The sequence below is a fragment of the Zootoca vivipara genome, chromosome 12 (assembly GCF_965207765.1).
Source record: "Zootoca vivipara chromosome 12, rZooViv2.hap1.1, whole genome shotgun sequence".
NCBI lineage: Eukaryota > Metazoa > Chordata > Lepidosauria > Squamata > Lacertidae > Zootoca > Zootoca vivipara.
The window spans coordinates 11,981,194-12,105,154 of NC_142595.1; the positions used below are offsets into that span (position 1 = coordinate 11,981,194).

Below are 123,961 nucleotides of genomic sequence, written 5' to 3' on the forward strand. Positions count from 1 at the left end.
GGCTTCATCTTGAACAGGGCAGGAGCGTCGTGAGATTTCTTTCGTATTCTTGCTTTGCACCATCGCTGCGTGTGACCCTTGAGAAAGAGGTTCCTGCCCCAAGGGGCTTACAATCTTTAATTTGACACAGGGAGGGAGCAGGGAAAGCTTGAGGTCCAGGGTGGATCCTGAGTCCTGCTGCAGGACATAAACCAGGACATAATCTCTGAGTTTAGACTTTGGGATTCCCGGACATTTCCCATCTGTAACCTCTTCCTGTGTTTTTAGTTTCCTTTCTGTCTGCCAGGTCCAAAGCCAGGTCGCACACCGAGGCTGCTCTGGCTCCAGAAAGAATGTGAGGCGGACAGAGAAGATATGGCACGTTAATTCCATGGGGGAATCCATTCCCCACATGTGCCAGGAGGTCTTGGCGCCAACCTGAGAGTAACAGGGCTGGGGTGGGGGTGGGGGTGGGGAACAGGCCCGTCTCTCCCCAGCCCCTCGCCCCACTCCTTCCAAGCCAGGGGTCGGGCCGTCATGTGCCCAGGCAGGAGTAGCGAGCATTGGCAGCCAGTGGTGGCGTGGGCATGGGCAGGATGGCAGGGGTGCTTGTTCTGCCTCCCCCCCCTGCATCAGCTGGCCAGGCACCCTCGCCCATTCTCAGGCTGTCCTGAGTTTTGGGGCTGGCCCTATGTCCCCATCGCAGGAGGGCCCTGCCTCCGCTGGCTTGCCTTCCCCTGCACTGCTTCTGGGATGTGCCTGGTGGCCGGCAGCAGACTGAGGATGGGACGGAGTTGGGAAGGCAGGCGGGGGGGGGGGGATATTGAGGGGGCTGTGCGCCAGAAGAAAATCACCGGGGAAGGTCATCAGGGAGCTCTATCCCCTAGAGCAGTGGTCCTCAACCCTGGGCCTCCAGATGTTTTTGGCCTACAACTCCCATGATCCCTAGCTAGCAGGACCAGTGGTCAGGGATGATGGGAATTGTAGTCTCAAAACATCTGAAGGCCCAAGGTTGAGGACCACTGCCCTAGAGTGCATGACTATGCCAACAAATGTGACATCCTTCTTCCTGCGCAGGGCCATGGTTTGAGAAAGGCTCTGGCCAAGCAGCAGCCCAGCGATGTCATGATAAAAACCAAAATGTGCAGTATTCTGAGGTAGAGGAAGTTTTTTCCCCAGTCATCTTGCCAGCTGGAGGAAGAAGGCCTGATTTAGATATTCCTATCGTTTTATGGGGAGGGTTTCTCTTCGGTCCACCTGGGCAGGACAAGGGGCGTGATTCTCTCCCATGCCAAAAGCACATCCCAAGGTTGGGTCTGGGCAGCTTTAGGATGGCACGACCAGTGCAGTCACACTGGGTACCATGCTGCAGAAGGTGCAAAAACCATGCTGAAGAACAAGAGGGAGGAGTGCCAAATTTTAATAATAATAATAATAATAATAATAATAATAATAATAATAATAATTTATTATTTATACCCCACCCATCTGGCTGGGTTTCCCCAGCCACTCTGGGTGGCTTCCAACAGAAAAAATGAAATAAAATAATCTATTAAACATAGGGTTGCCAGACTCAATAGAGGACAGGACTTATGTGCCTTTAATTGCCCTGCTCTCTTTTGAGTCTGGAAACCTTAAAGAGAAACCAGCAGACCCTTTGCTTGGAAATTAAACAACGGGTCTGGTGGTTTCTCTTTAAGGTTTCCAGACTCAAAAGAGAGCAGGGCAATTAAAGGCACAGAAGTCCTGTCCTCTATTGAGTCTGGCAACCCTAGTTAAACATCAAAAGCCTCCCTAAACAGGGCTGCCTTCAGATGTCTTCTAAAAATCTGGTAGCTGTTTTTCTCTTTGACATCTGATGGGAGGGCGTTCCACAGGGCGGGCGCCACCACCGAGAAGGCCCTCCGCCTGGTTCCCTGCAACTTGGCTTCTCGCAACGAGGGAACCGCCAGAAGGCCCTCGGTGCTGGACCTCGGTGTCCGGGCAGAACGATGGGTGTGGAGACACTCCTTCAGGTATACAGGACCGAGGCCATTTAGGGCTTTAAAGGTCAGCACCAACACTTTGAACTGTGCTCGGAAACGTACTGGGAGCCAATGTAGATCTTTCAAGACCGGTGTTATATGGTCTCGGCAGCCGCTCCCAGTCACCAGTCTAGCTGCCGCATTCTGGATTAGTTGTAGTTTCCGGGTCACCTTCAAAGGTAGCCCCACGTAGAGCGCATTGCACATTAGCGTGGCACAGGGCGCTATTGACATTTTGGAGCCCAATGTCCAACCTGGTTGGGAATACTTCTGTGGAGATGAATCCCAGAATTCTCCCTACCCACTTCCTTCCTAGAAAAAAGCAAAAAATATCAATGTTTGGTACAGAACCTAGGTACTACACCCTCACTAAAGGAGGCTGTATGGATGATTCACTAAATGATTGTAGGATGACGTGTGTACCTGAGCTTATGGCCTCAAATTCTCTTTATTTTATATGCTGCATTATTACAAAAATGATGACTAGACTACTGATCCTAAACTGAATAGTGAGTTGCCCAACCACCCCCTCCAGAACCCACTGCTCTCAACTGACTCTCAACTGCCTCAAATTCAAACTGCTTTTCAAATCCTCATCCAATCATCACTCACCACCAGAATTCCACACTCTCCCTTTCCCCCCTCCCTCCCTCCTTGACATTCCCATTATAATGCTAATACAAATACCTTAATAACCTCATTACATTCAATATTTTATACACGCTGCTCCCTATAACCATACTGTTAGAAGCACTTGAGCTTTCCATTCCTGGTTCCTGGGAAATGGGAGCGAGCAAACTGCAGGTTCGTCATCCCTGTTCTAAAAAGCAGATACCTTTTCCGAAACGATCCTGGGAACTGTAGTTTGTTGGGGGTTCTGGGAATGGTAGGTCTAAGAGAGGGATGCCACAATGCCACGAATCATTTCGGAGGAAGTCATGTGCTTTAAAGGCACATTGGATGCTCTTTAAAACATAGCATCATAGAATTGTAGAGTCGGAAGCAGAGTGGATTTGATTTAAATCAAACTGATTTAAATCACTAGTCAGTAAGGCTTGATTTAAATCATAGTTTTCTACATAAAGACTAATTCTTGCTGGTATAACTTTAATATGCAAGTAGATGAAGATTTTTAGAATAACAACTTTTCATATTAGTTTTTTATCCCCAGTTTAATAGGTTAATCATTCATATTTGGACAACTTTACTGTTGTACTTAGGAAGGAGGAAAATAATCATTACCTTAATAATAACAATTTAAATAGATTTATTCAACTGAAACAATAACATTACAGCATATGTTATTTGCTTAAACAAACATCCATGTTTGTTAACTAATTTAGCTAAACAAAAACAATATATATATATATTTTAAGAAACTTAGACTGTCAGCCCAGCCTACACATGAAAAACCTAAATACTGTCCACTCCAAACAATCAGAAAAATATTGTTTCTATTCTATTCACTGAACTTCTTGAATCTTAGCACACTGAAGGGGTTGTTTCTGTATTCATAGGTTTGTAGAACAATAGGATTAAGGTCTTTTTCTCGACTCTGTTCATGTTATAACATTTTTGCTGTGAAGAAGAGGCATGTGATCTCTGTTGAGTCAAATTCAGTTTTGAGAACTGCAAAAGTAAACCAAGCATCTGTGATAATATCTTGTAGGCAGAGAAACTGCCCAATAATCTTACAAAAACCTCTGGAAGAGCATGACATTGTGAATGGATTAATGGAATTTATTTACCCCAAAAATTAAACATATACAACCTTATTCTACATAATTAAAAAACTAATCTTTATTTCATGATGGAACAACCTTTGGATGGCAATATATTTTCCTCAAAAAGCATTTTATTTAAAAAAAATCCGATTTAAATAAAAAAATCCGATTTTTTTGATTTTTTTGAAAAAAAATCATTGATTTTTATCTACCCTGGTCGGAAGTGACCCCCGGGGGTCATCTGGTCCAATGCTCTGCAATGCAGAAATCTCAACTACATGATCCATGGCAGATGGCCATCCAAGCGGTGCTTAAAACCCTCTAAAGAAGGAGAATAACTGCTTCATCTCCTATGGGCCTCTGGAGCAGGAGAAAACCAGCTTGCTCCCTCTTCCCTGTGATAGGTATTGAAAGGGTTGCATGGTGTGGATCTCATATCAGTGTTCGACCTACAGGTATACAGTAGAATTGAGCTCAGAGATGGGGGGGGGAAATGCAGTGGAGGCTGCATAGCTGCCAAGTTATCCCTTTTTTAAAGGGATTTTCCCTTATGCTGAATAGGCTTCCTCGCGAGAAAAGGGAAAACTTGGCAGCTATGGGAGGCTGCTTGTAAACAGCGAGGTCAGAAAGTGTAGAGAGAAGACGAGATGGAAAGCAAAGGAGGAGTCTGGTGAGAGGCAGGAGCGGTAGGGAGAAAGAGGAGGCGGTCATAGAAGTACAGAAAATGGTGGATGTCTCACGGTTGAAATGACTAAGCAATAAGGGGGTCAAGAAGCCTAAGATGACTTCTCCACAGGAAACAGAGACGCCTAGTGGCAACAATAGGAATATACACATAAATAAAGACTTTAAAAAGTTTGAAATAAGCGGTATCACGTGGTGGAAAGGAGTGTTGGAGTTGTGCTGGGCAAAGAAGGAAACTAAAATTTTAAAAAAGCAGGAGCTGGAAATACGCAACAGAGGAGGAACTCGACAGTAGACCCCGAAATGGACGTGAGAGAGCTTATATGGAGCTTGAAGGGGGACATAGGAGAAGTGAAACGAGACCTAGCGGAAATAAAAATGGAAATGAACGAGAGAATAAAAGGCATGGAAGAAAAGATAGGTAAACTGGAGGAGAAAATGGAGTCAAAAGAAAAAGGAGAAATAAAAAGCCAATTGAAAGTGGTGGAGGAGAAAAATAAAGAGAGAGTGAAACCAATGCTAGAAATAAAAAAAATCAGCCATTGGAAAACACCATGAAAAAAATAACTAAAGAAAAGAGAGAAGGAAGAAAAGAATTAGAAAAAGTAAAAAAAAAGGAGATGGAGGAACACAGTGTGACACAAGAGGCCGCAAGTGATGCTCTCGTGATGGTGCAAATGTAGCTCCGCCAAAAGACATTAAGACTAAGAAATATTCCAGAAAAAGAAAATGAAGACATAGGGGGAAAAAGGATAACAGTGTCAGCATGTCCAGGAGGGTGCCATGGTGTTTGCCAACAAACAGAAGAACTGGCAATATGGCTAGAAATAGAAGTGGAAATAGAGGAGCGAGTGGAAAGAGCTTTTAGGGTCAATGCTAGGTAAGCAAGAGCGAACAACTGACCTTCACCACAAGTTGGCTGAGAGACAAAATTCTGCAAACAAGAGGGAAGAAGAAATTAAAAATAGAAATTTTAAAAATAAATAATAATACTAAAAGAAATTTCACCAAGACTGATCCAAAAAAGACAGAAATACCTATTCCTAACAAAAGCTTTCAAAATGAAAATAATTATTTTCCGCTGGAAGTATCCGGAAAGACGATCTTTTTTTTTACAAAGGAAAACGAAGAAAGATGGAGACTACTGTGGAGGATGCAGACATCTGGAGAAAATACTGGCAGTGTTTTGAGAGTATAATCAACACATTTCTCTCCCCTTTCTTCACCCCATGCAGAATTGCAATGGTAACCAGAAGGCTGAAGTTTGGAGCCCAGCCAAGCTTGGCTGTTGGCAGGATCCTTGCATTGCCGGGGGTTGGACTAGATGGCCTTTGGGATCCCTTCCAACTCTACCCTACTATGGTTCTATCAAGCAGCTAACGGAACGGGCAGGGGAGCAAGATGCAGAACCAGGGGAGGCACAACCGCACACCCCAACAGCACCCTCTGGCCTGACCCATGGTGACCTAATCCCAGCACACTTTGACCCCCCCTGGTTTTATTTTTCTTAATTCAGCTGCCTGACAACCCAGCATCCTGGCCCCTGTTTGCCAGCTGATGTCACAAAGTGCCACTTTGCAAGCAAGCCTTATATTGCCCTGCAAGAGGGATGCCTGTCGGATGATGGCGAGAGACTTGCTGAGACAAGTGTGTCCATCAGAAATAATGAGAAGGAACTGTGAAGGTAGGAGGAGCTCCAAGGCCCAGAGGAGGTGAGTGGCATGTAAATATTATTATTGTTATTGTTATTAGTGTCACCCATCACTGGTGCATGTGGCTTGGCTCCCTGGCTTGACTTGTCCACACAGCTGTTGACAGCTTGGCAGGTCTTCAGTTGTGGTCCCCAGATGATTATTTTCTGTTGTGAATAACTGGTTGGTTACTTCCTCTGTTTTTATTTTCCTTTCTGTCTCCCAGGTCCTCAGACAGGAAGGCCATAGCGGCTGCTGTGGTGCCGTAAAAAAGAGGAAAAGAGGAACCGGCACTGGAAGTCGTGGTATATTAATTCCATGGGGAATCCATTCCCCACATGTGCCAAGAGGTGATGGCGCCAAACTGAGCGAAATAGGCTTAGGGTGGGGAAGAGCAAACCCGTCTCACCCCAGCTTCTCGCCCTCCCCCCCCACTGATTTTTTTTATTTTATTTTTATTTTTAAATTTCTACACCCCTTTATATTTTTAATAAAAATCTCAAAGCGGTTTGCAACATAATAAATCAATAAAACAATAGCTGGGCGATGTTCCTCCAGCCTCAGGAGGAGCGTCTTCAGTAGGTTCTGGCTGGCGGGTCTGGAGTTCAGCGGCTCGGCCAGGTGGAAAGGGCCTTGCAGGGAGCTGCCTTCCCCCTCCCATCTGCCCTATGTCCCGTCCCCACTGCAGGAGGGCCCTGCCTCCGCTGGCTAGCCGTCCCCTGCGCTCTGGGCCACGCGGGAGAAGGAGGGATGTGGCTGGGGGGAGGCAGCAGACTGAGGACAGGAGGGAGCTGGGAAGGCAGACGGGGGGGGGGGGGAGAAAATATTGAGGGCGATCTGCCCCAGGAGAAAATCTTTGGGGAGGGCCCACGGAACCCCTGTCTGTCCCCTAGAGTGGATGCCTATGGCAGGACAGTAAAAATGTCCTCCTTCCTTCACAGGGCCGTGGTTTCTCCCTTTGCTCCTCCTTCCCTCCTTAACATTCCCATAGTAATTCTAATACAATTACCTTAATAACCCTATTACATTCAATATTTTATACACACTGCTCCCTATAACCAAACTGTTAGAAGCACTTGAGCTTTCCATTCCTGGTTCCTGGGAAATGGGAGTGAGCAAACTGCAGGTTCGTCATCCCTGTTCTAAAAAGCAGGTACCTTTTCCGAAACGATCCTGGGAACTGTAGTTTGTTGGGGGTTCTGGGAATGGTAGGTCTGAGAGAGGGAAGCCACAATGCCACGAATCATTTCAGAGGAAGTCATGTGCTTTAAAATTGCATTGGATGCTCTTTAGAATTGTGGAGTTGGAAGGGACCCTGAGGGTCATCTAGTCCAACCCCCTGCGATGAAGGAATCTCAACTAGGTGATCCATGGCAGATGGCCATCCAAGCACTGCTTAAAACCTCCAAGGAAGGAGAATCACTGCTTCAGCTCCTATGGGCCTCTGGAGCAGGAGAAAACAAGCTTGCTCTCTCTTCCCTGTGACGGCCCTTGAGATATTGACAGGGCTGCATTGTGTGGCTCTCATATCAATGTCCTGAGAGAGAGAGAGAGAGAGAGAGAGAGAGAGAGAGAGAGAGAGAGAGAGAGAGAGAGAGAGAGAGAGAGCAAAACCTTTCTCTCTCCTCTTTCTCCACCCCATGCAGAATTGCAAGGAGTCATCTGGCTGGTAAGAAGATGGTCGGAGTTTGGAGCCCAGCCATTCTTGTGAGCTCCACAGTGGGATGGGCGTCTGAGGGGATGGGCGTCTGGATGGGCGTCTGAGGGGATGTTCTGTCCCTGGCGTTCGGTCTGTGATGTTAAGGGATTATCCCCTACTTCAAATACACCTTCTTTCTTGCAGGATCTCCTTTGTGCTCTGCTGTGGCTGCTGCCAAAGCCACCATGTAAATAGAACAGGTAAAGAGGAAGGGGAAATTTGCATGGAGCGGGGAGAACACCCTACAAGTTGAGCGTACGTGTGCATGCTGTGGGGGCATATCTGGGGGGGGGAAGGCTTAACACTATTAAGACAGATTTAGGAACTTGGGGGACAACTCCCATTGTCCTTGACCAGAGTACAACTGCAAAGATTATGAAACTCAGTGATTTCATGCCCTGTGAATTTGCCCGGCAGCATGGTGGGAGAAGGGGATAGTTGGGGAATCCGCTGACAGTGAGAGCCCATGCAATATGCTGCTTCCTCCACAGAGTCGTGCCTCCAGGGATGAGGCTCAATCTCCAGCTCCCAGGATAAAGGACCAGAGGACACCCCTGCGGTTCCTGGTTGCCATCCCTCGCGCCTCTTCCCCACTACCCCTTCTCTGTGCGGGCATGGCTCAGTCTCAGCCCTGTTTGGTGCAGAAGCAGCAGCCCAAGTTTCTTCTCATGCTGGGAACAGCATCTCTGCGTATTTCTGAGAAAGAGGAGACTCTGGCTACTGCTTCTGAGCTAGGCCGGCCAGGACAGAGCCGAGACACTCGTACAGAGGCCAAGTGGGAAGAGCTGGTAAGATCAGGTAAGTGGAAATGCTTCCTTCCCGTGTCCCCCACCCTCCTGCCCCGGACTGGGGCTAGCATGGCTGGGAGCCAGGCACCGGCTGATGTCTCCATTTGTTTTTCAGCAAGGAAAAGACTCAGCCTGGGAGCTGCCGCATTCCGGGAGGGACTGGAGCCCAGACGAAGGCCTCCTACCTCAGAAGTAATGGGACAAGGGGAAGGAGGGGGGGGCTTAGGAAACACACAAGAAAGGCCTGCAGGATCAGGCCAAGGGCTCACCTGGTCCAGCCTCCTCTTCTCCCAAGGGGCACCCAGATGCCACTGGGAAAGCCACAAACAGGATTCGAGCCCAAGAGCCCTCTGCCCACCTGGGACATCCTGTAATGGCTTTTCTGAAGCATTGTTTCCTCCATCAGGACTACAGTGGTACCTCATGTTGCGAATGGAATCTGTCCCGGCGGCCCATGAAAAGGCCGCAACATGAAGCACTGCATCTGTGCACGCTCATGACGCAATGTGGCACTTCTGCACATGCGCAAAGCGCAATTTAGCACTTCTGCGCATGCGCGCAGGTTACAGACACACTTACCTTCCAAGTCCCGGACTGCAGAATCCGGGACTGGCAGCCGTATGACACCGGAAGTTGCGTCGACGTAACTTCCGGTGTCGTTTTGCCCTTCTATGGGCACCAAAAATGGCTACCGCCGACACCGGAAGTCGCATCTATGCACTTCCGGTCATGCGTAGATGCGACTTTTGAAGCCGGCGGCGGCCATTTTTGGTGCCCATAGAAGGGCAAATCAGAAAAAAAATGGCCGCTGGCAGGAGAAAATAACGGAGAAAAACAGGAGATGAAGTGATACGGGGGACCACCGGGAAAAGGTAAGTAAAAACGGGGGTTTCCCAGGGAAAACGGGGTACTTGGCAGCTATGCAGACACGCCGAACCCATAAATAACCCTTTCTGGGACTTCTGGGTTCGGCGTGTCCGTAACCTGAAAAGATGCAACATGAAGCGGACATATCACGAGGTATGACTGTAGTAGCCTTTGACCGCCCTCTCCTCCGTTCAGTCGCCTAATCCTCTTTTAAAGCCATGCAGTCAGAGACAGGCGTAGCAAGGGGGGTGCATTGGGGGTGGGCCGCACCAGGTGCCACCCTGGAGGGGGTGACACTCGGCGACCCCCCCACGACTCCCAAGCTGAGCCCCGCTGCCCGGTAAAAAGCCTCACTCGGCGTGGCGGCAGCTTGCTTGCTCACTCACCTGCTTGGCCGGCGCGTGCTTTGCTTCTTCCTTCCTTCTGGGCTCCCCAGGCTTTTTACCGGGAGGCTGGAGGCTGGCGGGGAGAAGCGTCCCCTCCCATCGTACATAGCGATGCTGCGCATGCACGCTACGTGCCAATGCCCTGCCCCCGGGTGCGCATCATGTTTGCCGCTCCGGGTGCCCGAGCGGCTTCCTACGCCAGTGGTCAGAGATGCTCTTCTGCTGCATCTCCTGGTCACCTGATGGTTCCTGCCAAAAGGTGGCTCTTGTGAGCTCTGCAGTGGGATCTGCTTTAAGTCCCTGGGGTGGGTGGGACAGCTGAATGGGCGGCTGGCATTTGGTCTGTGACAGACCTTTCACATGTTCAGGGATTCTTCCCTCAAAGCAGCCCTTAGCGTCGAGTTCTCCCTTGCTTCAAAGATCGCTTCTTTCTTGCAGCATCTCTTGTCTGTACTGCTGTGGCTGCTGCCAAAGCCTCCCCCAAATAGAACAGGTTAAGAAGAAGGGGAAATTTGCATGGGGCGGGGAGAACACCCTACAAGTTGAACTTACGTATTCATGCTGTGGATGCGTTTCTGGGAAAAGGTGGACACGAATAAGATGGAACAAACAAAGAAATCCTTCCAGTAGCACCTTAGAGACCAACTAAGTTTGTCATTTGTATGAGCTTTCGTGTGCATGCACACTTCTTCAGATACACTGAAACAGACGTCACCAGACCCTTATGTATAGTCAGAGGGTAGGGAGGGGTATTACTCAGAAGGGTGGTGGGAATGGGTGATTGGCTGATAGGAGTGGTAAACCTGTTGACGACTGTTAAAGACTGCAATTGGTCTTGCAGGAAAAAGCAAGGGGTGAGATGGCTAAATAAAGCTTTATCATGTATAATGAGCATAGCTGCCAAGATTTCCCTTTTCTCACGAGGAAGCCTATTCAGCATAAGGGGAAATCCCTTTAAAAAAGGGATAACTTGGCAGCTATGATAATAAGATAAGAATCCAATGTCTCTATTCAGACCAAGTCTCTCCATGGTTTTAAGCTTGGTAATGAGTTGCAATTCAGCAACTTCTCTTTCCAGTCTGTTTCTGAAATTTTTCTGTAATAAGACAGCTACTTTGAGATCTTGTATAGAATGTCCTGGGAGATTGAAGTGTTCTCCTACTGGTTTCTCTGTCTTGTGATTCCTGATGTCAGATTTATGTCCATTTATCCTTTGGCGTAGGGTTTGGCCTGTTGGTCCAATATAGAGAGCTGAAGGACACTGTTGGCATTTGATGGCATACACAATGTTATTGTGACCCGGGTGGCGCTGTGGTTAAACCACTGAGCCTAGGGCTTGCTGATCAGAAGGTCGGCGGTTCGAATCCCTGTGACAGGGTGAGCTCCCGTTGCTTGGTCCCAGCTTCTGCGAACCTAGCAGTTCGAAAGCACGTCAAAAGTGCAAGTAGATAAATAGGAACCGCTACAGTGGGAAGGTAAACAGCGTTTCCATGTGCTGCTCTGGTTTGCCAGAAGCGGCTTTGTCATGCTGGCCACATGACCTGGAAGCTATACGCCGGCTCCCTCGGCCAATAATGCGAGATGAGTGCGCAACCCCAGAGTCGGTCACGACTGGACCTAATGGTCAGGGGTCCCTTTACCTTTACCTTTACCTTTACAATGTTAGAAGATGAGCAATTAAATAGTCCTGAGATGGTATGTTTGATGTTGTTGGGGAGATGGGTTTTATGGGATTGGGAACTGGGGGCCCTCCTACAGGTGATGCTGGACTACAACTCCCATTGTCCTTGACCATTGTCCTTTTTCTCCTGCTTTTCAGCCAAACACCCAGGTGGGTGGTATTAAAAGTGGAAATTCCCTTTAATATAGTCCAATTCCTTAGAGAAATGGAACATCATACAGAGTGCATTTGACGATACGTAGATTAGATTGTCGTGTTGTAGACAGTGTATACAAAAGGATTAAGGCAGATTCCTGTTTTTTCCTATGTTTACTGATGGCTATGTATTGTTTGTTTTCTGATTTGCAGGGAGGCTTTGAGTGATGGCTGGGGCGGATCGATAAGAGAGGAAGTGAAGACAGGATTTGGGGTGGTTTTTCCTCTACTTTGCATATATAGGTGTGATTCAGGTAGGTCGCAGATGAGTCGCAGGTACAGGGGCAGGGGGAAAGAGGTGTTATGAAACACCTAAGAATGTCCTGCTGGATCAGACCAAGGGCCTAACTTGGCGGCTACAAAAAGTGGGATCTGCTTTAAGTACCTGGGATGGGTGTGACAGCTGAATGGGTGTCCCAGGTGAGATTCTGTCCCTGGCGTTCAGTCTGTGGCAGCCCATTCACATATTCAGGATTCTTCTCTCGAAGCAGCCCTTAGTGCCAAGTTCTCCCCTGCTTCAAGGCTACCTTCTTTCTTCCAAGATCTCCTGTCTGCACCGTTGTGGCTGTTGCCAAAAGGGAAAAGGCCCTGAGTGGGGAGTCGGGCACATACAGAAGACCAAGGTGGACTTCCAGTTTTCATCGTGAAGGGAAGAGGGTCGAGATGTGTGCCGGGGCCTCCTGCTGAAGCCACTCGTGTAAAAAGAACAAGTAAGAGCAGGGGTCCCCAGACTAAGGCCCGGGGGCCGTTTGCGGCACACGAGGCTCATCTATGCGGCCCCCAGCAACCCCCGCCGCTTGCTGCCACCACCCGCACTTACTGGCATGGCGCAGTGCAGCTGCCCACTTCCTGGTTTGAAAAGTGCCAGAAATGGCTTGTGCGCATGTGCAAGCGTAATTTCCAGGGCACTTCCAGGTCTGATGAGGTCTATGCACATGTGCACAAGCTATTCCCGGCGTTTTTCGAACCCCGAAGTGTGCCAGAAATAGCGTTTGCACATGTGCATGGGCGCGCGCTCCCCCACGCTCCCCCGCCCTCCAGCCTGCCGCGCAATCGGCGCAGCGGGCACCGGCCCGAAGCTGGGTAAGTTTGGGGACCCCCGGGTAAGAGGAAGGAAGATTTGCATGGGGCGGGGGGGAATTATTACCAACACGTCCACCATAGGAGTCATCCTGTCACCAAGAAAAGGGTCGTAACACCTGCTCCACCTCATTCCCTGCTGGACTGGGAGGGTTACGGACCCGAAGAGTCTGCGGCACCGTGGGCAGGTCTGCTGCACCAAAATTTTCTAGGCGGCGGTGATACCTTGATCTCAGGCACCAAAGAGGAATAGAAAATTTGCATGGGGCGGGGAGAACACCCTACAAGTTGAGCGTACATGTTCATTCCACGGAGGCATTTCTGAAAAAAGGCTGACCCTAATGACGTGTTTGTGAACTGGAGGCCCTCCTACAGGCTGGACTACAACTTTCATTGTCCTTGACCATTGTCCTTTTTCTCCTGCTTTTCAGCCAAACCACCAGGTGGCCACGCTGCAGGCTGAAGTTCTGACACCTTCCAAACCAAGGCTCGGTCTTAGAACCTGTCTGTTTATTTTGTTTGTTTCTTTGTTCGAAATAATTTTCAATAAACATTTTCTTGGTTTACGAAAGTATGTTCATTGTCTCTTTTTTCAAGTTGTGTTTTCTACAAATCGATTGCATTTATTGTGAGACAGGCTACTGAATAAGATGTTTGGCTTTCCATCCTCGGCACACGCAGACTGGACAAAATTGCATTGTATCTCAACAGAATTAGAATGTTATGCAAATCTGCTAATGCAGATGGGCTCCGTTGCATCTCAAGCCATCTTTTCATGCCAGTTCTAAAATAGTGCTAAATAGTCATTGGTAGGGCTGCACTTGGAAGAGATGGAGAGATTGGTGTCGGGAAATGCTTAGAGAGCACATACAGGGACAAAGGAGACATTATGTTAAATGCAAAAGGTACCTTCTAAAAATGCAAGAAAATTATCAGGCTCACAGCAGATGGGAAGGAAGTCTCCCCTGTTTCAGTCACAAGGAAAATTCCCCCTTTGGGATTAGAAAGCTACCATCAGGGCCCAAGGGAGTTTCCCTCTCAACCAAAGGGTTAAGCAGCTCACACGGGTTGTCCCATACATTGGAGGACAGGAAGGGATTCCCCTCAGATCAGATTGGTTCATGCAGATCTGAAAGGAGCTAGCAGATGTAGCAACAGCTAGACAGGGAACTGGGAGCAGCTGCTGAGACCATATAACACCTAAAGGATCTACGGTGGCTCCCAGTATATTTGTGAACATCATTCGAAGTGTGGGTCCTGTATATCTGAAGTAGGGTTGCCACCTGGTCCTTAAAATCAGGTTTTAAAATCCCATCCTGGACAGCAAACTTAAAAGGACAGGAATTAGGCTGTGGAAACCTTGTTTTGAGCAAGTCCAGCTCTGAAGCTAGCTGCCTTCCCTCCCTTTGTCCCACTTAAGAAAGAATCAGGCATCAACTGGGGAACCTTAAAAACAAACTTTACTTTATAAGCATGCATTGGTTCACAATAATAGTAGTGTCACAGTGGCCGGAGTGGACTACTTCAGAGTAACGACGCTACGCAGCTCTGCATTTTATTCTTTTATTGGTGCTGCGTATTTACAGTGCTCAAGTCATTGCTATTTACACGGAGCGATGTTGTCAGTCGGTTTCAGAACCTCCTAATGGCTTTTGGCGCGTCTTTCTCCAACACAAAAGCTTTGGCAGACCCATCCTCTTGCCCCTCCTCTTCCTGCGTAATTCTGGAGTTGGGGGGATGGGTCTTCCCCCCTTACTTGCCCCTTCCTGTCCCACCTGGGACCCTGGCTCCTCTACCTTGCCTGAGCCTCGGACACGACTTCCTGCTTCCCCACTGGAATCGGAACTCTCCCTGCTTTCCCCTTTGCTCGGGGACGGGCTTGAACTCAGGAGGGGAGGGACTTCGCGATATCCCCTGTCCCTCACATCCACCCCCCTCCCAAGCTCTCCTTCACCCCTCCCCAGGCCCCCCCCATGTGTCGGTGACGACTGGAAGCCTAAAAACTCGGTGCTCTCCGAGCCCGTTGGTGTGAACACCTCCCCCCAGTCCTGCGAGCCCCCCCCTTCCGCCTGGGAGGACGGGAATCCCAAAAAGTCCGTGGCGTCAGAGCTGGTGGGGGTAAAAATGTTTTGCCAATCTGCTCCTTCCTCTGACTGGGTGGATCTTGGCGACACCCATACCTCATCCTCTGGTTCCTCAAACTCCGCTTCCCAGCGCCATGGTGAGCTGTTCTCCCGTGCCTCCTCCTCCTCCCCCTCCCTTTCCATGTGCCAGGGCTTGGGTCTGTGGGGAAAGAGGGCGTGAAATTCTTCCACCAAGAATTCCTCCTGTATCTGAGTGGCGGGAACCCATTCATTCTGGGACGGTGGAGCATCCTCCCATGCCATGAGGTACTCCAGGCCCCCCACCCCCCACCTTGAATCCAGGATGGCCGTGGCCTCATTGAGTTGCTCCCTGCTTTCCCTCTCCCCCCCTCCCTCGGGGGTTTGTTCGCTGTCTCTGAGCCTGCTGCTTTCCCTGTACGGCGACAGCAGCGATCTATGAAACACTGGATGCACCCTCATGTCCTCTGGCAGTGCCAGCCTGTATGCCACCGGGTTGACCTGTTGCGTGACCGTGAAGGGGCCCAGCCATTTGGGTGCCAGCTTTTTGCACCTCCCTCTGGTGGGAAGGCCCTCCGAGGACAACCACACCTTGTCCCCCACCCTGATGACCTCCCCTTGTCGCCTGTGGCGATCTGCCCCCTTTTTGTACGCTTCCTTGGCCCTCTCCAAGTGTTCTCTGAGCTGCTGGTGCACCGTCTCCAGTTCCTCTGCCCAATCCTCAGCCTGTGGGCCCTCCTCCTCCTCCTCCCTCTCCCTCTCTGGGAAAGATCTGAGGTCGCGCCCGTAATTGGCCTTAAAGGGCGACACCCCTGTGGAGACGTGCACTGCATTGTTGTAGGCAAATTCTGCTAGTGGCAAGCGATCCACCCAGTCCGTTTGCCGCTGGCTGACGTAGCATCTCAGGTACTGCTGCAGAATGGCGTTGACCCTCTCCGCTTGTCCGTTGGTCTGCGGGTGTCTAGCCGTCGACAAGCTGACCTCCACCTGCAGGAGGTTCATGAGCCGCCGCCAGAACCTGGAAACAAATTGGCGGCCACGATCCGAAATAACCCTTAAAGGTAATCCATGCAGTCTGAAAATGTGATCAACAAACAGTTTGGCTGTCTCTTCTGCCGAGACTGCCCTGGCACACGGTATAAAGTGACACATTTTGGACATGAGGTCCACCACCACCAACACTGCAGTCTTACCCCTGGACGAAGGCAGATCTGTGATGAAGTCCATGGACACCACTTCCCACGGCCTGTGTGGTGTGGCTAAGGGCTCCAGCAACCCTGGTGGCGCTGCTCTGACCACCTTCGCCCGCTGGCAGGTGGTACAGCCCCTTACATAGTCTCGAACATCTTCCCTCACCCCTGGCCACCAGAAGTGTCTCATGACTAGGTGAGTGGTCTTGTCCCTTCCAAAATGCCCCGCTGTAGGGTTGTCGTGCATCTGCTTGAGGACCGTACGTCGAAGCTGGGTGGTGGGTAGGTACAGCGCAGCCTTGTAGAAAAGCAGCCCTCTGCGTTCTGCAAAGTCTTTTGCCTGCTCCCTCCCCCCTCTCAGTTCTCTGAAGATGCGGTTGGCAAATTCATCCGCTGCCGTCAGTGCTGTGAGTTCTGCCTCGCTCACCACTGCTGCTCCGCAGGACCATGCCGACGGGGGGAAAATGTGCCTTGGGGCTGGTGGCGCCTCCTCCTCCATGTACTCTGGCTTGCGGGAGAGGGCATCCGCCCTGACATTCTGCTCTCCTGGGATGTAGTGTATGGAGAAGTTGAAGTTCGAGAAGAACTCCGCCCACCGTATCTGCCGCTGGTTGAGCACCCTGGCAGTTCTCCAGAACTCCAGGTTCTTGTGGTCTGTGCACACCTGGATGGGGTGCTTGGCGCCCACCAGGAAGTGTCTCCAGTGCTGGAACGCCGCGTGGATCGCAAGAAGTTCCCGATCAAAAACTGTGTAGTTTCGCTCGGGCTGGGTCAACTTCCTGGAGAAGAAGGCACAGGGTCTCCACTCTCTGTTGGCGTCCAGTTGCAACAAAATGGCGCCCACAGCCTTATCAGAAGCATCTGTTTCAATGCGTAGGGGCGCGTCCTGAACCACGTGGAACAGGTTCTGGTCTGAGGCGAACACCCTCTTGAGGCTTTCGAACGCTGCTTGCGCCTCTGGTGTCCACCTGAACTTCTGCTTGCCTCTCAGGCAGTCAGTGATGGGAGCCGTAACTCGAGAGAAGTTCTTGATGAACTTCCTGTAGAAGTTGGCAAAGCCTAGTAGGCGTTGGGCATCTTTGCGCGTCCTGGGGCTGTGCCAGTCCAGGATGGTCTGCACCTTGTCCTTGTCCATTGCCAGCCCCTTGTCTGACAGCTTGTAGCCCAGGAAGTCCACCTCCTTGGTGTGAAACTTGCACTTCTCCAGCTTCACATACAGGTGGTTCTCCTTCAGGCGCTGTAACACCTCCCTGACGTCCTTCACGTGCTGCACTGGGTCGTTGGAGTAAATAAGGATGTCATCCAGAAAGACCAAGCATTTCCTGAAGAGTAGGGACCCCAGGACGTGGTGCATGAAGGCCTGGAAGCATGCTGAGCCCCCTTGCAACCCGAAGGGCATCACCAGATATTCAAAAGAGCCCAGAGGCGTGAACATCGTGGTTTTCCACTCATCGCCTTCCCGGATCCTGATCAAGTTGTACGCCCCCCTCAGGTCTAGCTTGGTGAAAATCTTGCCTCTGCGTGCCGCTGTCAGGAGATCATCCACTCTGGGCATGGGGAAAGCCACTGGCTCTGTCACCGAATTCAGCCGTCTAAAATCCACCACAAGACGGCGCTGTTGCGTGTCTTTCTTGTCCACCCAGAAGACCGGGCTGCCCCCTGCTGCCTTGCTTTCTCTGATGAACCCCCGCTTGAGGTTCTTGTCGATAAAAGCGCGCAGATCCTCCAGTTCCTGGTCTGACATGGCGTACAGCTTGGCTGGGGGTATAGTTGCCCCAGGCACCAGGTTGATCTGGCAGTCAAAAGGCCTGTGTGGGGGCAGGTGGTCGGACTCCGCTTCACTGAAGACCTCCTGCAGGTCCCAGTATGGTTTGGGTATCGCCTCACCCCCTTTGACGTGCATGGTGGCCACCGTGGCTATCGGAGGCCCCTCCCCTGGTTGGTGCTGCATGCAATGTTCCAGGCAAAAGTCCGATCCAAAAGTGATGCATCTCTGATGCCAACTTATGGAGGGGTCGTGGCGCGCCAGCCAGCTCATGCCCAAAACGATTGGGGGGTCTGAGATGGTGGTGACGTTGAATGCCAGTGTCTCTGAGTGCCTTCCAACCGTCATTCTCATGGGGGGGGTTTGATGAGTGATGGCCCCTCCCAGCAGCTCTCTGCCGTCAATGGTTGCCACGTGCAGAGGAAAATCCAGCTGCAGAAGCTGGATCTGGTGCTCTTCTGCAAAGTTTCTCGAGAAGAAGTTGGCTGAGGCACCACTGTCAATTAGGGCGAGGACCGTCAATGGATAGCCATTTGGGAGCGTGAGCGTCACTTCTAGAACCACTCCTGCTCTGGGAGGGGTGGGCTGGCTCTGCTCCTCTCTGTGCGGGTGGGTGGGCTGGGGCTGTTGTCTGCTGACTGTGCCTGGCTGCCGCCCCTTGTCTCCTGCAGCCAGGCTTTCCCGTTTCCCTGCTGTGGTGCTGCGTCAGTGGGGGAGGGCACAACCGTTCCCGCCTTTCCTTGCCACTCCCTGCGATGTGGGCAGTCTCTGACGAGATGCTGGGGGGAGTTGCAGAGAAAGCAATTCCCACCCCTTCCCTCCTTGCGTCTTGGCGCCGCTGGGGTTTGAAAAGCCCGCGCGCGCGCGCTATCAATCTGCATGGGTTCCTGGTCCTGACTGGCCCCAGGCGTGGCTTGAAAGGGTTGTTGAGGGAGTGGCTTCTCCTGCGACCGTGGGAACCAAGCCCGCTTTGCGCGCGTTGCTTGCTTGTCGCTCCATCTGGATTCCTGCCTCACCCCCACCGCCAGAGCCGCTTTGCTCAGTTGATCCATATTACTGGGCTTTGGACCTCTCGAGAGCTCATCCTTCACCTCCTCATGCAACCCCAAGTAGAACGCCGCTTGCATTGGGGCAGACTCCAGATCCCACCCCAATCTGTGCACCAGCATGGTGAATTTCGCCCAATACGCGCGAACTGTCATATTTCCTTGGCGTAAATTATGAAGTTCCTCCTTAGTCTGGTCCATATGACTATCGGACGAATACATCGTTTTCAAACCTTCTAGAAATAGTTTGACATTCTTCATGCAAGGATTCCTTGTTGCAATTAACGGTCTTAGCCACTCCCTGGCCGCCCCTGTAAGGTGCTCCACAATAAACGCTACTCTGTGCTCATCATCAGGGAACTCATCGTGGTGCAGCTCAAGAGCATACACAATCTCAGTCTCAAAGCCCTGAAACTCCTTCGGGTCTCCATTGAACTTGCTTACTAGGGTCCCGGCTCTCCTTCCTGGCAGCACTTGGACTTGGGGTGCCCCTCCCGCCTTGTTTTTCTCTGCATCCAGCTTGTTTTGGTGGTCTACCGCCACCGCCCTTAAATGCTGCTCTTTTTCCTGGAGCTCTCTCACCTGTTCCGCAAGTTGTAGCCGGTCGTCCTGGACCTTCTTAGTCTCCTCTTTAGCTGCCTTCAATTCTCCCTGCGCCTGCAGCGACAGCTGTTGCAGTTCTAGCTGGGCTTGCTCAGCGATCTGCCGCCACTTCTCCGCCTCTGACACGCTCATCCCGGCAACTCCAAAGTAGCCCAAAAATGATTAGGAGGTTGCTGTCACAGTGGCCGGAGTGGACTACTTCAGAGTAACGACGCTACGCAGCTCTGCATTTTATTCTTTTATTGGTGCTGCGTATTTACAGTGCTCAAGTCATTGCTATTTACACGGAGCGATGTTGTCAGTCGGTTTCAGAACCTCCTAATGGCTTTTGGCGCGTCTTTCTCCAACACAAAAGCTTTGGCAGACCCATCCTCTTGCCCCTCCTCTTCCTGCGTAATTCTGGAGTTGGGGGGATGGGTCTTCCCCCCTTACTTGCCCCTTCCTGTCCCACCTGGGACCCTGGCTCCTCTACCTTGCCTGAGCCTCGGACACGACTTCCTGCTTCCCCACTGGAATCGGAACTCTCCCTGCTTTCCCCTTTGCTCGGGGACGGGCTTGAACTCAGGAGGGGAGGGACTTCGCGATATCCCCTGTCCCTCACAAGTAGCATTAAAAAGTATGCAGGAAAAATACTGTTATACATTTGCAGGAGACCCCTAAACGCTAGAAATTGATCAATGGTAGGATTTTGATGAATTTGGATCTCGATGAAAGGAGAAGCTGCAGGACTGTGCCGGACAATGAATCCCTGGGCTGACTTTTGCAAACCAGGCTGGCCAGTCTAGCATCTGTTAACACACCTGAGCTTGCTGGGCACACGACCGAAGGGGAAGTGAGGATGAGCCCCAAATGTATGGTGGGCTCAAGGGAAAGGTCTTTAGCTCGCACGGGGCAGGAGCGTAGCGAGATTAATTTTGTATTACTGTATTGGTTTGCACCATCACTGTGCGTGACCCTTTAAAAAGAGGTTACTTAAACTCTTTAATTTGATACAACAGTGAAAGGCTGAGGGTCCGGGGTGGTCCCTGAGTCCTGCTGAAAGACAGAAGCCAGGATCTGTCAGTTTAGACTTCTGGGTTCCCCAGCTTTTCTCATTTGTAACCTCTGTGACAACACAGGGCTTCCACCACCGCTGGCTTACTCCCGGTGTCAGCTCGCGTGTGGTGCAACAGTTCCCAGATGCACACAGAGTACAACTGCTCCCGCTGGGTTGGGGCGCGGCGCGGCGCACGCTGCTGCCCTTGCCGGGTCGGGAGCCGACGGAACGGGAGCCGGCAAAGGCAGCAGCGCACGCTTTGCCGAGCTCCAACCCGGCAGCGGGACGCGGCAAGAGCCGCAGCGTGCACCGCTTGGAGCCCCGACCCAGCGGCGGGACCCAGCAGCGTGCCCTGCTGAAGCGCCAACAAAGCGCCCAGCAGCGCAGCAGCTGCAGCAGCCAGTTCCAGGCGCCAAGCCGCAGCAGGAAGAGGAGGTAATTTTAAAAAAAATAAGACACCCCCGAAAATAAGCCATAGGCTTATTTTCTTAAGTAAAATAAATATAAGACGGTGTCTTAAAATGTGAGAAACACGGTATAACCTAGGTATTTGCTGTTTAATCTTTCTTTCCTTGTGCTTGATTATTTGACATGACATCTTTTAAAAACAATGAATAATTTTTTCTATAAATGCAAACAAAAAATGAGCTCCCCTCCCAAATTAAATCCAAATAAGGAGAGAGAATTCAAAGAGTTAGTGGAACAACTTTGGAAAAGTGGGTGTGAAATAAGGGAGTCCACTTATCCAAGGCTGGTATTAACAGATCCCCAGCGCAAATTAAAACCTGCTTCTTGCCCTTCTATAACCTTTCGAATGACAAGTATTCCTTTATTTAGTGACAATAGGATGTAATGCAGATGCTTTCATTCTGCTACCACCATGTGGCCAGAGCTGGTTTCGGTTATCGTGTCCCTTGAATTCAGCTTTCTGAATTGACGCTTCTGAGATTTTGACTCCCTGATCCAAAATGCTATGCTACTCACCTCAGTGATATTTTGAAAGCAGTTCTGTCCAGCAAGAACGCAGCTTGATAATAACACATCAGGTCATGAGTGTTCAATTGGCGTACTTATAATTCAGGCATTCACTTCAAAAATAATGCATTATCCAGACTCAGGAGGCAACCCAATGGGTCTCTCTTCCTTCCGAATCCTGGATCTCTGTTCCCCTCCCTACTCTCCTGACTTGGCTTCCAGCTGTTGATGTTTGTATTACCTGGATGTCAAGACAGATGAATGATGCAGCGAGAAAACAACTAAAAAGGAGGCGCAGCATGCCAGCTGGTGGAGATACAGGTTTCTGCCACGGCTGCACCTAACCCAAACAAGGAACCTGTGTATTTCTGCATTTTTATGTTCTGTCTGTTGTACACAGCCCAGAAATCTTTAAATTGCTCTGTTAGCTCACAGGGATAACGCAGGTAATTGCAGGGATACCCAGGTTCACCTGACCTTCTGGAGTTCAGCATGCAATGGAGAAATTGGAATTCCTGTCCCAGATTTGCACCCATTGCTATTACGCAGCTTAAGTGGTTGTGTGATACTCACTGTGCACTGCTTGGTGGCTATACGGTATTATTTGGCTCTATGTCTGCATACACACTTATCAAGCAGTTGCAGATTGTGCAGGATCATTTGTGGATTCTGAATGATGCCAGCAGTTCTGCATGTACTTACCAGTGCTGAGAGTACATTGTTGTCGAAATCCACCAAAAGTGAAATCCCAAGATTATGAAGAGTTCTTCAAATAGGGAACAGTAAAATAAAAGACAGGGGTTTGATGCAAATGCAGTATGTTGTACTTGCTGTACACGGGGATGTTTTTGAAACACCACCACCTGGCAGGTACATTGGGATTTTAAAACAGCATGTCTTGGGGGGGGGGTGTTGTGTGTGTAGAATTGTGTTCATGCTGCAACTGATGTACAAAACAACAAAAACTGCAGAAGGTATAATAAGGTACAAAATCCAGCTTCCTGCTAATGTTACCTTTTTAAAAATAAAAATAAATAAAAGGCAAATTTCTAGTCCTCATTGGCTTTAAACACTTGAAACTTTGTAGATGTAATGGTGTGTGTAGCTTCCTCACGAGTGTTGTTGCTGTTTAGTTGTTTAGTCGTGTCCGACTCTTCGTGACCCCATGGACCAGAGCATGCCAGGCACCTCTGTCTTCCACTGCCTCCCGCAGCTTGGTCAAACTCGTTTGTAGCTTTGAGAACACTGCCCAACCATCTCGTCCTCTGTCATCTCCTTCTCCTAGTGCCCTCAATCTTTCCCGACATCAGGGTCTTTTCCAGGGAGTCTTTCTCTTCTCATGAGGTGGCCAAAGTATTGGAGCCTCAGTTTCAGGATCTGTCCTTCCAGTGAGCACTCAGGGCTGATTTCCTTCAGAATGGATAGGTTTGATCTTCTTGCAGTCCATGGGAATCTCAAGAGTCTCCTCCAGCACCATAATTCAAAAGCACCACGAGTAAGCAGCTCCCAACCCTGTGCAGGGTTTTATTATATACATATGGTGGCTCTGTGGGTTAAACCACTGAGCCTAGGGCTTGCTGATCAGAAGGTCAGCGGTTCGAATCCCTGTGGCGGGGTGAGCTCCCGTTGCTCGGTCCCAGCTCCTGCCAACCTAGCAGTTCGAAAGCACGTCAAAATGCAAGTAGATAAATAGGAACCGCTACAGCGGGAAGGTAAACGGCGTTTCCGTGTGCTGCTCTGGTTCACCAGAAGTGGCTTTGTCATGCTGGCCACATGACCTGGAAACTATACGCCGGCTCCCTCAGCCAATAATGCGAGATGAGCGCGCAACCCCAGAGTCGGTCACGACTGGACCTAATGGTCAGGGGTCCCTTTTTATGTACAAGACAGAGCATCAAAAAGCATGACTGTACTAATCCGATTCAGAATCCGGAAGGGCCTCCCTTCGTGATTTTCGCCAGCATAACCCGGGGCACCCTGAACCTCCTCCGTTGGTCCCTCCTCTTTTCCCCCTTCCTCTGTTGGGACGAGGGTGCTGGTGGAGCACCCTCTCCACTAGAGCTGCTCAGTTAAGGGACCAGCACTGTGGCTCCTGGAGTCGCCACCTGTTGAGTGCTTGGGTCTGCCCTCTGCGACTCTCCCTCTGGAGCTCCCATCTCCACAACATTCCTGAGGGTTTGCATCTCCTCCCGAGCCTCAGTCCCACCTTCTGGAGGAAGCTGCCAGGCGCTGGGGCTCTGGCAGTGTCGAGTCCGAGAGCCCTCGCTCCGATCCACCAGGCTCTCCGCTGACCCCTGGTGGTTCCCTGACAGTAGACAACGCCTGATAAAATCCCAGGCAACAGACAGGTTACTAAATTAAATTTTGGGTGGTTGTGAATGGGGCTTTAACCTCCTTGGAATGCCCAGACAGAACAAAATTCTAATGCATCTGAACAGAATCAGAACGTTCTGCAAAAGGAGGAGTTATGCAGATGGGCTCTGTTTGATCACAAACCATCTTTTCTTGGCAGTTTTAAAATTACATTAAATGTTTTTGCACAGTTACTGGTAGGGATGAACTTGAAAGAAATTGAGAGGTTGTTTGGGGGGGGGATGCTTAGAGAGCACACCCAGGAACAAACTAGATATGAAGTTAAATATAACAAGCAGCTTTTTAAAAAGCAAGGAGGAGAGGGCTGGCTGTTATCTGGATCACAGCAAATTGGAAGGACGTGCCAGAGGTTATTATGGCTACTCCTGAGTAACGACTCTCCACATACTTGTCTTTCAAAGTCTTTATTGGTGCACATTATTTACAGTGTGGTGAGCTGTCGGTTTCATGTCCGCTTATTCCGTGTCAGAATCCGGCACTGCCCCTTTTCGGCCCTTTGACCAACATAAGAGCCTGGGAACAGCGAATCTCCTCCCTTTTCTCCTCCTCCTTAATTCTGGGGCCGGGTGAAAGGGTCTACGCTCCGTCTTTTCCCTCTCCCCCCTTTCCGTCCATCTCTCTCTCTTCCCACCTGTGTAGCAGGGGCTCTTCCATGCTGCCGGAGCCCTGGCTCTCCCTCTCTGCTTCCTGACTCGCTCCTTCAGACCCTGCGCTTCCATGGCTGCTTGGGGAGGAGTTGCTCTTGATGATAGGGAGAGGTTCTCTATACTCTCTACCCCTTACAGACGTCTCCCCTGTTTCAGTCACAAGGAAAATTCCTCCTTTGAAACTACTATTGACATTGGGATTGGAAAGCTACTATCGGTGCCCAAGGTAACTTCCCTCTCATTGAAAGGGTTAAGCTGCTCTCACTCACCCAGCTGCTATTTGCGGGTTTATTAAAAATGGTGCCTGTTAAAGGCAAATATGAATTCAATGTCACTTCTGGTTTCGGCCTACTGAAAACATCTAAACACAGTACCAAATACAACAGTAAATCCTAAGGTGTCGAAACCATTAGGAAGATAATCATGATGCAATAAGCAAGTAGCATCATAATCAGATAAATCCCTTTGTTGCTACCATAGATATTTCATACTCCACCAAGTCCGGAACAACATCCATCACCCCATTGTCTTTAAATTGATACGAGGCTTCAGCTCTTCATTGGGGTGAAGCAATTTTGGCCCCTTTTTGCAAAGCTTAGGATTTTGCAGGTTGGCGATGGGGGAGAGAGAACTTGCAAAGCACAACAATGCCAGACACCAGAGCTGAAGGACAAAGTTGTAGCATTTATTACCATTTACAAACTGTCTTATTGATACAAATGTTTTAACCAATAACAATATATGAATATCAGAATATATTACAGCACATTAAAACATCATACAGGTTTGCAAACATACGGAGCGATTTGGCTTGTACCATATTAAAAAAATGTACAAAAAAGGTTGTCGGGGTGGGGGTGGGGAGCTCAGAGGAGAAAAACATGAGACCTTCAGTCGCCTTGGTCATGTCACTCGGTATGTACAAAGCTAATGCGCAGATGGGAAACACCTTTTGGGTGTTTGAAGTCCAGCAAATCTTAAAACATGGCGCAACGCCATTAGCAAGGTCAAAGTTTGGTCTCAGCCAATGAGAAAAAGAGGAGGAGCAGGACCGGTCAATAATATGTGCATGTGTTTCTGTAAATTCTTCCTTTTGGCCCCTCTGGGCCTCCTATACTTCCTTGTAAAGGGGTAAAAAAAACCCTGCTTATCTTCTGGGTCGGCGGTTGTAGACGCCAGCACCAAAGGCCAGCCCACTGGGGAAGGTGCCTCCTTCACACACACCAGTTGCCAACCTTGAGGCAAGAAATGCAGATAAAGCGGCATTTTGCCAGCAGGCTGTTAGAGGAAACTGCCTTGTTATACTGACCGTGGGTCCACACCGTGGAATGGATACTGGTCTACACCAGCAGTGGCCCTCCAGGATTTCAGGCAGAAGCATCTCCCGGCCTTACCTGGAAATGCTGCGGATTGAATCTGGGAACTTCTGTCTGCAAGGGGATGCTTGTACCATGGAGCCATTTTTAAAGGAGGACCACGGTTGTTATTCCCTACAAGGTGGTGGCATAAGGCATGCCTCTCCCCAATGACTTCAGTTCCCCCAAATGCAGGAACCGTCGCCTTCACAACAGAGCTTGTCAAATCAGGTGGGTGGGTGTAACTGTTACGAGGCTTCCCCCTACACCAGGCATCACCAAACTTCGGCCCTCCAGATGTTTTGGACTACAATCCCCATCATCCCTGACCACTGGTCCTGTTAGCTAGGGATCATGGGAGTTGTAGGCCAAAACATCTGGAGGGCCGCAGTTTGGGGATGCCTGCCCTACACACACACACATCCCCTTGACATTATGGCACTGCTGCAAATGCTGTTGAGAACACAGTGTGATAAAACGGCAAGGTTCTATTTATTTATTTTTTAATAAAGAATCTCGAGAAAACATATGCTCAGCCTGCAGCCAGGACAAGCAGCAAGGAGCGGGAAATTACAAGGAGCAGATTAGGAAAAGGAGCCTTCCTCACTTTAAGAGGAGCTCAGCTGCAGAACAAGTTGCCTCTGGGATGCTAAACTTTTGGACATGCCTTCGGTTTCAGAGGAAGTGGATGTGCCTTCCAGTGGCAATTAGCCACAATTACAAAACTGGAACCTCCAGGGGGCATCATCCCTTTCACTACCAGATTCTGACGACCACAGCTATGCCAAGAACCCGAGCAGTAAGGTTTTGTTTTCTCTCTGTCCGGCAGGTGCCTTCCTCGCTAGGCGGCAAACCGCTTTGGAAGGCAAGGGAAACTAGTGAAGTGATCTGTGTCATGGCACAGGAAGAGGGCAATCAGAGGTGCCAGCTGTTTAGAGAGTGAGAAAAGTTAACCCAAAATATCTCACTGGGCTGCCACACAAACCTAAGCAGCCCTTTGGTAAGAGTGTTGAGACGAGTAAACCTTTAGTCTGACCCAGCAAGGCAATTCAGATGTGCTGGCCCTGTGCGAGGTGGGACTGGAGAGGTGGGTTTGGGGGGGGTCCTTCCCAGGGCTATGATTCTTCCTCCTCACTTCAAATGCAGTATGTAAATGGCAAGAGCAAGGGGAAACGTATTATTATTATAGTCACCCTCCAAATGTCACGTTGTGCAAGGCCCCACATACCCCTAGAAAAGCTTCCTATTCTTAGCATTGGCTTCTGCTGCACAGCGGTCCTGATGCAGAGCGGCAGGGTAACAACAGCAGACTTGCACCCATCCTATTGCACCGGCAGATGACCTGTATCCCAGGTGTGTCCCTCCCCTTGATGGAAGACTCTCTGATCCAGAAGTGAAAGAGGAATATATTTTGTTGTTGTTGTTGTTGTTATTCCCCCTTCCCCCCACAGCCCTTGCCTCCCTATGCCTCCCAATCATGCTGAAGATGGTTGAGGAGCCCCTTAGAACAGTGTGGGAGGTAGTGCAAGGGGATGCGAGAGAAAGGGTGAATTTCAAAAATAAAATAAGATAAACACCTCCTCTCCCCCCTTTGCTCAAGATGGATCAAAGAACCCTTCCATCAGCCCAGGCACACAATAGGGTACAACCCCTTGCTGATAAGTTTGGGTGACGTGGGGTAAGACGTCAAGTTGTCGAACATGTGTTCTCCACTGCACATCCCATTCTCGGTGCACATCGGGCCCAACAGATCCACCTGCAAAAACTTCCAAGGATGGATCGCCTTTGTGAGGTTGGCCACTTTTGTGAGCCAGCCGGTGGGGGGGGGGAAGCTTATCAAAAGTTCCTTTGACATTCAGGAATACAAAATGTGCTTGTGTCAACTTAGCCCTTCCTAACTTACATTTTTTAAAAAAAGGAAGGTGATCACTCCAGCAGCTTTTGCCAACTTGCTGCCCCCCCCTTCAGACTACAACTCCCATCAGCCGTGCTGGCAGGGGCTGATGGGAGTTGTAGTCCAAAGCAGCATCTGGATGCGAACAGGCTTGGCGAAGGCTGCCCTCTGGGATCACTTTTCTTCCATTCAGAAAAAAAAGGTGAGAGGATTCAAGCTGACGGAAGAATAGAACTCTTCCCACCGGAAGTTGTGCGTTTCCACCTGGCAGTCTTGAAAACACAAGTCGGCAAATGAAAAGACATTGTCTTCCCCCCAACCCCACCCCACCCGGTTAAACCCACAAAACCCTCTTCTGTCACCCCAGCGGATCAAGCAGTAGGTTTCCTTTTCAAAGGCACTGTATTTATTTATTTATTTGAAAATTTGTTTTACAAGCAGAGGGAATGAGAAAAGGGAGGCTTTTGGTTGGGGGGGGGGCGAGAGATGCCTCATCTCGAGAGCCAGTTCAAACAAAGACTTGGCGTGAGCCAACTCGGGCCGCCGCCCCCCCGCCCCCCAGCGCATCTGCTTGCGTAACTATAACGCAAACAGCTGCAAGCATGTGGGTCTTGGCTGCCCCAGGTCCCACGAACGCAAGGTGTGCATGCTCCCAGCCTCCAAGATGGGTAGAAGTTCCCATGACCAGGTTTTATGGACTCCTGGTTTCAAAGTTACAGCTACTCCCTGGAAGCACACACGTGGGCTAGCTAGATCTACACCGCATATCTAAACTGTTTCCAACTGTCATCGCTCCCAGCCAAGAAATCATTAAGTGTGCGCAAGCTGGTCTTCTGGAGAAGACCGAAAAACTCGCCTCACGTAACAACCTGTCTTTTGACCAGTGGAGGTGAACCTGCTGGTCTATAACTCCCATCAACCCTTCGCTGCAGGTCATGCTGGCTGGGGTTCATGGGAGTTGGGAGTCAAACAAGAGGTCATTGCAGGTTGTTTGCCACCCCTGCTCTTGACCATGGCCAGGCAGGTGTCCCTGGGAGGTTCACGTCCTGGGAGTGAAAATGCTCTGCTCGTTCTTCCCCGGTATACTCCCCCTGAATATGGAGGGCTCCACTTCTGTCTTCTACGGCTTCAAGCCCTGAGAACTGTAGGCCAGTAAACGGCCAACAGCTATCTCTAATGGCACATCCACACAGAGGGGTGTATTCTACTAAGTCCTGCTCAGAGAAAACCCAATGAAATCGAGTGAAGTCCAGTCCATCAACTTCATTCAATGTGACTGCTCTGAGAAGGGCTAGCGTCAGATACAACCTCGTGCCTTGAGAGGCTAAGCTTCTGGTCCTCAGCCCTATCTCAGCTGCCCCTCTGTTCCTAGGTGCCATGTTTCCATCACATGGCTGCTTGCAAACCCAGCAGTGGCTGATGGCCTTTCGCATCATTAAAGGAAGGAGACCGGCGGCATCACCCCTGTCCAGACCTCTCCTTTATAGCTGCATCTCAGCTCTGCAGGAGACTGAAACTAAGACCACGAAAGGTATAGATGAGGGAATATGAGGCTAAAGCTATGTACACCCTCGAAGCACATTATTTCCCCCAAGGAATTCTGGGCACTGTAGTTTGCCACTCAGAGTTAGCTCCCGGCAACCCTTCACAAACTACAGTGCCCAGAATTCTTTGAGAGGGTGGGGGAATGTGATTCGGATATGCTTTCAAGCAGGGGAGAGGAATCTTTGGCCCTCCAGATGAACTCCTGTCGCCTCTGGCCATTGGCCATGCTTGCAGCGGCAGATGGGAGTTATAGTTCAGCGACGCCTGGCGAGCCAAAGGTTCCGCGCATCTTTAAAGGCATAGTGCTTGTGTAGCCGGGGGGGGAGGGGGGCTGAAAGGAAGCGTAGGGGGCAAGGGTGCCGAAGGGGGAGGGCGTCTTGCCTTCCTCAACTTGGCGCCCTCTAAATGGTGTTGGACTAAAACTCCCATTGTCCCTTTCCCTCAGCCCATGCTGGTTAGGGCTCATGGGAGTTGAAGTCCAGGAACACTGGGAGGGAACCAGATTCCATGACAGCGCATAAGGGGAGAGGCTTCGGTCAAAGGATGAAGAAAGCTTGAGAAAGCCACATGTGCTTCTAAGACAGGAAGCCTGCTTGATTCGGGACTGTGCGTTTTTCTCTCTCAGGGACTGTGCATTAAAATTTGACTACAAACAGACGGCACAAATAAAAAAACAGTTTTTAACAGGAAGGGGCTGCCGCTTTAACACAGATGACATCATGCAGTTACAGGAGCACTTTTTTTTTTTTTGCTTTTTTAAAATTAAAAAAAGGGGGAGGACACATCGGATTTTTTTCTCTCTTTTTGCCTTTTTGTCTTCTTAAATTAAATCAGGTCGATTGATAGAAAATAAGTATGTATAATTTCCCCACCCGCCACCCACTCCACCCCTCCACTGCCCTTATCTACACATAATATACTTATTTATAAAACTCGAGATCCAGCCAAGGAGAAGGAAGAAAAAGGAAAAGGTGTCCCGTCCCTTTAAGTCAAAGCCGACATGCTGGGGCCGCCATTTACCATTGCCTTGCGCCCCCTGCTGGCCAAGGGTTGCATCTGGTGGCAGTTCGAGGTGCCGTTGAGCATGGTCCCAGGCGCAGGGTTGGCGGGGATGCTCACCGTGGTGGTGTTGGAGCTGGGCGAGCCGTGGGAAGGGGTGGCAGGGCTTGGCAACGAAGAGGAAGTGGTGGCCGGCAAGGTGGCCGGACTGTTCGCCTTGTCGCTGACGGACTCGCATTCTGACGCGCCGCTGGTGTTGGTGCATTCAGAGTTGGGGAGCTGGGAGGAGAGTTTTAGCCTCTTGCAGGCCGGCTGGACACGGTATTTCAGAGGGAGAGGGCCATTCTGCAGAGGGAGAGCATAGACGTAACATTTCATCCTCTTCACAGCTTAGCTGCAACCATTTTACACCCCTTTAAACCCCCTTTTTTATATGCACCAAGATGGAAGGAGACATAGATGGGGAAATGGCTGTTTAAACTAATGGGGACTTAGCCCAGAGGGCAAAAACTGACATGTTTAACCAGAGAAATGTCACTGTTAACATTTGTTAAAGATTGGAAACCTTCTATAATTGGATTGAAGACTTCTACAAACTCGCAACAAATGAACAACTTGCATATAAACGCAGACTTGCCATGGACCAATTCAATGATATTTGGAATCCATTCTTGCAAATACTGTAATAGGTCAAGATCTGGTAAAGTACAATAACAACTTTGTAAAGCATAGAGTTTTGGGTTTCCCCCCTCCCCCCCTTTATTTTCCCTTCTACACGGGCGCTATTTCTCTTTCTCTCTTTTATTCATGTCTCATCATGTTTACCGCACATATAATCATGTACTTTTTGAACTTGTTCAATAAAGATGTTGATAAAATAAAAATAAAAGATTGGAAACCTCTCATAGACTGTTTGCGTAAAAAACAAAATGAAATAACAGCATCTGTATTTGACGACTGAAGATAATGTTTGATTATAGAAAGTGGCTTTGTCAAGTGTTACATTGGATTGGACGAAGTGACTATTCTTTTTATATAGCGGACAGATGAAGAATTGGACGTACTCCTCCTGTTCCTCCCACACACCTTTTTTGTGTTTTTATTGCATTTATATAAAAATCTTGGTTTAAAAAAAGGGACAATATCAAGTGGTTTTTTCCCCCTCTATAAACCTTAATAACATTTTTAAAAACCCAAACTTTCTTTTCCTCTGCTCCAACTTCTTCCTCCAGATATGAGGGCCAACGTGACATTTTCTTTTCTTTTCTTACAAACTCCTAAATCCCGAGTGCTGATTTGGCATTTGTTTTCATTGTTGTTTTAAGATGTAACAAACAAGACGTGCCCTTCCATCCCACTTGGTAGGTTTCTGAACAGAAGATGCACTTGCTCCTTATTATCAGATGAGTTCCGTCTCAGACCTTGAGCCAACTTGGGTCGCAACTCAAATTTCCTCTGCTTTCCTTTGTCTCTTATGAATCTACAGGAAGCTGCCTTACCATGAATGAGGCCGTTGGTCCATCCTGCTCTGTCTATACGAGCGTTTTTCCCCAAACTTTGGTCTCCAGCTGTTTTTGGACTACAGTGCCCATCATCCCTGACCACTGGTCCTGCTAGCTAAGGATGATGGGAGTTGTAGTCCAAAAACAGCTGGAGACCCACGTTTGGGTAACGCTGGTCTATACGAAGGTACAGCGGCTCTCTGGGGTTTCAGACAAGAGTCTTTCACTGGAGATGCTGCTATGTCAGTGCTGACAACACTGAACTAAATGAACCAACGGTCTGACTCGGGACAAGGCAGCTTCCTGTGGCCACCTGTCATGTATGATCTAGTTGAGATTCCTGCATTGCAAGGAGCTGGGCTCATACCTACCAAGTTGCTGTGGGAGAAATAAGGGACCGGACCGGAAGTAGACGACCGGAAGTAGCGCTGCCGCCATTTTGGAACTGGGCGGAGCATGCTCAGAAGCGACTTTTGATGCTGCTTTGCCCAGTTCCAAAATGGCCACCGCGCCAGAAGTCGCACTGCAGCCATTTTGGAACTGGGCAGAGCTGCATCAAAAGTCGCTTCTGGGCATGCTCCCCCCAGTTCCAAAAGGGCCGCCGCGCCAGAATAAACCAGGGGGGAAACAAAAAAAATCTGTTTTTTCAGCTGAGAACAGCTAGAAAAACGGGGGTTTCCCGGAGAATATGGGAGACTTGGCAGCTATGGCTGGGCTAGATGACCCTCGGGGGTCGCTTCTCTCTACTCACTCACCCGTCGCCAAGGATAGATATAAGTTATGTCCATTAGGGTATAGTATTCCTTCAGAGGTTCATCTTCATAGAGAACTTCCACCTAACAGATTTAATAACACAATTAAAGAAATTCTGAATTACAAGGCAGGCACAGGTTAATTTGGACACAGATTTAAGTCTCCTAAGCATCATACACACACACACACACACACACACACACACACACACACACACACACACACTTTTTGATTTTCTGTTTTACAATTTAGAATACTCATTTAAACCATCTTAAAATATCAGTGACTTCCCTTCTCTTTCCATGGTTCATTCTGCGTATCATAAATCCCTGCATGTTTTACAAAAAACTATACCAATCGGTGTTCCATTATTATATCAATCAAAACTTATTTACACTGTTGAGCTTATCTTAATGCTGCCAATGTTTTCAAGTGTACACAATTTCCCTCCATATATTCAGTAAGCATTTTCCAAATTTCTCTAAACATATGTTCTTCTTGTTCTCTTATTCTATGTGTTAGGTCCACAAGCTGCACATATTCCATCAGTTTAAGTTTCCATCCTTCTTTAGTTGGGACCTCGCTCATTTTCCATTTGGGGGCTAACAAAACACGGGCCGCAGTAGTGGCTTACATAAATAACCTTTTTTTGACACCTGGGAATTTCTGTCTGAATTATCCCCAGCAAAAAGGACTCTGTTTTTTTGGGGAAAGTACTTTCAAACATTTTTTTAAAAAATTCATTATAGATTATATACTCTTTTATATACTATTTTACCCTTTTACAGGTCCAAAGGCTCCTGAGCATCTTCATGTTTGTTTGTTTGTTTGTTTGTTTGAAGCAAATTTTTAGCTCTTAAGCTGTGAAGAAAGGCTTGAAAGCATCTGTCCCTTCCCCTGACTAGAAGTAAAATAAATTACACAGAGCAAGCAAACAGAGACACGTTTTCTCAATCTGCACAGTTGGCTTGGTACAGAATTTGGCAAACTTCTGTTGCTAAAAAAAACTATACAGTGGTACTTGCGAATAACTCTACTTACGAATGTTTCTACTTACGAATGGAGCTCCGTCCGCCCTCTTGGATGCAGTTTAGATAGGATTTTTTCTACTTACGAATTTTTAGATAGGGTTGCTTCGACTTACGGATTTTTTCTCCCAGTGCATTCCTATGGGATTCGACTTACAAATTTTTCCGACTTACGAATGTGCGTTCGGAACGCATTAAATCATAAGTAGAGGTACCACTGTATAAGCCTTCGGAGTGAAGTCAGTTCTTCAGCAGGGAGAAAGCATGCACACTTAAAACGCAGGTAGATCTGCACATTTTGCTCTTTGCTTATTTTATCATGAGTGTGGAACTGGAGCTTTCTTGATGTGCAAATAGTTTTCATAGAATCATAGAATCATAGAGTTGGAAGAGACCACAAGGGCCATCCAGTCCAACCCCCTGCCAAGCAGGAAACACCATCAAAGCATTCTTGACATATGCCTGTCAAGCCTCTGCTTAAAGACCTCCAAAGAAGGAGACTCCACCACACTCCTTGGTAGCAAATTCCACTGCCGAACAGCTCTTACTGTCAGGAAGTTTTGAACATGCAGCATCAACCTTGGCCCAGGGAAAGTGTGGAAGCATTTGATAGCAACTCACTTTGTATTTGCTGGGAACATCCATCTTGTTGCGGAGGAACTTAGCCAGGTGCATGATCGTCATAGCGGCAGGGCAGCGGAGGAATCTCATGCTGTTCTTCTAGGGAGGAATATGAGAGAGAAAGGGAGGGAGGGAGGGAGGGGAGGGAGAGAGAGAGAGAGAGAAAGTGAGAGAAAAGGTTTTATTGGGAGAGGGCTGGGCAGCCGGAGCGGGCTGAGTCGTTGAAATATGTATTGAAGCAGCTGCAAATCTGCCAAAAGGCAAGGCTACGGGGGGGGGAGCAGGGGGAGGAGTCTAGGAAGGGTCAGAGGTCACAGGCAAAGGACACCCTTGCAATCCATATACTGTTGGAGGGGGGAGGGAAAGCACAACATCCGGGGAGGGGGGAAGGAGAATCCAAAATTTAAAAAGAGGAAAAGAGAAAGTTGGAGTCTATCCGAGCACAGCCAAAGAAACAGGGAAAGGGACACAGCAAAGGTGAAAGCAGGAAGGAAAGAAACATGGACTAAATAGAAAGGAAAATTGAAATATGAATTGAGCAGAAAGGTTGGAGGTGGGAAGCAAGAGGAGGCGGTGTAGGGGGGCTTTTGAGGCCTTGAGCGCTAACTTGATTCATCATGATTTAAGCCCAGAGCACATAAAGATCCCAATTAAGATTGGGGTGCCTTGCAATTGGCTCCTAAATATGAAATATTAAAGGAAAGGGCCTCCCAGTTGGAGGACAACCACCTCGAGCCCCTGCACCTCTCACTTTAGAGATCACCATCTATGGCACAACTCTGGGATCCCAGCTCACAGGACACGGCTTCCAGGCAGCCCCATAACCTCTTGTTTTATGAATTCAATGCTGCTGGCTTTAATTTGAGGGGATGGAGGGCGCATGGGATTCTCCCACATTTCTAAAGCATTGTTCAAGGGTATACAGGTAGACAGAAGCTACATAGCTCACCTTGTCTTTCTCCATGTTCCCATTCTCAACAGTCCCTTTGTTTTCTTCTCTGAGAGAGAGAGAGAGAGAGAAATAGGGGAAATTAATAAAAAAAACGCACACACAAGGGCACGACCCAGATTATCCAGGCCTCTGTGGGTCCAGAACTTGGGTTATTTCTGCACACTTCAGCCATATGTGGAAGATCACAATCAAAAGCAAGGTCCCAGGAGCAGCCAGTACACTGGGGCAGAGCCCTCCTCCTGTCGGCAGTGTTGCTGCAACTTACCTGGGCTCCAGACTGGCTTTGCTGTTGCACCTGCACAGCCCCAACCTCACTCACTGCTTCTGCAGTGCTGTTATCAGGTGAGCAGCTTGGCAGCGCAACTTGAGCACACCTGTGTGCCCCCCCTCTCCTCCAGATATGGTTGGAATAGGATTCTTTCCCAGCAACAATCACTTCCAGCCTGCTTGGGAATTTGTATCGGTAGGGTGTTTGTTTTTATAATAAAAAAATGTTGCTTGACACTAAACTAGAACTCAGAAAGAGCAGGGCTTCTTCTCTTTCTGCTAATATTTGAAGAGCGCAGGTTGTTGGGCACTAGTACCAGCCACATTTTAAAAAAATTCTTGGAGTTCTCCAGTATTTCTGGGGGTAGGTTTGACTTCCTTCTCCAGCTATATTTTACAATAACTTCTCAGAACGAAACAGAAAAGGACCTCTCCAGACAATGAGATAGTTCTTTCTGTTTTATCTCTGTGTCTCCCTTCCTCCCTCTGTCCCCTTTCCTGCTCTGCTGTCAGTTTCCACCACCACCAGCAGCTCCCTCATTCAACCAACATTCTGTGCCACTGAGCCTTTAGAAAGTGTTTGAGCTCCTTAGGTCTTCTACACTGTTGATTCTCTGTTGCTGTTTCTCTTTTGTTTTCATATTGCTCTTTTTATTATTATTCTGTGATCAGCGCCAGTGCTAGGGCTTTTTGCGCCCTAGGCAAAATCACCTTCTGGCGCCCCACCCCCGCACATGCGACATGACGCCGCTGGCGATCCTGTGTCCCATCCATAGGCGGGAGGGCGCTGAGCTCTCATTTTGGCTCACGCGCCTCCTGCCTATGGAGGGGACACTGTGAGCTCTTCAGCGAGCGAACAGCGGCGGCGGCTGCAACAGCGCCCATCGCTCACTCGTTGCTCCTCCATAGGCGGGAGGAGTGCGAGCGCACGCCGTGGGATGGCGGCGGCGGCACGGGGGTTTTGCGCCCCCTCCATTTACGCGCTCTAGGCAACTGCCTAGTTCGACTAAATGGACACACCGGCCCTGTCTGTGATAGGTATTGTTCTGTACAGTCGTACCTTGGAAGCTGAACACCTTGGCTCCCGAAGAAATCAGCTACCAAGCAATCAAAACCCTGAAGTGAGCGTTGGGGTTTTTGAATAATTTTCAGAAGCCGAACATATCCTGCAGCCAATCAGAAGCAGCATTTTGGTTTTCAAATGGTTCCGGGAGCCGAATGGAATCCCAGAACGCATTCTGTACCACTGTATTTTGGTTTTAGCCTTCATTGTAAACTGTCCAAAGAACAACGCTGACTGAGCAATACAGAAGTGTAGGCTGTAAGGCAGCGTTTCTCAACCGCTGTTCCGTGGCACACTAGTGTGCCGCGAGACGCTGGCTGGTGTGCCGCGACGTGCGACGACGAGAAGGGCGATTTGCATTGTCACGTGCCTGGCGGCCGCCAATAGCCAACACTAACCCGCCGGAAAGGAAGCCGGCCGGGTCACGACGCGGAGCGAGCGCAGCTCTCAACAGCCACCACCTTGCTGAGCAAAGGATTGTGCTGGCAGAGAAATCAGCGGCTTGTGAAGCCTTATTACAGGAGATTGCAACCAACACAGCAATTGGCAAGTGTTTCTTACAGTCATAATTATATAGTCAATATAGGGCGGCACAGAGTTAATTTTTTTAACTTTTTTAATGGTGGTGTGCCTTGTGATTTTTTTCATGGAACAAGTGTGCCTTGGCCCAAAAAAGGTTGAGAAACACTGATGTAAGGGAATAAATTAATTAATTTGCAGCACGTGTTCCCTAAGCCTAACCTCACCCAACAAGATTTTTAAACAACAAGGGCGATTCCGTCTCCTGGTGGGTGCGGGGCAAATCAGATGCACACCACTATTGCAATGTGCGTTTGCACTTGATCTCCATTGCGCAGCCTATTAAAATCATGTTTTCATCAGCAATATCGTTCAACAGTAGTATAGTGCAGATAGACTACATCTACCCTGGGGGATTATAATACATACATGCACACACATACGATTCCTATACTGTCTTTCAGTAGCAAAGTTTCCTCCTCTTTGTCCTGGCCACATCCTTCTTATTGTATGATGTAACAAACAAGCAAGCAAGCAAACGAAAAGCAATATCACATTATGAAAACGTTGATTGTTCCCTGCACGGGCCTAGACTTGTTTATTATTAAATCATATGTATCCATCGCATTTTCAGTAAGAATGCTCATGGTGACATATATAATGCCAAAACGTAATGTTACACCACAAATACAATTAATATACAGTCGTACCTTGGTTGTCAAACGCCTTGCAACTCGAACGTTTTGGCTCCTGAACGCCGCAAACCCAGAAGCGAGTGTTCCAGTTTGTGAACTTTTTTTGGAAGCCAAATGGCTGAATAGCTGACACGGACGGCTTCCAATTGAGTACAGGAAGCTCCTGCAGCCAATCAGAAGCCGCGCCTTGGTTTTTGAATGTTTTCGGAAGTAGAACGGACTTCCGGAACAGAATTTGTTCGACAACCAAGGTACAACTGTACATAAGTGTGTGCATGTAAGGCATACATTCTTTCAAAACATTAACCAAGCATAAATACCGTATTTTTCGCTCCATAAGACGCACCTGACCAAAAGACGCACCTAATTTTTTTGAGCATCAGCTCAAAGTTGTGCAGCTTCTTTTGCAAATGGGGAAAGCCCCGTTTTGGGGAGGATCAGCTCACTATTGTGCAGGTTTTTTTGCATAGGGGGAAAGCTCCATTTTTTTGAGCATCAGCTCAAAGTTGTGCAGCTTTTTTGCAAAGGGGGAAAGCTCCATTTTTGAGGATCAGCTCAAAGTTGTTGAGCTTACCTTGCAAAGGGAAAAAAATCCTGTTTTATGGGGTTCAACTCACAGTTCTGCAGCTTCCTTAGGAAAGGAAAGGGAGCCATTTCTACAGTTTACAGACAGATAATCTAATCTTACCTTCCAAGTCCCGGACTGCAGAATCTGGGACCGGCAGCCGTGTGACACCGGAAGTTGCGTCGACGTAACTTCCGGTGTCGTTTTGCCCTTCTATGGGACACTGGAAGTTGCGTCTATGCACTTCCGGACATGCGTAGATGCGACTTTTGAAGCCAGCGGCGGCCATTTTTGGTGCCCATAGAAGGGCAAATCAGAAAGGAAAAAAATGGCCTCCGGCAGGAGAAAATAACGGAGGAAAATGAGAGACGAAGTGATACGGGGGACCACCGGGAAAAGGTAAGTAAAAACGGGGGTTTCCCGGGGAAAACGGGGTACTTGGCAGCTATGAATCTAATCAGCCAGTCACATGTCAGCTGAGGAAACACAACAATGGAGGCCTGGGCAAGGGGAGGGGGACGGGAAGGGAGCTAGCGTCTCTTATCTCCCCCCCCCCCCCCCGATCTCTTGCAATCAGCTGCTGAGCGGGTTCCTTTAAACACCCTCATTCCCTCTTGTTAACCTTTAGCTCTTTCTTAAAAAAAAAAAGCACGATCTGCTTTGCTTTTCACCCCTGGGCAATTTGGCTCCAGGGACCATGCATTCGCTCCATAAGACGCACAGACATTTCCTCTTACTTTTTAGGAGGAAAAAAGTGTGTCTTATGGAGCGAAAAATACGGTATATAAAATTTGTTAAAATATATGTGTAGGGGAAAAAAACAACCCAGGGCAAATTAAGAAAATTAAGTGAAATTATTCCTCTCATATTTTTTTTCTATATTACCTGATTCCTTCATAGAACTCTATGGATAAGCTGACAATTTCATCGTCTGACAGGTTCCCTTTCTCCTGTTCCGAAACTTCTCCCCGGTCTTCATTGGATCCATTAGGAACTAGACAAGCAAGCAATTGAGAGGAGAGGAAGAAACAGAGAAAAAATAAAGATCACACCTTTTTGTGGGGTTGGTTTTTTTTTAATGCATCACTGTTGACATGTAGGAGGGAAATTCATGAGAGAGACCCCATACCATCTGCCAGAGGGTATGCTGCGTAGAAATCACGTCGCCTCTTCATTTCATCTGCAGGCAAAAGCAAACAGTTAATTCATTTATTAGCATTTTTATCTTTCACTTATTCTGCAGGTGGGTCTACACATCACAGTGAATAAATAAATGCATTCATGTTTAGCAACACGCTATCAAATAATTATTCATACATTTTAAATCGCTGACTGAACGGAAAACAAATAAAAGAACTGGAATTAAATTTGCATTAGGACCAAAGGCACAACAGCCATAGTTTTGAAGACTATTTGTATTACTTAATGAAGTAATACTATAGTTGAATATTTGGCCCAACTATAATATTATAGTTGAATATTTGGCTCAAGTTATTTATATACTGTTCGTATACTGTTCGTCAGCCCTATAAAATAATCAGATGGCTTCTTTTTCTAACTGCATCAAAGTCAACGGAAGCAACTTCTTAAAAACAAAACAGAAAAACAGCCACAAAATCAGAACACATTCACACCTTTGAAAAGTCCTGGTACCAGCTTGTAGACTATGTCCTGTAGGGTTTTATCTGATCTGAAACATGAGGAGGAAAAGATGGGTTAGCAATGGTCAATTGCAAGGGGGAAAGTGGGGGAGAATATTAAAATCCCGATTCAAATTCATTTTTGCTGTTGATAACAACAAAAACATAGAGCAAGCCTCTCTTGCCCCAGCCCCACGATACGGCTTATTAAAATGAATAGCTACTCTAGCGCAATCCCCTCCGCAAATTGAACAGGAGGCATTGCAGCAATGGCAGGAAGAAGAGACTTGACATTTCAAAACACAGCGCTCGCTATCTCTGTTGCTTAATCGGACTTAGGGTGTTCCAACACTTGCTGCAAAATTTTATTATTATTACAGTGGAACCTCGGTTTATGAACACCTCGGTTTATGAATTTTCGGTTTATGAACGCCACGGACCCACCTGGAACGGATTAATTCATTTTCCATTACTTTCAATGGGAAAGTTCGCTTCAGTTTATGAACGCTTCAGTTTATGAACAGACTTCCGGAACCAATTACACCCATGCTTCAGTTTATGAACGCTTCAGTTTAAGTACTCCGCGGACCCGTCTGGAACGGATTAATCCATTTTCCATTACTTTCAATGGGAAAGTTTGCTTCAGTTTATGAACGCTTCAGTTTATGAACAGACTTCCGGAACCAATTGTGTTCATAAACTGAGGTACCACTGTATTATTATTTTAGTGCCAAGAGAACAGAAGTGTGCCTAACTTTCGAAGATAAGTCTTGAGCCCCAGCATCTCTCATGCAGCCAATTCAGGACCAAATTCAGAACTGAATATTTCAGCACATCAGTTAAGAGAGTGGCTATCAACAAAAGCTACAAGTTTCCCAGTCTTGACCTACACTTTAGCCAAAGCTTTTTCTTCATGGTAATGGAACTTACAGCCCAGCCCACACCCCATACCAGCCAGTCAGGGAGATTCAGAGTTCACCCCTCCCTGCCATGAGAAAACAATTATGCAAAATAAGCACATAATGAAAACTTGTTACAAGACACATAATGGGCAGGGGTGCCGGAGTTCAGGTGTTCTTGGCACCAAGTTTTGATTTCATTTTACGCACAGTTCCAGTGTTGCAATACTGCTGCTTTGATCTATTGATGAAACATATAAATGTGTCAAAACCCTTCTGAATTTGGATTTACTGGGGGTAAGGGAGGCAACACACAATTATTTCTGTGTAGAACAGCATGCAGAGTTTGATTTAAAAGGCTCTGCTTAGGTGTATATATACCAGGCAGCGTTCGTTTTAATTTACAGCGTCACAATCTTCGCACCCCCTACCAATCCAATTTGGTCATGTTATTTATTACACATGCATATTGACTTTGTTTTGTGATTGATGGCCAAGCTAATGAAAACAAGCTTTGTCCGAGGGCTGCGTGACTGGCAGCTAGGTTACAAGGAAAGCCATTATATTTGCTTGAGTCAATAAGACACTTAAGAGATCCAGGACACCCTGTTATTCCTGAGCTGCTACAAAGGGTGACGAGTCAGGTCTCCACAACAGAGCCCTGAAGCCACCTGTTGCAACCAAGGGGCCTGGTAAAATAAAATATTAAAAGCCTTCCCCCCCCAAAAAAAAATGCAAACATTCTAAGAAAACATTGGTGGGAAGGGAAGACCAACCCTGAACCACTGAGTCAATGCACTTTGCCATACTGCTGCAAACCCACCCCATTCTTCCAATCCATAATAATAATAATAATAATAATAATAATAATAATAATAATAATAATATATTAATTATTATTTATACCCTGCACATCTGGCTGGGTTTCCCCAGCCACTCTGGCCAGCTTTCAGCAAAATATTAAAATACAATACAGTGGTACCTCTGGTTAAGAACTTAATTCGTTCCGGAGGTCTCCTCTTAACCTGAAACTGTTCTTAACCTGAAGCACCACTTTAGCTAATGGGGCCTCCTGCTGCCGCCGTGCCGCCGGAGCACGATTTCTGTTCTCATCCTGAAGCAAAGTTCTTAACCTGAGATACTATTTCTGGGTTAGCGGAGTTTGTAACCTGAAGCGTTTGTAACCTGAAGCATTTGTAACCCGAGGTACCACTGTAATTCATCAAATGTTAAAAGCTTCCCTAACAGGGCTGCCTTCAGATTTCTTCTAAAAGTCAATTAGTTGTTTATTTCCTTGACATCTGATGGGAGGGTGTTCCACAGGCCGGGCGCCACTACCGAGAAGGCCCTCTGCCTGGTTCCCTATAACCTCACTTCTTGCAATGAGGGAACCTTCAGAAGGCCCTCAGAGCTGGACCTCAGTGTCCAGGCTGAACGAAGGGGGGTGGAGATGCTCCTTCAAGTATACTGGGCCGAGGCCATTCTGCCCCTAGCAGAACATCAAAGCAACCCGCTTGCATATAGCAGTGAAACATACCTGCTTCACCGATCAGTGCCTTGTCAGTTTCCTTGTGAAATACAGCCATACCTCGGTTTGAGAAAGCTCCGGTTTGAGTACTTTCAGTTTAAGTACTCCGCGGACCCAGAAGTGTTTATTTCCGGGTTCCGCGACGCACGCATGCGCAGAAGCGATCTGAGCGGTTCAACGCATGCACAGAAGCGCTCTATCAGTGCTTTGCACACACACGCTATCGGCACTCAGTTTAAGTACTTTTCGGGGAGTGAATGGCACCCTGGAACCAATTGAGTACTTAAACGGAGGTAAAGTAAAATACTGCCGTGTGCTCCAGCATTGAGGCATACACATGGCTTTTTAAAAATCCTCCCTAAAAATCATAAAACTACTTGGAGATTGGGGACATTCAGGGAAGCTGGAGAGGAAATCACAACTAATATACCCAGTACACCTGCTCTCCGTGGCACATTTGAAATCAATCTGAGACTGCGGTCTTGCCATGGAGTCACTAAACCCCAGTGACATTTCACTGCACTTTTAACCTGGTGCGTTTTCTCCCCTCTCGCATGCCTCTTTGCACTGGCAGCTCACATCTGCCGGGTGGATGGGTGGGCGCATGCATGCATGCGTCTAGGCACATGGATGTTTGGGGGGCCCCCGAGGAGAGACTGGTGGGAGCTCGGCTTGTAAATATTTTGCAGAACGCCTGAAGTGTTACTAGAGAAATTAATTTGCACAGCGCAGGAGCTAAAAATACAACCGGAGAGATGCATCTGTGAGAAGTCGCCTTCTTGGTTTCTATGCCAACAATCTGCAGAGTTCAGTAAGGTGCGTCTGGCTTCCCCCAAAATCCAGACTAAGAAGGAAGCAGCCGGATAACCACTTCAAAGCCAAGCGTTGCTGGGCGGGCTTAGTTTTGGAAAAGAAACGTTTCATCAAAAAAAAAAAAAGGTAAAGCCACAAAGAGAGGAGAGCTGGCGATGGGGGTGGGCCTCATAGCCGATTGGCTCTCTTTCCGACTTGCAAAAGCTGGATAAATTGTGCAAAATCGGGGAACGTGTGCAAATATTCTGCATTTTAATCTTGCATTAGAGGCAGGCTCTTTGTGGCGCACGGCGGGTTTAAATTGACGCAGAATTGGGAAACGCGTGCATGCCTCGGGCAGGAGGTTAATGCAAGAGCTCCAAGACAAATGGATCGATACATCATAAACCACAATCATACTCAGATTTAATAGTTCTTAGAGCTTCTTCAATAGGTTGCTCATCTGTGGTCCAAAGACTGTGGTCCGAAGACATTATCGGGGCCCATTAATTAGCACTGCAGCTTTGCCATACAGAAACGCAGCCATTCGTCGCCAGATAGAGAAACACAGCCACGTTAGGCTGTGCATGTATTGGATCAGTGCCTGAAAGCAGTGACAGGCTAGGTGCGTGTCAAAAAACTGAGGCTGAATCCTAATAAGACAGGGTGTGTTGTGGGTTCGCTAGGGAGGAAATGGATCTTGCCAGCAGGCTGGACTCTTAACTCCCTCACACCCTGCATGCCAATTTTAAAAAATAATAATAATAATTTTTATTTGATTTTACAAATGTAGAATTATAACAATCCAAATTGCATATCCATATCTAGAGATTTCTCCAAATCTCTGGACTTCCCACCTTCCCCTCCATGGGCCCTATTGTACACCTTCTCAACTGCATATTATTTCATAATCCAAATTTTATATCTCTCCATGTTGCCCATAGTATTTGCTGCATTACAAGCATTATTAGAATCAGGCTAATGTTTTCATCTGCTTACAGTGGTCTCCTAGATTAAGTTATACATCTTCCCCATTCCTTATTGAAGTTTTGATCTTCTTGGTTCCTGAGCTTTCCGGTCAGTTTTGCCATTTCAGCACAGTCCAACAGCTTCCTGCGTGCCAAATTTGATAGGCAGGTGGAGCTACCCACCTGTCAATCACCTGTCCCAATAACACCAGGTGACCTGCTTTTGCCCTCACCGGCGGTTCAAGCTAACCATCAGGTTTTGCCTAGCTCTGTGCAAGTCTCTTTGGCTCCAAGGGACAACCTCTCCACAGAGTTACAGACATTACAGGGCAAACTCTAGCCCAGGGGTAGGCAACCTAAGGCCCGGGGCGTGGATGCATCCCAATCGCCTTCTCAATCTGGCCCATGGACGGTCCAGGAATCAGCGTGTTTTTACATGAGTAGAATGTGTCCTTTTATTAAAAATGCATCTCTGGGTTATTTGTGGGACCTGCCTGGTGTTTTTACATGAGTAGAATGTGTGCTTTTATTTAAAATACATCTCTGGGTTATTTGTGGGGCATAGGAATTCATTCATATTTTTTTCAAAAGATAGTCCAGCCCACCACATGGTCTGACCATGGCTGAAAAAGGTTGCTGACCCCTACTCTAGCCGCTACATGCTGCTCCCATCCATATGAACCCATCCTTGGCTGCAGGGGTGCCAGCTAGGGCAAGCCAAGGTGACATGAGCACATCGCTCGGCTACTTGCCTGACACAGATATCCGCCCCAGCTGACATATAAATGAATATGACATACCTGATGCTGAGGAGTGGCCTTGTTTTATGCACTTGGACATCGCACATCGGGCAGTATTTGTTCGTCTCCAGGTAACGGACGATGCAGGTTTTGCAGACTGAAAAGAAGGCAACGGGGGTGGGAGGACAAAGTCACCACAGTGGAAGATTTACGACACGGCGGACCATGAGGCAAAACCTCACAAGACTGACAGAACTGAACTTAGGAAGCCACACGGAGTGCCAAAATTCCAGGGCTTGATGGTCTCAGGTAACGCCCGTGTCTTGCCACTGCCTGGACTTTTGGGGAGAAATGCCCTAGTGGCAGGTGGCTGAGGGGGCAGTCGATAGTGAGGAAAATGCCTGTCAGAGGTTCTTGCGACTACTCTAGAGTAACAACGCTCCGCATGCTTGTCTTTCAGCAGTTTTTATTAGTGCAGGCTATTTACAGTGAGCTGGGTATGTACAACATATCTGCTCAGTCCAATGCAGAATCCGGCACTGCCCCCCCCCCAGGTGACCTTCTCCAACATAGTAGTCCCGGGACAGTGAATCACCTCCCTCTCTTTCTCCTGCGTAATTCCGGAACCGGAGGAAGGGGTCTACGCTCCAGGCTTTCACTTTTTCCCTTCTCCCCCTCCCTTTCCTCACTCCTGTGTGGCCGGGGCTCTCTCATGTTGCTGGAGCCCTGGCCCTCTCTCTCCATTCCCTCACTAGCTTCCTCAGAGCCCTCGCTTCCATCGCTACTTGGGAAGGAGCTACTTCTGATGCAAGGGGGCGGTTCTCTGTACTTTCCCCCCCTTACAATGCCCTTTTCATATGCTCGGGGGGGGGGTGATTATTGTTCTGCATCTTTCAACAGCTCTGAAAAGAGAGCCCAGGGATGAGGCACGTATCTCACTAATCCTCAGGAGTTTCCAGATATGGTTTTAAAACTTACAAGAGTGTAGGCATTCCACAATGGTTGTGGCATCAATGAAGTAGCCTCCGCACAAAGCGCACATCAAGTGAGGGTTCAGCTCTGTGATTTTTATCCTGGTGGTCCTGTGCATTTTGGATCCTGAGAAGCTCACCAGATCCTCTCTGGAAGAAGAAAAAGAAAAAAGACCCAGGGTAAATAAGACAGCCTCAGTCATGCTGAAAATTTGTGGCAATAGCCAAATATTTCATAGAATCATAGAGTTGGAAGAGACCACGAGGGCCATCCAGTCCAACCCCCTGCCAAGCAGGAAACACCATCAAAGCATTCTTGACATATGCCTGTCAAGCCTCTGCTTAAAGACCTCCAAAGAAGGAGACTCCACCACACTCCTTGGTAGCAAATTCCACTGCCGAACAGCTCTTACTGTCAGGAAGTTCTTCCTAATGTTTAGGTGGAATCTTCTTTCTTGAAGTTTGAATCCATTCCGGGATACCAGAGCAGGCTGCAAGAAACTGTGTGCTTTGGAGTTCTCCTAGGGGCAGTGATGGGTATCAACTGTGCTTTTCTAAATGCATATATAAAAATGAATTTTGTGTCCTATACAGGTTATTCAGGTTGCATCATTTATTAAGCTGCCTCTGAAGAAGAATAAAGAATTCTGCACATAAAAGACAAGAGTCACTGAAACTCTGACCACAGAAAAAGCTTGCTCAGTTCCTCGTTCTCTGGTTTTTGGAGACCTCACCCGATATTGCTCATACACTTTCAGAGCAATCCCACACCCTGAAGTGAAAAGAGGAGGTTTTTTTCAATCTTGACTTGGGATGCTATCTTCTGTACACCTGTATGCATAGGGCTGTCACAGTCTGTACATGGATCTCAGTATACTTGCCTATCAAATGCAGATTGCAAGCCATCTGGGGAACAAACAAGCTCTTTCCATATTATATCCTGAGTAGTGCCATCAGATACAATGGGGACGGGATATCTTTGCAGCCCCCAGAGCTGGGGGGCATGCAAACTGCTGGGGGGGGGCATGCAAACTACTGGGGGTTTTCAATTCCCAGAGGACCAATACAAAAAGTCAGTGTATATATACAGTATGTAATGGTATCATAGAAAATTATTTTTAAAATCCTACCTTTTCTTCCAAAAAAGGAAGCCCAAGGAATCTAAATAAATCCATAAAATAAAAAATGCAGTGCAGAGAGTATATAATCTGACAGAATTTTGACTTTTGGGACACTATTCTTTAGCAGACTTGCAAACATACACCAACTGCAAGCCCCAAACATGTTCCGGCTAAGTAATATTTTTCCTGCTAGGAAAGTAGCTTGCCAGATTCGCTGGCATGGGTGAGGGGTAGTCTAGGTGACAGCAAGTTAAATTAACTTTTGTAAGCATTTGCAAGACTAGGGAAGCCTCTCTTCCCGACTCCAATGCATCATTGAGGTGCCAGATGAAGAGTATCATAAAATACTTATTCTAAAGCTGATCTGGCACAATTTTGAATACAATGAGATGCTTTTTCTAGAGCGTCAAGTTGATCCCTAGCTAAACTGAATGGGGGTGAAAAATCCATCCTTGATAGATTTTTGGTGCTCCATTAACATTAACCCAAGGGCACTAGCTCACTGCTGATATGCAACCAGGTCTTGTGCCACACCTTTCCAGAGATCACCTCTGCAACCGTAAGGGCGAAAACGTGCACCCACCCAGGGCCGGCTCGCCCATTGATTCTAGTGGCGCGGGGTGCCAGGGCGCCTGGGCACTCAGGGGGCGCTGAAGGGCGCCCCAGCAAGTGGGGGAGCTGCGCAGCAGCCTCCCTTTTCCCTCCGCCAGCTGCACCGCTCAGGGGAGAGCAGGGAGGTAAGCGAGCGGAGCTGGGGCACTAAGACCCTGTTCCGCTCTGCAGCGCCCCCCTTCCGCCGCTTGTCGGTGAAGGGGAGCGCCAGCCACGGCATGGCCCGCATGGCTTCTTGCCAGCGCTGCTGATCCTGCTCGGCCAACACGAAGACGATCTCCAGGCACTGCTGCCGCTGCTGCTGCTGCTCCGGCGCCGCTCTGGCTTTGCCTCGGGCCGGCTGGAAGCGCACATAGAAGGCGGCCAGGCTAGCGGCCAGCTGCGTGCCCAGCACAGCTCCGGTTCTGGCTCCTGCTGCAGCGGTGGCGCTGCTGGTGCCACAGTAGAGCCCCATGAGTGAGACGCCCTGCGCCAGCAGTGAGGCCATGGGCACCGCCGAGCCATCAGGCGCCGCTAGCGCCTCGCCTCGCCCAGCAACTGGGGGGGGCTGCCGGAGAGATCTTTGCACCAGGGCGCTGGGTATGCTTAAGACGGCCCTGCACCCACCCCCAGAACACCCTGCAATGTTGTCAGATGCTGTGGCTGCAACTTCAGATTGTGTGCTGCGTTTCTTTCCCATATCCGCATATGGTAACGGTAAAGGACCCCTGGACAATTAAGTCCAGTCAAAGGTGACTATGGGGTTGCAGCAATCATCTCGCTTTCAGGCCGAGGGAGCTGGCGTTTGTCCACCGACAGCTCTCCGGGTCATGTGGCCAGCATGACTAAACCGCTTCTGGTGCAACAGAACACCGTGACAGAAGCTAGAGCGCACTGAAATGCCGTTTACCTTCCCACCAGAGCAGTACCTATTTATCTACTTGCACTGGCATGCTTTCGAACTGCTAGGTTGACAGGAGCTGGGACAGAGCAATGGGAGCCCCGTTGCGGGGATTTGAACCGCCGACCCTCCTATCGGCAAGCCCAAGAGGCTCAGTGGTTTAGACCACACGCCACCCGCGTCTCATTCCTGCATATGGAACAGAGGATGGCTTAACGTTGGGCCATTTGTTAAGTTTGGCTGTCAGGCACAGTAACAATCCCATAGCCTTCCATTGCCCCCCTGATTCAGACCGATAAATACATTGATCCCGTCTCGAGTCTGCTGTTTTGTTTGTTCTTCTGCCGTACTTCTCTTCGTAGTCTTCCTATCTTTTTTTGAAAATGTATTTGAAAAAGGGAGTCGGTTCCCCCCCCCCAATACTGACTAAAACAAAACCCTATAGCAAGTCTCAAAGTAATTATACAGAACCCTAGAGCCAGTCCTCTCATTAGTCAGAGTGAGGCAACTGCCTCGGGCGTCAGGTCCTGGGGGGGCGACAGCAGCACTGCGGCTGTTCTTCTCAGCCCCAACCCCTAAGCTGTTCCCCTCTGCTGGAGGACAGGGCTGTTTGTGCCCCCCCAGGCTGTATTGCCCATCCTAAACAAGCCTCCTGCCCCCTCATCTGCGTTAAGGAAATATTCAACTGGCTTCTCTACGTGAAATGGAGAGGGGAGGGCATTGTATTGCCCTTTGCCTCAGGCAGCCAACTGTCTTGGGCCATCCCTGGGCCCAGTCAACACGACATAGTGGAATAATTGTACAGAAACAAATAAGGCATGTGGATCTCCTGAACAGAGTCTGCTGGGGGGGGGGGCGCCAGGGAGGGAAGGGTCCCATAAGGCTCATGTATGTAGCCTTACCAGATTAACATTTAAGCCTCTGGGTAGGGCCTGCCTCCCCTTCTGCCATAACCTTTCTATGGCACCTTGCAATGGCAGGCGCCTCAATAACAACTTCACGGGTGGACCCCACACACACACACATTGGGACCCCCTTCATGTGCCACAATTAGGCTCTATTTCTGCACATCAAGGGGGAGCCACAGCTTCCACTGCCTTTGCAGCTCCTTGGATCAAGGCCTCCATTTTAAAATGGGGAAGGGGAAAACAACAGGGGTGGGGAAACATTTTTGAAAGCATCCCCTCCCTCTCGATATTAAAATGCAAAGAAGAAAATAAGTTGCTTTCTCCTTTGTGGCTGATGAGGAAATTTAGCAGCATGTTGGGTGTTTTCAAGGATGGGGAAAAGGGGTGTGGGCCTTTTCTTTCTCTCTCTCTCTCCCCCCCCCCCCCGTCCCTTCTCTGTTTCTTCCAGGAAATGCAGCCTCGTTTTTATACAATCAAATGTAGGAAGGGTTTAAAGGAAGGGGGGAATCCTGTGATCATAGTTCTCCCTCTTTTTCTCTCTACTATATACAGCTGAATATATACAATAGGAGACATTAGAAGCCACAACCCCTCCTGGCTCACGGAGGCAGCTTTTCTGTTTCCATAGTAACGCCTATACTTGGCAAGAAGCCAGATTATTATTGCAACTACCAAAGGTGGAGGTGGGGGGGGGGGAAGAGGGGAAGGAAGGGAGGAGGAGGAGGAGGAAGATGGGGAAAGCAGGCAACGGAAAAAAAGAAAAAGAAAGAAACGCCATACCAGCGTGTGGTGTTTGCAAATTGGTTTGAGACCTGCATCGTTTCTGGGCCTGGGCAATTCCTACCACCACCCAAAGCAAAGGATAAAATGCCCCCTCAGATCCATGTTATGGAAACCAGCCAGATAACTAGTTGAATTTTACATCAGCAATGGTGGCAGAACATAACTGCAAAAGGTGAAGCCCTATTTCATTTCAAGGCTTCCAGATGTTTGCTGGTCTCAACCGTCAGGCCCAGGCATAATCGAGAAATATTTGGAGGGTCACAGATTCCTCAGATACCCCAGCTCTTTGCAAAAAAAAAAAAAAAAGGGCGCACCATTCTTGTATTGCTTTAAAAAATCTTTTCAGGTGGGCGCAGGATCTGCTGATGAAAAGCAGAAACAGCTCGGGACAGAAGTCAACCTTTTCTCCCTATACGGGAGGGGGCGTATCCTGAGAGGCATAAGAGAAAGGAAAGCTGAATAAGAGGCAAGCAGCCGTACGCATGGAGGAGAAATTATTTCGCTCGCTCTGTCTGTTTCAACAGCAAAAGGTCTAGATATGAAATTCGATGGAGGCGACGGTCTCAGGTTTCATCAAGGAAACCAGCTTGTTTTAAAAAAAGCTCCCCTTTCCCCTCCACACCACTCCTGTTAAGCCAAGTTTTGGGATTCTTTAAACTGCCAACAAACAAGCCAACATTGCCACAAACATAGCCGCACATGCTAATTTAGGGGAGAGAGGTGAGGAAAGGATGTTTTGAGTCTCTCCCTCATACACGCCTTTTGTTTTGATCCATTAGGATACACATATCGCTTCCATTTTTATTTACTCATCGCCCCCAACCTCATTTTTTTCCCCTCCGCAATTTTCTTGGGGCACATAGAGGACACCATTGGGAGAAACTCCTTATGTGCCTTTTACTTGCCATTCACTTGCTATTGGCATTCACTTATAGCTATTAAACTGCCCCTTGCAGCTTCCAGAGGGTGGGGGAACTTAGTATTTGCCAGGCCCCAACCGCACCCCTCTGGCCCAACAGCACCACCATTTTCACTTTGTGTGGAGCACCCAAGAAAAGGTGCAGGGGAATTTGCCGTCCTTTCCCCCTCCCGGAGCCTAAATCTAGGAGATATCGTCACTGGTTCCATGGTAGTCCCTTCCGCTTCTTAAAGAAGTTCCTCAAAGGGTCTTTCCCACATGGATCTTTTGCCCTTCCACATTTTTGGGGGGTTTTTTCCCCTTTACATTTTTTAAAAAAAACTTTTCTCACAGGAGACCGAAACCTGGTCTAAATTTTCTTCCGTACACATAAATTGGTATATGTACATTTAATGTACATTTGTGCCATGGGCCCAGAGTTAGCCCACAACATTTTGCTACCTGAGGTGAGGAACAAAATGGCACCCACAACACATTCCATGCATGGCATCTGCCCAGGGAGTTGCCTGTTAGGGCTGGTCCTGCATGGGCCTGTGCTCAAAGTCCGCCACAAAATGGAGGAAGAAATCGTGCTTTTTTGGGGGGAAATCACATTCTATGCTTCCTGCACCCTTATTTATTGCTTTCCCTTAGGAAAATAAGAGCCATGTTAAGAAAGTTGGCATTGTCTTCTTCAGAGTAAACCGTAGGCTGGGGTGGATAGGAATTAGCAGAATCCCACAACCATTGGAAATAGTTTATAAAGAGACATTAACTTTCATGACAAAGAGAGGGGAAAGGATGAGTGTGAGTGTGAGTGTGAGTGTGTGTGTGTTTTAAAAAGAAGTGATCTTGGTAACAGATTTCAGATCAACAAGTTAAATCCCCATAAAAATAAAAATTAAGGGGCCGTAAAGGACAGAGAGTCCCTCTCCGTGCCTTCCCTATGATATAAGCACTGCCCAAAAGCAGGGAGTTAGGGGTTTTGTGACAAGTCTGCAAAACACAATATAGACTAGGCATCCCCAAACTTCGGCCCTCCAGATATTTTGGACTACAATTCCCATCATCCCTGACCACTGGTCTTGTTAGCTAGGGATCATGGGAGTTGTAGGCCAAAACATCTGGCGGGCCGCAGTTTGGGGATGCCTGATATAGACACACTTATTTCCACCTCTGCCACATGCATTCCCAGGTTTAGGAGGAGTAATAATAATAAGAAGAAGAAGAAGAATTCATTATTTATACCCTGCCCATCTGGCTGGGTTTCCCCAGCCACTCTGGGCAGCTCCCAATAGAATATTAAAAACACGATAAAATATCAAACATTAAAAACTTCCCTAAACAGGGCTGCCATCAGATACATTCTGAAAGTCATATAGTTGTTTATTTCCTTGACATCTGATGGGAGGGTGTTCCACAGGGCAGGCGCCACTACCAAGAAGGCCCTCTGCCCTCTGCTACAAGCACACATGCTTTCATCCCTCTTTTCCCTCCAATGTCTAGCTTTAAAATTATTATTTTTTAAAAAAATTTAACAAGCACAAAAAAATAACTTAACTTGAAGGGTTGGAGGGGAAACAGAGAAAGAGAGACACACAGCCAGTGATTTAATTTGGTGGGGGGGAATCAAAAATCAAAACCCATCTTCGTTTCAGAGGGTGGTATTCAAACTTAAGTTTTACTCAGAGTAGTTCCACAGGAATTCATTTTGTCCACTATTTTCAATGGGTCTACTCTGATGGAAACAGTTGAATACCACCCATTGTTTCATGGGAACCTATCAGCCACAAAGGTCCCTAAGACTGGAAGCTGCGATAGCTCAGTTGGCAGACTCCTAATCTCAGGGTCATGGGTTCGAGCCCCACATTGTGCAGAAGATTCCTGCATTGCGGAGGGTTGGACTAGATGACCCTCGGGTTCCCTTACAACTCTACTGCTTCTCCTGCTTCTAACCCGCTAAATCTTACTTGCCACACACACACATTCCATTCCACAATTTCCTTGGGGGACAGAGACACCCCACCTCGCCCATGAGCTCTTCCCCTCCCCACTTCACAATTATCTCTCCCCCCCCCCAGCTTTCCCCTAATTTCACTTAATAGGAACAGCAAAGAAGGAATGGCGGGCTGGCTGGCTCCCTCCCATCACAGCATCAACAAAGTGGCTCTCTCCATTGCATTCTCAGGTGTTGTTACATTTCCTGATTGGTGTAAGGCAGCCTGCCAGTTTCTATAGTTACATGGCTGCTCCAGATGGCAGGATGCCAGCACCGGAGAGAAATCCAGCCGATTACATTGCATCTTTGTGGTCCTGAAACGCAATTCCCCTATCTGGTACCCTTGGGAGCCCCCCCCCCTATTCTCTAGATTGTGTGTCTTTCCCCTTCCCTCCCTCCTCATTTTTATTTTCTGGGAGACGTCTGCTTTTGCAATCTATTCTCTTCCCCGCAGCCCCCCTTCCTCTCCTCCTCCACGGCAAGAAATTCGCTCCTTCCGTCTGCAAATGTTGTCAAAGGTAGCAGGCAAAGAAACTGCGAATGGGCGGTCCGGTTTACTGCAAAGAGTTTTAGTAAAAGCCCATCAGTTCTCGGAACCGTTGGCACGCCGGAATTGCGACAAAGAACATGCAATTGCAACTGATGCACTTAAAAGAAAAAATGTACCTGAACATGTGCAGAATGCCACTCTTGATTATCATAACTAGCTCCCCATTATCTCAAATTCAGGGGGAATGGGCTTTAAAGTGAGCCCTGAACATAGAATTGCATCATTGAAAGGGACCCTGAGAATCACCCCCTGCAATGAAGGGAAATGCAGCTGTCGCTTACGGGGATCAAACCTGCAATCTTGGCATTATCAGCACCATGCTCTAACAAACTAAGGCCCGGGGGCCAGATCCGGCCCAACCGCCTTCTAAATCCGGCCCACGGATGGTCAGCGTGTTTTTACATGAGTAGAATGTGTCCTTTTATTTAAAATGCATCTCTGGGTTATTTGTGGGGGCCTGTCTGGTGTTTTTACAGGAGTAGAATGTGTGCTTTTATTTAAAATGCATCTCTGGGTAATTTATGGGGCATAGGAATTCGTTCATCCCCCCCCCCGAAATATACTCTGGTCCTCCACAAGGTTTGAGGGACTATCCCCCTGCTGAAATAGTTTGCTGACCCCTGCTCTAACCAACTGAGCTATCCAGCTTACTAGGCTTAGAACTTCTATGGGGATATGTGAGGTGTTAGGGGAGGGATAGTATAGTGGAGGACACATTGTGCTCCTCTGGGGGGTAGTTTGTCGACCTTTGGTCCCCACCCTGCACTCAGCTCTCACCTGCGGCTTCTGGGAGCCGTCAGCATGCGACAGTAGCCACACCCCGGGAATGGCTTCGACTGGCTGGCTAAACCAGGTGAGGGTAGGCAATGGGTCCCAAAACCCTTGGTGAGTTAGACTTCCCCTGCATGTGAAGAAGAGAAGGGGGGGTCTTGTCGTCTGGGCAACCCAGGACCTCCATACACACTGCCCAGGCTTGTGCCCCAGGGAGGTCACTTTGCAGCGGATTGACTTCACCCCCGGAGGCGCACTCCATTGTCTCTCGAGACAGACTGATGTCAACAAGAGTCCTTTTATTGTTGGGGGGGGGGAACGACTCTTTCTCCCAATACATGGGAGAAGGAGGTTTGCGTGTGAAGACTGTTTTTTCTCAGCCCTCACACATCTGGAATTAGGGGTCGGGGCTTAAGAGCATGTTGCCTGAGCACGGCTCTTTTATTTCTTAAATGGAAATTAAACGCTGGAAAGTAGCCAGCCAGCCAGCCAGCGCAAGCTAGTTTTAATAAAATCCTCATGCTAGAAATCAAGACCTCATTCGTGCTACATGGAAAGATCGGTTTCTCTCTCTAAGGACACCCAACAAATAACATTAATTACACGTCACATATACATACATATACAGTGGTACCTCGGTTTATGAACACAATTGGTTCCGGAAGTCTGCTCATAAACTGAAGCGAACTTCCCCATTGAAAGTAATGGAAAGTGGATTAATCCGTTCCAGACGGGTCCGCGGAGTACTCAACCTGAAGCGTACTTAACCCAACGCATGGGTGTAATTGATTCCGGAAGTCTGTTCATAAACTGAAGCGTTCATAAACTGAAGCGAACTTTCCCAATGGAAAGTGAATTAATCCGTTCCAGATGGGTCCGCGGTGTTCATAAACCGAAAATTCATAAACCGAGGTGTTCATAAACCGAGGTTCCACTGTATGCTATAAACCCACATGATACATACATGACATAACTTCGAGTCTATGAGACATTCCCTACACTAATTAATTCCCTCAGTTAGCTTTTTCACCCTAGGAAAAATTATATCAGTTTCTGCTGCCCGCAGAAAAATCAAATCGAAACAAAACAAAACACTTCGAATTATCTTTCCTTTCGGTTTGAAGCCCCAACGCATCCTTTGCTATGTGCATATACAGTACAATCCTATTACAGGTAGGTAGCCGCGTTGGTCTGGGTCGAAGTAAAATAAAAAAATTCCTTCAGTAGCACCTTAAAGACCAACTAACTATCTGAAGAAGTGTGCATGCACACGAAAGCTCATACCAAAATAAAAACTTAGTTGGTCTTTAAGGTGCTACTGAAGGAATTTTTTTATTTTACTACAATCCTATGTACAAGAAGCTGGTGTAAAGAAAAACCGTGGAAGTTAAGCCAGTCTAAAGTTAAGCCAGATCCAAACTTCAGCAGTGGGGCTGCTGTTCTGCTTAAGCCTCGCAGAGGGAAAACAAGACTTCAAAATGCTTATGTGTTGCCAGATTATGTAACCAAGATGAATGGCCTTAGGATCTAGCCTAAGTTCTCCCTCTCTACAGTGGTACCTTGGTTTATGAACACAATTGGTTCCGGAAGTCTGTACATAACCTGAAGCAAACTTTCCCATTGAAAGTAATGGAAAGTGGATTAATCTGTTCCAGACGGTCCGCGGAGTACTTAAACTGAAGCGTTCATAAACTGAAGCGAACTTTCCCACTGAAAGTAATGGAAAGTGAATTAATCCGTTCCAGATGGGTCCGCGGCGTTCGTAAACCGAAAATTCGTAAACTGAGGTGTTCATAAACCGAGGTTCCACTGTAGTCCCTATCTCCTGTCTCCACCACCACCCTTTCTGATATTTAAACCATCCAGCAATGCCACTGTATCTTTGGGTGTTCCACCAGGGTTGAGGACTTAACCCTGGTTGAGTCTGGCTGAGTCTGGATCTTGCCATAGCATTGCCCCCCATATGTTGAATCAGAATCAGTTTGAGCTGAGCTTTCTCCTAGAGTTTTTTCCCCGTGCCAACATTTCAAACATAATTTGATAGACAAACGCATCTTTTAACATAAGCAGAATGAATTCCCTACACTATTCATCACTGGTGTAACAGATCACATATCTGGAATTAAAAAACACAACTTCTTTAGCAAGGGGAAATGGTTTTCCACAAAGTCTAGTGTCCCAGGACCTCCCTCTGTGGAGCTGCAAACTTGAACTGGCAGAACAAGCAATGACAAGTTTTAATTGCAGAGATTTAAATCGTTCAGATTTTAGATAAATGAGGAAAAACCAGTGAAAATATTCTGAAGGTGGGGGGAATTATTCAAATCCTTTAGCTTCTTTTGAAAATACTAAATACGGCCTTTCTATCTAGCAATAAGGAGCAGCTTATTTACAGCATTATCAATCCCTCTCACACTTCAGAGAAACACTGCAGGTCTCCTCAAGAAGAAACCTATCAAGACTTTTGCAATATGCTTCTTCCTTTAAATGAATTAATGGGAAGCCAGGAGATAAGTCAACTGAAAATATTTTAATCAATCAACAGCCCTTTTTACAGATTAATCCTGTAAAAGAAATTAATTTCTGTGAAAGCCTCTTTGAAAGATAATTAATTAGCAGGTACTAGTGGGTTTTGGAAGAGAAGTCTTTCAACTCTACTCCAGTGACTCCCATCTGGTCTTTCCTTTTCAGGAACATTTTCTCTTTGTATGGCACCATGCCCTTTTATTAGCTGCCTCCCATATGATGGCAGCTCTGCAAGATAGCCCGTTTCCACCAATGGGATCTCCTCACCCCAGTCTTTTACAATCCAGCTAGCATTGTATATCTTTCAGTTAATGTATTGGATTAATTTATTCATTAATTTTACAGCAGATTGGGAGAAGTTATAGAAAACAGATTTGAAATTTACAGCATGTTGTGCACTGAAATAAAATTGCATGAAAATGATGTACCGGGGGTATTTGACTCCTACTAAGTTAGCAAAAATGTACAGTGGTCCCTCGACTTACGAATTACTCGACATCCGATGTTTTCAACTTACGAATGGGACAAATGGTCGCACTCTTAAGATTTCTTCTACATCCGAACGAAAACCATTGGCGGTTTTAAATGCGGTTTCCTCGACTTACAAATTTTAAATGAGGTTTCGTTGACTTACGAATTTTTCCGATTTTTTTTTCCTATGGGAAACTGCTTTTCAACTTACGAACTTTTCGACCTACGAATGTGCATTCGGAACGGATTAAGTTCATAAGCTGAGGGACTAGAACAAGCACAAATACCTGCTGGAAATGTAAAGAAAAAGAAGGTACCTTTTATCATATGTGGTGATCATCTAAGGTAGTAAAAACTTTCTGAGAGATGAAATGGGGGGGGAGTTTAAAATAATGTTTGTTAAAAAACCAGAAGCTTTTTTATTAGGAATTATAGGTACCGAGATTCCAAAGAATCAGAAAAGAATACTTATATATGTGACAACAGCCGCACGGATGTTACTAGCCCAGAGATGGAAAGAAAAAACAATTCCAACCAGGGGAAAATGGCAAGCCAAGTTGATGGACTATGCAGAAATGGCAAAATTAACTTGAAGGCTCAGGAACCAAAACTTTAAAAAGAATGGGTAAAATTTGTAATTTATTTAGGAGACCATTGTAAGCAGATGAAAACATTAGCAGGATTTTAACCTCACTTGTAAGGTAACAACGACTATGGATAATTCAGATGGATAGAAAAAATGTGGATAATGAATGGATATGCAGTTGTAAATGTTGACATTAGGACCCATGGAGAGGATGGGGGGAAGTCATGAGATTCAGAGTAATCTCTTTATATAGATTTGTAATTGATTTTGCTATAAGTTTATATCTGTAAAATCAAATAAAAACTATATGAAACTAATGAGTTAAGGGCCAATGTACATGGTGTTTCCCTCCATGCATATTATCCTCACAATAGATTAGATGAGATGGGGGGGGGCAAAATCACCCTGTGACCTTCACGGTTGAGCAGGGATGTGAACTTGAATCTCACGACCCCTAGTCCAAGACCCTCCCCTTCAAACCTGTACCATAAAGAACCGCTTAAGGAGCACTGAGAAACCAGGAGACTCTCATACTTCACCAACCTGACCTAGTTCAGTTGAATATTTTAATTTGAGCTACTTACTATCTCCTGACCTGGAGGAGTTAGGTTCGATGGTGCCATGAGGATAAGACTTTGTGATAGAGGTGCAAGGCCCCACTCAGAGGAAAGAGAAGCAGGACTTCATTCCCCCCCCCCAACAAAAAAAAATGCAGCAGGACTAGCTTATCACATTTTGCAGGAAGTGAAATTAGCGCAACGATCATCTAAAGATGAGCTGTGGCCCACAAGACCTTTAAATCCAGAAGTCTAGCATTACCTAACTGTGCAACTGATTGAGTTAAGGAAGATGGACCAAGGGAATAGAAGAAAGAGGAATGGCGAATGTCCCCACCCCAGTCGACTGCCACCGCTGCCTGCATTGCACCAGCCAATTCTAGGCTAAGTGGAAATAGCTTTACACAACCATGGAACCAGCCTGATCCATTCCTACCTGACACAAAAAACAACAACTGAGCATTTCTCAACCTCCGCATTCCTCTCTACAGAGGGATACCTTCCTCTTGTATTCAATTATAGTAAGCCCGCAATTTATGTGCATTTAACTCGCCCGTGTGGCAACATAAATTTTAAAAAAGGAGCAAGATTCCTCGAAAAAGTGACTTGGGCAATCCCACCCGCCCCTGAACCAATGTGTTTTGACTATACTGTATGCCAGGGGACCCCAAACTAAGGCCCGGGGGCCGGATGCGGCCCAATCGTCTTCCAAATCCAGCCCGCGGACGGTCCGGGGATCAGCATGTTTTTACATGAGTAGAATGTGTCCTTGTATTTAAAATGCATCTCTGGGTTATTTGTGGGGCCTGCCTGGTGTTTTTACAGGAGTAGAATATGTCCTTTTATTTAAAATGCATCTCTGGGTTATTTGTGGGGCATAAGAATTCGTTCATTATTTTTTTTCAAAATATAGTCCGGCCCCCCACAAGGTCTGAGGGACAGTGGACCGGCCCCCTGCGGAAAAAGTTTGCTGACCCCTGCTGTACGCAATGTTTGCTTTAGGTGCAACCCCTGGAACGCAACCCCCTGCATAAACTGCAGGCTTACTGTAATGCATTTAAGACGTATCGCCGCTGTTATTCCACACAGATGTTGCTGGACTACAACTCCCATCATCCCATGCTGGCTGGAGCTGATGGGAGTTGGAGACCAGCAACATCTGGAGGGCCGAAGACTGCATATCCCGGATCAAGGATGAGAATATGTAGACATTATTTAAGGAAGGGATAATCTCATTCCAGACAAAAGAGAGGAAGAAAAAGGAGGAGCTTGGCTGATTTCCCACCCAGTCTATTATTGGGATGTGGAGTTCATTTGTTTCTTCAGACACACACACACACACACACACACACACACACACACACACACACGGTTATAAACTACAAGTGATGCTCCCATCTTAAAGTAATCAAACAGATCCTTTGCACACAGAAAAAAAATCTGTGGAAAATGGGACTATGGAAAAGAGACAGACATAAAGAAATAAATTTATCAGATTGAGGGATGAGTAGATAATTTCAGAGAATTGATTGCACAGACAATTTGAGATACCGTAGGAATATATTTTACAAAAGTGCAGGTGAAAAGCACAGAGCGTCCTCCCCACCCAGCCTGTGGCGCACAAATTATAAAATAGGGGGGGGGAACAAACCACCTTCCCCATTTCCTCAGCCTTCCAGTTTTGTATAGTTTTCAGATGTGCTTCAGCCCACACGACTTTCCAGCATGGAAATGGATAGATCAAACAGCCTTTGGCTAGACAGATCAATGACCCGTGAATCAACTCGCCTGGCCTGGGAGGCATCCATCCAATGCTGCTCTTTTTCTCCCCAACCTGCTGTTTTACTCTTAGGTCACTGAGAGCACCAGGTTCCCCTCCCCTCGCCCAACTTGCTTAGGAACCAGGGAAAATATTTGCACAGATGTGTAGCCAAAACCTCCCAAATTATTGCTTAGGCTTTTGCACAACTCCCAGAGGTGCTTTCGCTTAAAGGCTGAAATCTTATACGCATACTTACCTGGAGGCAAACCCCACTGAACTTAAAGGGGTTTGCTTCTAACTAGAAGTGCATCAGGCTGGGAACCTGCATCCAAAGGATCCTTGAAATTTACAGCCTAATCGCATTTCAGTATCTTGGGGACAATTTGTTGAGAAGGGATCTCAGGAGCATTTTTTTCCCTTTGGAAAGAAAGGAAATCCAAGTAATAAGGCTGTTTTACAACCCAGACTTCAGGGGGCGTGGGTGGAGGGTTTAGCTGCAGCCCACGAGAAAGAGTTGTATGGAAAGCTGAGCAGAATTGTCTCTTATGAAACTTGTAACTTGCTTTAACGTTTAGAAAGCCAGACGTTTAGAAAGACAAACAACCGTCTTTTCAGGCTAAACTATCATTTTACGCTTAAACCTGAGAACGCATTCCCATCTTATTTTCTGGCAAGATTCTTTTGTTGAATGGGCTGTGGAGCAGCTTAAAATCAATCGACTTTTCTCTCTCTCTCTCTTTTGTCGGTGCTCAGAATGGTCTTTTCTTTTTGACTTTTGGCTAGCTAAGAATAAGGCGACCTCAAGTCACCAAGCCAGCCTTTCATGGACGATGCAGACGGACGCCACCCACTCAAGTTTGCAAACCATCTCACGACCACTTTCCTGGGCAGGGAGAAACGTCCCATCGGAGAGGAGGCAATGAGATTTCCTTCCCAATAAAATGGGCAGAGAGGAGGTCTCGACTGCTGCCGCTCCAAAAAGGGCGGATCTCAGCAGGATCTCGCTCGCTCAGGAAAACGGATCCTAACAACGCAATTTTACGCACGCTTACCCGGAAGTATGACCTACTGGCCACAATTGGGCTTCGGAGTAATTATGTGCATAGGATATTTATTTAATAAATCGGGCTCCTTTAAATGGTCCCTTGTACACATGTTTGGGTGGGTGGGTGTACCCCTGCGTCTCCTTGGTTTAGGGGTTACACTGCATGGTGGCAAACCCTTAGTTGTGCACCCTGATTTGAGGGATCGCGTGTTGTTGATTTACTTCCGCTCCCCAAATGCTTTAGAGGGAAGGAATTTTTGTCAGGAAGAATAAGAAATGAAGAAAGCTTCCTTCCACCTGATGTGCTGCTGCGCAAGTACTGCTGAAAGCGCAGGAGCACCAGCAAGGGAGAGAAACAGGTACAGTCCCCTAACCGCAGACTGCCTGAAGAGGAGCTCTGCAGAGCCTGAAAGCTGGCGCACCTTCTCACAAACATCGCCTGCGCCGGGACTTCCCTGACAGCTCAGCCAGAGTTATGCACTTTTAAGAAATGCAATCCTGTACACGCTTAACAGGCTATACGTAACCGATTGAACTCGCTGCCTTCACTTTTAAATAGACATGCACACAACTGCTCTAGGAATTCCTCGTGTTCCAATGCGAAAAGTATGTGCTTGCCATTATTATTATTATTATTATTATTATTATTATTATTATTATTATTATTATTATTATTACATTTATTTACATTTATACCCGGCTTTTCTTGCAAGGCGCTTGGTTCTCCCCGCACAGCAACATTGTAAATCTGGTTAAACTGAAAGATTGTAGCAGGTCCAGGGTCACCCAGCGAGCTTCATGGGCAAATGGGTATTGAAACCCGGATCTCTTGGCTCCTAGGCTAGCGCATTAACCGCTCCACCACACTGGCTTCCCCCACCCCCCACCCCCAGGTAGGGGCTTTTGCTGCAGATTTATTACCCCCAAAGGAAGCCTGCAAAGCAACTCCTATTGAACTCAGAGGGGGCTTACTTCTGAGTAAACATGCTTATGTTTCCGCTTAAAGTCCCGTTACACAGACTTGGGTTTTCTTCCGATTTACAGAAGGGACTTTTAGTGAAATATTGCTGGCCCGCCCTTTTCACCTACTTTGCAATACATTATTTAGCTCCTGAAACAGGCAAACGGCTCAAGATTAGAAAAGAAGAAAGCCAAAATCCTACACAGGCAAAAAATGAAAACATGAAAAATGAAATCGGTCCGTGTGTCGGGGGAAACCAATAAATTTTTGCAAACAGGCCACCATCGCAGATTTTATGCTCCCCAGAGGACAGGGGCAATGGAGGTGCGGGTGTGGAAATTAAGGTGAACCCTCCCTTTGGGGTCACCAGTGGTCAATTTTCATTTTAAAAACGGCTTCCCTCCAAGGAGTGCTCATGATCCCCCAAAGTTGGATCGTTCGTCTTGGGTCCAATTCTAATTCTTGATGCGCTACAATCAAGGTCTGGTTACACGGGCCCTGAAAGGAAAGGCCTTCTGCACGTGCTCAGAAGCACTCTCTACTCTACTAGAACTACTCCCTATGAAAACGAAGCTCAGCGCTTCGAGAAAATATCCAGCGGCGGAGACAGACAAAACAGTGGGTACTGGGGGGGCGGGGGGGGCGAGGGGACATTATCACTGCACCGCTAGGGACTGGAAATCTCTGACCCCCGCCACCAGCTCCCAGCATCCCCAACCAAACACGGCCAATGGGCTAGGATGATGGTTGCAGTCCAACATCATCTTGTAACATTGCAGAAGCTGAACAGATCTGTGTCCGGTCAGCTCCACAGTCAAGCTATACATTCAACGAATACATTTGCAGAATCTAGCAGGGGGGAACAGCTGCAGACAGATCGTGCCTTCCTGCAATTGTTAATCCTTTAAAAGGGGCTCCATTTGGGCATTTATTTATTTGCTTAAAAAAGGACAGGAGGATCGGTCAGAAAACGCTGCCAGACAGCGCGCAGCTGTGGATTCCGAAGCATAGCAGCCAACTTCAGCCCCCACAATCATGTGATCGATTATGCGGTGCGGGGCTTACCTGGGCCCCCACAATATTTAATTCAAGTTTGCACCCCCGTTCCGAAGCACGTCCCGCTGAGTTTAAAGAAAGTGGGGTTTTGCTCTAAAAAGGCAACCTTCGGATAAAATAGCAAGGATTTCTTCCAGGTGAATGGGCGGGAGGCAGCCTCCTTCTATAAGCCTGCAAACTTTGGAAAGCCTGTTTTGCTCGATGCAGCCAACCAGGAAGGGAGAAAACGGAGGGATCTTCAGAACAGCGCAGCGCTTGAGGCGTAGCAGATCCTACGAAGGTCTATTTCAAAAGGGGGGGGACCCAGCAACGCATGTAAGTGTGCATAAGACTGCAGCCAGCCCTGGCTGCAATCCGGGTTTTTGCGCTCCCATCCTATACACCTAGCTGGAAAGAGTGTCTGAACTCATTCCGGCTTACCTCTGAGTAGAGAGGCATAGGATTGCGCTGCGCATCAACGGCTCCAAGTTGTCCTACCTATGCACCGAATTGCATCCTAATACACTGGTCTCTTCCCCAGTATAAAGGTTAGCATTCACATGTCTTTAATCCTCCTTTTATTTTAAAATTTTCCCCGGGGCTCCGACTTCCCCGAAGCCCGAAAACTCTTCTCCCTAATCCCGGTCAAGGTTACTACTATTTTTGCGCCAACCTGGTGCCTCTTCCAGGTGGTTTGGAATACAGTTCCCACCATCGGGGCCGGGACTCTTGGAAAAGTGAGTCTGGAGGGGCAACGTAAGAAACCATACCGAGCTTAGATTCAGATCTGTAAATTTAGGGCAACGCCCCCTTGTCACTCTCACCCGCAGCCCCCCAACTCCAAGGCAAGCCTCTAGAAATTTGAGGACCACCGAGCCGTTTGCGAAATATATAATACTTAGATCCCTAAATAAACGAGAAAACAAGCGGGTGGAGTGAAAGGATCTTTCAGATGGTTTATTTAATGCCTCCTGGTCACTGCCTAGTTGTTGCTGTTTTTGTTTTTGTTTTTTAAATTGGCCAGGGTTTCAGACTGCCTGACATTTTCCTCTAAGATGTATGCGGACAGCGATTACTCAATAGTCAACGGGCACTCTGCATGTGCTCAGAGCCACTCTTCATTGCTTCATATGCTCAGGGACCCAAGAAGGGCCCTTTGAAACAAGTTCCGAGGTTCCCCGTGAGAGTGTATGTAATATTTCACCAGGCAACTGTGGCAAACACTCCACGCGCCCCCCCCAAATGTTTCTTTAGCATCCAGTAATCCAGTCTAGAACCCGTCCATTCCAGATTCTACTGATCTCTGCACGACGCAACCCCTATCCCTGTGCAACAATCTATTTCTCTAGATCTTCTTATTGATTTCAGCGCTGGGAAGAGGCCGGTTTTCTGTGCACCACATAGAAATTCAAGGACAGTCCCTTCATTTTATTAGCTTCTAGAATTCGGCGAAGGAAACAGATTCGGGTGTTCATTACATCTCCAGATGTATTCCTAAGCTTGCGCTCTCCAGTCAAGGCCTCCCGGTTTACTGGAGCACTGGGATTTGTTGTCCAAGCTGAAGGCGAATTGACAACCTAGAACAGAATACCTATCCGCAAAACTCATGCCCTTTAGCCCTGAATCAAAGCTATTGGGATATTCCCAGTTGATGCCTTAGACGCGAACATCTAGACCAGCCTGCGCAGCTCCAGCTACTCGCATTACTTCGCATTACAACCCGCCATCATTCCATCGAAAGGCGGCGTATAAATCTCCAAAACAAAAATAAGGAATACGCTCCCACTGAAGTCAATGGGGTGTTTTAAAACGCCTAACTTTGGCTAGATCTTGGAGACGCTTTCAAAAAACAAAAACAAACTCCCAAGTGGATTTCAAAGGATGGGGTGGGATTTGAGACTATAAAATTGCAATCTGGAAAGATTGGGAGTTAAGCCTGTATTGAATCGATGGCCTTGACCTCCGGGGAGCAGGGGAAATACCTGAGTCTGATGCTTCCCTTCTGTAGGCATGAGAGAGGTCCTAAAATCCTAACCTTTCCACAGCTGGGACGCGCGCCACCCTAGCCCCGCTGCACGCGCTCTCAGAAGCGATCTCCCTCGAGCCCAAGAGGATTCCCTGCAGCCATCAGCTCTCTCGATCCCACGTGGGTTCAAAAGGCAACTCGCTCTCCAAAGCAGACTCAACAAACCGCCAGCGAGACACAACAAACCCACCCACCCACCCACCCCCATCGCGAGCAAGACTGGGTCTCGGCGCCGATTTAAATACACGCCAGTCCAAGGAGCAGGAAAAGGAGGGGCGCCCTCTTCCTTTGGACTGCACCCCCCCAAATGCCAAGCCAAAATCAGCTCCGACCCTCGCCTCTCTGATGGGCAGGGAGGGTGGCTGCTTTCGGCGCGATCCTGGCCAGTGTTTCCTCATGAGCAAATCTCCCTGTGCGCAGCGCGACTTACTCCCATGTCAATGGGTTGAGGAAGGAGGAGAGCGCTGGGCTGGCATCCTTTATGTCACACTATAATGTCACTCTGGCCTGGGAGTAAGCCAATTTGTACTTCTGTGTAGGGCTGTGCATAGGATTGCGCTGCCACAGGCGCTCCTGCAAGCACCACATGGAATAAGAAGAGCGCACGCGATCCTGCGGGAAACGCTCTTGCGCGGCCAAAGGCCAGGGCAGGAAGGCGCTTAGGATTCGCACGGCCGCTGCGCAGGGAAAACGGCGACCCTTTCGCCATCAGCGGACGGTGCTCAATCTTAAGTGGGGGCAGAAGATGCCCATCTTGTCCCGCGACCCGCCCCGCCCCGCCCCCCAAATCCAAGCACCTTCATAAGGAAGGCAACTTGAGGAGACCTCTGCTGGATCCGACCAAAGAAGGCCCGCCATCGAGCCCAGCAGCCTGTTCTCACCGTGCCGAACCAGATGCCTCTTGGGAAGCGTAGAAAGGGGGCGGGGCGCCAGGTACCCCGGGCTGCCGACACCCTACCCCTGGGCAACTTCTGGGAGCTGAGATGCGAAGCGGGAGGGGGACGCTTGGAGGGTGAAATCCACCGGCAGAGAGACTAAGAAGCTCCGCTCCCAGGACAGCGCTTTGAACTGATCCTTCACTCCATCCTTCCCATAGAATTGCAGCTTTTTTGGGGGGGGGTTATCTAGTCCAACCCCCCTGCAATGCAGGAATCCTCTTTTCAACGACAAAGCCCAGTCTATAACCTAAGATCTGAACTTGAGAGGACTCTCCATCCTCGTCGCGCTAACACAACGGCAAAACAGAGAAAAACGCACAAGCTTTGCCCGGCACCGTTTCTCCGCCTAAACGCCAGCCTCTCTCTCTCCGTTTGTGTGGCCTACACTGCAAGGTTAGGGTTAAGTACGACGGGCAGGCGTCAGGAGACATTGAGAGAATGACCTTGTTCCAGAACAGAGAAAAGGAAGATAATACTGTAAAGGAGGAATAAAACAGCCTCTCCTCCTATTCCCCTTGCCACCACTTTCGCGAAGGACTTTTAAGCAATCTGAAGGTGGGGAATTATTAATTATCATTTTTAAGCCAAAGATTTCCGATGACATTTAAAGGAAGAAAAATGAGACAAGGCACGAGGAAGGTTGAAAGCGGTTCTCTCTTTAGACTTTTGAGGCAGAAGCATTTCTATTTAAAAAAAAAGTTCCGAGCAATAAATTAAGCATTTTTAAACAGACATTGAGCGGTGCTGAACTTTATCTGGATTGATCCCTATCTTACCCCTCTCTCGAGTTCTCCAGGAACTTATCTTGGAATGCTAGAGGCCGCAGGCATGTCAAACCTGCCGCCCTCCAGATGTTTTGGCCTACAACTCCCATGATCCCTAGCTAGCAGGACCAGTGGTTGGGGAGGATGGGAATTGTAGTCCAAAACATCTGGAGGGCCGCAGATTTGACATGCCTGCTAGAGGGGAATGTTCTATATGAAGGCTTGGAACAGAAACCTGTCCTTGAAACCCCCAGCAAATTAGACATATGGAAATCCAATCCTTAATTTTCCTCGGACATTTCTGGAAGCAGGATGGCCCCCTCCCCTTCCTTGCATCCTAGAACCTCCCGTTTTTTGAAATTCCCGTTTTGGATTCCCAGAATTTAGAGGCAAATTACTTGGAAGGAAGGTCACTTCTTCCGTCTAAAGGCCCACATTGAAAACGGTGTCTTTTCCATTCTGGAGTAAAATATAGAGGTGGTGACCATCCTTTCCTCCTTGCATTCTAGAAGCTAATACGGAATGCAAAATCCAGAAAAGTGCTTCTTCCCAGCCCTCTAGAAAAGGCCTGCTTTTATTATACTCCAGAGAAGACAATGGGACGCCTTCCTTCCTTGAATTCTGGAGCTACATACCAGAAGTTTCTTTGAAGGGGCTTACAAAGAGGAAATCAGAATTTTGGAGGGAAATACGATTTTGATCCGATGACCAAGGAGAAGTTCCTCCCACCCACCACCCTTAGTGGGGCAGAAATGAATGAACCATCACAAGCTGAGAGTAGGAGAAGGTACTTTTCTGAAAGCCCACTCTCATGTCTGTTCTGACATTGCATCCTATTTTTGTAAGGGCGTAAAAGAGCAACTGGCTAATTAAATTACAGTACTACCAGGTGTCTTTTTAAAAAGAAAATAAAGGCAGTAATTGGGGGGGGTTTGATGTGGGGTGGGTGGGAGTTTAGGTGTTGTTCTAAGCAGACATTAAACCCTGAAGTGTTCCTAGCAGACATCCATAGGATTCTGCTCTTATATATGTAGCCACACAGTGAAAAATATGTAGTGGTATGGCTTTTCCACTACAGCTGTTCTCTCATTCATATTTTACACACACACAATCCCCACCTACTTCCCTTATTTCGTCCATTCGCCAAACATCGCGACAGCTAACCACAACAACAACAACAACAACAACAACCAACAACAACAAAAATGTAGCTCTGGCATCTCCAGGCTCAAACTGCCCCAGCCCGATCAGCTTTCCCACCCCCTCCCCGCATTTGGAAACAACTATGTTGTCGAACCTCACCCCACCCCCACACACCCCGCAAAATAAACCATATTCCCATGTGATTTGGGGGAATGACAGAAAAACACACACCCCTTTTCTGGCTCTAGAGTTCCCCAGATCAGACTTTTAAACCCCCTCCGTCTGGGGCCAAAGGAAGCACCATCAACGTCCTCACCTTGCTGGTTCAAACACGAGGCAAAAGAAATATGTCCTTTTCCCCCCTACCATTTACTTACACACACACACACACACACACACACACACACACACACACCAGACAAACAACGCTCTCCACAACATCCTGCGCGCCATGTTGTGGTTCTTGCCCCCCCTTTTTTATATGATAGATTGTTTTTTACAATATAAATCCCAGTCCTCTCCAAATCACCCGGGCCTGCTGCTGCTGCGCGCCCGGAGCAGCCATCGCGTGCGCATTTCTCTTTGGGGCTCCCTGGATCGCCTGACATTTGGATCTCTCGAGATCTAAAGGAGTGGATCTCTCGAGCTCCACACCAAGGGAGAGTCTTTTTCCACCGTAGCCTGCAAGATGCTGGCTGTCAAAACCACGATCGCCCTTTACACACACACACAAACACAGACACACAAAAACATACCCACACGCCGCCCAGACGCACAAGCGAAGGAGAAAAGGCCTCTCCGGGGAAGCCGGAGCTGGTGGCTGCAGCAGCCGAGGAGAGGCAGCCCTGGGCCGGGGAAGGGAGCCACGCTGGCCGCCGGCCTCCTGAGTTGCGATGGGGGACGACGACGCAGACACACAAACACACACACACACACAAGGGAAAGGGGGTCCCGGGGGGCAGCTGGGCTTTCCAAAGGGGGAACCCCGAGGAGACCTCTTTGGAGAGCCTCCGGAGGTACCCCCTTTCCCGGTTTGGGGAAGGGGGAAGTAACCCGCGACCACAACAACAACAAAGGCGGGCTCCTCGGAGCCGGAGAGGGGCTGGCAAAATTTCGAGAGAGAGAGGGAGAGAAAGAGAGAGAGAGAAAAGATCGGCCATCTTGAAAGCCAGGCAGGGTGAGGGGGGGGGGGAGAGAAGAGAAGGAAAGAGGAAAGGGAGAGAAAGAGAGAGAGAGAGAGAAGGAGTGACAAAGGGAAAGGAGGGAAAAGGCGCCGGGGAAAGCAAGCGGGGGAGTTCCCAGGAGCAAATAATGCTAATTAAAAAAGGGGACACACACACACACACACAGATTTCGGAGAGGGAAAGTATACGAGCCCTACCTGATCCCCGGATCCTTTCTAGAGGGGCGCACCGAGGCAGCGAAAGACCGGATGGGGAGAGAGAAAAGAGAGAGGAGAAGCAAAGGGGGGAGGAACCGACGCCGCCCCCCCTTTTCGCCTCACTTACACTGATCAGACTGGAATGTTTAAATATATGCATATAAATATACACAGTATAGATAAATATATATCTCTCTCCAAAGGCAGAGAGATTCTCTGGGCAACCGTGTCTCTCTCGTCTCCTCTCTCTCTCTTTTCTGCCGGGCTACTGAAAGAGGGAGGGAGGGAGAAATCTACAAAATGGCCCTTCCCCCTCCTCCTCCTCTTCCTCCCCCACCTCTTTTCCTCCGGACAAAAAGCCCCGCCCCCTTTTGGGAGCCTCACGTGATTTCGTTCCTTCAGGGGTGTTTGCAAAAGAGCGAAGTCCCTGGAAATAAATAAATAAATGAGGAGGAGGAGGAGAGACTCTGGAGCTGGGGATGGGGGTGGGGGGGGGAAGGGGGCGAGAAAGAAAAATGTGCGGGTTTCCCTTCCGCCTCTGTCTCCAGACAGACAGACTTTGCATCCAGACAATACAAAAACAACCTTGCCACCCGTCCAGAAACAAAAAGGAAGCTCTAACCAGAGACTGCAAAAAAACACACACACACACACGCGTCGAGCGAAGTACTGTAAACCCACGATTTGAAAGAGAAAAGCCCGTGATCGTGCGGGGAACAAAAGCGACGGCGTGGGGACCGTTTGACACAAATACACACACACACCCAGAAACACAAACGGTCGGCCCGGAGTCTTTTTTTTCTGGGGGGAAAGACGCGCAGAAGGGAAAGTGAAAAAGACACCCGGTGCCGGCAAAAGGACACGCACGCACGCACACCCTCCAAAAAAAGTTTAATTTTAAAAAAAAAACACAACCCTGGTATTTAATCTCTGGAATATATAAAAGGACCGTATAGTACTGCAGTTCTCCGATTTTCTGCTCTTCCATGAGCTACGAGGGGAGATGCATAGATCTGTGAGCCTTCCAATAAGAAGGCATGCATTGGTTGGAGGCTTGCGGAATTGTCACGTGTATAAAAGAATTCGAATTCCAAACAGTTCCACGACGCAGTTCGATGCAGCCCTTAAAATGCAGAACTTGGGAGAGGGAGAGAGAGAGAGAATATGGACAATCTGAAAACGAGCATTATCTTTCTTCTCCCAGGTGTACGTGTGTGTGTGTTTGTGTGTGTGACTTTATAACCGTGACTTGTACCAGGCACTTTCTTTCGGACACCATGGAGGGGCTAACGTCCTCCCTTCCCCACAGAATAAAGAGTTCGCTACAAGTTTGCAATCTGTATAACGAATCCCAAAGAACCAATTAAAGACGCGTGCAAAAAAGATAATGGAAACGGAGCTTTGTTGTTGTTGCTTTAAGAAAATATTGCAGCTTTTTGTTTCTGTTTTACAGTGGGAAATGACCCACTTTTCTACAAAGAGCGTGTAAATTACGGTAAAACGCAGGGCGTCAAAACCAACCGTTTCGTGACTAAACAAGACAAGCTGGACTCCATCTAAAAGCTGCCTCCTTTCCCCGCGTGTTTTCAAGCACGAGAACACGCTTCTCTCGGAGACGTCGCCCATGGAATTTGCACCAAGGAATTTTTTTTGGGGGGTGTCAATAGTTTCTAAAATACTTTAACTGTTTCTATGGAGGGAGGAGGGAGATTCAAAGCCCTAATTTGCTTCGCAATGTTAGACCTTTCTGAGGTGATAGCTTTCCTTTTTCACATGCACTTTACCTTTTAGGTGGTTCTGGAGAAGGGCGAGTTCTTCCGTGGCGCCACCGGTTTAAAGTCACAGAATCATAGAATTGGAAGGGAACCCTAGAGTCATCTAGTCCACCCCACTGCAATGCAGGGATCTCAGCTAATACTGTACATCCATGACAGATGACAGTACAGTACAGTAGTCCTTTCTCCCAAAGTGATCCGAAAAACTACAACGTCCATTCCCGAGAAGCAGCAGTGGGCTTAGTCTGCAGCAATGTCATCCGCGAGTTTTCTCCCACCAGTTTTAGTTTTAAGCGATTTTTTTTTGTGGCACCCCTGTTCTAGTTCCATAGCTGCCAAGTTATCCCTTTTTTTAAGGGATTTTCCCTTATGCTGAATAGGCTTCCTCGCGAGAAAAGGGAAAACTTGGCAGCTATGTCTAGTTCAGGAAAGCTTAAGCTCACTGGCTGGGGACAGGGACGTCAAAGTGACGGTGGCGATTCGAGACTGGCTGCAAAAGCCACCTCCTGGCGGCCAGCGCGTAGTTCTTAAGCTCTAGTAACTAAAAAGCCCAATCGCATTTCCCCCAGCTTTTTTTTTTTGCAAGCACGTCTACCGGTATGTGCGGACAGACGATGAGAATCCCTAGGAATCGCTATGGCGTGGTGGCCGTCACGTGTGAACCCTCTGGGTCGCGCTCGTGGCTATGCTGCCACCAGACATAGCTGCCAAGTTGTCCCTTCTCTCGCGAGGAAGCCTATTCAGCATAAGGGAAAATCCCTGTAAAAAAGGGATAACTTGGCAGCTATGCCACCAGAACCAGGAGGAGGGGGGTGGTTACTGCGGAATGAGTTAATCCTGGTTAAAGCAGGCTTGCAAAACGGTTCGGGCACAGAAACCTGGCTAATAATGCAGTGGAGGAAGATGATACGCGATAAATTTATTGATCCAGATTTTTAGCAAGCGGTGAACCACGGATTAAGTGGCGCGTTCCAGCTTCCCATTCACAGAGGTGAGGATCCGAAGCCGCAAGGTCGTCGCCAACGTCGCCGGATCCTATGGAGAGCCTAAACTCGTGGCAGTCCAGAGTGAAACCAACGCGCGCCTAATCCGGATCGAGCGGCGAATTAACGAATCGTCGCGTCAACTTCACCTCGCGTCCTAGCAGAGCATTTTTTTTGGATTGCGACGGAAGGAAGGGGGTTGTTTGCGAGGAGGTGTTATGGCCCTTCGGGCAGGTGCCAGCAGCAACAGTGGGGGGAAATCAGGTGGTGACATGGCTGGGAGGGCGCAACAGAAGGAAAGTATTTGGAGAGGGGAAGAATATGCGAACGCCTGGATTTAATGCAAGCACCGGAGTCCAGTAGCAAGACAGGGGTGAGACACTAGTTTGCAGTGGGTACAGTCTGCAAACAGTCTGCATCCCCGAAAACTGCAGAACCACATCTATCTGCCTGTTCAGGATCCGGAGCAGATTGAGACCTGTCCTTCCCCACGGTATTGCTGTTGTCATCCGTCTGCTTGGAGAGACAATGGAGCGCGCCTCCGGGAGAGAAGTCGTTGCAATTTGTACTACGGGTAGCAGCATCTCCCTGGGGTGCAAGCCTGGGCGGTGGATACGGAGGTGCTGGGATGCCCAGAAGAAAAGGCACCCTTTCCCCTCGGCCTCACTGATGTGGTCCAAAGGCAAGCAGAGCAATACGTTTGGCACCAGCTTGCTTGGCTGCAGCAGGAGTTGCCGGAAGGCGCCTTCCAGCCGTCTTAGGGACTCCACTCCGGATTTGTGTAGCGTTTGCTCCTGAGCCTTTTATTCTCCCCAAGATACCAGTAGGGCAGCAGAGGTTAAGGATCAGGGTCTCCCTTCTCCATGTGGGCTTCCTTCCCGGGTTGGCGACCCCTAGCTGCCCCTCACCTCCCTCTACGGCATGTGCAGAAACCTCCTTCTTGACCCTTGGACCCACTGTCCGCTCCTCCAGAGCCCGTCTTCACACGCAGGGGAAATCCCTAACTCACCCAGGGTTTGAGACCCTTCAGCTGCCCTCACCTGGTTTACCTAGCCAGTTGAAGCCATCTTCCCAGGATGCTGCTGTCGCATGCTGACGGCTTCTGGGAGCCACAGGTGAGAGCTGAGTGCAGGGTGGGGACGGGGACCAAAGGTGGACAAACCGCCCCAGAAGGACCGCACCAGAGGACTCACACACCCCAATGTATAATTCTTTGGAAAAGGGGGCTCTGGCCTTGCAAAAGCAACTTCTTCGGCTCTTTTCAAAGCGAGGAAGGCGAGGGGAAAGAGCTAAGAAAGCATCAGGAAGCTGCCTTGTCCCGGTTCAGGCCGTTCATGGAGATGGGGGGGGGGAATAAAGAGATCCAGAAGTAAGATTTTAAAAACACACACACACACACACACACACACACACACACACACACACACAAACCCAACACCTCCGCTTGACTTAACTTGACTCTTGGAATAAAGTGCTGAAACCGGACTTCCTCTGACTGTGGTTTGGTGGTACTTACTCTAGAGTAGGCGACTTGCTGGTGGCGGCCTTGCAGGGGCGCTGATCTCCCGGTCTAGTAGCACCCACAAGCCATTTGCATTTTACACCCATCTAAGTCTCTAGGAGTGAGAAGCCTCAAATAGGGGGTGCTGCTAAATTTAAAAGGGCAAATGATACAGAGGCGTGTGGCACCTGAATGCCATTAAAATTGTGCTGAGTAGAATGGGTGGGAGGAAATGATTTCGGAAGTCGCCTCAGCAGAAGTGAGCACTCTGCTTTCACCGCACAGCGAAGAATGCTGTGTAACTTGGAAGCTTGCTTGCATGCAACAGAACGCGCAGCAGAAGGCTGGCTATTGGGAAGTAAGTTCCTTTGAACTGGCTTACTCCCAAGAAAGTGGAGCATAAAAGTGCAGCCCAACGCAGTCTCCTGTCTTTACACAGACACACACGACCCAGTATATGTCAATGGAAACCACAAATGGGGTGTGGATCTCGACAAGCGTTCAACCAGCTAAAACTCCCTGCATACTAACCTCTTCACTTATGTGCTTGTCTATACTGTGTGAATAAGCTGAGCTCTTGTCTCACACAAAGACAACCCAGCAGTTTATTGATAGGACTAGGAAGATAAAGGAGAAATAGGAGAATATATGTCTCTAGATGCAATTATTCAGCTTTTGTATCAGCAACAACAACCCACCTCCCACAGAAGACCAGCTGATCTCCTCCCTCGTCTCTTTTAGGTACTAATCAGCTTCGCTCAGTAAAAGTTCGTCTGGACGCTCCTTGGGGGTTTGATAACGGCCACACGCAAATGGGGACGCTGATTTAGGATGGGGACCTTTTTAACAAAGCGACGCGTGCCTTTCAGTTTTTTTTAAAGACCGAGGGAGGAAAGGCATTACAATCACATCCTTGGCTAACAATAATTCTCTCATTGGCTAAAGACGCGCAATTCTTTGAAGAGGAGTAATATTTTGGATTGGATACCATTCCCACGACCCTCAAGATGCGGGGAAGGGAAGACTCGTGCAAGACGTTCTGATTGAGAACGGCCATAAAACCGGATTTCCTCTTGGAGGGAAAAGCGACAAGGAGAATTGGCGCACCTTGAAGACGGACCGATTTATTATACTGTATCATGAACCACAGTATTATACCATGGGCCACAGTATATCACCAGATGCATTAAGTTTTTTCCCCCTGAGGCACAGAATGCACGTTGGTCGGGGTGGGGTCTGTAAGAAGCTAGGTGAGAGACCGAAAAATAAAAAATATGGAAAGTGCAGAGAGAGTGAGAATTACTTACTGAGCAGTGGGGATTCGCAAAACAGCTGTTGATACCACAGGCATTCTGGCATTGGTAAGTAAATTAGCACACCCTTTGGCGCGATTCAGTCCATCAGCAGTAGCGCAAAACCTCAAATATGACTAGGCTACTTTAAGGTCAATTACAGGGTACTGTATTATGGGGAAAGAGAGCCTTCTGAGGGCTGGATTCCACCCATCTCAACACCCCATAACCCTTATTGAGTCAATTATTTTATCAAACTTTGAGTAGACTTTTTATTTTCTGGGCAAAGTTGCATTGGAGAAGCTTCTGTCTGGCCAGATGTGCATCGAAGCAGGGCTGCCAGCCAGACTTTTGAAAAGGTCTCTGCCCCGTCTTCCCCTCAGCCCCATATTTCAAATACTGTAATATACATCCACGGGCGGTATCTTAACTCTCTTCGCTCATTTCATAAGCCCTTTTCAGACTTAATTCCCCAAAGGAACCCGGCCGATTCACACGTTCAGCAGAATCACGCCTAACCACTTCGACTTACTGGCGAGAGGTATCGCATAAAAAAACAACAACCAAATAAATGCTTGCCTGCAAAACCAGCTCCCGGAACAGAGAAAAATATTGCATGCCAGGAGAAGGGATCGCCCGACCTCTCTCTCTGAGAGTGTTTTTTATTTTCGGGGGAGGGCGTGTTCTACGATGGCAGACGGACCCTTAAAATAGGCGATTTCTCTCCACACCGTTAGGACGAAGTGGTAGAGTCCTAGCAAAGTTTTAATAACTTCATTTTCTGAAGCTCAGCAATGAGGCTCCAGTTTTCTCTCCTCTCGTCCTCGGTCTTGTCAATAACAAACACACACACACACACACACACACACACACACAAGCGCAAGAATAACAACACCATTTTTTAGAGCCCCTGGGTGAGCAGATCGATGAGAGATCACAGTAATCTCCGCGTGGCTTTGAATGTCAGGCGCTGCACACGATTCTGAAGCTGCAGACTCTCCGTGCAACCACCAAGGGGAGATTTGATTTTTTTTTTTTTGGCGTTTTGAATAGGAGGGACTGTGACTAAAGCATAACTCCTCGGCGATTATGGGGAACGGCAGTACATTGAAAGGCTGGAATTGTGGTTATTATGATACTCTTTTATGTGCAATAAGAAAACGACAGGAGCAGAACAGTTGGGGATCGATGCAGAAGTCGGAGAGGAGCTGAATTAATCTAAGGCAGGCCACACCAGGGTGAAGTTTTCATTTTCTCCCTTAAATCGGCAATCTTATTTTTAAAACATTTTTTTGATGCAGAGGCTCTTGTTCCTTGGGGGACAAGCGCCACCTTTTGCCACGTTGCAACGGGAACAGCTGCACCCGTTGAATTTTTGCCTGTCGCCTGACAGCTGAAAGCAAAGGGCTTGTCTGTAGCTGATGTGCACACCCCGCAATGGACTCTAACCGATTGAGGTTGTGTTGGTGATACATACAGGTCACCTCCAAAGACTGGGCGCTCCACTTTATGAATTGAGATCATTGCCGAAATTCTTTGGCTAGACAGGTCGCTTTCAAATAACGGCGTGGGGAAGTGAACTCGTTTTATCCAGGTCTGTGGCACAGCTCAGAATGACTCTTCATCGCTCCAATTCTGCATCCTCAACTGGTGCAGAGACTGACAGTTTAGGGACAGCCGTCTTTACCGTCTTTTCTCTTCTGCCTGACCAAGAATTCTGTGTGACACAAAAGCTTGCATACCAACCCGCGTTAGGGAACTACAGTTCCCACCCTACTGGGGGCTGATGGAGTCTTAACATCATCCGGAGCTCACCGTTACAGGTTCCCACAACCCCAACCAAACAAAAACTGACTCCAAGAAAGACACCGCCTACATTTATCTACCTAGAACAAGAAAGTTAAACAGCACAACTCGCAAAGGATATTTAAACAAACAAACATTGGAGGGGGGGGGGCTGTCGAAAAGGTACAATGCAATAATAAAAAATACCCAGAGGAACAGCAACTACACAGGAAAATAACCTAAGCCAACAGATATTCAGGAACGCAGAATGGTAGTATTGGAAGACACAACGAGGACCATTTAGTCCAACCCTCTGTAACGCAGGAAAACCTTTTGCCCAGAGTGAGGCTCGAACCCACGAACCTGCGATTAAGAATCTTTATGCTCTACCGACTGAGCTATCCCAACCTTTTTGTTTTTGAATATTTTTGCTCTGAGAGTGAGCAAACTTTGAGAATCATCCAAGGGTAATAAAGCAACACAAGAAAATCCCCAACAAATGCTAATTTAAACAAAAGCAAACAAAGAAAATAAAGGTGGTGAAGGAGGAATAAGGGAAATGAAAACAAAATAATAGGGCAAAAACTGAAAAGAAAAGGTTGGTGTTAGGAGGGGGACAAAGAGCAATGGAAGAGGATTTTATAAAATAGGCTTTCCACGCTGAGCTACGCGGGGGAGTTTTTCCTCGCCGCTTACCAAGACATAGGGACCTGCTATTGCGCCAGCTCTGTTGATGCTGTTCAAAGAGCAGAAAGGAGGCGCGCCCTCTGCTGGCCCACCACTCACATGACAGAACAAGACACGCGTGGAGCAGGATCTTCCGTGGAGAGAGCCTTTATCTCTGCAAGAGCGATGCAAGCGCAGTGCATGGCGTGTGAATGACAGCGGTAGAGAAGGAAGCTTATTTTGCAGTCTGCAGCTCTGCCAGGCACAACCACGGACTAAGCTCTTGCATATTAAGATTGCTTTAAAAAAGAAAGCCATGTCCCCCCCCCCAAAAAAAAAATTCAGAAAAGGAAGAATAGAATATGGTATGCCAATTTTTCGGCATGCATTTTATTTCTGCAGTCTACCTAGTATCCATTGCACTACCAGCCACAACCTGAAGATAGTGTTGCGCGCCGGCTTTTTCTTCCAAGCCTCTCCAATCTCGCTCCTCCGCTCCGCCTCCAGCGGTCGAATCTAGAACCGTTGTTTTTTTAAAAAAACTAGGCTTCCGAGTTAGCAATACAGGGCAAGCACTGCCGAACCGCAACCCGGTCTCTGTGGCGCAATCGGTTAGCGCGTTCGGCTGTTAACCGAAAGGTTGGTGGTTCGAGCCCACCCAGGGACGGAGTCTTTTGTTTCTGGCTTCCCACCGCCATCCGTTTGCAAAGCGAGGGGCCCCCATAAACGCAGCTCTCCCATTGATCCCAGGGCACGTCCTGCCGCTTCTCTACGATTCCTGCATTTTTAGTTTAACCGTTCCTGCTCAATTTGGCATAAAAGGTGGTAGAGGCCACAAAGAATAACCTGGAACTTTCCATTCTCTAGATGCCGGTTTTGAGACATTGGGGGGGGGGGGAGGTCCTGATGGGGAAAAATGAGTTTTCTCCCCCCCCAATTATTTTTATTAATTTTCCAAATCATTACAAATCAAACCAAATTAATTGAATTGAATACAATTTCTTAACATCAGGTTTCCCGCTCCTGTTGCAAACATACAGTATGTCGATCCTTTCCTCCCTTAGCTGCCTCATCTGTTATTTAATGAAAATGAGTTTTCAGCCCTTTTATTCGGAGCCTTGCAGGTCAGGCGTGTGCAAGGTTTCATCCTGCCCCAATTGGCCTTTTCTGGCATTCCTTTTAGCAATCCCTATTCCCTGCTTTCCTGAATGCAGTAGGTAGAATCTTCCTTTTGCTGCACAAGAGGGTGGAAGCCTGCAGAATTAATCTGAAAAGTAAAATTCACCAGGGAGGTTTAAATGCTTCCTTTCGTTTAACCAATTTGCAATAATCAAGTAACCTGCCAAAACACAACAAATAAACCCAATCCTAGACAAAGATGTTGTTGTTTATTTCCTGATTGGGTCCCAGTGGTTTTTAAATGCCTCATAGCATTAGAGATGCAATGATTAGAGGCTTTACTTGTTGAATTTCTACCCTTCGTTTGAGGGAATGGTGGGAAGATTTCAGGATTGCAGGAACTGCTTTGTGTATGTTTTTAAAAGCAGCGTTTCCCAAACTTGGGTCCCCACCATCCCTAGCTAGCAGTGGTCTGGCTTGATGGGAATTGTAGTCCCTAAACAGCTGGATGCCCAAGTTTGGGAAACACTCATCTAAAATCATGAGATACATCAGCCAGAGTCAGGTGCAAAATAGTGGCTCAGTAGACAGACACGTGCAAATAATTCAGGAACAGGGTGTCTCTGAGCATATGCTCAACCCAGAAATTCGTGAGGAAATGAAAAAACCTCCCCATTGTCTCTTTGCTCACAAATCCTGCCTTATGGGCACATTAAAGATATTAATAGGGCGAGCCTGTGACCTGGACTCAGGAGGAATTAAGTATTTATCATCACAAAAGGAAGGCCAGGCTCTCCATGTTGTTGTTGTTTAGTCAGTTATCGTGTCCTGACCCCATGGACCAGAGCACGCCAGGCACTCCTGTCTTCCACTGCCTCCTGCAGTTTGGTCAGACTCATGTTGGTGGCTTCGAGAACACTGTCCAACCATCTCGTCCTCTGTCTCCCCTTCTCCTCAATCTTTCCCAACATCAGGGTCTTTTCCACGGAGTCTTCTCTTCTCATGAGGTGGCCAAAGTATTGGAGCCTCAGCTTCAGGAGAGCACTCAGGGCTGATTTCCTTAAGAATGGATAGGTTTGATCTTCCTGCAGTCCATGGGACTCTCAAGAGTCTCCTCCAGCACCATAATTCAAAAGCATCAATTCTTCGGCGATCAGCCTTCTTTATGGTCCAGCTCTCACTTCCATACATCACTACTGGGAAAACCATAGCTTTAACTATATGGACCTTTGTCGGCAAGGTGATGTCTCTGCTTTTTAAGATGCTGTCTAGGTTTGTCATTGCTTTTCTCCCAAGAAGCAGGCGTCTTTTAATTTCATGACTGCTGTCACCATCTGCAGTGATCATGGAACCCAAGAAAGTAAAATCTCTCACTGCCTCCATTTCTTCCCCTTCTATTTGCCAGGTGATGGGACCAGTGGCCATGATCTTAGTTTTTTGGATGTTGTCTTTGTCTCAAACTCCATGGATAAACTCCATGGACATGGTATCTGAAGAAGTGTGCATGCACACGAAAGCTCTATCAAAATAAAAAACTTAGTTGGTCTTTAAGGTGCTGCTGGAAGGAATTTTTTTATTTTGTCTCCATGGACAAAAACAACAGGCTCTCCATGTAAACCCATTAACAGCTAGGTAAACTCATCAACAGGTTTCCTACCAGACAGGATTCTGTTGTAGACGCCCCTTCTGTGATGTATGTATGACATATTTGGGGGTGGTATTGGGCTGCAGGGTGGCAATTTTAAAAGTCTATATAAGGCTGTGCGCACCATTGTTATGGGTTCCTCCTCCCTCCTGCGTGTGGTGAGTGAGGACTCTTATGGTTAGGTCCAGTCGCAGAAGACTCTGGGGTTGCGGCGCTCATCTCGCCTTATTGGCCAAGGGATCCAGTGTACAGCTTCCGGGTCATGTGGCCAGCATGACAAAGCCGCTTCTGGCGAATCAGAGCAGCACATGGAAACACCATTTACCTTCCCGCTGGAGCAGTACCTATTTATCTACTTGCACTTTGACATGCTTTCAAACTGCTAGGTTGGCAGGAGCAGGGACCGAGCAACGGGAGCTCACCCCGTCACGGGGATTCAAACCACTGACCTTCTGATCAGCAAACCCTAGGTTCTGTGTTTTAGACCACAGTGCCACCCGCGTCCCTGATATAGGCTTTACCGTTATCCCAAATGATTTGCCGGTCTCTCCCATGTATCTCGTTATTTAAAAAAATCCTTCAAGAATTCCCTCATTTTATTCACCTTTTGCTCATCTCTCCAAACCTCAACATTCACCCTCCACCTCCCTCTCGTTGGTTTTTTAAAATTTTATGTCTATAGTAACTGGATTATGGTCTGAAAGAGAGTTAATTTAATTCTGTACCACCCTTCCTCTCAAAGGAGCCCAGGGTACCAAACCACGGAGCTAAAACTACAGAGTAGTCTTAAAAATATATTTAGAAAGCAATTGAATGCAGATGCAAATTGGGAAAGTTCTCGAATTACAAGCCTTGTAGAAGGAGGGCTTTCGGTAGGCCGTCAAAATACAAGACAGACAACAAATTTGCCATTTTTAACCAGTCGAGAGTCAGAAACCCTTCCTGATTTGCTGCCGTTTAGCCAACCAACCATGAGGTATCTCTCTCATTTCTTACCTCTGTTGGTACTTGGTTGAAGAAAACATAAAGCATCCAGGCTTACAATTGGATCTTACGCCACTTCCGGTTGCTGTTCATAGAGATAGGAATCAAAGGCAATAGAAGAGTCGCGCATCATTTCCGAATCCCGATTCCTTATTTATTTTAAATATTATTAAGCCTCCTTTCTGCCACTTTTTAAAAAAGCGATTTTTCCTGGTAGGTTTTTGTTTGCAGAAATCCTTAATTTTAGCGTGCAATTAGATGGCAACGCGTGTTTCTTCTCTTTCTTAACTCAGCCCTTAGTCCTTGCAGACAGTTTATACCTGAGTTTTTTTAGATGTAAAAACACATTGTGGGTGTATGCCAGCGAATGGAACACAAGGCAATATGGGCATAATATCATAGGCAGGCAATAATGAAAATATTTCAGACGAAGCGCAGAATGTGATCCTGAATTTCCCCCTGGGGCTGGGGACTAAAACTGACACCCATTACAGATAAAAACATTAGCAGGATTGCAATAACACTTGTAATGCAGAAGATATTATGGATAAAATAGAGTGACATAAAATTTGGACGACGAAATAAAATGCAATTGAAAAGATTTATAATAGGACCCATGGGAGGGGAAGGTGGGAAGTCTAGAGATTCGGAGAAATCTCTAAATATCGGTATGTATTTTGTATTGTTATAACTCTGCACTTGTAAAATATAAATAATAAAAAAAAGTTCGGGGGGGGAAACATCTATTGCGAACCCGGAAGCTATCTCTCCACGAGAGAAGATGGGTCTCTCTATTTTATTTTAATCTCTACGTGTGCGTGTACTGCGAAGGAGGAGGAACCATGACTCTTCACATCCTTCTGCCGGCCACCCCGAGGGTAGAGGCCGAGCCTTGACTGACGGCGCCCAGCTACCCAATGGGAAGCGGCGCGAGTGGCGACGCTAGCCAGTGGCGGGGAGACGGAGGCGGGGTTTAGCGGCAGTGAGACCAGCAGGAAGCGAGAGTAGCGCGGGGAAAGGGCTCGTTTTCCTACCAGCGTCCATCATGGTGGGTTCTAAAGGGGAGCTGCGATTGGAGGGGCGGGGGGCAAAAAAATGACCAGCGGAACGGGGTGCAACTGGGCCGAGATGGCCGAGGCGCTTGATCGGCTGCTCCTGGCTGAATCCCGCCTCTCCCAAGATGGGAGCCCTCCGCCAGGCTGTGGGTTCGAATCGCCGAGGGACTAGGGAGGGAGAGGCCGGGGAGTGGCGGCTCCCCTTCCCGCAGATCCCGTGGGAAAGAGGAAGGTGGGGTGCGCTGGCCTCTGGCCTGATCCAGCCGGGATCGTCCCCGGGCTCTGGTAGAAGCGATAGCGAAAGTTGGTTTCAGGCGAATCGAGGCTTTCTTTATTGTCTGCATAGGGGCAGATGGGGCTTGTCCATCTGGGGAGGCAGTGCATCTGGGACAGCCAAAGTTTTTCCCCAAACTTGGGCTTGCAGCTGGTGTATGTTTTTTGGACTACAGTTCCCATCATGCCTGATCACTGGTCCTGCTATAGCTAGGGATGCGGGTGGCGTTGTGGTCTAAACCACTGAGCCCCTTGGGCTTGCCAATCAGAAGGTTGGCATTTCAAATCCCTGTGACAGGGTGAGCTCCCATTGCTTTGTCCCAGCTCCTGCCTACCTAGCAGTTCGAAAGCAAAACAGTGCAAGTAGATAAATAGGTATTGCTCTGGCGGGAAGGTAAACAGTGTTTCTGTGCACTCCTGACACTCGTCAAGGTGTCCTGTTGTGCCAGTAGCGGTTTAGTCATGCTGGCCACATAACCCAGAAAGCTGTCTGTGGACAAACGCCGGCTCCCTCGGCCTGAAAGCGAGATGAGCACTGCACCCCATGGTCACCTTTGACTGGACTTAACCATCCAGGGGTCCCTTTCCTTTACCTTATAGCTAGGGATGATGGGAGTTGTAGTCCAAAAACAGCTGGAGGCCCATGTTTGAGAAAGAAGGAAGATTCTGATCCTAAGTGTCTGCTGCCTTGTGGGGATACCTTTGGGAGAAGAAAAGACTGAGGAGTGCACAAATCTGGAGTGGGGTCCCTAACACAGTTGTATGCTTCTTTATAACAACAACTGGAGCCACACTTTCCTTACATATGTGTAGTTGACCTTCCTACTGAAGAGGCTCACACTTAGTGGTCTGATTTGGAGAATCTCCATCCCATTGAAAAAGTGTTGCCAAATTGGTTTCTTAATAATGTTGACTGACCAGCCTGCCTTCTCCCTCCTTTCCCAGTCTATTATGTCCTATAACGGTGGGGCCGTAATGGCCATGAAAGGGAAAAACTGTGTTGCCATTGCTGCTGACCGGAGGTTTGGCATTCAAGCTCAGATGGTGACTACGGATTTCCAGAAAATTTTCCCAATGGGAGACAGATTATTCATTGGTTTGGCTGGACTTGCCACTGATGTTCAGACAGTGTAAGTATTTGTTCTGGAGTTGCTCAAAGCAAGAAAATCGGTGTTGTCCAGTGCTAGGGGCCTTGGGAACTGTTTTTGGGAGGTTCATGGGTAGATTTTTGTGAATTGCTGCTCTTTTGGTCTTGGTATCCCCAACTCTTCCAAAATGGGAAGAGTGGCTCTCTTGGCAAAGTTGCTTGGAATTTGCGAATATCAGAAAATAGAAAACAAATACAGATAATGTTTTGGAGTTTTTCTCATCACCTGTGCTGTTGGAGAGGGACAGTTTTTTCCAGAGGCAAAAATTCCCTGCAGCTGAGCATGTTATAGATCACCAACACACACATCCTGTGAACTGATGGTTAAAATATTCAGTACCTTGAGGGTTTGTTTTTGCTTTGCTTTTTTTTAGAAAACAGAAGCCAAGTTCCTAAAAGAATGAAGCTACATTTTCCCTTCTTAAAACAGAAATGGGAAACCTGTGCACTTTAAATGTTTTTGGACTCCCAATTCCCATTATCCCCAGCCAGTATGGCCCATGGTCAAGGATGATGGGGTTTGTAGTCCAGCAACATCTTTGTCTTAGAACAGGCACCCCCAAACTGCGGCCCTCCAGATGTTTTGGCCTACAACTCCCATGATCCCTAGCTAACAGGACCAGTGGTCAGGGATGATGGGAATTGTAGTCCAAAACATCTGGAGGGCCGAAGTTTGGGGATGCCTGTCTTAGAACAATGAAATTTTGAATTGAAACTCAAATCAGATCAAATGCAAACATGTTTTAGGAATGACTTATTAAATGACATTGCCTAATTTTTTTCACAGGGTGTGTGTTTAAGAGCAATAACACATTGGCATTAAATAACCCGCCCCACCCCAATTCATAGAGACAATAGGTTCGAAGTTCTAAATTTTAAGCTGAAGTTATCAAATTGTGAGTAGTAGAGGAATCTGGGCTTCCAGCCAGTGCAGGTTTTGCATAGATAGATCTGTGTTGTATCCTGCAACAACTAAAACTATGATATTGGTCTAAAAAAAAAACCACAAAAAAACCAGCAAGCAAGCATAAAGGAAACAACTGGAGATTCCTCAAATTAGTCCAAAATTATCCAATAACTATCCGCCATGCCATGGGGAGCAGTTGCAGAATGTCCTGATATACCTACATTGTGCTTCCTCAGCCACCAAGTGGAAAATGGATTTAGGGCCTTAAAATGGAATAAACACCAGTTTTTGTCTCTTACCAGCGCTCAAAGGCTCAAGTTCCGGCTGAATCTTTATGAGCTGAAAGAAGGCAGGCAAATCAAACCACAGACCCTGATGAGTATGGTGTCTAACCTGCTGTATGAGAGACGGTAAATGATTTAAAAGAATTGCATTTCAGCTAAGAAGTTCAGTAACATGGGGGATGTGAATGCATGGGATTGAATTGAAGATAAATCCTAGCTGCAATTGAACTCCTGGAATCTCTGCTGGATGGTGGGTTCTGTTGAAGCGCCAGTTTGATTTGGAAGAGACGAGATCGTGTGGCCCATCCCTCCTGTTCAAAGACAGGATCATCTGCCAGCCCCCTCAAATTGTCAGGGAATGGTCTGAATTAGAGGATGGGGGAATACATTCTCACTCAGGCAGATCAGCTTGTCTCTGAAGAGGAGGAGAAGGGGGAAGTTTCGCCTCCCCCGTTTCCAGCCGTTTCAGGAGCAAAGAGAGACACGGAGCAGCTTGCCTAGTTACGAGATAATGGACAGAGAAACAGAAGGGAGGGAACAGCTAGCAGAGACGTCATTAGAGAGTGAGGAGGATCCTCCCTCCCCAAGAACTAGGAGGTCCGTCCGCATTAGAGAACAAAGAATACAGACAGGAGGAAGAGTAACTTCCCATTGGCATTCAGGATGTTGCTGGGGATGGAAGTGGGAGAATTTAGAGTAGCCAACTGCTCTCTGTGTGGAGAGATGTGGATTTTTGCTTGCAGATGACTGAATAAAAAGGACTGTAAAAATATAAACTTCTCGTTAATTCTTGTTATTGAAGGGAGGGGAGGACTCTCCATGCCTGACGCAAATCAATGCATATAAAATCCAGACGACGAGCCAAAAGCAGATGTACCGCAAAAAGTGCTCTGGGTAGCTCTAGCAAGCTACACCTGAATCGGAGGGCGGGGGAATTCTGCCCTTCTCTCCAGATATTTGAAAATCTGACCAATTCTAAGCATAACCTGAACTTGTCTGCTTAGGCATCCCAGGGAAATTGTGTTTGGGTGTATTTTTCTGCCACTCCCCCCCCCCCCCGGGTTTGTAATAGCTTTTTTTAGGATAGCTTTATCATATTTAGATGGTGTTTGGGATGAAAATACTGAATGCATAGCTAACACGCCTTTTCCTGCTGTTTTCAGGTTTGGACCTTACTACACAGAGCCAGTGATAGCCGGGTTGGACCCGGTCACGTACGAGCCCTTCATCTGCTCCTTAGACCTGATCGGCTGCCCAATGACAACGGAGGACTTTGTGGTCAGCGGGACTTGCGCAGAGCAGATGTACGGCATGTGCGAGTCCCTGTGGGAGCCAGACATGGTAAGAGGGATGGCGTCTTAGCCAGGAGCACTCAAGAAGTATGGGCATGAGTGTTGCGGTTTCTGCTTTCATTACGTTGGCAAGGGCAAGATTTTGTGGGGCTACCTCTAAAAATGGCTGCTTTCGCCAATGCACAGTGTCTCCTAACGGGGCATCTGTAACCGGGGCTTTGGCTGATTAAACATTTTATCACCTTTGGGCTGTGTTTGTGGGGTGTGATTGGTTTGTTTTTGTTTCGTTGTGTATTTTGTGCTGTCATTTAGTATTTTTATGTTGTGAACTACCCTGTGATCTTTGGATGAAGGCCGGTATACAAATTGTAGTAGTAGTAGTAGTAGTGTGGAGAGAGGTTTGCCAATTGTATTATTGAGCTAAATCTGATCATATAGTTGCATTGTATAATTATGATTTGCCTCTCTCTGTGTGCCAAAGTGGAACAGCAAAAGGAACAGAATGCCCAGCTTGCTGTCAGGGACGAGTGGTTGGCCTTGTCTGGAGGACACAACGGGAGGCGGAGAGGGGCTTATTATCAGCAATGATGCACTTCCAGCCTGACGCAGGAAGTTGCTGGCTTGATGCGTGGACTAACCTTGCTGAAGGCTTACTGAAGGCTGGGGGCTTTGTTGAGTCAGCATGTGTTTATGCACAGGACCGGATGCGGATCTTCCTTATATGGATGTGTACTTGTGACCCCCTTGCGTGCGCACATTTGCAGAGGAGGGGGAAAGGAGCCCAAAGAGGTGTATAAGAAGCTTTGCAATTTGTGTTTCTCTACTCTTGTTGTGAGCTGATCACCTTGAGTCTCTTATTAATAAGAAATTAAATTCTTTCTCTGAATTCAACCCCCGGTGTCATTATTGACTATCTCTGTCCTGCCTGGGCGCAGCTTAAAGGACCCTTAGTAGCTGATAAGGCTACAGTAGTAGTAGTAGTAGTAGTAATACAGTGGTACCTCGCTAGACGAAAAACTCAGAAGACAAAAAACTCGCAAAACAAAAGCGTTTTGCGATTTCAATGGAGACTCGCAAGATGAAGTTTCCTATGGCGCGCTTCACAAGACGAATTTTTTTTGTCCCATAGGGTGCCTCACCAGACTTCTCTCTTTTTTTTGGTCTTGCGAGGAACCCTATGGGAAACTGCATTTCAATGCGTTCCTATGGGAGCCGCTTTGCAAAACGAATTTTTTGCTATACAAAGCGACTCGCAGAATGAATTAAATTCGTCTAGCAAGGCACCACTGTAATAATAATAATAATAATAATAATAATAATAATAATAATAATGCAATCCACCCCACCTCACGCAGTCCAATTACAAACCAAGGGCCTTTAAAAGATGCCACGTGATCTAATTCCTCTTCATGTGAAGCTCGTTCTAGATAAAACACAGCTAGAGGAATTCCAAGTACAAGGCAAGGGTTTCTCTCTTTCCCTCTTCAATGCAGGAACCAGACGACCTCTTTGAAACCATAGGCCAAGCCATGCTCAATGCGGTGGACAGAGATGCCGTGTCAGGCATGGGTGTGATAGTTCATGTCATGTAAGTATGCTTTTGGTTTGGTTTGCGGTTGGGTCTCTTTTTTTAGTACGTTTGCTGCAAAACATGTCCAAGATGCTGATTGACCTTTAGCTGCAGGGAGAGTAGCTCTCTACTTACCAGCAGCAAGGCTGACCCAGAAAAATGAGTCCCATGATAGGGATGAAGTTAATTTAGTTTCCTGGTTGGGGGTAGGTTTAGAGAACAGGCATTCCTGCTTGCACCAGTGAGAAAATGATCAGCATCTCCGACAAGGAAAAGGGAGCTAGACTAACCTAGGGAAGCTCCCTTGTTTTTCTAGTGAGTGGCCGATGCTGGATGGAAATTGCCCAAGAGGTAAAAATATGATTTACACTACTGCGCATCAGTGTGAGATTTCACCTACATTTCTCCTCCTCTTTTCTCTCTTCACTAGTGAAAAAGACAAGATTACTACCCGAACACTGAAAGCTCGTATGGACTAAGCAAAAGGCACAGTTGTTTTGGGATGCTCAGTATTTTACTTGACATTATCTTAACGGCTGGAATGCTCTTGTGTTAAGAAAACCGTATATGATTTTGTCGTCGGAGCTCAAAATTATATATGATGGAAATGAGATGTGTTGTTGGCAAAATAAATGTTTTCACTAAGAATTCTACTAAGTTTTTCATTTATAGTACACAAACTTCATCACTTCTGAAAACAGTAAGCAATAGGGTAGATGGCCATTAAGATGATTACAGTGGTACCTCTACTTACGAATGTTTCTACTTACGAATGGAGCTCTGTCCGCCATCTTGGATGCAGTTTAGATAGGATTTTTTCTACTTACGATTTTTTAGATAGGGTTGCTTCTACTTACGAATTTTTTCTTCCAATGCATTCCTATGGGATTCGACTTACAAATTTTTTCGACTTACGAAATTCATAAGTAGAGGTACTACTGTACAGTGGAATCTTGGTTCTCAAACATTTCGGTTCCCGAATGCCGAAAACCCGGATGTGTTCCAGTTTACAAAGGTTTTTTGGAAGCCAAACATTCGATGTGGCTGTCGATGTGGTTTCCCCAGCCACTCTGGGTGGCTCCCAACAGAATATTAAAAACACGATAAAACATCGAACATTAAAAACTTCCCTAAACAGGGCTGCCTTCAGATGTCTTCTAAAAGTCAGATAGTTGTTTATTTCCTTGACATCTGATGGGAGGGCATTCCACAGGGCGAGCGCCACTACTGAGAAGGCCCCTCTGCCTGGTTCCCTGTACAGTGGTACCTCCGGTAAAGAACTTAATTTGTTCCAGAGGTCTGTTCTTAAGCCGAAACCGTTCATAACCTGAGGTGCACTTTCGCTAATGGTGCCTCCCGTTGCTGCTGCGCTGCCGGCGCACGACTTCCGCTTGCATCCTGGGGCAAAATTCGCAACCGGGAGCATCTACGTCTGGGTTAGGTAAAGGTAAAGGGACACCTGACAGTTAAGTCCAGTTGTGAACGACTCTGGGGTTGCAGAGTTTCCATCTCGCTTTACAGGCCGAGGGAGCCGGCACTTGCCCGCTCTGCGGTTTTTTTCCAGATCATGTGGCCAGCATGACTAAGCCGCTTCTGGTGCAACGGAACACCAACACCAGAGCAGTGCACGGAAACGCCATTTACCTTCCCGCTAGAGTGGTACCTATTTATCTACTTGCACTTTTTGGCGTGCTTTCGAACTGCTAGGTGGGCAGGAGCAGGGACAGAGCAACGGGAGCTCACCCCTTCACAGGGATTCGAACCGCCGACCTTCTGATCAGCAAGCCCAGGCCTCAGTGGTTTTTAGACCACAGCCGCATCCCCACTTCCAGGTTGGCGGAGCTCTTAACCCGCAGCGTTCGCAAGGAGGACGGTACGTAACTGTAACCTCACTTCTCACAGTGAGGGAGCTGCCAGAAGGCCCTTGGAGCTGGAACTCCGTGTCCGGGCTGAACGATGGGGGTGGAGGTGCTCCTTCAGGTATACTGGGCCAAGACCTTTCCCAGCCCCTTGCTCACTATTTTGACAGCGAGAGTGACTGGTCACCTGTCAGTCACTGGGTGACATCAAACGAAACACTTTTCTTTCGCCTGCAGGAATTGAAATCAATCTGTGGGTAAAGGGCACCGTGGCTTTTCAGGCACCAACTTTCACAGCTTCAGCAGCACTTGCAAACCCTGCTTTGGTCAGGGCACCGTGGCTTTTCCTGGGTGCGGCTTGGGGTAAACAGGATAGAGGTTCTCCATTGCTGGCCTGCAGCCAAGTGATGCTGTGTGATGCTGAATCAATGTGAAAATGAGTTCTTCCCACCCTGCCTCCCTTTTGAGACCCACCTCCCCAGTTTCCCCCTGCCTTGGAAATGCATTTTTTTTAAAAAAAAGAACTGTACACAAAGTTTCAATTTTATTTTGTTTGTCCCACCTGGGAGACTTCACCTTGTTAACATGCATGCATTTCAAAACACTAAGTGTCTCATACTTCTTCTAGCAAACAGATAAGCACATTGAACTTTAGATCTCTATTTTTTAAAAAAATGTGAAAATTGAAACGGGTGCATTTTCTCATAGTTTTTTGTTTACTTTTTTTTTGTCACCGGCTACTTGAACCTTTTGGGATACGTCTTTCAAAACACCTTTGAGTCCACTGCATATGCAGCGCAAAAAACAGGCTTAAAAAAAAATGTAGCTCAGAAGAACTGGCTCATGATTCCTTCACCCTGACTAGGAACACAGGAGCTGCATTTGCAATTCATACAATTAATTTTTTTTACCTGTGGTGACACTGTGCAGACTTGCTCTACAATTTTCATTCTCGGGGCCAAGTGAGACTGCATAGCAGCTTGTTGGTTGTCTCGCTCGCATACAAAGTGTGTGTGCATGTGTGCGTTTTTAACAACAGGAGCCTAAGAACAAGGGGTACGAACATAAACCATTGCCAGGCTGGCTCAGATGTGCTGGAAAAGGTGTGGCTGAAACAACTGAGCACAAAGTGGTACCCATGACCTTTGCAATAATCAATTACGATCCGCCCCAACCCGTTTTTACAATTGAAGGAGGCAGACATGATTAAACAAACTTGGTTGCCAACACCAGCCCTTAAAAATCCCACAACAGTATCTTTTTCAAGTGCTAAGTGCCTGAAGATAACCCACCTCCCATCAAATCATTAAAAGTTAGCATGGGATGGATGTGTATAATGGCTGTCAAACACCAGGCTTATCCAATTTACCTTTTATTCCCTGCTATTTCCAGGTGGTTTAAAGTTCCTTGTCCGAGCGTTTGTTTGTTTTTTAATTTTGCCCTGAAGATTTCACCGCAAAAACTCTCGCTCTTTAGTGCTCAATCAGAGCAAAGGTTAATTCTGATTTTCTATGGATTGCTGCTTGCTCCGATTGAACTTTAAAGAGGAGGTTTTCATGGAGAAAGCTCTGGAAGAAAAACAAGCGCTTGGACATAAAGCTTTAAGGTGCGGGCTGTGCCTGGAAAGAGAGGAAGGAAGTCAAGTGTGGATAAGCCCTCACTCTGCACAGAAACAAACTCTCATCAAGAATTTCTTCTCCTGAGTAGATGACCTCATCTTCTCCTTTTGTGATGACCAAAGCATGCAGGTTTAAACTATGAGGACCATTTAGCTAGTAGCCACCGATAAGATTCCTTAACAAATATGTCTAATCCCTTAGGGTTCAGGCTTTGGCATCACCAGGGAGCATATACCCAAGGCAAGAGAGCAGACAGAAACAGCCTGTTCACAGGAGCAGAACTAACACATAGAGATCCTTCCAACTGAAATGGCAATTAGGCTGTCTTTTGCCCTCTTTTTCGAGACAGCACCACCAAGGCATTCTCCAAGAGCCAGAAAATACTTTGCTTCTGTAGTGCACGTGTGCGAGAGATTAAAAAGATGGCTCTTAGCTGACCTCTCTTGCTCGGGAAAAGTGTTGGCTGTTTACAATTCCTTGTGTGGACCGAATATGGCCGATGCTGGCTTTTGAAAAAGGCGTTCTGCCCAGGCAAGCAGATGTTGTTTCTCTCCACCTTGCACTTATCCACACTTCTCTCTGTCTTAAGGATCTTGGGGGGAAATGACCATATAAATCACTACTACTAAACCTGCAGGTGATGTTCAATTGCTCAGTGACAACAGAAGTGTCCGGTGGCCGTTAGGTTCAAGAGTAAGCCAGCAGCCCAGATAAGCTGCACCCTTCGTGGAAACAGCTCACAATTAGAAAAGGACATCAGGGCAAGTGCAAAAGTTACGATTCCAGAGAAAATGTAAGCAGCACCCTTGATGTGGATGCAAAGTTGCATCATCAGTGCCATCACCTTGGGCTACACAACAAAACTTAAATACACCACAACACCTTACGGTTATGGATGCAGAAAGTTTTAATGTCGGTGCTCGAGGAAAAGGAAACCCAGAGGTCCCAAAATCCGAGGGAAAGCAAATGGTTCTTGATGGAGTGGGGGAGAAGCTAGAGGGGGGGGGAAATAAAAGGCTGTTCAGCAGCTGCAATTCAGCAGCACATCGTAGTCATGATGGCAGGGGGTACTTCCACAGCACCAAAAGAAGCAACTGCCTTGATCGGAATATCCTTTACACCTAATTCATGTTTACTGAATTGCCAGGTTCGTCTGACGTTCCATGGAGGGGGAGGAGATCTAGTTCTGTACTATGGTGACTCAAATTCTGCCATGAACAATAAATATCCTGCCATTCTAGAACTAACTCCGCACTTTTCCGCTTATTTCACATAATATATTATACTTCCAATATTCATCGGAAGAAGAATTTGGAAATGCTTGATACAAATCCGGCATGGAAGATGAAGATTGGCAGCGGGCAGACTTCTAGGGCCAGAAGCAGACCAGCATGCTGGACCTCTCATGTCTCCTGCCCTGGTTTCACCCATTTTCAAGATTTCCATCTCTTAAATTGGAGGGGAGGCAAATCTAAGGGAAGAGTAAAGGGCTCTAAAGGAGCCTTCAGCATGCTTTGTGGGGAAGGGAAAACCCAACTTGACCTTTCAATCAAACCCAAGATTAGCAGGAGAGGAGACAAGGCCAGCCACACAACCGTCCTGTTGAGCCCGGGAATTATCCCAAAAGACTCAGCTTGAATGGCCAATAGTTAATCTGGTGCAATATGCAGAAGTGTTGCAGACCTGACTGCGTCCTCATCTACACGCAGTGGTTGGGAGCAGAGCTCAGAGGCTCCATACTTAGGGTAGGGTTTGGTAGTTGGGGGCGAGAATGAGTGGGGAGAAGCTTTGCTGAAGTGGGACTTGCAGAGGAGACAAAAATGGGAGATTGAAGGGGACCAGGTGAGGGACACAGCAGAAGGCTATAGCTATGAGAGCTATGAGTTTGCTGATGGGGTGCGATTAGGGAGAAGAGGCAGAGCGTTGGGGGTAGACTTTGACAGGAAGCCAAAATCAGGGGCCGCATAGCCATGGAGCAGAAAACGAATTTAGGAGAAGTGAAGGTAAACAGTCTAAACAAAGAGGTTGGCGCAGGATGGACAAAGAGGTTCAGAGTGGAGAAACTTGGATAAGTCACCTAGCACCTGCTCATACCTCCCCCTGGAGCTAAAGTCTCCAGGCTTAAGACTTCTCATATTTAGGTCTCCAAACGCTATCCGATAAACAGCTTGCAGTTTTGCCTACAGGTGAACGACACTTAGGAGCTGGGGTAGCTTGAATGGTTAGAGGGGTAACTGGCTGCCTGCACTCACTCCTAATGGGAGCAGCATGCTTATTTTAAAGAGCAATGTGAATGCTCATGGGCTTTGACAGGAAAATGAAATGTCAGTGCTTGCCCCCCCCCCCGCCCCCCAGGGCATACAATCAAAAGGATGACTGCAGGGAGAAAATAAGGCTAGCAAAATTGGAAACGATTATGTTACTCAGGCTTTAGCTGGGCTAGGGATGAACCGGAGGGGCTTGTCTCAGCCCCCAAGGGTGTATTGTCGGAAAGATCTTGCTTTTTGCCAGCGGAGAGATGGGCGGAAACAACCCATATCCATGGGTCGCGTTCCTCCCCTTTTACAAGAGAACGAAGGGGTTTATCAAGCCAAAAGCGTCATGGAAGAATTGGCTTCTGAAGGAGGAGACTGGGAAAAAGAGAAAGAGAGGTGGTTCTGGCCAGGATGTGTTGAAGGAGGGAGCTTCAAGCAAAGTAGATCGAGAACAGAACTGACAAAAATGTCTGAGAGCAAGGGATTTTCAGGGGGGCAGAGGCAGGAGAGAGGGGGTCACTGGGAATGCAATGGGAAGAGACAAGGGCAGCAGGATAGAGTGGGCCACAGATACTTCAAAAAGTTTAGGGTCTGTGCCTTGAGCTCCCAGGACGGTCATTCGATGCGTGTGGGGGCCAGCTTCTGTACACCGATTGAGTTGGATAGACTGAATATTTAGCCCATGGTGGGCTAAATATGGCCTCTGGTTATCAGAGGTAGCAAGCCTCCGGGTGCCTGTTGCTGGGGCACACAAGCAAGAGAGGGCTGCTGTGCTCGTGTCCTCCTGCCAGGCTTCCCAGGAGCATTTGGTTGGCCACTGTGAGAAACAGGAAGCTGGGCTAGATGGGCCTTTTGATTGGGTCCCAGCATGACCAGGAAATGTATCCCCCACCCCACTGTACTGTACTGCCAAGCTTCAAAAAGGACGGACGTTGGTAGGAATATCGTCACCAGTATTTGGCGCGGATGCTTGTGTATTTTTAATGACAACTTGGCGGAAAGTATGGCGGAAAGTAAGAACTTGAGAAGCAAGCACCAAAGAAATGGATCCAAGAGTGGAGATTTTCCCCAGGCCAAAGGCAGGCCGTACGCTCTTATTTCACAATGGGTTTCGAGTGCATGCTTCTGGAGAAGAAAGGTGACCTTTCAAAGCATTTGCAACCTGCCGACATCCACATTCCCACTCTGAAAAATATGCTCACATATTCACAACCAGTTTACGGTGTAGTCAGCTGGGCTGGATCTACACTGATCTCCTTTAAATAAAACATTCTATAACTCTTAATGGCAGTTTCCCATTGCCGGTGGGGTGCTGCTCTGCAGCGCCCTCTGGTGTCACATTTTCATAACACATTTTTAACATTATAAATGGCAAGTGTAGACCTGCCCCCTGGATGCTTAAAACACAGCAGACGGATTGCAGCTGATCTGAGAAATTAAAAGTCACAAGTGAGAAGAGGAGGGACTTTCTTATCCTATTCCTAATGGAAGGTTTCATTTAGGCTTTTCGGAAACCTCAGTCTATTTACAGCATACTCCACGATTTTCAAGTTTTGCAAAACTTTCTATGTCTTTACAATTGTGGAATCACTTTTCTTTTTATAATCGGGCGAGGGGGCGATCCCGTCAGAGAAGAAGGGGCATATACTACAAGGGAACGGGGAAAGAAGGAAAGAAAACATTCACCACATTCTCAACAAGACAGAATCCACAAATCAAGAACTATACTACACAGCACAAGACACAAAACTTCCCAACAACCACATTCAGGGTAAGAAAGGCCTATGTGAGAAACAGTTTCAAGGCAGAGTAAGCAAAGTGTCTTGATTGCAAGGTGACGGCTCAAAAACTGTTATATCCATCTTAAAAAAGAAAACAACCCGCAAACAACCCACCCCACCCCACATAAGATTTAAAACATGGAATCAATGCGTTGCATTCCAAATCTTCGGCAGTTTCAACAAGCGTGGCTGTTCAATCCAATGTTACTGTCTGCAGCCATAAGGGGAGAAAAAGTTGCAATTCAAATGGGGCAAGCACAGTTTGCTTTCTTGAAGAAAACCAACCTAGCACAAATTATTCCAACGTTCTGTCCTAGCACACAGACTTAGTGGTTATGGAACAGTCAGCTGCATCGATTTATAATGTTTTTTCCCCCCAAAGTTCTAGGATCGGGTTCTTCCCAAAGTGGAACTACCCAAAACTCCAGGGAGACAGATTTCCAACACACTGATTCACATCACAATACGTTGCTTTAAAAAGTGGCGGCCTTTTCACGGCAAGCACCGTCTTATGGGATTCGCAACCAGATCCAGGGTTAAAAAGGTTGGCTGAACCATGATTAGCTTAACACTGGCAGAACATCAGTTATGTTACAGAGGCAACTGAGTCCAGGTGCTCCAAAAGAAATGTCTTTCCAACTCGGTCCAGAGAATGATTTAATGTTGCCACACCCACTTCAGAGTCAGTCTCTTCGCCAAGGGCCTTTGTCGTGGTCCAGAATGACAGGCGTAAGAATTCTTCTGTAACTGCTTTCCTCCCTTTGACTTGCATGAATTTTTAAGCAGCCAACTTGTCATCATATTCCACCCCCCATCTCTTTTGAAATGAACATTGGTGCAAAATAATAATAATAATGGGGAAATGTAGCCCAAAGGGGAAAGCCTCCGTTTCAATTGACTTAAAATGGCTTTTGCACATCGCTGTAACAGTTTCCCCTCCAAACGGCAAACGGTTATTCCCGTCCAGTTCTTAGAGAAAGAAGCAACAAGGGGTTTGTTTTTCTCCTCGCTGGGAGTGAAGAACAGCAGGTCCAATCGAAGGGACAATGGTCTGTTGAGTTCTGCTATTTATTCACATTTGCGTCTGACCTTCAGGAGACTGTGATACTCTTCAAAGATAATTCCTCAGGTTTATGTTTGGATTTTTTTCGCAACCAAAGAAAGAGAGAGAGAGAGAGAGAGAGAGAGAGAGAGAGAGAGAAGGAGAAAGGAAGAAAGAGAGAGGGGGAGAGAGAGGGGGAGAGAGAGGGGGAGAGAGAGGGGAGAGGGAGGGAGGGAGGGAGGGAGAGAGGGAGAGAGGGAGGGAGAGAGAGAGAGAGAGAGAGAGAGAGAGAGAGAGAGAGAAACCTCCACTTTTCCACCAGGTCAAGCAGAGTATTTGGACGCCTACAGCTATGAGTTAGTTTTCTGCTAGGTCACACGGTTATCGCACATTCACTGAACATCACACCCCAGCAAAGTGGGGTGCATTCCTGTTGCTCTAGAAGTCGCATCCTGCACCCACCCCCCACTTTGTCTTCTCCCTCCGCTTTCTTGCCAAGGATGGGAAGGCAACTATGTCAGGATATTGGACATAAATTCGTTGAAGCGTTTCGAATACTGCTCTGGATTGACTGTGGAAATCTCTGCTCCGGCCTGGAAAACAAAACAAACAGATTAAAGCAATGAAACCCCCTTCACAGGCAAAGGTTGGTGCTATAGCAAATTCTATGTTGCCACCAAACGTGCATCGCTTTGAGAGTTTGGAAGCCGGAAGTCACCAGTTTTGTGGAACTGGAATATAACTGTGACTACAGATGAAACTTTCTATATGGGAAAAGGGATAAAATATTATTATTATTATTTTTAAAAGATAAGAGTCTGGAAGACTAGCAATTTATTTGCTTGCTTGCTTGTTTAATTTCTATACTGCCCAATATCAGATGATCGCAGGGCGGCTTGTAATATAAAAATACAAAAATACACACCATAGTAACAAACGAAAACAGTAACTCCTGCCACACACCCACACACACACACACACACACAATTTAAAAGGCCATAAATTGTATGATTAGCTAAAGATCTGGGGGAAGAGGAATGTTTCCGCCTGACCCCTAATTCCGCGCCTCCCCCCCCCCACTGACCTGCATCAATCACCCACTGAAAGAAGCTGGAGTTTTGCTTCCTCAAGCATGTTCAGTTACTCTGTGAGCTCTGGGCAGGAATACCCATGGGAGACTAGCGAGAATGAATGCTCAGCTGGAAGATGGGGCCCAGGCCATGGGTCACCAAGATGGTGCTCAAAGGCACACCTACAAAGGCCCGCAAGGTCCCAGTACGCTGACCCTTTCCCCTACGGAGATTAGCCTTGACATACGGGTGGGGCTCAGAAGACAGGCACAACAGCCCCTGCATTACGAGTTAAGGTTAGTGGTAGAGCTAGCAAACATTTCTTGAACACGTCACTCGTTTAGTCTTGATGTTTCTTCAACCCCTGTGGTCTGAAAAATCCAAACGCCACACATGCCCTGATTAACAGGGCGCAAACAGGCCAATTCCAGGCAAGGAAGGAAGCACTCTTGAGAGTTCACTGAAAAACGAAAAGGGCAAACTCGGTGGCTCAGTTCGGGGGCGGCTCGTGGGCTGGTTAAACGGCCTCTGTGGGCCGCTTCTGGCCCATGGGGCCTTAGGTTGCCGACTCCTGGTTTAGACTTATTACAAGTTATTGTAAAGTTTAAGTTAAGTCTGCTACAACCGGATTTCTTATGGACAGTGCCAATCCTGAATGTATTGGATTTGTGACCATTGTGCTCATTTGCCTTCCGTAGCAGCAAAGCTCTGCTGGATGAAATGCCTCTGGTCTATTTTTGGGAATCCTGCAGCGTGTTTAAGTTGTTACCCTGCTAACTAGACACTGGAATCTACTCTGGATCAATACTGAGTGGAATTTAAATGACAGACACAACTTGTTTAATGGATAAAGACGGGAGAAAAATGCCCCCCCACCCCCCGCTTAACACTAGAATGGCATTCCACAAAACTTTCCAGCAATAGGTTCTGAACGAGCAAAAGGAATGTCTTACCCCGTGTTTCACAGTTTTGGCAGCGTGCGCCGCTTTTTTCTTTGTGTCATACGGTGTGAGGATATCTATAATGGCCATGAAATAGACCTCCTTTTTAGGGGCACCTGATTAGATTACAATAAGAGAGGGAGAGAGAGAGAGAGAGAGAGAGAGAGAGAGAGAGAGAGAGAGAGAGAGAGAGAGAGAGAGAGAGAGAGAGAGAGAGAGAAACTGGTTAATCCAGGCAAAGAGCCATATTTAGGGCAAGCTGCCTACTCTTTGGCTGGCAAGCACAGTTCCAAGTATGCCAAATGTTTTTGTGGCTAGATCTGTGAGTTGAGGCCACCGTTCCAGCCCAACAGATGCAGAGGGGGTGGCGACCGTAGTATCTCGCTGACAATCTCAATGTGGCAGAGCATGACCAGAAGTCAGCATCTGCTCTGAGCATCTGCAGAGCACCTCTCCAATTGGCTTCATTATGCCTGATTGGTAGTTATGTTTTGATTCTCGCCCCCCCCCAAAAGGGCCTTCCCACTGCCAATGCACCAGCCCCCCTGGCTTTCAACAAGCAAGGGAAAGAACCACAATAATAAATAAATGAAAAGCAAGCATCGCTCAGACACACCTAGCAAAGACCAACAGCTGTTAAGAGACAGGAGTTCTCTCCAAGGAATTCTCATGTTATCAAGATTAGTGATTTCCCAACTTTTAGGGAAGCCTTAAGAAACAGAAACCTGTGTGCATTTCAAAGGATTCTGGGAAACAGTCTAGCCCACAGGACACTGGCCAGACCTGCTGGGCCTTACGATTGATCCATAAGCACTGCAAGTGTGCCCCAAAACAGACCCAATGCTCCCTGCTGTGGTTGCACATTGCTGGGGAAGGCCAGGGCTATGTGCACACATACACATAAAATTTGCTTCCTATCCAGTGCACTCCCACCACTGGTTTGTGAAGACATGTCCACATGATGGTACGCCGGCTGAGACCTTACCTGCCTGCGCACTGTCTCGCCAGAGTGGTGCATGCTCTGGTTATCTCCCGCTTGGACTACTGCAATGCGCTCTATGCGGGGCTACCTTTGAAGGTGACTCTGAAAGGATTTTAATAGACTATTGGATAAGATCTGGACTTGATTGATTAGAAAGCAGTGAATATAAGAGGACTAGGCTTTCTGAGTCGGAAGTATGGGAAGTGAAATTTAAATTTGTATAATTCGGCAGAAGATTTGGATTAATTGTTTAATTGATATTTGTATAATTTGTATACAGTGGTACCTCGACTTACGAAGATGATCCGTTCCGCGGCCATCTTCGTAAGTCGAGGTTTTCTGATGTTGAAGCGCCGCTACGGCGCATGCGCGAAGCACGATTTCGCACTTCTGCGCATGCACCAACCGCGCGCGCCGCTCTGCGCAGGCGCAGAACAAAAGACTTCTGGGGGTTGTCGACTTCGGAAGTCGAAACCTTCGGAAGTCGAAGCGTTCGGATGTCGAGGTATGGCTGTAATTTGAAAATGGATTAGATGTTTAAATTGGAAAATCTAATAAAAATGTTTATTAAAAAAATGAAGGTGTCTCTGAAAATACAACTAATCCAGAATGAGACAGCTCGACTGGTGACTGGGAGCAGCCGCCAAGACCATATAACCTAAAAGACCTACCTGGCTCCCAGTACGCTTCTGAGCACAATTCAAAGGGCTGGTGCTGACCTTTAAAGCCCTCAATGGCCTTGGCCCAGTATACCTGAAGGAGCGTCCCCACCCACATCATTCAACCCAGACACTGAGGTCCAGCTCCGAGGACCTTCTGGCAGTTCCCTCACTGCAAAAAGTGAGGTTGCAGGGAACCAGGCAGAGGGCCTTCTTGGTAGTGGCGCCCGCCCTGTGGAACACCCTCCCATTAGATGTCAAGGAGATAAAAAACTATCTGACTTTTAGAAGACATCTGAAGGCAGTCCTGTTTAGGAAAGTTTTTAATGTTTGTCGTTTTATCGTGTTTTTAATATTCTGTTGGGAGCTGCCCATAGTGGCTGGGGAAATCCAGCCAGATGGGCGGGGCATAAATAATAATAAATGATGATGATGATGATGATGTTAGCCACAATCTATATCTATCCTGCAGTTTTCTGAGAAATACTATATTCCGATGCATGTCGCCCTGGAACCAGTTTCAATCTGATTTGCAAACGTGTTCCATTGGAAGGCATCCATGTGTCCTCTCCACCCACTGGTGTGGACAAACAGCAGGCAACTTGGAAATGCGCCGAACTGTACCGATGCGTACAATGATGTGCAAATGTGATATGAAATGCAATGGGGGAAAATTATCTCACTATGTTTTAAGAGGGCAATGTGTGCACAACTAAGGTTTGGTGCAAGCTGTCATGCACTGGGATGAAAAGAGTGGGCAGGCAAGGGAGCTTTGGTGGTTGGGGGGGGTGGTTCAGGGAGACAAGGATCTCGGGATACCCAAGAGAGATGCTTCTCAAACTTGGGTCCCCAGCTGTTGTTGGACTACAACTCCCATCATCCCTAGTTGGCAGGACCAGTGATCAGGGATGATGGGAGTTGTAGTCCGAGAACAGCTGGGGACCCAAGTTTGAGAAACACTGCAAGAGGTATTTCAGATTATTTTAATTTCATTCAGGCTAGCCAGCCACAATTTTGTTACAAAATGCCTGTGGTTCGGGAACCTATCAACACAACACCCTGGCTTCCATCCAGAGGACTTTAGACTGGGCTTCCCATCTCCTCCTTTCCACACTATTCGCCCACCCCGAACCCAAACACTCACTTTCATGGCTTTTCATAGCGTAGACATCCACGGAGGGATCAAACTCCCCCGGCCCAAAAAACCGGGGGAAGTTGAGAAGGTTGCCAGGACTGTCAGGCGGGGTCCCGTAAGAGCCGATGGGGTTCCCACCAAGGCCGTCATTCTCGCATTCTTCGTCTTCTGCCCGGTCCTCCACTTCCATCTCTTCTTGCTCAGCACGGTCCACGTCGTGAATCCCCACCAGCAAACTGTAATCCATTATCTTCAGCTGAGCGAGAAACTAGAAGCCAACAGAAAGACATTCTCTCTCTCTCTCAGTCTCTGGCTGCTCTGATCTCAAGCTCTGATCCCTCTCAAACTTCCTGCATCAGGTTCAAGACTCTAGTCATCTTACCCTGGACTCCTGTATACTCCTATACATTTCCCTTCTTCCTAATCCTTCCTTCAGCCCTGTTTTCACTCTCTAGAATCAATTCAGAACATATCTACCAAATTCACCCTTTCGCTCCAAAAGCCCCCATTCTCCATACCAGCTAATGACAAACGCAAACTTTATTCTGGAAGTGGAGGCACACTTCGTTCACACACCCTCAAAATATATACTTCCAGGGTGGAAATTGCCTCCACACACCCAGTTTTTCTGTGCAAGTGTTTGCCCTGGGAATGCTTCCTGTTTGGAAGGAGGCAAACTCAGAGGAGAGGCTGGGCTCCTCCTCTTTGAGGTCAGGAAATTGTGCTGCGTTTTTGCATGGGCCCAATCCTACCGGGAGTGCAGAGAAAGGGCAGTTATTTGAACCCAGAGGAGGCTGACAGGAAAGAGGCAGAGAATCATGCCCTCGGGAGCTGCCAGGATCAAACCGGGAGCCCCCCGTGCATCAAAAACAGAGTTATTGTTGCCACCTGGTCAGGACTGCACACGGTTCTGGCTGGAACAGTCGCACAACAGCCCACAATCCTCTTAAGTCTGGGAATCATAGAGTTGGAAGAGACCACAAGGGCCATCCAGTCCAACCCCCTGCCGAGCAGGAAACACCATCAAAGCATTCTTGACATATGCCTGTCAAGCCTCTGCTTAAAGACCTCCAAAGAAGGAGACTCCACCACACTCCTTGGCAGCAAATTCCACTGCCGAACAGCTCTTACTGTCAGGAAGTTCTTCCTAATGTTTAGGTGGAATCTTCTTTCTTGTAGTTTGAATCCATTGCTCTGTGTTCGCTTCTCTGGAGCAGCAGAAAACAACCTTTCTCCCTCCTCTATATGACATCCTTTTATATATTTGAACATGGCTATCATATCACCCCTTAACCTTCTCTTCTCCAGGCTAAACCTGCCCAGCTCCCTAAGCCGTTCCTCATAAGGCATCGTTTCCAGACCTTTGACCATTTTGGTTGCCCTCTTCTGGACACGTTCCAGCTTGTCAGTATCCTTCTTGAACTGTGGTGCCCAGAACTGGACACAGTACTCCAGGTGAGGTCTGACCAGAGCAGAATACAGTGGTACTATTACTTCCCTTGATCTAGATGCTATACTCCTATTGAAGAAGTCAGGTGACACCAGATAACCAATCCAGCACCACTGACTGGCTGATACAAAACTCCTGCGTTTGTCCAGCCCGGGCTATTTGTCCTTGATGGAGACCACTGCATCCACCTTCTGTGCTCCTGACTACTGGCTTTCAGTCATCCTGCCGCCAATTAATCCCCGGCCAAAGGCACTTGTCCACCTGAGCGCCAAACCCTGTGTGAGTGGGCACTTTGGCTCACACAAAGCTCTAATTCAAACATATTTCAAATCATGTCCACAAGCATTCTAACTTACAGGGGTGAAATGAGTCTGCAAAGATCCCCCACCTATCCTATCCAGGTTTGTGGACAAGCTTTCCGCTCATTCGCATTTCCGCTCAAGCAAACCCTACCTCGACGTCTCGCTTCAACTTCTCCAAGAAGTTCTTTTTGCTTTCCTCTCCAACGTGGAGCTTTTGGCCTTCGTTCAGAAAGTCGTTGTCCTTGAAGGTCGGCAGGTCCTTGGCCTAGAGAGAAGATGGAACTGGAATAAGTGCAAAAAAACCAACCCTCAATTTCACGTCGAGGCTGGATGAGATCCAAAGAGGTCCAGGAAAGAGGCTTTGGTCATAACAGGATGCTCACGGAAAAATGTCAGCTCTCTGAGGTTATAGGAAAGGCAAATTCGATGCTGGAAGTGTTTAGGGAGGGGATGAAATATATACAACGGGAATTATCGGCCGGAGGTTACTGGGGGCTAAAGCTCAAACACCCAGAACAATGCTCTCTCTATGGCACAACTCTTCTGGCAGCAGACTGAAAGGCACCAAGAGCTGTGATGTCTTCTGAGGCTGCAGGGTGACTTCTCCAACCCTGGGAAAATTTTTGGTTTCCTCTGGTTTGTTGGGACTATAAAAGGCCACAGTGCTGCCACACTTACGAGTCCCGGGTGCAGTTCTCTCTCACCCATCTCAAGAATGACAGTGTAGCCTTGCGTACGGGTCAAAGGGGCCTGTCTACAAAATTCTGGCTAGCCAAAAACGCTAGCCAGAAACAGAACTTTTCTGTTTAGGGACAAAGCTCTTGGATCATCCGATTTTGGAGACAAGGAAAAAGGGAACATGCTCTGCTTGGGAGTTTCCTGGAGTTATCTGTCTAGGCGCCTGGCGATCAGATATTAGGAACAGCTAAATGGGCTCAGCTGTTCAGAATTCTTAGGTCAAAATCTGCACAAAGCAGAATATCAAAATCCTACGGCCTTATATGGAGCATCTTAATTGCTCTTGGTACAGACTGAGGAATGTGACCCATTTGACTCTCTTACTCACATATATCTCTTCATCTGAATCTTCATCACCAATATTCACCAAACATGAATATTGTATCTATGGTGGGCTCAAGTACTAGCGGTGACGAGGGCCTCAAGATCATGGGCGGAAGCCTAGATCTTCCTCTTCTGCATTTTTCAAAAGTCAGCAGGTACGCTAACAACTATAGCCAAATGGGACTTTTGCCATTTTATTTCTTCCGCAACTTCCTTATGTGTGAGTGAAAAGACTTCTCCCCACTGCACTGGCTTGTGGTCTTCTGGGGCTACTGCTTATTTGGCAGGGTAAGTGCCATTTTCAATAACCTGCAATCACAAAAGTTTGATTTTCAAAACCAACTGAGAATCGAAATCCAAAAAAAACACTTCTGGATTCTTAGGCACTCTTTTGGACGTACCACCAATACGATGGGTATGAGCAGCAGAAAAGGCCGGTCCCAAAAGTCATTTTGGTACGACTTTTTTAGGGCTCTGATGCACAGTTTGAAAGGTTTATACTCCCGCCAGGTTAAAAATATTCGGTAATCTAAATATCTAATCAACTGGCAATCCCTAAAATAGGAGAAAAGCCATCTGGCTTTTCCGGATTAGTACGAAAAACAGGACAGAATGAGGGAGGAGAATTAAAATACTTCTTAAATAACCAAATGGAAAAAATAAAACATTGCATTTTAAAAAAGAAATCATTTCAGGTATTTGATAAGATTCTCGTTTCTAACATGAAGGAAGCCGTTTAAGACACCCACCTACCCCGCCCACTAGAGACAAACATATATCTAGAATAATTTGGGAGGTGGAAGGGAAGCCATAGGAATTGCCGTTATGTTTGCTTATAATTACAAAGAATAATAATCCTGGATGAGATATACACACACACAGTTTGAAAGGCCTGGACAGGCGGGGCAGGCAACCAGCTGCCCATTGGACTATCCAGTTACTGGAGATCTCCACCTGACCCACTGTGCTCACTTACTCCCCCCCACCCCCCGCTGAATCCTATGGCTCAAACAAGTCTCTCAAGTCCAGCCAAACTGGATCAGATCCTCTGGTTTGGGGAGGAGCAACTTTCTAGAAGCGTACCAGCTGCACAGTCCACATACAGTCATACCTCGGTTTAAGTATGCTTCCGTTTGAGTACTTTCAGTTTAAGTACTCCGCGGACCCGTCGGGAACGGATTAATCCACTTTCCATTACTTTCAATGGGAAAGTTCGCTTCAGGTTAAGTACAGACTTCCGGAACCAATTGTGTACTTAAACCGAGGTACCACTGTATATCCAGCAATCACGATTACCAGGAAACCCGCGCTGAACAGCCTCGATAACCAAACTAGGGTGCCCTTTTCTCTGACACCCATCAAAAGGGGTCCTCACTTATTAAACGAGCTGAAATATTAGTTGGCTAGTCTGGTGATTAACAGAGGGCTAAGCCGCCTTTTTCCCCACTGTCGAGGGCTGCATATCCTAAGGAGGAATCCAGCAGGGACCACATGGTAACAGTGGGTGGGACCACAGCCAAAGATGGGAGCATCCCGTCCCTCCCTCTCATCCATTTTTCTCTGTGCTATATATCCCCCTTTCCCCTTTTCTCCTTCTTTCTCTCTCTGCTATACCCATTTCTGTCTCTCACTCTTTTATTTAAAATCAACAGAATGAAACACCAAGAGAGGCAGGGGCCACTGTTGCTCCCTGCTCTCTCTAACATTGGCAAGCAAAGTTATGAGTTAAATGGGGAGATGAAGCTCTATAGCTATTCAGTCACCTCTCCAACACCCAGCACACACTTCTAAAGCTAAGGGAGAACTGCTTCCCTTTTCCTATAAGCCTACCAGAATGATAGTGACAGCAACAACATTTGTAGATTTATTCAGAATGCCTTCCCCGACCGTTACTCTTACCTTTTCCTTGTCGCTGGCTTCCCTTGCTACCGTTGAACCCTGGAAAGAAAAGGGGTGGAGACCTATTTTAGAGCCAATGAACTTAGCATTTAAAGAAAAGGTAGCCTGCAATGTTGAACCTTAGATAGCCGAGCGCCTTTTTGGAGATTTCCAGCAGTGAGAGACAGAGAGACTTAAATCCAAATTCACAGCATTAATAACAACAAAAAAAGCAAACCCACAGTATACATGAAAATTCGGATTTTAAGATTGCTTAAAAGTTTTTTTTGGGGGGGGCTATGTGAAAGATGGTTGCACATGTGACACACAAGTGCAGGAACTTAGTACACAAATATTTAACTTCTGGCTACCACGTGCATAACACATGTAGCAATTCTATGCAGGCAGATATTCTATGCATCGGTCAGGAGACTCTCTCACACTGCCCAGAGGGGCCCCAGAAGGCTAATGTAGAAATTCCTAAGAGAGCCAGAGCACAATAACACTGCAGCGTTAATATCCGGTTCCCTCAAGCGGTCCCCAATAACCTCTACCATGCGGTGTCTGGAAAGCACTTCTGGCACACCAGATGCAATTGTACAAAACTACCCAACAGCCAAACCCCCGAAAGCTGAGATTCTCAGGATGCCACACTCCCATGGCGAGAGACAGGATCCACATGCAAGCGGGTAACCTGTGAAATATCTGAAAGCCACTTTCCCCCTCCTCCCCCTCCAGTTTGTTTATTTGAGCATTTCTAACTATGCTCTCTCTCGTGTGGTATACAGTAAAATAATCAAAACATCACCAATGTCCATCTCCTCAGGAAGAAAACTGTCAGGCTTTCCACTGCAGGAAAGAAGTTGGAATGTAATAAAATGTATTAACAGCATACTGGATCAAGCTCATGTGGCCAAACATCCTGTTCTTCTCATGTGGTCAGATGAGCAGAATGTGGCTCCATGCAAGATGGCTTGTATTATAATGTCCCTCACCTTGAGATCGTATTTCCGATGCACTGTCAGCCGGTGGCTGAACACGTTCCTGGTGACCACCATGTATGTTTCCACGCCGTCTACAGTGAGCCTGTACATACCAAGGAACTGGGGGAGAAGTGTATTTCCATGACATTCCACAATGAACTAAAGACGGGGGGAGGCAGAGAAGAAGAGAACAAGGAGTCCGTCAGCATCAGGCCACAGATTTTCAGCACAGCTTGATCAAAAGGGACAAATCTTGCAAGTATATTTGAGACACTTACCAACATACAAAAAAAGAGGAAACATTTCACAATAAGAGTTTGGAACCCGAAAGGATTATTTCTTTTTAGATACAGTGGTACCTCAACTTACGAACGACTCGACAACCGAATTTTTCGACTTACGAATGGGGAAAATGGCCGCACGCTTACGAATTTCTCGACATCCGAACGGAAACCCACAGCGGTTTTAGATAGGGTTTTTTCAACTTATGAATTTTTAGATGGGGTTGCTTTGGCTTACGAATTTTTCCGTTTCCAATGCATTCCTGTGGGGAATCGTGTTTCCAATGGCGCTTTTCAACTTACGAATTTTTCGACCCACGAAGGTGCCTTTGGAACGGATTAAATTTGTAAGTTGAGGCACCACTGTAAAAGAAACCTTTGAAGGTGACCCGGAAACTAGAACTAATCCAGAATGCGGAAGCTAGACTGGTGACTGGGAGCAGCCGCCGAGACCACATAACACCGGTCCTGAAAGACCTACATTGGCTCCCAGTATGTTTCCGAGCACAATTCAAAGTGTTGGTGCTGACCTTTGAAGCCCTAAACGGCCTCGGCCCAGTATACCTGAAGGAGCGTCTCCACCCCCATCGTTCAGCCTGGACACTGAGGTCCAGCACCAAGGGCCTTCTGGTGGTTCCCTCACTGCGAGAAGTGAGCTTACAGGGAACCAGGCAGAGGGCCTAGTCGGTGGTGACACTTGGCCTGTGGAACGCCCTCCCATCAGATGTCAAGGAAATAAACAACTATCTGACTTTTAGAAGACATCTGAAGGCAGCCCTGTTTAGGGAAGTTTTTAATGTTTGATGGTTTATCAGGTTTTTAATATTCTGTTGGGAGTCGCCCAAAGTTGTAGTTGTTGTTGTTTAGTCGTGTCCAACTCTTCGTGACCCCACGAAGTTGTAGTAGTACCGCAGTAGTTGTTATTAAAGAAAAGTGATTATTATTATTATTATTGATTTCTCCTCCTCGAACTGTCGTACACTCAGGGATACATTCTCTAGTACAGATTTGGGTTTCCATGGTGAAAGCCTTGCTTACCCTGCATTGGAAAACCAGAGTAGGAACTAGTTCAATTCAGTACCAGAAATGTCAATTTAGACTGCAGTGGGACTGAGGAGAACAACCTGCCTCTACTGTGGGAACCTAGCAAAGCAGATAATCAGAACTGCTTTCTTGGCCAATGCTGGGAGGGCAGGAAGCTCCCATAGAAATGACCCAGAATACAGGCATCAACAGAAATAGCGCTTCCCAGTCATGCTAAGTTAGTGCTCCCTTACTTGGTGGTACTTCTTCAGGATGTTGTGCATCTCTGCGACATCTTCACTCGACACCGCCTTGATGACAAACCGCCGGTCGTAGGTGGTGAGGAAACGGACTCCGCAACGGCCGTGGCAGTCACTGTACACCGGGGCGCTCCGTGTCACGGAATTCTACAAAGAGGAAAACAGAAGAGCAAGTAGGAGATGCCCCAGCCGCCTCTTCAGACCAGCCCTGTGAAAGTTGAACCTCACTTGATGCAGGAGTAAGAAGCACATTGAAGGCTGCATCAGAAGCACATCGTGCCATGCCAGTAGGGTGCAGGGCCTTGTGCACGACAGAACTCCATTACGTTGGCATGCCTGAACTTTAATATAGGTAAAAGGTCAATGTAAAGGACCCCTGGACGGTTAAGTCCAGTCAAAGGCGCCTATGGGGTTGCGACGCTCATCTCACTGAGGGAGCCGGCGTTTGTCCACAGACAGTATTCCAGGTCATGTGGCCAGCATGACTAAACCACTTCTGGTGCAACGGAAAACTGTGACGGAAACCAGAGCACACGGAAACGCCGTTTACCTTCCCGCCGCAGCAGTACCTATTTATCTACTTGCACAGGTGTGCTTTCGAACTGCTAGGTTGGCAGGAGCTGGGACAGAGCAACGGGAGCTCACCCCGCTGTGAGGATTCGCACCACAGACCTTCAGCGCCACCCGCTCCCCTTAACATAGAGCACTGTGAACAAAGCAAAACACTACGTCCCTCATCTTTCAGATCCTTGGCATTGCAATCATCCCATTTTTAAACTTTTTTTTTTTGCAATTGAAACCAAGAGTTGCTGTCTGTTTGTTGCTGCTGACTTTAAAAGGTAACCAATGCATTTTGAACATCCAAAAATGGCTGCCCCTTAGGAAACCCCACTAATCACTGGATGGAATGTTTATGAATATTCTAACTGCTCAGCCAAGGGGAAAGGTTAGCAATAAAATATCGAAGTAGCTAACTCTTCGGAATCAGTTCTCTAATTATACCTCGATCTAGTTTTAGCAGTCCTATTTGCTTTCCGCATTTGAAGCCATTCCCTGATGACCGACAGAGCTAAGGTTTGGGGGTGGGGAGTGTGCAAAGGGGTGCCTAGAGTACACTGGGGAAAGGGAACAGAGGGAAGCACATGGACAGCAAACACCATGTCCCTTTGTTCACTGAAAGCTCACTCACCATGCATGAACACACACACACACCCCTTCTGGGTATTCAGTATATTTCCAAAGCTGCTTGAAACAGCTGCAGGTGTAGAAACCTCTTCTGTTTTCTGATAAAAGCTGGTATAACAGCTCATATACCAGGATTGCATTCCAGAGTAGCGATCGATTTCTAGACCAGACCTTTGCCCCTGAAAACACACTCAAACACCAGCCTTTCCGGGAAGAGGCTGGCACTTTGCACTATGCCAGTTTTGGGCTGCACATCTACTACAGATCTTCACTGTGTCTAGCGGTGTAGTGGTCATGGGGACAGGGACAGGGGGGCCAAAGACCTGCTAGCATTTCTGCAGCAGGGCCCCTGTCTCTGATGTCTTAGAGAGCCACCCGGACAGCACAAAAGGGGAGATTTATAGCCCCTGTATGCCCCAAGCCCAAGCATTTAGGGGCACCGAAAACACAAGGTGATTCCATTTCAAGAGAACGGTGTATGAGCTCTGTTGCAGACAATGGGATATCACAGAAAACACAATTTAAGTCACTCCAAAATAAGTACTCTAAATCAATTGCCCATGTACGTGCGCAGAAAACAGTAGATTTAGCCGAAAGGAAACACACAGAGATCTGCACCAATCATTGCACAGCGTCCTTAATTACTATTATTGTATAATTTTAAGAGTATTGTACAATATTAGAAAGTTGTATATAATCTCAGAAGAGGCGTGGCAGTGGTTATCATAAAGGGGCTCTGCACTTCTGAATTTGCCACAGTACTGCAGGCTTTCCTTTCCATTGCTTGCACAGTCAGCTATTGCTATCTTCCTCTTCCTCCTCCTCCTTGAACCTCCCCACTTCCCAATCTCATCCCCACACAAAGTAACTCTGCTAGTTCCTATCTTGGCCCCAAGGACTACTCTTTCGCCCTTGGCTCATCCTGCACCCTTCACTCTAGATCTGTCTTACTTTCAGTTAAGCAAGCTTCCTCCTGCAAGGACTTCCCCAGTGGCATCACCCTGCAAGCAAACCCCAATCCCCTGAACAACCCCCCCCCAAAAAAACACCACCTTTGCAAAAACCACTCCCAACATATTGCAACCTCTTGTTTCTACTCATCCAACTGCTTGAAGTGCTGCCACCAAGCTCCGTACCTGATAATCTTGATCGTCAATCGCAAACCTTTCGCGGAGATTTCGGAACACCAGTGGGCAGTACTCCTTGAATTTGAAGCGACTTGGGAGGTTCTCCCTGGAAGCAGATGCAGAGAAGCTGTCTTTCAGCATTAAGATGTAATTTGGTTTTATATACGCACTAACTCACCGTCTCCATGCTTGATGGAGCACAAGTGAAAACTGTTCTCTAATATTAAACCCCCCTTTTTTTAAAGGAATTATTACTTCTGCCTCTTCACGAGCAGTCCTGAGATCTCCCCTTCGCAAGATGGCAAAAACTCATGTCAATCCTCTTAATTCATATAATTTTGTGTGGTGGACAGTCACTGTTCTTTTGCTATAACTCGATCGAAAGCAGGTAGCAAACGAGTTCTACAACCTGGGCATGTGCAGGCTTCCGAGGAGGAAGTGTGGTCTGCATAATTAGGCTCTATCACTTAGTGGCTTGACATGCTAGTTCACGTTTAGCTTTTATCCTAATAACGAATGCCACAAATCCGTATCACACCTTGTGACACTTGAGGGATCACCCAAAGAACAGAACAACCATTCATGGCAGTAACTGGTGCATTTGGCAATGTTCAAGATTGCAAAAAAGAGCCCACCCCTCTGTTCTGTTGATGGAGATCTCTGCTGGATCAAAGATAAAGGTAAAGGGACCCCTGACCATTAGGTCCAGTCGTGACCGACTCTGGGGTTGCGCGCTCATCTCGCATTATTGGCCGAGGGAGCCGGCGTACAGCTTCCAGGCCATGTGGCCAGCATGACAAAGCCGCTTCTGGTGAACCAGAGCAGCACATGGAAACGCCGTTTACCTTCCCGCTATAGCGGTTCCTATTTATCTACTTGCATTTTGATGTGCTTTCAAACTGCTAGGTTGGCAGGAGCTGGGACCGAACAACGGGAGCTGATCCCGTCGCAGGGATTCGAACCGCCGACCTTCTGATCAGCAAGCCCTAGGCTCTGTGGTTTAATGCACAGCGCCACCTGGTTCAAATCAGAGCTGTATTTTTAATGCTGACATTGTCACTGTAGTACTTGTGACCCAATTATGTTAGTATTGGTGCCGGCTCATAACGGAGCAATAGTCATAGGCCACCGTAAGAGCACAGACCCCTGGACTAAATTGGATCGGTGTGAAACCACATAGCAACTCCAGCTTTTAATGTGGTTTTCATTACTGTGCCTTTTTATAGATAGCCGTTTGTTAAAGCCTTCCATAACCTTGCATTTATCACTACCACCACCCGATTACATCATGCCTGTTCACCTCCTTTCTTGGCAGATTTTCTCTGACAATGTTTACTATCGCACCACAGCAAGACTCTCTACAGCTGATCTGACCAACAGATAAAGTTCAGCCTCTCCCTGATTTTTAATCCTGCCAATCGAATCCAATGGAAGAGAAGGGGGTGATTCCTCTTGATGTGTGCTGTGACACCCTTGTTAGGACTTGTATTTTCACTCTGCCCAGCAGGCGTATCTTAGAGGTGCTGGCACTGTTTGTAGAGACATAGCCCCCAGCTTTTCAGAAGACACTGGCTTAATGTTATATAGCAACCAGATCCATTTACATCTGTACCAAGTAAAGGCCTTTCCCCCTTGTGTCTCTGCAGAGTCACATTGGTGGGTATGTGCCAGCCAGATATCTTAACGTGCTGCAGAAGTTATGGCACCTATACCAGCGCATGTCTGACCAGATGCCATCCCATAAACCTGAACTGGGGCGCATTACATCATTACATGCTCCCCATGCACAAACGTTGAAAGTATTTCCGAAGATAGCTGCTCCATTGCTCTGGAATAGTACAAGAGTACAGTCGTACCTTGGAAAGTCAAACAGCTTAGTTCCTGAACGTTTTGGCTCCCAAACATTGCCAATCCGGAAGTGACTGTTTCCTGCAGCCTATCAGAAGCTGCGCTTTGGTTTTGGAACGTTTTGGAAGTTGAACCGGCTTCCGGAACGGATTCTGTTTGACTTCCAAGGTATGACTGTACAACTAACATAGTGCTAGTGTCCTGCTGCAGAAGACCAAGGCATAACCCCTTGAAGAGTTCTTAAAAGGTGCAGTGGAAATTCTCCTTCCCTTTTATCAACATCTATGAAACATTTTTGCAAATATTATGGCAAGGTATCAATTTGCAGCACAGTATTATGCCTCTTTACTTGGAAGTCCCACTGTGTTCAACAGGTCAAATTCCCAGGTAAGTGCTCACAGGATACTAACCCCAGCTGGTTTGTTCCCCACCCTTATGTTAAAAGGTTAGGCCAGACATCCCCAAACTTCGGCCCTCCAGATGTTTTGGACTGCAATTCCCATCATCCCTGACCACTGGTCTTCTTAGCTAGGGATCATGGGAGTTGTAGGCCAAAACATCTGGAGGGCCGCAGTTTGGGGATGTCTGGGCTAGGCAAATGAATTCCCTGCACCCCAAATGCTACATTTAGACAGAAACAAATATTGTCCTTTCTTTTATGGGAAGTTATTCTGTTCTTGGTTTTTTACGCAAGGTACGGTAGATGCTACCCTGAATATATCAGTCTCCTGAAGGAGAATGAGGTGGCCTCAAATCAGATTCCAAAACATCATGGTCAAAATATACAGAAGCAGTTGAAAAGCACTAAGCACTAAAAATTGCAAGGTTAATGAACGGTGTAGCCACAAAATGCACAATCAAAGTGTTCCTTGGTTTCATAACAGCTGTCCAGAGGCAGGGAGGGGAAACTGTGGGCAAGCTAATCTTGAGCTAAAGCGGTAAGAGCTCTTTCCGTATGCAATACAAGATGCTTCTGCATACAAATCTCTGTCTCTTGTTAACACAGGTTTAAACTGCTGAATGATGGAATGAATCTGAAACACACAAAACCATAGCATTTGCATATAGGGTGTTTATTTATATCACTGAACTTCACAAACACCCCAAGAACACACATATACACATCGGGTGCTGTTCACTTAAAATCCATTCATTCCCCCAGAAATAAAAAAATCATGAGTTTTAGGGTTTTGCCAATTGCTTCCTGTGGCATATTCTTTTCGGCTTCTGCTTAAAGCACTTTTGTGCAGGCAAGCCTATCCAGACCTGTAGAAGTTACATTTTACATTTTTGCAAACCGCTTGAGAGCTTTCCTTATAAAATGAACTGATATATAAATTTTGCTAAGTGAAAATAAACACATGGAAGGAGGTGCCCCTTTTAAGGTATGCAGGTCCCAAGCCATGATAGGCTGAAAATGTAATCAGAACATCAAACTGGGCTTGAAAGCATAAAAATGTGTAAGTAGCCCTATGCAGCTGGGCCTGAATCGGAGAGTTGTAGTGTTTCCCATGGCCTGTCTTTTTCAAAAGATGAGCTGCAGCTTCCAAGCCATATCCATACACCTGCAGGGTTTAGAGTACACAGATGGACACGTGGGAAATTGTATATAAAATTACGTTCTTCTCCGGTCTATGCATCTCGTTTCTTTCACCTCAATTGCAAAGTGACTCCTGCGAAATCATGGACGATACAGCATTGTACATCAGGTAAAAAGAAACCAGCTATTTATATACAGTACTGAAGTTCCTCTATCAAGGGAGGGATCAGATCAAAAGTTACGTTCATTACTCACTTGTTGAAAAGATGATTGTCCACCTTAATCTTGCTGTAGGCCTTAAAGTCATCTGGCATTAACATAACTGGGACAGGGACATTACTCAATTCGTTAATCTGAAAAAAGAAAGACAAAATCTAAATAGGCAGTGAAGGGAGAGAGGGAAAAGAAAACCATCTGTACTGCTGGCACTTGTATTTACTGGCAGAGCCAAGAAACCCCATTAAACTTTCACTGGGAGAGTCAGCACTAAGTAAGGACCTGCAGAATTGTACAGAACAGAAACCAGATTTATATTCAACCACACACTTAATGCATTGCCACACTGAATTCCCGGCTGCGTTTACTGAGCAGGTACAATCCTGAGGCTACAGCTGCCTGTGCCACGCATTTGTGGGAACTGGAATCCAGCCTTATGAACGCATTGGCCAAGCTTGGATGGTTATATCTTGGCGTATAAAGCTGGGATGTGAACAAACACGTTGTCCACATAGGAAACCGCTTTGTTCCTCCTTTGCAGCAAGCCATGATTCCTCCCTTTGAACTACTTTGTATTAATGAGATCCTAAATAATAAGGGTGTGTGGGAAACGGGTGGTGCTATGGTCTAAACCACTGAGCCTAGGGATTGCCGATCGGAAGGTTGGCGGTTCGAATCCCCATGATGGGGTGAGTTCTTGTTGCTCTTTCCCAGCTCCTGCCCACCTAGCAGTTCGAAAGCATGCCAAAAAAAGTGCAAGTAGACAAGTAGGTACCGCTCTGGCGGGAAGGTAAACGGCATTTCCGTGTACTGCTCTGGTTTCGCCAGAAGCGGCTTAGTTATGCTGGCCACATGACCCAGAAAAACTGTCTGCGGACAAACACCGGCTCCCTCAGCCAGTAAAGCGAGATGAGAGCCGCAACCCTAGAGTCATTCGCGACTGGACTTAACTGTCAGGGGTCCTTTACCTTTAAATAATAAGGGTAGGGCTTCCAATAGCTACAAAATTCTACTTAGTAAAGTATCGGGCTCTTCCCAGGGGCTACAATCAATGTGGGAGAGTAATATGGGCCTTTGGATAGAGGATCAAGTATGGGAAGTAATATGGTCTAAATAAAAAGGTAAAGGGACCCCTGACCATTAGGTCCAGTCGTGACCGACTCTGGGGTTGCGCGCTCATCTCGCATTATTGGCCGAGGGAGCCGGCGTATAGCTTCCAGGCCATGTGGCCAGCATGACAAAGCCGCTTCTGGCAAACCAGAGCAGCACACGGAAACGCCGTTTACCTTCCCGCTGTAGCAGCTCCTATTTATCTACTTGCATTTTGACGTGCTTTCGAACTGCTAGGTTGGCAGGAGCTGGGACCAAGCAACGGGAGCTCACCCCGTCACAGGGATTCGAACCGCCAACCTTCTGATCAGCAAGCCCTAGGCTCAGTGGTTTAACCACAGCGCCACCTGGGTCCCTGTGGTCTAAATAACCCCCACTTAAAGCCATCTCTGTAAGAATACAGGAAGCCATGTTGAAAACATTGCTAAGATAGCCTTGGACTCCACTCCGCCTACTTAGAATTGGCAAAGGCTACTTCAGTTGATGTTGGCAGAGTTGTGGACACAATGAACCATTGCTTCACATGTGATGGGATTGTTGCATAGTTCAGAAATTCTGGATCCAAACTTTTGACACTCCAGTGGTACCTTGCTTCTCCAACTTAATCTGTTCCGGAAGCCCATTCCAAAACCAAAGCATCCCAAAACCAAGGTGCACTTTCCAGGCACCCCCAAACTTCAGCCCTCCAGATGTTTTGGACTACAATCCCCATCATCCCTGAGCACTGGTCCTGCTAGCTAGGGATCATGGGAGTTGTAGGCCAAAACATCTGGAGGGCCAGAGTTTGGGGATGCCTGGTCATACCTCATGTTACATCCGCTTCAGGATGTGTCTTTTCGGGATACGGACGCACCGAACCCAGAAGTCCCGGAACGGGTTACTTCTGGGTTTGGCGCGCATGCATGCGTAGAACCCTAAATCATGCTTTGCACATGCACAGAAGTGCCGAATTACGTCATGCGCCCACACAGACGCGGCACTTCAGGATGCGGCCTTTTCAGGTTGCGAACGGGCTTCCGGAACAGATCCCGTTCACAACCAGAGGTACCACTGCAATGCAAAATGGATTAATCCGTTCCAGACTTTTAAAACAGCAATTTAACATGAATTTTACTATCTAACGAGACCATTGATCCATAAAATGAAAGCTATGAACCATGTACTGCAGTCACACAATCAATCAATCAGTAGCTGAACTGAGTTCCACACAGTCACAAAAAGTAAACAAAAAGATCCGCAAAAACAAAAATGCAAAATAAATTGCAAAAACAGACAGACCTCAGTATAACACTCAAAACAGAAATGTGGCACTTAAATCGTCAGCATAACACACAAAACAGAGCACGTTCAGCTTCCAAAAAAAAGTTTGCAAACCAGAACACTTACTTTCAGGTTTGCAGTGTTTGGGTTCCAAGTTGTTTGAGTACCAAGGCGTTTGAGAACCAAGGTACCACTGTATCTCCATAATTACTTCACAGGTACTTTTCTCAGACCCAGCTTTGGCACCGCTATCCTTGGAGTGTGGGACCAACACATCTATCACGCATAAATCTCTTGTGCTCATGCTTCTTGCGACAGCCAGTGGCTGCCCATTGGGAGTCCAAATCACTTCCTTCTCAGGAAGAGTGGCTAGCGAAAGAATGGGACATTGCATTGTCGGAACATCTGACATATAACCAGAGAGGCCTCAGTGGTTCATCAAAAATTGATCCTTTCTACTCAACATGGCATACAGTGAGGGGGGGGGAGAAGTATTTGATCTCCTGCTAAATTTGCCTGTTTGCCCCCTGATGAAGAATTGACCGGTCCATAATTTTAATGGTAGGTTTATTGTAGCCGTGAGAGACAGAATGACAACAGGAAAACTACCAAATTATTAATAACGATAATGATAACAACAGCAACAACAACAAAATAATAATAATAATAACTACAATAAAGAAATCCACACAATTTGTTTTCAGAGAAGAGCCAAATGACTAAGAAGTCAAACCGTCTCTCTGAGGACACATGAACTGCCAACTTTGAGCCACACTGAAGGGGCAACTAGCAAAGCTCTCCCATGTCTGACAGGGTGCCTCCAAGAAGGCCAGAGGCAGGGCATTAAGGCAAGAGCTGTGGTTTGCTCTCAGCAATCTGCGGTATCCTACCCCTGCCACGTGGAGGCTCCATTGAGCTGTTGGGACTAATCGTTGCAGATAAAGCCATTCGTCCCATAAATGCATCTAATTATCTTTAAGCCTCCCCTGCCAACAAGAAACCCCACAGATTAACAACTATGTGACCCTTCGTCCAACCCAAACCTACCCAACTGATCTGGCAGGATTGGTCAAAGCGATTCCTTTTTCTTCACTGCATTTGCCTGGCCACTTTCCTATTACTTGAGGCAACTTGAAACAAATTGAATAACGCAGTTGCAACAAAACGCGCCATTAAATCAATATTACAAAATTACAGGTCGGCTGCAGCAAGCAAAAGCACTGCTTGTAAATTCAAGCCGCCCAGTTTCTTTACTCAATTCATCAAGCCCTACACACACACAAAAAAATCATAATGCAGGTCTCCTTTGCCCTCCAGTTTCCTGCTGACCAAGACACGTTGCCGAAGTTGACATTCTCTCAACTTGCTACTGCATTTTGTCGAGAGTGGGGTGTGGTTTCACAGAGTTTATGTATGACACATAAGACAACACCACCATATTGATCACATGGAATGTGAAAGTCCTGGGGAATATTTGCACCATGCATAATACAAATTATGCATGGTGCAAATATTCACACCATTGAATAATCCATCCCCCTCTCACATGCATATATACTGGTCCCCAAACTAAGGCCCAATCACCTTCTAAATCCGGCCCGCGGACAGCCCAGGAATCAGCATGTTTTTACATGAGTAGAATGTGTCCTTTTATTTAAAATGCATCTCTGGGTTATTTGTGGGGCCTGCCTGGTGTTTTTACATGAGTAGAACGTGTCCTTTTATTTAAAATGCATCTCTGGGTTATTTGTGGGGCATAGGAATTCGTTCATATTTTTTTTTTCAAAATATAGTCCGGCCCCCCAGACTATTGAGTTTGACCAAACTGCGGGAGGCAGTGCAAGACAGGAGTGCCTGGCGTGCTATGGTCCAAGGGGTCACGAAGAGTTGGACACGACTAAACGACTAAACAACAACAAGTCCGGCCCCCCACAAGGTCTGAGGGACAGTGGACCGGCCCCCTGCTGAAAAAGTTTGCTGACCCCTGCACACAATTGGGTTTTAAGATTCCTGAACAGACAGCATTGTTCCCAGTCCACAGGAGGGGGGCCATAGCTGCCAAGTATCCCGTATCCGCCGGGAAAACCCCTTTTTTCTTACCGTTTCCCGGCGGTCTCCCGTTTAGCGAAAAATCCCGGTATTGTCCCTTAAATTGGGATACTTGGCAGCTATGAGTGGAGGAGAATGCAATTGTTAGCAACCCTAATTACCCGACCATTTTTCTGGTGCCGCTTGCCCTTCTATGGGCACCAGAAAATGGCGGCGCCGGCGCCGGAAGTCGCTTTTACGTGTTTCCGGTCATGCGCGGAAGTGACTTCTGGCGCTGGCGCCGCCATTTTCTGGTGCCCATAGAAGGGCGAAGCGCCACCGGAAGTTGCGTCACGCAACTTCCGGTCATGCGCGCGCTGCCGATCCCGGATATTTACGACCCGGAGTTGGCAGGTATGAGGGGGGCTCTGTTGCTACTCAATAAAAGCCCCGCCAGTTATCTGGGGCCATGTTATCAATCACAGCTAGCAAACACCTATAGGGCACAGGTGGGAAACGTGGAATTTGCAGTCCTCCAGATGTTGAACAAGTCCCATCAACCCCCTGGCCATGCCCGTTGGCTCATGGGGACTGGAGTTCCACAACACGTGGGTGGCTGGTGTACAAATGATTGCAACCAAAACGACTATTAAATTGCAACATTTGATAAGATGTTTGTGTAGCATTTATCCGGCACACTGTTGCATATTGAAAATGTTGCCATCTTCTCTCACTCTCCACCCAGAAACTCAGGAAGGTACTCTTCCCATTTTACACAAGCGACCAATAGAGTAGCAAAAAATTGCAATAGAGCGAGCTCAAGATGAATGGGGATTGAAACCCAGATTCAGCAAAACAGCTCTGTCCTCAAGAGAGGAAGTCACCACTCGTTTCCGTTACCTGGTGTAAAAGGAGGGGTTTTGAATAAGGCTGACAGAATCTCATTTGCCTGGTCACCAATAATAGTTGGAAAAATATTTGGAATATTTTACAAGCCTCATCAAGCGCCAAACCACCATCCAAAAGTATGCATGCATGTTTTAAACTGTGAATGATTAAACCCAAGAAATCAGAATTCATCACGGCAAAATAATGTATTTATAGAAACAAGTTTGTGGTGTTCAGCTTCAGAATTCATCACGGCAAAATAATGTATTTATAGAAACAAGTTTGTGGTGTTCAGCTTACTCCAAACAGACACATTCAAGCCAATATAAAAGTGGAAACTTATTTGCTTAGATCTGATTTAGGGTGCAATTCTACTTGTACTTATCTGGGAGTAAGTGCTACTGCAGGAAATTGGGCTTACTTCTGAGCAGAAACATGTAGGGCTGCGGAGTTAATTGTTGAAGTGGCTGAAAAACCTTTTGTCTCTTCTTCCCATGACAGCTGAAGAGAAGGGTCAACAGGGAAAGCAACCCTAGAAAAGGTAAACTGGGAGGTAGACTTGTACCTACCTATCACACTGTGTGAAATCGATGTGAAAGACATCTACGTAGAAGGGTCCTCCTTCAAGTTCATTAAACACAGTGCTGTTACCCCTTCACACAGCATTTAGCAAGAACATAAAAGCCCTGCTGGATCAGACCAAAGGCCCACCTAGTCCAACACTCTGCTCTCACAGTGGCTGACCAGATGCTGATGGGAAGCCCATACACAACATGACCACAATAGCCCTCTTGCACTCGTGATCCCTAGCAACTGGGGACTTACTGCCTCCAATATTGAGGTAGTATATAATCATCATGACTAGTAGGTACTGATAGCCTTATCCTCCATGAATTTACCTAATCCCCTTCTGAAATCATCCAAGATGGTGGCCACCACTACAGTTTGTGGTGGCCTCTTCCAGAATTTAACTATGTGCTGCTGTGTGAAGTCCATCCGTTTGGATGTTCCGATATTCAGCTTCAGTGGATGACCCCAAGTTCTTGTATTATGAGTATTATATCCTGCTCTGCACACTACCAGATTATTTTAATACAGAGGTGGGGTTTTGCTAGACTATACCGGTATCTCCCATCAACCCTGACCATTGGCCTCACCGGCTGGGACTGATGGAAACTGCAGTGCAACGAAAACTGACAGGCCGCACATTTCAAAAGATGGGAACTTTTTAATTCCCTTTTCCGCAAAGCATGTTCTCCTGCAGAATATGGATCCTAATCCATGTTGGCAACAGAACCTGTAAGAACTGGTTCTTCCGAGCTTAGTCACTGAAAACAAACAAACAGGTGATGCAAAAGATCTGCCACTAAGACTCATGGCATGATAAGGTGTACCTCTCCTAATGGAGATGGATGGGTGCCATATTTCGTCTTCTGCCTGTGCGTGACTAAAGGGAAGTGGGATTAGGGAACTACCTACGTTTGCATGCCTCTCTTGCTCACCGTGTGGTTGACTCCCCACATCAGGACGCTGAGGAGCGGCTCCGAGGCCCGGAAGAGCTTCACCTTCTGGCACACAAAATGCTTCTTCTTCGTCTTGGTCTTGGAAGCGCTCAGCGCCGCTCCTATAGCCGCGCCGACGTTCGCCGAGGCCGTGCCCCCGGTGCAGTTCGAGGCCATGGCAGCGAGGGGATCCTCCAGACTCCTGGCTTGCCAAAAAACACCACCGCACACCCCTCACAGCCCCCTAAGAGTAGTGGGGCCCGTGCATGGTCCCACCAACTGATGCGGCTATGGCCCCTTTCAATACCCGCTTATTGATGCTATTTAGGTGAAGGGCACACCCCTTCCGCTACCACAGCTTAAAATGGCACCACTTGCCCCATGCGCTATCACTGCCTGGCATTCCCCGGAGAGGCACCCCAAAAACCAAAAGTTGGCGCCCCCTCAGTCCCTTAAGTGGCACCTCCTGCCTCCCTCTCCCCCCCTTGCTGAATGCAGTGGTATCACCCTCGACAGGATCCTCCAGAAGCACCACATGGAGCCTTCCTCACCCACGCACAATGGAACATTCCCCCCCTCGCAGACACGCACACGTCAAGTCTGTGGCATGCGTCCCTGCCCGCCTCCCCCAAATGGTACCGCCCGGCCACGCCTCCTCAGAGCTGTTACCATTCCAAGCCCGTCAGTAGCACGCCCTCCCTCGCTCTCTTGCCCTCTCCCCCCCGCGAGAGCATTCAGAGTGGTACCGCCCGCCGCCGCACCTGTATTACCTGAGCCGCTGGCTTGCAGAAGACCCCCCCCCCGTTGAGTGCTACCAAGTGGTTCCGCTCAAAGACTCGGGAGCCGCGCTACCACCCCCGCCGTCCGCGTAATGGTCGCGCCCGCGCCCCACCCACCCGCTGTCAGCTGCCGAATAGCGCCGCCCGCCTCCGTAGCGAACCGAATCTGGGCGCTTGCCCACCCCCCGCCTCACACACAGAGACACCCCTTCGCGGCCGCCAGAAGTAGTTTCGTCCGCGGACAACACGTCGCCCCGCCCCGCCTGCCCACCTCCCTTCCACCCCTCCCCCCCGCGCTTCCTCCTCGGTGGTTTGCTCCACCGCGGAACGAGCACCCCGCGCACTCGGCTCCTGCGCAGAGGCGTCAAGATGGCGTCGGCCAGAGGGAGGGGGGCGGGCGGGCGACGGAGCGGGATGTACCATTTGCGCTTGAGTGTGGGGGAAAAAGTGCTGTGAGGATAGTTAAAGTCAAGGTACGCGGGGGTACTCCTTGTGGAGGGGAGAAAAAATATCAATCTGAGGCAGGTTAAAGGGAGATTCGTGCAGCGGAACCAGAAAGATTTCCTCCACATCCCTTTCTTTTAGTATTAGTACGCTCCGGTAAAGAGAAAGTGACGTACAGGTGGGACGTACGTTTTACGACCAATCAGCGGAGAGGCGCCTGGAATTATGAATGGGGGAATTGCGATGGTACGTCAGGGACGTGGTGTTTTTGCAGACAGCGCCGCCTGTGGCTGGAGTGAACCTCACGAAATTATTGTAGAGGCATGTCTCCCTTTTCACTCATAGCTGTCATGCCTTCAGTAGCCCCTCCACCCCATTTGCCAACCCAGAGAGAAAAAAGTGCCATCAGTGTATGGGTAAATTTCAGCCCTTGTTTCTTTTCTTCTCAATTAAGCATTGTCTCCCCCACAACTAAACCTCAGTGTCCGGGCTGAATGATGGGGGTGGAGACACACTTTCAGGTATACTGGGCTGAGGCTGTTTAGGGCTTTCAAGGAAGCCTAAAGAAAAAGGGTGACTCCTCCCAGGTAAACCTCATCCCACCATACAAAACTGAAATCAATCAATCAATCAATCAAGTCCAACCCCATGCAATGCAGGAATCTTAGCTAAAGCATCCATGGCAGATGGCCACCCAACCTCTGCTTAAAAACTTCCAAGGAAGGAGAGTCTGCAACCGTTCCACTGTCGAACAGCTCTCACTGTCAGGAAGTTCTTTCTGATGCTTAGTCGGAATCTTTCTTGTAACTTGAAGCCACTGGTTCGAGTCCCACCCTCCAGAGCAGGTGAAAACAAGCTTGTTCCCTCTTCCATGGGACAGTGCTTGAGATATTTGAAGATGACTATCATATCATATTCATAAGCTGGTCCACTTTATTTCTAGTTTCACAAAGTAAAGAGCAGTTTGGATGGGACAAAGGCCTAAAAATAACTGGGCTGAGGTGGGAGTAGACAGTGGTAATAATTATTCAAAGAGGGTGCAGTAGCTAAGGAGGAGGAAGCAAAGAAGTAGATGCTTGAGAATCAGGATCCTGAGGGAAAGGAGAAGGAGAGAGTCTGAAGATCAGAAACAAGAAGCTAAGGAAAGAACAGGAAACAGAAATCTCATACAGGGCTATGGGCATTTACTCCTGTGAATTATACAATCATTGTACTGCCCCTTATCACCATTAAAAATATAAGTACACAGCCAAAAGCAGCCAAGTAGTTTCCGCCATCTCCCTTCAATTAGAAGGGGAAATTTTGTGCCATAAACAATGATAAGTAGATAGTAAATAAATAATATCTCGTATTTAGTAGAAATTTTCTGGCACAACAGCTAACACATCTTTACAAATATAGAATAATTTGAAAGGGTAAAAAAACAGGAAGAGTGAGTAGTCTTTCTTCTACACCAGTGATGGTCAAACATGGCCCTCCAGCTGTTTTGGGATTACAATTCCCATCATCCCTGACCACTGGTCTTGTTAGCTAGGGATGATGGGAGTTGTAGTCCCAAAACAGCTGGCGGGCCAAGTCTGGCCATGTCTGTTCTAAACTGTGCCTTGAGTTGAGGAGCTGGCTGCA

The 123,961-nt window shown here is 47.5% G+C and overlaps 3 protein-coding genes, 1 long non-coding RNA gene and 1 other non-coding gene across 12 annotated transcripts; 3 read left to right on the forward strand and 2 right to left on the reverse strand.

Moving 5' to 3' along the window:
• The first annotated feature begins 10,520 nt into the window (after nucleotides 1-10,520).
• LOC148683791 (uncharacterized) lies at nucleotides 10,521-13,364 on the forward strand. Its single transcript, XR_015946536.1, has 3 exons — nucleotides 10,521-11,972; nucleotides 12,261-12,428; nucleotides 13,230-13,364. It is a non-coding gene; the product is annotated as an uncharacterized LOC148683791 (long non-coding RNA).
• A 16,642-nt stretch (nucleotides 13,365-30,006) lies between these two features.
• PCGF2 (polycomb group ring finger 2) lies at nucleotides 30,007-69,970 on the reverse strand. Of its 6 annotated transcripts, none has more exons than XM_035137250.3 (10): nucleotides 69,549-69,970; nucleotides 45,839-45,981; nucleotides 44,921-45,017; nucleotides 39,928-39,983; nucleotides 39,423-39,473; nucleotides 39,179-39,287; nucleotides 35,182-35,230; nucleotides 34,233-34,328; nucleotides 32,586-32,666; nucleotides 30,007-30,673 (listed from the first exon to the last, which is right to left on the reverse strand). In XM_035137250.3, exons 2-10 carry the CDS (start codon nucleotides 45,948-45,950, stop codon nucleotides 30,314-30,316), a joined length of 1,011 nt encoding a protein of 336 aa, XP_034993141.1. In that variant the 5' UTR covers nucleotides 45,951-45,981; nucleotides 69,549-69,970; the 3' UTR covers nucleotides 30,007-30,313. The 6 variants fall into 6 exon arrangements, with proteins under 6 accessions (XP_034993141.1, XP_034993138.1, XP_088512244.1 ...); XM_035137247.3 differs by having other exon boundaries at nucleotides 34,233-34,331; XM_088656118.1 differs by having other exon boundaries at nucleotides 69,676-69,894.
• Nucleotides 69,971-78,143: 8,173 nt separating this feature from the next.
• Nucleotides 78,144-78,217, forward strand: TRNAN-GUU (transfer RNA asparagine (anticodon GUU)). Its single transcript has one exon. It is a non-coding gene; the product is annotated as a tRNA-Asn (tRNA).
• A 4,066-nt stretch (nucleotides 78,218-82,283) lies between these two features.
• On the forward strand, nucleotides 82,284-88,474 carry PSMB3 (proteasome 20S subunit beta 3). The gene is made up of 6 exons (XM_035137251.3): nucleotides 82,284-82,346; nucleotides 83,572-83,756; nucleotides 84,983-85,090; nucleotides 86,128-86,305; nucleotides 87,750-87,844; nucleotides 88,257-88,474. The coding sequence occupies exons 1-6, from the start codon at nucleotides 82,344-82,346 to the stop codon at nucleotides 88,303-88,305; spliced, it is 618 nt and encodes a 205-aa protein (XP_034993142.1). The 5' UTR covers nucleotides 82,284-82,343; the 3' UTR covers nucleotides 88,306-88,474.
• Nucleotides 88,475-95,121: 6,647 nt separating this feature from the next.
• PIP4K2B (phosphatidylinositol-5-phosphate 4-kinase type 2 beta) lies at nucleotides 95,122-121,570 on the reverse strand. Of its 3 annotated transcripts, none has more exons than XM_035137252.3 (10): nucleotides 121,113-121,570; nucleotides 114,364-114,461; nucleotides 110,730-110,826; nucleotides 108,403-108,555; nucleotides 106,857-107,003; nucleotides 105,883-105,921; nucleotides 103,073-103,186; nucleotides 101,179-101,437; nucleotides 98,406-98,509; nucleotides 95,122-96,975 (listed from the first exon to the last, which is right to left on the reverse strand). In XM_035137252.3, the coding sequence occupies exons 1-10, from the start codon at nucleotides 121,287-121,289 to the stop codon at nucleotides 96,895-96,897; spliced, it is 1,269 nt and encodes a 422-aa protein (XP_034993143.1). In that variant the 5' UTR covers nucleotides 121,290-121,570; the 3' UTR covers nucleotides 95,122-96,894. The 3 variants fall into 3 exon arrangements, with proteins under 3 accessions (XP_034993143.1, XP_034993146.1, XP_034993145.1); XM_035137255.3 differs by having other exon boundaries at nucleotides 95,267-96,975; nucleotides 121,090-121,356; XM_035137254.3 differs by lacking the exon at nucleotides 121,113-121,570 and adding an exon at nucleotides 116,821-118,336 and having other exon boundaries at nucleotides 95,267-96,975.
• Nucleotides 121,571-123,961: the final 2,391 nt, after the last annotated feature.

What these genes read in the sequence shown, in the direction of transcription:
- PCGF2 (XM_035137247.3), bottom strand. Translation starts at nt 45,950, where the DNA reads ATGCACAGGACCACCAGGATAAAAATCACAGAGCTGAACCCTCACTTG. An exon ending in ATGTTCCCAGCAAATACAAA is followed by an intron (nt 32,667 to 34,232) that starts GTGAGTTGCTAT and finishes TAAATCTGTTAG; the next exon opens with GTGGAAGTTCTCTATGAAGA. An exon ending in ATATCTATCCTTGGCGACGG is followed by an intron (nt 30,674 to 32,585) that starts GTGAGTGAGTAG and finishes CTCCCTCTGCAG; the next exon opens with AATGGCCCTCTCCCTCTGAA.
- PSMB3 (XM_035137251.3), top strand. An exon ending in GCCACTGATGTTCAGACAGT is followed by an intron (nt 83,757 to 84,982) that starts GTAAGTATTTGT and finishes GTCTCTTACCAG; the next exon opens with CGCTCAAAGGCTCAAGTTCC. An exon ending in CCCTGTGGGAGCCAGACATG is followed by an intron (nt 86,306 to 87,749) that starts GTAAGAGGGATG and finishes TCTTCAATGCAG; the next exon opens with GAACCAGACGACCTCTTTGA.
- PIP4K2B (XM_035137252.3), bottom strand. Translation starts at nt 121,289, where the DNA reads ATGGCCTCGAACTGCACCGGGGGCACGGCCTCGGCGAACGTCGGCGCG. An exon ending in GACAATCATCTTTTCAACAA is followed by an intron (nt 110,827 to 114,363) that starts GTGAGTAATGAA and finishes ATCTGCTTCCAG; the next exon opens with GGAGAACCTCCCAAGTCGCT. An exon ending in TCCTGAAGAAGTACCACCAA is followed by an intron (nt 107,004 to 108,402) that starts GTAAGGGAGCAC and finishes CCCCGTCTTTAG; the next exon opens with TTCATTGTGGAATGTCATGG.